The 105,565-nt window shown below is 40.8% G+C and overlaps 3 protein-coding genes across 4 annotated transcripts; all 3 read left to right on the forward strand.

Annotated features, from left to right (window-relative positions):
• The first annotated feature begins 8,567 nt into the window (after positions 1-8,567).
• On the forward strand, positions 8,568-9,419 carry LOC139930475 (transcription factor HES-2-like). Its single transcript, XM_071923681.2, has 3 exons — positions 8,568-8,684; positions 8,791-8,974; positions 9,091-9,419. Exons 1-3 carry the CDS (start codon positions 8,595-8,597, stop codon positions 9,417-9,419), a joined length of 603 nt encoding a protein of 200 aa, XP_071779782.2. The 5' UTR covers positions 8,568-8,594.
• An 8,377-nt stretch (positions 9,420-17,796) lies between these two features.
• LOC139930473 (transcription factor HES-2-like) lies at positions 17,797-18,783 on the forward strand. Its single transcript, XM_071923679.2, has 4 exons — positions 17,797-17,918; positions 18,036-18,131; positions 18,267-18,354; positions 18,455-18,783. The coding sequence occupies exons 1-4, from the start codon at positions 17,829-17,831 to the stop codon at positions 18,781-18,783; spliced, it is 603 nt and encodes a 200-aa protein (XP_071779780.2). The 5' UTR covers positions 17,797-17,828.
• Positions 18,784-19,933: 1,150 nt separating this feature from the next.
• On the forward strand, positions 19,934-80,792 carry acot7 (acyl-CoA thioesterase 7). Of its 2 annotated transcripts, none has more exons than XM_071923637.2 (9): positions 19,934-20,071; positions 29,687-29,804; positions 32,252-32,408; positions 43,590-43,681; positions 44,020-44,134; positions 45,264-45,350; positions 59,589-59,705; positions 65,615-65,799; positions 80,380-80,792. In XM_071923637.2, the coding sequence occupies exons 1-9, from the start codon at positions 20,022-20,024 to the stop codon at positions 80,476-80,478; spliced, it is 1,020 nt and encodes a 339-aa protein (XP_071779738.1). In that variant the 5' UTR covers positions 19,934-20,021; the 3' UTR covers positions 80,479-80,792. The 2 variants fall into 2 exon arrangements, with proteins under 2 accessions (XP_071779738.1, XP_071779737.2); XM_071923636.2 differs by lacking the exon at positions 19,934-20,071 and adding an exon at positions 27,653-27,872.
• Positions 80,793-105,565: the final 24,773 nt, after the last annotated feature.

A 105,565-nucleotide genomic window follows, 5' to 3' on the forward strand; every position in this document is an offset into this window, starting at 1 on the left:
TGACAAAATTATAACATTTTTACAGACTGGGTTATGTATATATTGTATTGCATATTAAAGATTTTAAATTCTGCACTTCAGTGTTTTCCCCAAAATGAATATAGGCTGAAGCGTTTTGAAAAGGAACTCTTCATGTCTGTAGCTTACAAACTGGTAGGCTTATTAAGTGATTTTAAACATTGAAATATATGTCTTTTGCTTAGATTATAGACACGTATTTGTTAGAATTTCATTTCGCGCGTGAGCTGTGAAGATGCCGAGGCAGATGCGGAACAGAATCAGTGACGTCACGTCGACTTCGTGCGAGGAGAAAAAGTTTGAAGTTTTCGTCACTGCTGTGGCAGATGCTTTAGGAAAATGGCGTTGGTTTAGGCGTGGGAAGCTTCTTGGCAAATTTTGATAGGTCTACCTTTTTTTGCGTCTAACACTAACCAGCATCCCCAGAGGCAACATACACACACACACAGACACACACACACACCCCCACACCATGCAGACACACTGATACACTGTCAGATCAGACCCTATGCATTGCTAGATTTCTTTACTTGTACCACAAACAACACAAACACAACGTTGCACAAATGAAAATATTTGCAAAGGACACCTGTATATATATATATATATATATATATATATATATATATATATATAATTTTGCTATTGCATTGCAAATAAACTTCCAAAAAGAGATTTAGACTTCTAATAGCTATCACATACTCAGTTTTGAGAGAACAATGTGGTGCAACCTAAATTATTTTCAGATTACAACACCAATGCTTACTTTATATACACAAATGCAAATTGAGAAGATGCAGATTCCAGTTACATTTCATCAATGTAGGAATAGTGGATATTCCGCTATTATGCACAAACATGCATTTTACTATTGGCTACTATTTTACAATTGCTTCCTTTACTATCACTATTCTTATAGGATGTAGAATGCTTAATAATTATTTGTCCATGCACCAACCGGGCATCCTTGAATCTAGGAATTATTCAAAATGTATTGAATATGGATATTTATTGGATATTTATTGAAATATGTAGCCTAAGCTAAAATCAAACAGTTGTATTTTTCCCTCCCTGCCCCCTCCCTCCCCTAAGCAACACAAAGAGAAGCCCTACAGCCAACACACCAACATCTCTGTAAAACCTCTATAGTCACCTGAACAGGATACTTTGATAAAATGGATGCCATTCCTACTCTTCACTGTTCAATAGAAACAAATCCCCAACCTAGAGCCATTAATTTGATAAAGACAGGAAAAGGAGGTCACCACAGTAGACTGATTACTGAAGGGACACAGGAATCTCAGTCCTGAGATGCCTTAAATTAGCCCAAACAGGAACAAGCGCCTTCTTTATTCTCCATTCTATAAACATCTCATGCAGATTATCAGTTAAATACACATGCAGATGCAACAGCCGTACCCTGTCCTTTGTACTAATCCACTTTAAGTTCTAGGGAACCACAGAGATGACTACAAATGGATGTGTGATAGGGTTGGAAAAGTCAGCTAAACTCATTTAAATCATTCAGTTAAACACTATCCTCCATCTTTAATCAGAAGTGTGTGTAGCCAGTGGTTACTGGTGTGATGGCAGGCCCCAACAAAACATGGGTTCACGCTGCTCTCCGGCCTGGACAGGTGGCTACAAACCCAGAATCCAGCACCACGGACAGCAGTCACTGGTCAAAACACCCTACCAATCTTCAGCACCAAGGACAGCAGTCACCTGACACACAGACTGACTATCAAACCCAAGAATGCCAAGCTGATACTTGTGACCTTGTGGAGAAAGTTCTTCCCAAGTTGTCTTGGAGAGAACGATCTTCTCATGAAAGTGAGCACAGAAATGCTTCGAGTTTGAGATGAACTGTGTGCTTCACATCATACATATGATTATTTAAGACACAAAACTGTTCATTTTCCCACCTGTTACAACCGGCTCTGTACTGTAGACTTCAATGCTGCTGGGACATGATGCGTCATTCTCTCAATGAATCTTGGGACTTTAAATTTGTTCTTGTCAGTCAAGTCACCATCCGATGCATCATGGGCTGGCAAGTGAACTTCTGGGATCTTTATCCGTCCTCCATCCTTTTGTTCTTTTGTTTTTGGAATCGTGCTTCGGTGGTTAGATATTAGGTGAAACGCGTCATGGAGGACACAAGAACGCACAAGAACACATATTGATAAAGAGCACAGACAATTGACAGATCCCATGAAGCCAAGAGGTCACCCAATCACCCACACCTGACTCCACTCCACCTGGGATGGAAAGCCACAGCTGCAGACAATTTGGCCTCATCATGGCAGCTTCAAAAGGAGCAACGAAAATGGTTCTGGGGCGGCGCAGTGGCTCAGAGGTTAGAACTGTCGCCTCACAGCAAGGAGGTCCTGGGTTTGAATCTCGGCCCTGGTCCTTCAATGTGGAGTTTGCATGTTCTCCCCGTGTTCACGTGGGTTTCCTCTGGGTGCTTTGGTTTCCTTCTGCAGTCCAAAGAGCTGCAAGTGAATTGGAGACTCTAAATTACCCATAGATATGAATGTGAGTGTCTTTGTCTGTGTATGTTAGCCCTATGATGGACCAGTGACCTGTCCAGAGTGTTTCCCTGCCTTCTGCCCAGTGCATGCTGGTAAACAGTAAGCAGAGGACTCCATGTTTCCTCAAGCTATCATTCTTGCAAGCATGAATGAGCCTTGTTACATTGGTGCTGTAACCAAAATCGCACGGCTGGCTGAGCCTGGCTGTCCAGCTGAGGTTAGTGGTTAGTTGTTGGTAAGAATGCCACCTGTAACAGTGGAATATTTGATGTAAAGGCCTAGTATTTAGGGGTAACAGTGCTTTGAAAATTAATAGAATCACACCACTTGCTTCTTAAAATAAATAGTTCGAATTTAACTGTTAGATTTTTTTTTACTTTTCAGTGGCTGGACTGGGGAAAGCTGTGGAGTGCTGCAGCCTGAAGGGAAGACCTATAGGACAGCAACCAGAAGCTTCGGGTTCAGTCCGCCATGATAGAAAGCCTCCCTCCACTTTGCTGAAGCGTCTTTGAGCAAGACATCCTGAATCCCGGAATCAGAAGAGTGTCACATCGGCAATTAATATTATCAGTTATTCTGTACTTGTGGATGGGTCACATCAGGATTTAACCATCTGACAGTCTCTCCCAGCCGGATGCTCTCCACTGGAGGAAGCAGTCCCAAAGCTAGAGGGACTGGTACGCAGCTGTAAGAGTGCTAATGTACAGAGTGTTGGTTTGGATCGATTGGATGTGCTAGACTATAGGATGGATCAAGGACTACTGGCTTGAATGCAGTTGAAAAAACCAACAAAAAGGCTGAACAAAAGTTTGTGGCTATGAGTCTCTGTTCCCTTTGGTCTTTTCCCACAAACCCTGACAAAGGCCTTGTGCCAAAACGTGTTGGTTTTAACTAATAAATCTTTGTTCTCAGTACTGCAAGTGTTGCTGGAATTTCCTCTTTTCCAGTGTTAAGATTTTGAACTATCTCTCCCTTTTATAAATTTGAAAATGGATATTTATCTCTGATTGTACAGCTTTTGATTGTGCATTTTTTCTTGTCCTTTATTTCATAGGTGCTTTTGGTGTAGTCAAATTTGTTCTTGCCTTAGCAGTCTTTACCTGTATATAAAACTCTGTGAAAATGACTGTCTGTGTGGATCAAGTGTTTGGACAATGATTCAGTTATGTGGCACCTTATTTTTTTTTAAGCGTGCAGGGTTGAGACAGATGTTATATGGGTGGGTCCAACAAATTCCACCCTTTAAGACAGTCATGTGCATGTTTAATATCATGACCTGATGAAACCTTAGGGCAAAGCATTGTCACTTTTATTTTCCAACTGCATTATTTTGTTTTTGCTTTTGTGCAAGAATGAACAGAGACAAGGTATGTGAGTGCAGATGGACTCTTTTCCAGTGTTACCTGTCCATTCCATGCACAATTTTTAGTGGGTGGGGTTGTACCAGGATACTTTTTCAACCTGTTTCTCTCTGTTCCACTTTCCCCAGGATGTTTCTCAACCCTTCTCCCTTTGATTCTCCTTTTACAACAAAGCTGTTGACTGACAAACACTCTGTGGAAGTGAAACACTGGTCTGGGAAGAACCACATTTCCATTTTGGCCCCAAATGTCTTTTTTAGTGACTTTTCAGACTGTGCCAGAGGCTTACTATTATAGTTCCATGATGCATATATATTTTTCAGGCATTTTGCTGCTGATACTCTTGTCCAAAGTGTCTTACAATGAGTGAGCAGGGAGGGGTTCAGTGTCTTCCTCAAGGACACTTTAACTGGATGTGTGGCTGTTGATGGACACGCTGTCTGTTGCAAAGATCGAAACTGTGGCCTTTTGGTTACGGGACAGTCTCTCTACCTACTAGGCCTACCTGTCACTCTGTTTCTTTAACTCAAATCTTCCTACATAACAAGACTGTCAAGTGGAACAAGACTACAGTAGAATTATACGCAGGTTTGAGAATGATTGTGGGAGTTGATTTTGACAGTTTAGCCCCTCAAAGTTCATTACCCCACCTAAATTTTGAAAAGCACATTAATTAATTAAAGCACGTTAATCTGAGAAGTGAGTGATGACATGAAAACATTTAAACCTAAAAAGTAGTATCAGTATTTTTCTTTGAAATCACGTCTGTCACAGCTGTCTCCAATCTGTAGCTTGTGGTTCAGCTGTAACACCTACTGCATTCAGCAGTATACAGATCATTTAAGATGTTGACTTTTAGATATAATCAAAATTTATGTCACAGGTTTCTGGTCTCTTTACACTAGTAAAGCTATGGCTTTTCACCTCTCGCTTCAAAAAGACTTCCAAACATCTGTATTTCTCATTATCTACAGTATAAATTCTCAAATGCAAAAATGCTGAGTGTGGTGTACTGCTGATAATAGCATTTTAGTGTAGTTCACATACATAATATCTATACTATTTATAACGTGTGGTTAGTATAGTGATCTGATCAATGTTAGCATGAGCTATTAAATACATTGTAGTCAATTGAATACAGTCTCTCCAGTCACAGGCTTACATTCATGAACTCTTAGATGAAATAACTAAATGAATGAGCATAAAACTCAGATCAACATATGCACGTTTACGATTTCTTGTAATGTTGTTTCATTACTACTACAAGACGTTTTTAGGATACAAAACCTGGTTTAAGGGTGTACGTTTTTAGGATACAAAACAGTTTTAAACACTGAAAAGTTGAATTTGATCATAAGATGGCCACATTCTAACAAGTCTACTTCAAGTTCAACACTTCACATGGTTGCCTTAAATTCAGATGTCCCAGCTTGTTTGTTGGTTTCAGACCCAAACACCATCAGCAGCGCTACAGATGCTGCAGTATCATGTTTTGTGGATAGTTTTGGCGTAGATTTTGGCTTGGGATGCCAGACATCCTTTCAGCCACCGTCACGATGTGAGGGGCTGGATCCTGGACGTCTGGATGCTTCCTGCAGGCCCGTGATGGAGAGGATCACCTCCAGCAAGACAAATAGAGACAACATCGACGCTTTGGTTTCACGCCTCAGTAAATCTGCACTGGCTCCATCTGTCTGGACGCTGTGGCTCGTGTCGGTCTCATGCCGTTTATCCAGGGAGTTCAGACTTAAATTCTCCTAGTCAATCTTTTATTCTCACACTCAAAGATTGGAATTTAAGATGCATTATAGAAAAAAAACAAGCTAAAACGTCACCAGCTGACATGAATGTCCGTGGCTGTATTCAGCCTACTCTTGTGAAAAAGCATTAGGTGGTGCAACCGAAAAAAAACACAATTTCTGCAAGTATCTTTGGCTACAATATATCTATTGGGAGTCAGTCTATTTGCAACTTTACTATTCCATGTACTCTCAGAAAAAAGGTACAACTCTGTCGCCTTTTTCTGACACTAAAATGTCACTCAAAAGATTTAGGTAACCTAGATATTGGATTTCCTTCAGTACAAAGCCTGCGGGTCTTTCTTCTGAATGACTAACAATCCCATTGGATATTTTAAAATATTTAACCATTTGATTGGACAAAAAAATGGAACTGTGGCTTCATTACTTCATATTGCTTAATTTGGAGAAAATAAGGTCCGTGGGCCTTTCCTTACTAGGCCACATGGAATACATAGTATTCCTCTATAATCCTCAAGGAAACCTTTGTGTTTCTCCAGTTAGGCTTATGCTAGCCTATTGAATTGAATGCAATCCCCGCATATTTTATGCATAAACTCAAGCAAAGATGCTAATCATATCCCTTTCCCATACAGTTGCCGACAAAACTCTTAGTGATTCCACATTTCTGTATGTCCTTCAACAAAGGGTCACTGTCCTGTCAGCTTGCACAGATGGATACCCACGCTGAAACAGGGACAAAAAGGCTCCTAACCGAAGCCTCTCCTGGATTTTTTGTCTTATCTCGAAGGGCCCGTTCCCAGACTGGACCTGGTGGCAGTTATTTGGGGCCCCATGGGGCAGGACGCGTGCAAAACAGCGTATCTGTATCGTTGTAAAAAAAAAAAAAAAGGGTTAAAGACCCTCAAGCTACAGCAGACCAGCTTGCAGCCGGACAGCAGCCCCTCTTGGAATAAGCTGATGCAAGTGTGTAGAGTTTAATATCCCTGTTTTCGAATGTAAATTAATTCAAATGTACCTTATATTTTTATATGTTGAACATATTCCTGCTTTTTATGTTTATGTTTAAACGAGTGCTGCAAAACTACTCAATAAACCACATACAATCCCGTGCGTAAATGTTGTGCGTAAAGCGTCTATTTTCCATATGTGAAGTCGTTAAAACGACAATAATATATGATATTCTTGTAGTTGTCTCTGGCATCTATACTTATAATCCTATACTACGGCCTCCAAAATCAAGACAAAATAATACCTTGGTTTGAGTTTGATTTGAACGACAATCATCACTATCATATCATTTTAACTCACTAATTAAAACATATTTTATATACTTGCTCTTTTGCTATTATTTTTTCTATTGTATCCACTCTTATATATATTGTTTTCCACTCTTTATTTATTTGTGTTAGTAGACCTATTAATATAGGCTATAACGGCGCCATTGTGTCTATGCGCTTTGACCCAAGCCTCCCCTCCTCCAGTCTCCATGCAGATGGAAAAGCCTCCCGGTTTTTGAAAAAAGACACACAAAAAAAAAAACGTTGTTGAAACTCAATGGTGAAGAGACACGAAACAGGAGCGGAGACTGGGCTGCTGATGGGAGCAGCGAGCTGCAGAGCGGAGCAGTGCAGTGGTGGGACTGGGAGGGTGGGGGAGGGTGGAGAGGGGGATGATGCCCATCTGTTGCGCGGTTGTGGCGCGTGCCGAACGCGTGAGTCCTACTGCAGTCCACTGCACCACATGGTTATACAGTCAACTCTGGAAACCCACAGATATGACCTGAAAATGTATGATGTTTATGTTGAAATAAAATGTGTTTAATTAAAGTCCAACTATCCGAATATATTATGTAATATATATTATGTAATATCTTATATATTTATGGGATATTTTAAGGGACTACCACTTAAAGAAGCTCAATCTTTTTGTAGGCTATATTCTAACCCATTACATACGTTTAGATTAGGTAATTACTCTCAGTAAGTAACTATTTCCCCCCACGAATACATACAACATACATGCATCACTCCGCACAGCCTGAGTTGCTGCAGGTTGTCCCTCTCGCCAGTCTCCTCCCCCACAGCAGTCTGCCTCTGCTGCAGGTAAACACCCTGCTCATGACATTGAAAACATGCTGCTGAGGGCTCACAAGCAGATGTTAATCCATACATAGCGTGGCTTGGGTATCTGCTTTATTAATTTTAGGAATAGATTAGTCCTGCTACCTCAGAATCACTCATCTGGCTCTGTGTTTTTTTCCAAGTTCAGGCGGGTAGACAAACGCTGGAGTCCATAAGCATAATTTATATTAAACTGACTGAAATATGATTTAACCTTATTATAGTTCATTTCACATAAAGGCTATGCTCTAGCGTTTCTTCAATGAAAAAGCCTTCCTTAACTGGCCTAGCCGTTTAATTGTGCGTAATTTCCAATGCTAAAATAAACTACAACTAAAAGATTTAATAACAAAAGCAAAAATACAGCCCATATATGATTATTGCATATTACTGCAGATAAATTATTGCTGGTGTAGCCTATATGATTCTAGCTGTTAGTCAAGATAACGATGTTGGTACATTATTTGTATGTGTTTGTAATTGGATCTTGGATGAGCGTTGAGCTTTTAAAATTTAAGCGCAATAAAGCGCAACATCAACATGAAACTCTGCATACCAGCGGTAGACGCAGCGGCCCAACACGACCAGATGGTGCAGATAGCAGCTCCAGTCCGCTGTCCCAGAGGCTTTGCCCCCCTGTGTCAAAACCACAACACAATGGCTTGTGTTCCCTCCCCTCTGACGCGCCGGAGCCACATAAATAGGAAGCTCTCCGGCTCTGCGGCACACTTCAGCTCAGTCACTCCAAGAGCAAACCTCTCCCCTCAAAAAGCACAACAACAAGCAGCAAACGAAATGAGTCCCAGCATCACGCCAGAGGCTAACCAGCCTTCCCCTGCAAGGTCCACTGTGGCCCAGAGAAAACAAGCCAACGAACTGAGAAAGGTAAGGAAAAGAGAGAAACTAGACAACTGTTGATCTTACTGGAAGTGTTTTACTCTGATTTGATTCTCAGTGCAATTGAATAACCGTTTTCCTCATTTTTTTCCAGACCTTGAAACCTTTGCTGGAAAAGAGAAGACGTGCTCGTATCAATGACAGCCTCGGTAATCTGAAGAGCCTGATTCTGCCTCTCGTTGGCAAAGACAACGCCCGCTACTCCAAGCTGGAGAAAGCTGATATTCTTGAGATGACCGTCCGGTTCCTCAGAGACCTCCCCTCCACTCCAGTCAAAAGTGAGCATCATTTCTTAAACCCACGACGACTATATTTGCATTTCACAAATTCTATAAGCCAGAATGTGCACTTTGAATCACAGCCACTAACCAAATTCTTCCTTTTCTCCCTCCAGATTCCGCAGACAGTTACAAGGAAGGCTACAAAGCCTGCCTCCAGCGCGTCACCGCTCTGCTTCCCAAAACGAGCCTGGACCAGGACGCCTGCCAGCGGGTGAACGACTTCATCCAGCAGTCCATGTCTGCCACAGTCACCCCAACCTGTCTGAACTGCTGCGCCCAGAGCTCCAGGACTCTCCCTCAGATCCAGCAGAGACTCCTGAGCCTCAAGTCCAGCTTCAGCTCCAGGCTGGAGAGCCAGTCCCACAGCAGCAGCGCTGCAGCTCCCAGCCGAGCGCAGCCGGGGCCGCAGGCCGTCGGTACGGGCATGTGGAGACCTTGGTAGATTAGATGGACATTTCTGTTACGCCTGTTATTTATTTTACTATGTTATTTATGCATTTTGTATTCCAATAACTCGTGCATTAGCCGTAGAGATTAAGAAAAAGAATTGTTACAGTTGCTGTGTGATAATTTGAATTCAGCATTTGGCTCATTATGCGTTTACTGCTAGAGGCCAAACGAGCACAGATCTCAAAGAAACCGTAAAGTCTATGAACTTTATTAAATGCAATCCTCTTTGGGGTTTCAGAGATATGGGTTGTAGACAACACTTTTGTAAAACCCCAAGGGTTATTTTGTTTGAGGTTTGCACGATGGACTTAAAAGTATTTTGGTCTGTGCAAAAGAATAGTCTGTAAACACTATGTGTTAAATAGGATTATGTATTATTTATTGACAGCATGTAAGAAGAAAAACACTTGTCTTGTGACGCTTCAAATGTTTTGTCAATAACAAAAAGATCTTCAATAAAAACACACTCGTCTGAAATTGTTGTGTTGTTTCATCTTTGAATTTTGTTGTTACCGATCACAAATTCAGCATAAAACACTTACATTAATAGTGATCATAATGAGATGAATCTTACACATCTTAAAAAAAAGGCGCGCAAATTTGTAAAGCCTCCATCCTATTGAAGCTGATGAGCCAGCTGCTCTATTGTTGGATATGAGGCGCCTCTTAGCTGCCGCCAAATCGGTGGGAAGAAGTTGGACTGGTTGTCTGATGGGACACATACTGAGCCATAAAGGATGACGGGAGTTAAGTGGAATACAATGAGAGATTGGACACAGGCCAAAAACACACATTTGATTCTCAGTAGTTAGGCTACCGTATATATCATGTTAAATTCCTAACGAAAAATCACTATGATATTCCTATGTAGGGCATTAAAGTGTGTCTGCGTTGCTCAATAGTGAGTTTATAGTTTGTACTTACTGGTATTTTTTATGTCCTATGGTATCACTATAGGGACTTATGGTTTTGCTGTGATATCTGGAAGTATAATATCCTTCCCAAATTTACTATAGCCTAGTTTTCGTAAAAGATATATGGGAAAAGAGTAAATCTGCAGATTTAACAGTAAATAGTAAATATGTAGGTTTACAGCCTCACTGGACATATAGTTGGTGTGTACCAGTAAATACAAACTTGTACCATGTCCCAATATTTATCATCTAACATAGGCCTATATAGTCAATGTAAAAATCATTAGGAACACCTTTCGTCTTGCAACCTCTTCTTCATTAAGCATTTCTCAGTTATCTCTGTTTAAAAAAATCTTCTTTACTAACCGGTGTCCTCATCCTCCTCTTCATTTACATCTCCCCTTCATGTTAAGTTTCATTTAATCAGTTCAATCAGTAAGGGATCACATCTTCAACCTGTAAGCACCCATTGTCAGTCTGTTTCATGGAGAGAACAGGTTTGCTTGTTTTGGACACTCAGTGCATAATGGGGGTTAAATTCTCAGTTAATCACTAGCTTAACTTCTCTATTACTTGGTCATTAATGCTTTCCAATTGTGGCATAAACATGAATTCTCAGAGGATTTTGATGATGAAGTCCACAAAAATCAGAAACGCTTTTTTGTTTCTTCATCTACTGTGCAACTGTCCAAAAAGCAAAAGTGTCTTTCTGCTTTAGACCTATATGGATTTGTTTAGTAGAACAACAAATGTTTATGTCCCCTTCCCCTTGAAGAGCTTAGCTGAATTTCCTCTTGCTATTTCAATATTAGGTGAACTGCCTGTTTAAGGTTGAACAGATACAATAGGGGGTCTCAACATGTAGGCCAGATCATGTCACAGACCCAAACAACATGTAAGGCAATTAAGGCAATGCAAGTTTATTTATATAGTACATTTCAGACACATCAGCAATTCAAAGTGCTGTGCTGTGCTGCATGCATAGACTCTAGACTCCAGTTCACCATACCAACCTCATCCATGACTACACTGCTGAGACATAAACCATGTTGTCTTAAGATGTCACTTTGAAACAGATTTCATACAATCTCTCCAAATGATCAGTCATATTGTTACTGCATATAATTCACAATGGTATTTCTTTTACCCCTTTTAACTTAATTGCAATTTATCCATTGCTGGTGTGAAGGCTGAATGCAGAAGTATAGTGAGATGTTTACATTTCCAAGTAACTCTCCAATAATGCAACTTCTTCGTATGTCACATTATCAACACTCTGAATATGACCTTAAAGTAATCTAACATAATTTGATTAAAGTGTTTACATGGCCCTTATCATGATGAGAGAATTATATTTAACCACAGTAAGGACCAAGTATTGGTGTGTGCATGAGTCTTGTTGGTGAAAGACCATCCATCCATCCATCCATCCATCCATCATATCCAGCCACAATTTATTCCTTTTCATCTATCTATACATCCTTAAATCCAACATCTATCTATCTATCTATCTATCTATCTATCTATCTATCTATCTATCTATCTATCTACCTACCTACCTACCTACCTACCTACCTACCTACAACCTGGCTGTCCCTCTACTTTGGACTGATAATACTGCCAGTGTAAACCATATAGTGCTGCATTTGTCAGAAAGGGATGGGGATCAGTGCCAGAAATGGTCTTTGGGATGGGTACATGGGATAACATTGACTAAAAGATAGGATTTTGTTCAAAGTTGGCCTGTCTGCTAGTCCCTCAGAAGAAAAAAGTTCAGGAAATGTAAGAAAATAAAAGGTGAGGATACCATGAACTCCAGCTGGTAATCAAGAGCAGGCAAACAGCCGCTCAACTTATCTTAATGGTTTATGGATAAAATTACCATGTGGCTCACACTGTGTTTGTTGATCAACAAGTGATAAAATGGTGGTAACTGACTAGCGTCTAAATGATTCACTTGAACATTTATAAAAAATATATTTTAAACCTTTCTTTATCTATGGAAGGTTGAATGAGCCCCAAACCGCCAGTAGAGAAGAGGAAGAAGAAGAAGAAGGAGAAGAAGAAGAAGAAGAAGAAGAAGAAGAAGAAGAAGAAGAAGAAGAAGAAGAAGAAGAAGAAGAAGAAGTAGTAGTAGTAGCGTAGTAGTAGTAGTAGTAGAAGTAGTAGCAGTAGAAGTAGAAGTAGCAGTAGTAGGCTAGTAGAAGTAGTAGTAGTACTGTCACTCAGACACCTGTCAGACCCCTGCAGACTTGGGGAGGAGACCCCTAAGATCTTGGCTTGCAGTGTTTCCGCAAGGTAAATCGGTTTACCTTAGTTGTTACACTATGTGGTCAAATTGTATATTAACCCGTAACTATCTTCGCTGTAAAAATCATTTGGAAGGATAGTAGCCTAAGTGTATAACGTGTGCAAACCTATGGTGCAAACTAACGAGTACATTTTAGCCTAGTTTGCTAAAGTTTCGTTTATCGTACGGTAGCTAGCTAGCTAGCTAGCTGTGGTTGCTACGGTGTTGTCTACCACCTACTTACTACCTACCCGTGCCTGTTAACCGACTCATCAGATTATATCCCACCCCTACACAATTTCAACAAATTAGAAGTTCAAGTTCAAGTTCATGTTCATTTATTTATATAGTCCTTTACCGCGTATCACAAATTCCCAGCAACCATCTGTTGCATGGCAATAAAAGCTTTCTGATTCTGGGGTTACGTTATGTCTCAAAGGACTTTACAGAGAATGAGCCCAACTAGATCTAAGACATAACAGCCTACCTATTCAGCATAGCCTAACCTACCCGACACCCTAGACCCTCGAAGCATAGCCTACAAGGAAAAGTCCAAGAGGAATCCACCTGGACGGCTGAGCGTGTAATATGGTGCCGGGACAAACAGTGACAATAACATGGTAATTGAGTACCTTTTTTGTGTAGACTACTTTCGCTTTTATGAGTATTTTTTAAAGTCAGTAATTTTACTTTTACTTAAGTATTGTACTTCACTACATTTTAAATCACATCCATTACAGAGTTTGTTGTGGTTCTAGTAACAGAAACTGTACAATCATAAATTGGCCGAATTCTAGAGCCATTCACAGTGAACAGCAGTCAGCAAAAAAAGAGAAGAGTAATCTGGCTTTACTTTGTTTGTGAACTTTATTTTGTAGCCTAATTTCCAATTTTTATTTAAATTAAAAGAATCTAGTTTGAACTCTGTACTATCATCATTTTAGAATTGCATGGGAAAGATCATATGTAATGGCGCTCTTTTGTAAAAAGTAACTCAGTAACTTTTACTCTGAGTAGTCTACCTAGATTTTAAATGAGCTGCTTTTTTACACCAGTACTTTTACTTAAGCAAAAATATCAGCAAAGTAACGATACTTCTACCTGAGTGGCATTCTAGTAGGTTCTTTCCATCACTGGCAAGCACGACATGGTAGACATATTCAGCCAGATACACTCACACAGGCAGCAGACAATCAATAGACATTTAGCAACCAGGAGGCAGCCATGCTGGGTTCCCATCGGCAGATTCCTACATTTAATACTGTCTAAGCTAATGGTAGAAAAAGAGTTTGTTTGTGTAGGTTTATTTTGTAATTTCCAAATTTTCCAAAGAAAAGAAAATCTAGTTTGAGCTCTGTAGCCTACTCTCGTCCTTAACATGGAAAAGATCACATGTAACAATGTTCTCTTTTGTAAAATGTAACTCGGTAACTTTTACTCTGAGTACATTTTAAATTAGATACTTTTTTTACTTTTACTTAAGTGGATTTTTTTCAACAGTACTTTTAGTTCTACCTAAGTAAAGTATCAGCAAAGTAATCTCCTGCGATCGGAGGGCACGAGGCGGGAACATAAGGGATGATGAGGTCGGACAAATATGACGGTGCAAAGCCCATGTAACGATTTCTATGTTACATGGGCTGCCCTCAAACAGTATAATACACCTTGCAAGCATTCAACCTATATGCAGTTATTCACAATAGTTCGCTCAGTATAAGTTCCAATCACAACACACAACAAGCCCCTGTCTTCAACATCTTCACAGTTCTTATCTTCTAATCCTTAGCATCTCTCTCATGTCTACTCATAATACCATTGAATGACCTACTTACAAAAATCTCTCTTTCCATCTCAGACCTCAATTACGATACAAATCTTTTACCAACTCCAGCATCCCTACCAACACAAAAAATATACACCAAGAACCACAATAACAAAAGTAACCAGCCTAACCAGCCTAGTCTGTGTACTGAATTCATCACTTTGTATTCTGACCAATTTTCTTCTCATAGGAGTATAGAGCTGAGTAGAGACCTGCTGGGAGCCAGGCTGATGCGTTTCAGTCTGATTTTGGTGTCCTTTCTCAGAGCATGTCCTCAAGAACAATATCAGTCTCTCAGATAGTTTTCATGGCAGATACTGTTATGAAGAGAATTCAGGATGAAAACCCCGTTTATCATTGTAGGATTGTGTTCATGCATTGCAGTTTAATCACTCAAACATGCCTACTGTAACCTGTCGAGATTAAACGTTTCTGAACCGGAGTTATAGGCCATGTGCTTCTGGAAAATGCATGGGTTGGCTATTGTTAACTCGGGAAAAAGGCTAAAATCGGCCGTTTTCTCTATTCACACGCCACGGGAAAAGTTGTCTTGAGTCTGACTGCATCGTGTCATCAATTCCTCCCCCATCCCCAAAAGCCTGACTCTTAATTCCCATGTAGTATCGGAACATTTTCAGACAAAGGCTCCCTGTCAAACAGCCTGCACAGATGGGTTACCGACGCCGAATTTGCTTTAGAAGACAAAGGAGGACTCTAACCGTAAGCGCAAAACAGAGGAGATGCGGATTCTCCGTCCGCAACATTGACAGAGCCTCCCCCTCCCCGCGAGGCGAGGGGCGCGTGCAGCAAGTGTGCCTCTCAATTTCAGGGAAGCGCTTTGTTCCGCGTGGCTCTGCCAGCACAGGTTCATGTCTATGGGGATGTTCACATTTCCAGTGTCTACGAAGTTCTAAGTGGCTATATACTGTATATGTTTCCATACATTTCAATAGCATATTTGTTATGTAGGCCCAATTACATAATGAACCATAGCCCAGACTTTAAAAACGTTTCTATCATATTCTGCCATAGAAAGCCAAAAAGTAGCTGCATGAGCAGTGAAAATGGGATAATTATTTCAAAGTTTATCTGGACAAATAGGCTATTATTGGTACAGGTGGACTGTAGCCTACTCTTACGGTGTTTACGGGAATATTTACTATAGTTTAGGCCTACTGTTACTATGAAATATAAACCCTATAGTCATGAGCTTTGACCTGTAAAACACAAAAAATAACTTGTTTTCTGTTGTGTAGGGCAGTATTCGTGAATATATTTAACGGGGGATATGGCCATATATTTTTGGAAGGCCAGAATAAATAAAGTGCACTGCATATGATATGTTATGACATGAAATGATCCCCAACATTCTCTGTTGAATGTGAGCTATTTGACATTTAAAGTAATTTGTCCAAAAAGATCACCAATGAAAAACGTGTGCACTGAGTGTAATGCAATCTGCGCTTCTGGACAAACCAGCGCATCCCCATCAACAGATTGCGCTTTGCGTTTCGTCATCACCATATAATATTGATAAACAAGCATTGCATGATAGCTTGGACGCTAAAATGTCTAGGAGTCAAGCTAAAGTAGACAATTGTAATACGGAGCATCTGAACAGGGGGGCGAGAATGGAGTGTTTCTGTTGGACAGACACTAACAACATCGACGGACATGCAGCATGCAGATGGGGCACCCACGCCAAAACTGCTTGGAGATCATGTGTCGTGTATGTGTGTAGACATAAAGTTGATGGAAAAAGAGCTGAGGGCATGCAGTGTGTGTGTGTGTGTGTGTGTGTGTGTGTGTGTGTGTGAGAGAGAGAGAGAGAGAGAGTGTGTGTGTGTATGTGTATGTGTGTGTGCGCTTGTGGAAGGGGGATGGATGGATCCATAGTGGGACATGGGATGGGACAGGGAGATTGGCTGTTGAGAGTGCTGGTGTGGGTGCAGGTGGGGGTGGGGTGGTGGGGTTTAATGGCTCGGTAACAGACGGCCATCTGGTCCCCGTGGCGCGTGCTATGCGCGTGGTTCCCATGAGTGCCGTGGTATTTGATGGGTCGTCACGTCTGCCCTGAGTTTTTATTTAAAAAATGCAAAATTCAACACCGTCAAAGCTGTAATATAAGCTATAGTATATTTTGCTTCATGCGTCACAGGAGAAGATATGATGGTTGTTTTTAAAATACACGAATCCTAAAACCTAAATATATAATCAGTGTAAGTAATAAGTTAAATACATAGGCTTAATACAGACCCAAGCTCAAAAAGTACAGGAATATGTTCTATATTTTGCGGTACCTATAAACTAAAAGCTTCATCATTAGCCATCCTCTGTTTTCCAGCCCGCCGCCGCCCTGCTTTAGGCGTTGGCATCAGAGGGAAACACCCTACAGGTAGTGATGCCCCCTGGCAGAAACTGCATAAAAACGTCATATGCAAAACTGTTGTTGTCAAAATCTGCGAGCAGATGTTATTTGAAAGCAGCGTGGCTTGGGTATCTATGTGATTGGAGTAGTCTGTATCTCGGTGGCCACTTGACCATACATCCAAGCCTGACCCCTATCCCAGTGTTAGATGTATTGCACCCAGTATTTCTTAAGTGTAAATGTTTATTGCAAATATGCAGTATTCTTTATAAACAAAACTTGGCCAGTACACAGATCATGACATGCAATTAAACCACAGCGTATGGGAACAGCAACAGGAAATTCGTCAGACATAACAATACTCATTAACAATGAAAATTGAGAAATTATTATTAGAGAGAACTGAATAATTTCAACGTAGTATCTTCTGTTTCATATTCTACATTTAAAATATATGTTATCTAAATATTATTCACGGCCACCTTTGGGCACTGCACAATTACGCACGGCTATCCATACTTTGTTTTTACAAATAAACCAATACCACAATTAACAAATGTATGTGATATAATGAAATTTAATGAAATAGGACTTAATATGATATAAATTAAAGAGTTTGCAGAATTTGTATCTGACATAGCCTTTCAAGCAAGCATGCAGTGCTTTCAAACGATAAGCTTCTTTACGCACAGACACATCTCTTCGGCATCGTGACGCAGATTTTGTTTGATTTGTTCTATAGATCATAACTTAGACACGCACTGCAGTTGTTACGCTTGGATTAGGGTAGAAGACAGATGGTTATCTTGGTAAATGTGATGCTTTTGTGTTGTTTCATACGAATAGGTGCCCTGTCCAAATCATTTTGTGGCGGCTTGGGGGCGTACCCATGACGCACGGGACCGACGCCACGGACCTGGATATATACCGCAGCCCGTGGCCGTTGGAGACACATTTTCACCGAGATCTGTTTTAGACACTTGTCTGACACAAAGAAGAAGCTCGAAATGTCTCCAAACATGACCTGCGAAACTATCCAGTCTTTTTCTCCAAGGCTAACTGTGGCCAGGAGAAAAGAGGCGCTTGAGCTTAGAAAGGTAAGGAAAGTCACTGAATTGTGATTCATCTTCAGCTTCAGTATTTCCTCTAAAAATTTAATGCCTTACACGATTTGCAATGGATGAGTTCTAAATGTTATGTGTTCTTCTTTTCAGACAATGAAACCTCTGATGGAAAAAAGAAGGCGCGCCCGTATCAACGACAGCCTCAACCACTTGAAAACCCTCATACTCCCCCTCACTGGCAGAGATGTAAGTTCCAATACCTCCGCTATAATATACTTTATTTATCACAATATATGCAGAAAACTCGTATTCAGGCATACTGTTGTCAAAATAACGTTTAGGCTCAGACGTTTAACATTTGCTTTTTATCATTTTCTACAGAAGACTCGCTACTCCAAGCTGGAGAAAGCCGACATCCTGGAAATGACTGTGAGGTTCCTTGGCGACATTCCCCCTGTTAACACCAAAAGTGAGTTCTACTTCTGTTCTGGTTTTATGTTTCTACTGTTTTATTTAATATTGTATTATTCTTTTTGAAAGACAAAACTAACATTTCATTGAATTTTCAGGTTCATCAGACAGTTACAAGGAAGGCTACAAAGCCTGCCTCCAGCGCATCACCGCTCTGCTTCCCAAAACGAGCCTGGACCAGGACGCCTGTCAGCGGGTGAACGACTTCATCCAGCAGTCCATGTCTGCCTCAGTCACCCCAGCCTGTCTGAACTGCTGCGCCCAGAGCTCCAGGACTCTCCCTCAGATCCAGCAGAGACTCCTGAGCCTCAAGTCCAGCTTCAGCTCCAGGCTGGAGAGCCAGTCCCACAGCAGCAGCGCTGTGGCTCCCAGCGGAGCGCAGCCGGGGCCGCAGGCCGTCGGTGCGGGCATGTGGAGACCTTGGTAGATTTCTCAAAGATTTTCAAGTGGCAGAGTCGCTCAAAGCCTGTGTAAAGTGTATGATATGTAGGCGACATACTGAGATAGCGTCACTTGTAAATATACATAGTGATTCACTGTCTTTTTCCGTTGATGAAGTGCAAAATTCATCGTTAAATCATCTTAGTTGAGTATTATATACTTACGTTTCGCGCACGAGTCTGTTGTCCTGTATAAGTTGACAAGTTTAGACAGTCGTATTTTTTGAAATCTGCATGTATGTAATTCTGTTATATATTTAGTCCTCTTTGAGGACTAAGTGATTAAGGGCCATTGAAAACGCCCTGTAAGACCCAACGGGTCATTATACGTATGAATTTGCACCATAGACTTCAGTGTCCTGAGTCTGTGCAGATGAACTTTGTAGACATTATATGTTACTATTAAGTATCTCTGTTGGGATGTGTGTTCATTTTTTGCTATTTACAGCAAACATTGTATATATGTTATATAAAAAATAAAACTACGATTTCGTGGTAAATCCTTGTGGTGTCTTTTGTCTACACATTTGAAAATGGTCATTTGTGAGAATATAGTGGCCTTTACGCATGTGCGTAATTGCTCCTGTTCAAGGCGCAACCATAAAAGGTCACACAATAAATATATTTGCAATATTGCCTTATATGGATATACCTTTGTGGAACAAAGGTCTGGATGACAGCTGTCGTACAGCTTGTTTATGGTGTAAAAACCGTTACTCTGTGATTTGGAGACCTCTAACCTGACAGATGTGGTCAAACTCGCCCCCTGCAGGCAACATGTATTACTGCCTCTGCTTAGATTATTTTAAAACAACTATGGTCTCTGCTGCCCTCCTACGTTCAACATGACAATGGTTTCTGTTTCTGTTGCACAAGATTATGTTTTCAGTTTGATTAGCTCTTTTTATGTCATTGGCCATTACACGTAAATGGCTATTATTTGGTTTTACAACGCTTTCTTCATCATACATTGACTGTAATCTCAATTTTAAGACACGTGGAGGGCCAGGGCACCAGTTTTTTCTTAACAAATAAATGCAACTTCCTATTTGCACATCTGTTAAATCTTTGTGAATACTATAGCCTACTACTAATGACTCATAGTATTTCTCAAGGAGAATTTGTCCACAGCAGCCAGTTGACACTAGAGGAGTCTCGTCTCTCTTCACATTTCACAGGAACCTCGCTGCAAGACGAGACCAACAAACCCTGAGAGCTTGTCACCATGTCGGTACCGCGGACGCAAGAGGCGGCATCCTCCCTTCAATTATGCAGGTAGGCTACTCAATTCAATTCATTTCAATTCAATATATTTACAAATGTGCAAGTGACGTTTGCACGGTAACAACACGCTATAGAAGGATAATCGACGAGGACAGCGCAGCTACCGGCTTGGTGGCGTGCTCCTCACAGGATAACCCAGATAATCCGCATCTGTGTCTCGTTCTAGTTACATTGCCCGGTCTGTCGCACACATCGGCTATATTCTGCCGGTAGTCGACACATTCTGGCCAGTGACAGATATTTTAAGCAGGTTTTCGCGTTATTTAGACAATAGGCTGCCGGCAGAGGTGCAGACCATCTGTGTCGCATGTCGTATGTGATGACCTCAGCGATGTAAGCACCGGTAGAAGATGCGTTAAAACTATCAAGGACACAAGGTCGTTATCTGTATAATTTGAATGTAACTCCACCAAAAGTTGTATTTATTAGTATGGGCTACAATAACTTGCCTACTGTAGGCTGTGTAGTGTGGATGGACTATCTCGTTTAAATCCCTTATGCTTTATATATTTTTTACTGATATGTACCAAAAATAATAACCAGACCAAGGGTTTTACAAGAAAACAGTCGACTGTGTGTTATATTTTCTTATTGTGAGAGATATCTATAAAATGTCTTTGCGGTCAATAGGCTCCCAGCAGCATGCGGTATCGGTTGTGTTTGTGTTGGCCGAGGGGTGGAGCCATACATGAGCTGTCTGGTCTCGGTCTGCCTTAATAGAAACTGAACCATCCCGTTCAGGTGAAAATCCCCCATTCATTGAAAGTTGTACTCTTGTCATGAAAGGGCATATGGAAATAAACTCAGGTCAAGTTTATTTATATAGCCCTTTATCACAAGTATGTCTCAAAGGGCTTTACACACCATATATACATGTAATATACCATACTACACCACTACATACTATACTACATCACATACATACTACATATACTTCATATAAGCCTACCATACTACATCAAACACACTCACGCTCATATTCAGGCCTATGGGCAATTCAGAGTCTCCAGTTCACCTGACCTGCTGGTCTTTGGACTTAGAAGCTTACATTTGAATTTGTGGGAAATGATTACTTCCCACTTGACTCGCAAGTGCTAAAAGTAGTAAGTAGTTCAATCCTCCAGAAAGACTGTCTTAGGAACTTTTTGTCCACTTTTGTCTTCCCCAGTTTGTAAATGCAGTATGGCGCCCCCTGTTGATACACTGTCGCCCCACTTCTTTGTGTCTGTTTTGAGTCAATGACAGAAAACATGTTTCACCCTGAAATTTATTGTCTGGGGCTTTGACACTTGAATGTAGGGTGTGTTTGTGTCCTCAAGTGGGTAGAGCCATATATAACACATAAACAGTATTGCACTAAGTGGTCTGGTCAACTTAAAATGTCTAAAACCTGAGAGAAAGGACATTGCCCCAACACAGTAGCCTTAGTAGGCCTTTTCTGTCTTCAGTTTAATGAGGACATTGAAAGTGATAAACCTGACAATGTTGAATCTATTATCAACTTTTGGCCTCAGTGCTGGCACACTCGCTAGGAAAGTTGTAAATGGGTATCAATTACATCAAATGTAGTGAAATCATATGCTGCCTTCAAGTGCTCCTTGTAAACTCCTACTTCTGTGATTGGAAGTTGTAAATACAACTTGTCACGCACTGCTTTTGGTAGGAAATAGTAACAAAATGGCCCCCTTTACAAAAGTGTTTTTTGTTTTTTTGGTGACTGATGTTTTACTTTGGAAATCAAGCGGCACAGTGCTACTTTGTGCTGCAGTGGCAGAATGAAGTGGAGAAAATCCATGTCGGGCATGTAATTGATATCTTAATTTATTTATCAAAAAAATGCATGACAACTAAACGTTAAAGAGGTAAAATAGAAACATAACAACACTAGTTATTTACATGGGATGCCAAACAATCACATATGAATCTGGGTGAAAACTGTAATGCCAGTCATGAAGGGGAGCTAGTTTAGAAGATAGGTTAAAGGAGGATGTTTAAGTCTTGAGACAACAGACATGGACAAGGTAGTCATAATATTTTGTAGGGTGTATTTAGGTTCCATATTGTGTGGCAATGCAATCTAATGCCAGTAGATGGAGACCTTACTTTGGGATCCCATGCAGTGATCTCAATACAAATTGCCTTAGTGGACATTAAATATTTTTTGGTATTCTCATTGAAGTGATAGGTCTGCCATGATGTCCATCAGGAGTGCCTGTGTTTGTGGATGTCATTGTGTGAGCCTGTATGTTTGTGTGTGTGCATGTGCATTGTGTGTGAATGTGGTACATGTCTAGTCTGCAGGGAGAGTGGTAGCCTGAAGGATGGAGAAGCAGGATGGTAACACAAAGTTGTTGACACCAAGACCGGATGTTTACCGTTGATGTTTTTACAGCTGAAAAAGTTTCTGCTATCAGACTCCATTGTAGGTGTGCTGGAAATATCTCAACATGACCGTAATCTACATTTGGCCAGTTACCTGCATGAATAAAAGAATTACATCACTAAAAAACAAAATGGGCCCAGAAATGTAAGGTACATCACCAATAGCTGTTTTTTTTTTTTTTTTTTTTTTACAAAAGTTGAGTGTTTTAGTGTGTATTTTTCCTTTATCTCTGCCTCACCCTGCATTACTCAGTCAGATCTTTCAAATGAGATCCTTCCTCACCAGGGACTCTGCCCAGCTTCTTGTTAAAGCTTTAGTCATCTGCCGTCTAGACTACTGCAACTCCCTCATGGCTTCCCGAAACGCTCCGTTAAGCGCCTACAACTCATCCAAAATGCTGCAGCCCGCCTCGTCTTCAGCCTCCACAAATTCTCCCATTTCACTCCCCTCCTACACTCCTTCCACTGGCTGCTGATGGCTGCTTATATCAAATTCATACCCCCTCCACTCATACCTCCAGGCCATTGTCCAGCCCTATATGCCAGCCCTTGTTCTGTATTCTGCCACTAGACTCTCAGAAGAAAACGGTAGGGCTACACAGTGGCAAAAAGTACAACTCTGTACCTGTTTTTCTAACAGTGTACCGGTTGCTTAGCTCTCCCTTCCCTACCTGGCCTGGTCATCGCTCTGCCAGGTCTCGGCTCTTCTCCCTCCTGGCCCCAAAATAGTCGAAAGAGTCTCCCACTCCAGTCAGAACAGCAGAGTCACTCCCCGTCTTCTGCTGTAGGCTGAAAACCCATCTTTTCAAGAAGTAACTCGGAAATTGGAAGTCGGAAGTCGCCCTCTCCCCTTTGAGACATATCCCTTCTCCTAGGGCTGTAGTGCTCTGGTCTCGGTCTCGATTCCACTTTTCTTGAACTTGTCTAGTGCATATTTTGACTCAGACTTGGCTCGGTCTCGGCGTCCAGTGGATGTTGACTCGACTTTTTCTTGCCTGTCAAAAAATTTTCGATGATACGTTGTTGAGGAAATCACTCAAAATCATTGATTTTGAGTGTTTAATAGTATACTAGTATACGGTTAGCTTACAGACACAGTGTGGGTCTGAGATAGTAAGCTACACACAGAACAATGGAACAGGGATGTCATTCATTCATGCTTTCTCTTTTCTCTGTTTGCTTCACTATCAATGCTCAATCAGTTTTTCATCTTCAACGACGTTTTCTCCACTTGGTCCACCTTTGTTTATTTTCTCCCGAGCTCTCCAGACAATCTAAGGGATTGATTGCATTGATCAGTCAAAGTCCTATGCATGAATTAGTTGGATGTTGAAGGGTAGAGTACAGAGCTCCTGCAGATAGATCTACCTCTCTGTTGATCCTTAAGAACTCCATAAGCATTATTTTTCTAGGATGTCCAATCAGCTGAAGCCAGCTACAGTTTCCTGCCTGAACGTGCATTGCTGATAGCAGGAGCTAGGTTTATCAGTAGTTTATCAGATCTGTACAGCATCTCTACTTGTTACATTTGGAAAGACATGTACACTGTTTCTTGTCTATTTTGGTCTTGGTCTTGACCTGGGGGGTGTTTGACAAAGCAGGATTAGCCAGATAACTGTGAAAAAGATTATGCTATATCCTGTGATACTGATTTTAATCTGTAAAACAGAGCGTGTTTATGATCTGACTTGGACTCAACTAACAACTTGACTACAGCCCTGCCTTCTTCTTTGTTCACTCTGATTGCTCTCAAAAAAGAAAAAATAACCCCTTCTTTTTCTCTCCTTAACTCTTAAATTTAGTTTATTTCCCAGCAATTCTCTCTTACATGATCATTATATGGTCACTGGAATATTGTCACAGCACTAAGGCTCTGACCTTTGCATTCCTTACCACTGGATGCTTATAATTTTGGTGATGTAGGAGTTTAAGCTTATTCTACTGTTGCACTCACTGTAAGTTGCACTGGATAAGAGCATCAGTTAAATGTCTAAAATGTAAATGCGAAATCCCCCTTTTCAATTTTCTGTTAAACAACAGAAAATTGTGGCGGCTGTGTGTGCATATCTGTGTGTGCAAACATATGCTTATGTGGGAATGAGTTGTGTGTTTTAAGTTTGCGTATATGCAGATGTGAGTGTTTGACAAATACCTCTCTCACCTGGTAATAAGACATTTCACCTGATAATATAATGCTAGTCTAATGCTTTGGTCCTTGTTTGTGATGCAAAACCCTTCTGTCAGTTCACTATGCCATCACCTTTTGCCTTACTGTATTTTTACCGTTGGGACTAAAATGACACGGAGAGTTATTTTTCTGAAGCAATTTCAGTTTTTTCTCCACTGCTCTTTTCGACACAGGTAACAGTAACGTGCTTTGTGTTTGTTTCACCTAGCAGCATGAAGATTTTAGTTATGGTTCAAGTAGTTGTACATTGCACTTGTATGCTTCTTACGTTATTAAATCTGGGTGGGTTTAGGATAATTATGGTAATCGGGAAAAAGCAAATCAGACATAATTAAATGCCAATGAATAAGCACTAACATGAGAAGTTTATGTTTGCAAAGGTTTGGTGGGAAGGAATTATGTGGAGTATATAAAGGGTCTGTTTGGGAGTTTTAAGAAGACACTGACCAATAGTTTTTAAGGACATGCAAAAAGATGTTAAACCTGGTTGGTAATCCTTTTAGAAGCCAATACAGAACCAAACCATTCATCAAATCAATATTAAGTCCTCACTAACAGTTTTACACTTAGTCATACAGAACTAAACTGAACAGCTTGCATGTGATTTCATGGAGGATGGTTTGGTTCTCCATTGACTTGCAAATAATAAAAGCAGGTAGCTTTCAGTCCTTTCAGTGGCATTTTGGATGTCCTGAAAAGAGTACCGGTTCGTAATCAAAACCACAAGCTTCTCAAAAACACATCTTTTAAAAGCCCTATTTATAATTGTAGTATGGCATCCCGTGTTGATACACTGTTGCCTGACTTTTGGCTTTGTTTATGTTTTGATTTAGAAGGCATTTTTCACTCTGAAATTTGTTGTCTTAAGTTTTGATACAAGAGCCAACAGTAGGTGAAATCTTAACAAGACTGTTACATGTATTTTGACTAGGGCTGAAATGATACATGTAAAAGAACTGATCAATCTAGTACATCATCCTCAATTGGGGAGGTATGTGCGAACAGGATGAGATTAATCATGGTTAGTGATTTTCATAATTTCAGGCCTATAGCTAAATCCCCACTTTTATTTTCATAAAATGGCAAGATCACCACATAAAGTAAAAGTAAACTTCTACTGTTTGAATTTGCCGTCATACACCACAGAATTGTTTGTTTGATAATTTATTTGCCAGATAGCCTAAAGTGAAAAATATTGTAGGTGGAAGATTTTTTTCTCTCATTTTGCTATTTCTGTGGCTTTGCCGTGACTACGCCATGAGATTGCGCTGTGCGTGGGCAGCTGGGCACCTGTTGCTCACTCACCTTGGTAAAGGATTTATGGAGCCAGCAGTGTGTAGTAGTTGCATTCAGCGGAATTTTTCTAGTTAGTGGCCATTCCACATGTTGTTTTTTGTCAGATTTGTCATCTGGGTTGAGAAACAGGACAGGAAGAGTCTTGTAAATATTTGTGTGACTGTTACTCGACAACACAATCACACACACTCATTCAGTGAGATGATGATCTATAAGTATTTGGACAGTGACACACTGTTTCATGTTTTGGCTCTATAGTCTGTGACTGTGAAATGACACCTAGGCTCGACAATAAAGTAGGCTACAGCTGTGACGTTGCTTATCACATTCAGCGAAAGGAGCTTCTCTGCATTTTGTGGATTGTTGTTCTGTCCTGTTTAATGCAGTTTAAGGCTTTAAGCTAGTTTAAGATGTTTTTTAAATAATGTGAAAAGTAGGGATGCACCGATGCCACTTTTTCAATGCCGATACCGATTACGAGTATGAAAGTTTAAGTATCGGCCGATACTGAGTACCAATCCGATCATTACTTTTACTGAACAGTGCAGGCTTACTTCCTTCGTTTGGGGTCAATGGACAAAATTATTGAGATAAAATCCTTGTTTTTCCCACTGTTTGAGAAATACAGGCTTCTATGTGCCACAAATGCATAAAATCAAGACAGTTTGCTTTTATTTCTTACATGTTACTCATGGCTTTCGGTATCAGATTTTAGTCATGGGTAAAATCTCCGATACTGATATTCCATTTTAGCCTGGTATCAGCACCGATACCGATACCAGTATCGGTATCGGTGCATCCCTAGTGAAAAGTAATGTAAATAAAAACAGTAAAAAATAAAAACAATTTACTTAATTTTTTATTCTTCTTAAACATTGCCTCTGATGTAAGTTTTATTAACCTCCTCTGCTAAGGAGGTTGTGTTTTGGACCCTGTTAGATTGTTTGTCCATCTGTCTGTCAGCAAGATATCTCTAAAACTTATGATCGGATTTCCATGAAATGTGATGGATAGATAGGCTTTGGGCAAAGGAACATGTGATTAGATTTTGGTGGTGATCTGGATCTGGGATTTCTGTCAGTAGATGATTACACACAACTATGAAACTTAGGGAGATAGAGACTTGGTTCCAGTCCTAATGATATGCTTGCAGGGTCAGGGAATCAATTTAACTTACATTCTAAGTGACAGGAATGGTGCCTTTGGGTGTAAAAGCAAGTTGGAGAATTGTTCAGTGTTGGCGGAGGTGCTTTCTGATTTCATACAACTTTTATATTGTTTCAGTTTTTATTTTATAATTTTACATCATTTCTAGGATCAAAACTATGATGCTGTACTTGGGCTGGTATTGGATACTTTTGTTACTGTGAAAACACTGCTGCAGGGGATAGCTCAGTTACCTGAACCAGCCAGTTAGCCGCTCCTCACCATCCTCCTTTGTAAATACTATTATATCAAAATTCTCAAAAGTACACTCTGAATGTAACACAGTACCTCTTGGCAGATGTGTCACTCTCTGATACTTCCTATTCTGCAGTCAGCTGTGGCAGTTGTTGATGATGACAGCTTTGATTGGTCAAGGGTTCTCTAAGCTGTGCATCAGTGGGTGTGTTGAGATCCAGTTAGGCCGGTCACAACGCCCGAGGCGGGGTCAACGCTGTCACCGCGTGATGTCACTCACCGTGGCAGCGCGTGGATCAAAAACCTCAGAGGATGTTGATGTGGTGATCATACAGAGGAGAAGTGGGTGAGAGAGTAGGACTCAGTCAGCCAGACTGGAAGGATGCGTTGCTTTAGGCCTAAGAGCAGCAAGGGAGCAGATGGAGTGGATAGGACAGCGGTGGTGGAGAAACGCCAACAGACTCAAAATCAGCAAGTCAGCAGAGATGTCAGGGCTCGGCAAGGCTCCAAACAGCAACTCAGCAGGTAGTTCATCTCTGGCACACACACACACACACACACACACACACACACACACACACACACACACACACACACACACACACACACACACACCCACACCCATGCACACACTCATTGCTACATGCAATGATGCTGAATATATGACACTCTCTCTGTCTCTGTCTCTCAGTCTCTCTCTCTCTGTCTCTCTCTCTCTCTCTCTCTCTCTCTCATACACACACACACACACACACATACCCATACACACACTCATTGCTACATGCAATGATGCTGAATATATGACACTCTCTCTGTCTCTGTCTCTCAGTCTCTCTCTCTCTGTCTCTCTCTCTCTCATACACACACACACACACACTCACATTGCTACAGTGATGCTGAATATACAAAGCCGCTCTCTCTCTCTCTCTCTCTCTGTGTCTCTCTCTCTCTCTCTCTCATACACACACACACACACACACTCACATTGCTACAGTGATGCTGAATATACAACGCTGCTCTCTCTGTCTCTCTCTCTCTCTCTGTCTCTCTGTCTCTCTCTCTCTATCTCTCTCTCTCTCACACACACACACACACACACACACACTCTCTCTCTCTCTCTCACTCACCCAAACACACATACACACAAAATGAGTGGCTCAGAGTAAGAACTTGGACACTATGGCATTTGTGTGTTTAATACATCATTGAGTTAACTTGTTAGTCTTTTTCTCACTGCTCATGGTCTTTCTTGGTGCAGCTTTACAGTTACTTGGTTTTGCAATTGTAAAATTCCCCCAACATCTGTAGAGGATTTATCTGTGACTCAATCTGTACTTGGAGGAAGTATGTAGCCTGGTCTGTAAGTAAAGATCACCAGTCATTTCAAAATGGCCTTCATACGGTTAGACAGTTACTTAGTGTTGAATCATAAAACATTAACATAGAAGGAAAATGGCAATTACACATTCTGTACTTGACGATGTCCAAACAAGTCTCTGTAAGTAAGAAGTGCTAATCATTTTCAAAATGTGGATTTTCTTGCTTAGGTGTTGCTTTATTAGCACACATGAATGCCTCTTAAGTTTTACGATGTTAGCTGAAATGAGTCATTGGTTCGTCAGACCGCAGTGAATACAAGCGTGCATACTTGTGGGTGCGTGTGTGTTTGTGTGTGTGTGTGTGTGTGTGTGTGTGTGTTTGTGGTTACTGAAGGAGGTACACAGAATAGGTTATGACTGGTAAGACTAGTTTAACGCCCACACTGATGATTTGATTACATCTTTGCATACCAAAAACAGCTGATGTACTTGTCAGCATACTGGACTGTCTGAGTGATGATTATTTTCAGTAGATACACATGGAGAGGCGGGGCTAAACAGGAAAAACATGACATCAGGGTACACATTCCTCTCGAGTTTGTAGATTATCATTTAAACTACATGTTTATATACAATATACAATACTCATAAAATCTGTTATTCTTAAAAAATTGAATTTATAGTTATAAGTTTATAGTTATAGTTATAGAATTTATAGTTATTTAACATGTAAAAGAAAAGGGTTAGCATGAAGGGTCAACTTTCATCATGTTTTAGTTGTTATCAGTCAGCATAGCATAGCAGTACATAGTCAGTACAGAACAGTTTTTTTTTGTTTTGTTTTTTCAGAAAAAAGGAAGCCATGATCTAGAATTGATCAACAAACATGTTCTCTGCTTAAGTTGCTTTAAAAGCGGTTTGAACAACTGAAATGCTATTAATGCCCACTATAACACGACCACCAGAACCAGCGGGATTCATGCTAAATGGTAATGCTAACTAATCCTCTGTTTACTATAGGATCATGCGCCCAGATGACGCCAACATAGTGGGCAACGTCCACGGCGGCACCATCCTCAAGATGATCGAGGAGGCTGGATGCATCATCGGCACGCGACACTGCAACACACAGAATGGGGTGAGAGACTACGACTACATTCACACTTTACTGTAAAGTTATTAATTGTAAGAAATATAACAGGGTTTCTCTCTTCAACTTTTTATTAAGTACAGTACATTTTTAGTAGCCTGCAAAAATTTGTGAATTGGACAATCATATATTTGTCCAACCACTGGATACATAGGAGCAGTTTGATAATAAATAAGTGAGTCTTCCTTATTCAACAACTGAATAAACAGGCTTAAATATAATGTGAATGTGTGTAAGTGTGAACCTTCTAGTCAAAAATGACGGGCCCTGTGTTTGTTGGAGGGAGAATTGTCTGCAGCACATAATTAATATGAACTGCCCAAAAAGAAGTGGTTAGTGTTCGTTTCGTCACATGAACCACTTCTTTCAGAAATATGAATTGCCCTTTATATAACCATTAACTTTCTATTCACACCCAATCCAATGTCCAGTGTCCAAAAAACAGGTAGATGTATCTAACTTGAGCTAGTAATCTTCTAGATAAGAAAAACAAGACAAACTTGATGTAGATTACCCTGTTTACCCAGTGAATGCCTTTGATTCTTACGTTTTCAAACTGCAGGCCTGGGAATGAGTGTAATTTACTTTCAACATTGCCTCACCCAGATTTTGTTGATGGCTTTACCTTTCACCTGGTGCCCTACCTCTATCGCAGTGTTCACCTTTAGCCTGCTTTTGACTTAGATGCTCATCATACCTCCTAGAACATTTTGATCATATTTACTGATGGCAAACTTGTATGTCACGTTTCACTGCCTGCCACTGTAGAGATAAGACAAATAAATGTACAGACACATGCAGACACAGGCATGCACCCACACATACAGACATCCGCTTCACAAAGATACACATGAAGCTCACGTGAACCCATACAGCTACTCTTCCGCTAAACTAAGCAAAATTCCTTGTATGTGCAAATATACTTGGCCAAAAACTGATTCTGATTCTGTTTAAATTAAGGCTGAAAATACTAAAAGGTGAGTGGCCTTCTGACTCTCCTCAAAAAACCAAACTATTCATTTGATATTGAACATTTACTCAACTTCAACAACTTCAACTTCCTGCATAAGGGAATAGATGTTTTGAATACCGGTAGATACTTTGTCCTTGGTTACATTTATCATTAAAATGCATATTTTATATTGAGTCTAAATAAAGATAATGATAAAGCCCTGATGTTAAGAAACTACATCACTGTGTTTGCTCACTTGGCCAAAAAATATTGTCTTCCTGCTCTAACTTCTCATTTCTTTACACTACAGTTGCACATATTTTTTTTTTGTTAAGTGTAGGATTGACATATCTTTTGAGACGGTTTGATTTGAGTTTTCATGTTGTGCAAATGGAGTGAGACATAAAAGTCTACTGAGTCTTCCTAGTTGTGGGGAATGTGAAAGGAGATTCTTCCTACTGAGGAATCCTCTCTACCTTTTCTCTTCAGCTCTTGTCTCTTCGCCTCACCTGGCACTTCTTTATCGTACATGATCATTCTAGGGTCACAGAATTGTCTTGTTAAATCTGTTGTCTGGGCACAGTGTGTATGTGTGCAGGCGGACCTGACATTTCCGTTTTGTTATGCAAATGTTGTGTGGCGGTTCAGGAATTTTGTAATCATTTGTTCTATCAGTGCTCCAGTGTTTGTGTTTGTGTGCTTGGCATTGTCCATTATGTGAACAACTAGGAGTTGATTTTCTGACACATTTCTTCCAACAGCAACAACATCAAACACTCAAATAACAATGTTTCCTAAGATTTCAGCGAAGGTATGATATTCCCATATGGAGAAAACATGTAGGACTTTGAAGTCTACAGAAGAAATCTTTCCTTTTTCATGATATTTAAAAAATATTTGCAAAGACTGCCAAATTAATCTTTTAGGACTCAAAGAAGGTAGATGAACATTAGCCAAGGTGCCTTGAAGATCTTGAGGATCACTTGATACTTTTTGCTCACCATACTGGGAAAACCTCTCTACTATTATGGAGTATTTATATTACTCAGAAATGTAGAGCGTAGAAATGCAGTATAGCAGACAGAAAGACTAAAACTTGAGGAGCTGCTTATTCTTAATTAAAGCAGTTGTTAGGATGATGAAAGTGGAAGATGACTCTATTGGAAAATGCTGCTGCTTTGAATAAAAATATTGTTTTATAACTGTGTTTATGTTCTCTCTCTGTCTGTCTCTCTGCCTCTCTCTCTCTCGTTTCCTGTCTCTCCTTTCTCACACTTTTTTCTGAGGTTGTTACTTTTAGTGTCGCTTTTTCTGTCTGTAAAAGAGATCATTAATCTCAATGGGACTATCCTGGGTAGATAAAGGTTAAAGGGCCAATAAAGGCCACCGTCCCTTGTATTGTCTAAGTTATTCTTCTATATTGCAATATCTGTATTATTATGCTAGGTTGTTCAGCTCTACTGTCTTCTCCCCTCCTCTCCAGGACCGCTGTATGGCTGCTCTGGTTCGGGTGGAGAAGACAGAGTTCCTGTCCCCCATGTTCATCGGCGAGGTCGCCCACGTCAGCGCTGAGATCACTTACGCCTCCAAGCATTCGGTGGAGGTGCAGGTCAATGTCATGGCGGAGAACATACTCACAGGTAGCTGCGGGCAACATTTACCTCATCATTTACTAGCTATTAAAGGAATACGCTGATAGTTAGAACATGATGAATATTTTGATGTTGGCATTTGACATTTTTACATTGATTTTTTAGGATATAAATTCAAGACCGTCTTCTTTGCCAGGCAAATTTTGGGAAAATTAATGCAGTGGTGCCTCAAAATGTCTTGTTGGCATTGTTAGTGTTCCTCAGTGAAACCAAGGAGTGAAACCAAATACATTTTACCCATTAAGAAGTACCTGTCAGAGGAAAATAACAGTGTTTAAATGCCCAGGTATCCCTTTGATGCAATCAACTGAGATTTAATTATTGCCAAAATATGAAAACTTTGCTTTTATTTAAAATGTAATATTAGTAAGGCCATTTCTTGTTAGAGACGTATATCATGAATGTGCAGCAGGTGGCCAACATTAATTCGGAGTGATTTTGTTTTCCTTTCATCTGGTGCTTTACCTAGACCGCAGATGAGACAAAAAAATTACAGATATGCAGATGCACAGGCATTCACAGGCAGAAAAAAAACAGATACACAGATACAGATACACACACACACTGTTGGAAACGAGATATACGCGCTCATTTTAATCCCCCACTCCCAACACACTCCCTCATTAAAACGTATCAACTGATTAGTCCAGTCTAGTTTATTTATACTTTATTTATATACCCCTTTAACACAAGCATGTCTCAAAGGGCTTTACATAGCCTATAGCATATACAGTACATGTCATATACATACTACATCATATATACATACTACATATATATACACATCATATACATCCTTCATAGGAATCCCTTTAGAGTCAGGACCAACATGTAGGCTCGCAATGCAACCCAGCTTTAATATAATGATTAATAGATTATATTCTAGAGATAATTGCTTAAATGTATAATATCTTTTATTTCTTAGTTAACTTGTAGAATTGTTTCAGCTATATTTAGCCTCACCACCCTGTGTAATGCACAAAATATAAAACATGAATTGCTGTGAATTCGGCTACATAATGGCTGGAAAAACAGAATTTATGACCAAGAAGTACTTCAAGAGATAATTTCTAAAACACTATTTATCCATTTTGGAAATTAATCTCTAAGACATAGATTTTCCAGTTTGTAAAGCTGTGATTTTGTCACCTTACTTACTACCCTTTTAAAGGTACTATCATTTGCTTTTAATTTTTGGTATGAATCATTTTGTTAGAGGAGGTGTCGGTTTTTTCAAATGCTGGATATGTCATTTTGCACTGAGTCTTTTCAGTGTTCCAGGTTTTATCCTGGAGGTTAATGAATGACCTCATTGTGCTGTACTGCTGTTTGAACAGTAGAGGGCAGCACACAACAAGTAACCCAGTCCCTAGAAGCAGCTCTTGAAAATCAAACACTGCTTTCATGAGTCGCTGCTTTACATGCCTTGACAGGAGAACGGAAACTAAGAGCCATATTGGTTTCCAATTTTAGCACGTTTGCCAAGTGATGCAGTATGTAATTCTTCTTCATTATTAAGATTTGTGCACATTTTGTGTGCACTATCTTTGGCTTGTGAACACATAAAAGCATGCACACAAATGTATGGATGCAGGCACACACATGCACACGCACACACACGCGTGCACGTACATACACACTGGTCAGTGTCCCTCGAGTGAAGAGAGGGAACATCACATTGGGCTGACCTAGCGTTATCTCTGAACCTTCAAATGCCAGTGGTGACAGCGATATACAGACTGCCTGTAACAACCAAATCTCTTCTGTTTACCATAAGTACCTAAATTCATATCAAAGGGCAAGAGTTTCTGACGTCACAGTTATATATACACACACACACACACACACACACACACACACACACACACAAAATTCTAATATATCTCAGTCAGTGTAGGGGACATTAATTTTCATGAATGAATTTCACTGGCATAGGTGCAGCTTCATGACACGTTGCAAGGCAAAGCCTCAATGGGCTGTATCACCATACATGTTTCTATAAAAGTCTTTGATGGTCAGCTAGGCAGTTATGGCATCACAGCAAACCTGTCCATCTTCCATCTGAAGAGATTAAAGAGGAGAAAGAGAGTGAGAAAGAGAGAGACAGAGAAAAAGACAGAATGAGGGAGACAGCGAGCGAGAGAGAGAGAAAGCGTGCGAGACAGAAAGACAGACGGAAGGAGGAAAAAGGCAGACAGACATATCGATGGGAACAGGGATAGCAGAGGGAATGAAAGAGGAAGAGAGAGCGGGAGTAAGAAAGAGAGAGAAAGAAGGAGGAGGGAAAGGAGGTGTGAGAAACAAAAGAGGTATCCCCTAGGCAGCCGTTGCCCTAGCAACAGGCTTGTACTGGTTGGTTGGCTGGTTGCTGGGCTGGAAGCAGGTTGACGGAGGCGGATGCAGAGATATGAGATGACAGGTGGAGAGCAGCATCCATACAGGCGCTGCCATGGACAGCCTGCTACATGGGGTCCTTCCTGACGGGAGTGGGTAACCAAATCAGTCAGATCAGGAAGAGAGCTGACTAGCAGCGGGACGATGCACTCGACTCACAGTTCGGTTCGATGCACATTGCGGGGTTCATGATTCAGTGCAGTCATGATATTTTTATTGAAGTTTAAAAGGAAGCATTTTTGACTCAATGAAATTCAGTGTTTATTCCTGAGGCATAAATTGGGCTAAAACAATGTTTTTAACAATGTCAATTTTGTAAACCCTCAGTTCTTTTGCAGACAAAAATGTAACCTTTTAAGTGCAAATCCTGGTATGTTTTGTTATGAAGATCAGATATTTGCACTTTATTTCAATGAGAAAGCATATTACCATATATTAATAATGTTAGTATATTAGCATATATTCTTGGTATATTAGCATATTATGTAGACACTAGATTGTAGACTATTGTGTAACAAATTAGAAGAAATGCAGATGCTGGACATTCGGTGAACCTTTTCTCAGAGCCACAATTCACGATTAATTTGGATCATTAAATTTCATGCCAGATTTTGTCACGCACCTAGGTAGGACTTTTGGCAACCTTTGTAGTTCTGTACATAGTTTGGAAGTACGCAACTGTGCATGTCCAAGTCTGTGATATATAAGAAATCTAAATCAGTATCAATAATTTTGAAGCCTAAGTGTAGATTCACTGTGAGGGTAGCGTGGGTGCAGTGTAGATGAGAGCAGTTCTAATCAGTGTTGAGAGCGGGTGTGGAAGTGGGTGGTTCTGGGATGCCAAATCTTACTGTTGAGCCTCCTGGAGGTGATGTGGGCCAAATGCAACATCTGTGATGGGATTTGCTCACTTTATAACTCCAATTACATACCCACTCTGACCCGCCCCCTTTTACTGTAACATCCAAGCTAGGTTTCTGCATAGGTGCTCAGCCTAAAATAGCTCAGGGGTTGGCGACATCAGATCCTGCGTATTGGTAAATGCCATCACCCTGATGCATATTTATCAGCATCATGTTTTAGTCTGACAAGCAGAGCCGAGGATAGCACACGCCAACCTGTAATCCCACTTTATGAATATCCATGAGAATACCAGTAGGCCGTAAAGACTATTTTAAATATCGTATAACGTACCCTGTTACTGTCCTTAAGTCAGAAATATTGCCTCTTGACATTGAAAGGAGAGCCAGAAGAGTAGCTGGGGCTTGGTCCATGAGGAGAATACCCTTCTTATATAGCTATAGAAGGATGTAAGTCATTTGTGTGTGTGTGTATGTGTGCGCACTGACATAGCTGCTATCCATATAAATGTATATTTTCTGTGTGGTTTTAAGGATTTTTTTTCAAAGCTGATCTGGATAGGGAATGATACCTGTCTCCAGTGTTTCTGCATGAATATTTATTTGTATTTATGCGGGGCTGTGTGCATAAATGTGTGCATGGTTGGGTTTCAGATATGTGGATTTGTGCATGTGCTCATGCATATGCCAATAACAGAAAAAAAAAAAAAAAGGTGAGGTTGGATGTGTGTGTTTCGATGTGTAATATGCATTTAGATGCCCGCTTATGTGGATTAGCATGTCAAAGTGTATGTGTGTGTGTCTGTATATGTGAGCACATGTGTGTATGTGTGCATGTGTGTAAATGTGCGTATTACGTGCATGTATGTGCATGTGTGTTCGCGTGGGTGCGCATGTGTGTGTGTACTGTATGTGTATGTAGGTGTGTGCATGCGTACTGTATGCAGCGCGTGTGCATGCCTGTGTGTGTGTGTGTGTGTGTGTGTGTGTGTGCACGCTTTGTCAGTGTTTGGCCCTTTAAAGGTTCCTGCGGGGCCGAGGGGGAAGAGAAGATAACGGGAGCAGACATTATTTGCTTCTGTCATGTCGGCTTAGCGTCAGGCCTCACACACTGTGGCCCAGTCAGACACGGACGCCAAGTGGATGTACCTGCACACATGCTCCAACACGCCGCACGTACCCGACACACACCGAAACGCACACACACACACACACACACACACATACGTGCACATGTACAGACTCCACACATGCACACACGGCTGCGTAGAGACAAATCTGCGTGCATACCGAGCCTAATATGTACGCTGACACATTAGAGATCGAAAAAGTCCCGCACACACCTACTCATTCACACACACACACAGAACACACACTTCTCCACTTCCTGAAAAAAATTCTCAGCGCTCATACTGTGGCAGGACTGGCAGGGTTTTACCGATGGTGCACATTCCTAGATCTTTTCCCAGGCAAATGTTTGATGGATGGATTGGACAGGACTGCAGGAGAGGCCAGATTGGAATTTGGCTGTGTGTGTGTGTGTGTGTGTGTGTGTGTTTGACTGTGGGTCTGTGTTTGTATGTGCGGTGTGGTTGTGCTTATGTTTTTATGTACCTCTGTGTTTGGAGGTCTGTGTGTGTGCAGCCATGCGTGTTTTTGCAGTGTTTTGTGTGTGTGACTTTGTCTGTGTAGTGTGTCAGCATGTATATCATGCTCTGTGTGCATGCATCTTTGTGTTTATGCATCCATGTTTATGCGTGTGTATTCACGCCTATGTGTATGTGTGTGTGTGTGTGTGTGTTGGGGGAGGAGGCAGGCATCCAGGTTCCACAGTCAGTCAGGCAGCATCTCGTCAGGCAGGCCTCAGTCACGGCCCCCCAGGGGAAGGCTGCCTACTGTGGGCACGAGCCGTGATGATTGTCCCCGCTGGGCGGATTGCACACGCGCAGACACACACACACACACTGACACACACACACACACACACACACACACACACACACACACACATACAAACACAGAATCACATATACACGTATGTACATACATAAAAATATACACACATACATAGGCACACATACATATCTAGACATGCACACACACATAGACACATACACACACACACACACACACATGCACACACACATTCACAAATATACACACTGACACAGATAAAGAAGTACAGATTCACATTAGATAGCTGCATGCACACAGGCACACACACACACACACACACACACATACACACACACAAACAGGCTTTTGCACACAAACATTGGCAGGCTCACACACAAACACCCACAGATGTCAAATGCACACACAACATGTGTATATGAATACGTATTTGTGCACACCCACACTTGGACACACACACACACACCCACACTTGGACACACACACACACACACACACACACACACACAATTAAGTATGCATAATATGCACACAGAGAGAAACCCAATCACACAAACACTGCTGCACATAGTGCATATGATGCACACACACACACACACACACACACACACACACACACACACACACGTATTTCCCACAGAAGGAATAATGCTTGTATTGCATGCACACTCAGGGACATACAGACTCAGGGATTTACATAAACACAGCATACACAGATCGCAGCTCTGTCACTACCACACACACACACACACACGCACATGCACTTTCACTCATGCACGCACCCACACGTGCTCGCACACGCATGCAGAGAGCTGAGAGCAATGCATTGTGGGCGAGGCTTAAAATAAGCATGACAGTTCTTGCCATGATCCTGGTGGGTCACACAACCTAGCACATACTGCAACTGGGAGATAGAATCTGAACATCTAGGTGAACACACACACACACACACACACAGACACATAATAATGTCATATGAATTTGTCATGGGCTTGTTTTAAGCTTAGCAGATTGCACTTAAACAAAATTCATATATGTTATCCTTTATTGTCCAAATGTCCAATCAGCATCACCCAAAGCTTCTCCCACAGCTGTAAACCAGAGAACTAAGACGTGTGATGTCATCAGCTTGTAAAATCTGTAAAAACTAAGACCTTTAATGTCATTAAGATATTAAATGTAGGTCTGCGTCATAGAGAATGAACTGGAGGAAATGGAAAATTGTTAAGTTGACTGTTAGAGCACCCAGAAGGATTTCCTGAGGGTATATTTAGGGTATCGGGGTCAGATAACACTGCTAAAGAAAAAAGCTCATTTGAGTATAAAAAAAAGGATTCTATGTTTATGCAAACGCAATCTCCAATCCATCATCCATGGAGCAGCTGCCAGTTTTACAGCTGGATAACATCACAGGTTTGAGTCTCACTTGTCTGTTTTTTTCTTGAGAAGAGAATTGTTAATGTTCACAATACTGAATGGGATGTCCTATACAGTTGACATATATCATAATTCTTAAATTGAGTGATATTCCTTTTTAATTCAAATTCTCCATCCCAATACGCTACTTGTGGCGTGACTTCATCTCTTTGTATTAGGCTGTAACGTCCCGCCGCGGGACTGTAGTTAAAAGTAATTGAGCCTTGGCTCAGAGCAATGGAAAATCTGTGGTTTTGATCATGGGGATCAAGCACTAAGAACGATCCCTGCTGTACTGTCTCTGAGCCTGGAACACACTGTTCAGGAAGGAGCAAGGAAAACAAGAGGGTTTCTCTGCCTGGAAGAGAGCGAAGGGCAGCGGGAGATCGACAACGAGGGGTTGGGGGGGGGATGAATGAGTGAATGAGAGGTGGGAAAGAAAGTGGGAGTAATAAATCAAGTGAAAGCATTGGAAGAGAGACGATGAACAGATAAAGGAGGAGAGAGAGAAAGAGAGAGGAAAAAAGACAACAAGATGATAGATTAAAAAAAAAGAGAGATGTTGGGATTGTGCCCACTGCGATTCTGGACTGTTCAAAGTCTTTGGGAACAGAAAATGTCCTTTGGGGAATTTCCAAAAACGGAATGAGTAGAAAGAGTAATGATTGATGATGATCTTAAACCAAAAGTGAAGGAAATGATGGAAGGGGGGGGGGGGGGCAGGAACGGAAAGATGGAAAGGAAGGAAGATGTTGTCCTTGTCCTTGTCCCAGCTGTCAAAATGGCTGCCAGTGTAGCCCTTTACATTCGAGCATCTCCTCTTGTTAAAGCTGCTACTGCCAGACTTTGAAACCCCATGCAAAATGTTTTTCCAGTATATTGTCAGTATATTGTTGTACCATTGACTAGTTTAGTCAGTGTTGTGCCATTAGCTAGTTACTGTGGGAGTTTGAATGAGCAGATTTTGTGTGTTCAGAGCCAAAATCCTATTCCTAAACCTATTCACTAGCTGATTGCTGCGGCTGCTGGAAAATGTTAACGTTGGCTCAAAAGCTAATGCACCTTTGTGCCGCACCTTTGTGCCGTAATTCAATCTTGCACAATTCCTGGTAAATCTTACCCAGGGACACATAGAATAAATACATAGAGAGCAACACATACAGTAGAATAAACCAGTTTTTTTGCCGATGGTCTCATTTTTCTACAGCCATTATACGATCCTATCAAAATTTATTTGAGATGATATATTGAGGTAAATATTCTATGTAGGGGCTTCAAGTTGCTTGTTGTGGCTGTTTTCTGCCTTTCAATCTCCTTCCCTTGATAATGTGCATAATACTGCAAGCATGACTGAAGCAATATATTCTGTGTTAGTGGATGTAATGTGAAAGTAATAAGGGCACAGTCTGAGCAGATGACAGATTCAAACATTGGCACTGTATTGACTTTGTACACAGGGACTTGAAATTCAAAGCCAGTTCCCTGGTTCCCTGATTGCACTCTGGCCAAAAAGGTCACCAATCACTGGGAATGGTTCTTAGTGGCCGGTTCATTCCAGTGCTCCGTTCACTACCCTCCTTCCCTCTCGCACTCCTCCTCTTCCTCCCTCCATCCTTCCTCCTACAGTTCACTTAAAAGGTCCAGCAGGAGCTAATAATAGACTGGAGTCACTCAGTCTTGGTAGAGTCAAGGATATGTAAATATACCTCTCTTTCTCCTGTGGGCAACTTCCTGGATGCTGGCAAGGGCGGGAGCCAATGAAAGAAAGAGGAGGCGCGGTCGGCATGGCAACGCGGCCCGGCTGTCTGCGCGGCTTTAACTCGGGTGTAAAATGCAAATGTTATTCCCCAAGAGCAACCTGCCATAAGCCACTGCTCCCACTCTCACTCTTAACTTCATATAGCCGCCTGTGTAGAGCACAAAGTCTCTTGTAAGCATTATTGTATTCTGTAGTGATTATATCACCTAGATCACTTTGGTCACTTTTTTCTTTGTCATTGACAGTGGTTATTCTCATGGCTGCTGGGAGGATATGAATAATGTACATTACCACAATGCACATGATGCCACAGTTCTCCATTTTCATTTATTTTTTATTCATGAGATGTGGTATCATTATGTCCATGTTGATACTATGCACATCTATGCAGTATGTTGTCATAAGTATCTAAAAAAAAAAAACATGTAAGGCAATGAATAAAGGAAATCAGTTTTCTACCATCAGGTTAAAAAGCCGTTACTTTCATCTCCTAAAATGACATGAATGACTCTAAATAAAAGCATCATCCCACATTAGAGATAGATCACCTCACTAAGTTCATCAGAGTCTGCAGCCACAAGTAATAGACTTGATCACACTTCAACACTTTGATTTCATTTCAACCTGTTGGCCATGTGCTCTTTCTTCTGTGCCTTCCTTGTGTGCCATAACAACACAACCTCAAAATAGCCTCTCTCTCTCTCAGTTAGCGAATTAAGTGAAAAAGTGTAGGCAGAATAGAACAGATATCACTATGACAACCTCTCCGCCTGATTGCTATGAGATGTGAATTTCCACAGAGTTTTGTCTCCAGATCTGCTGGTGCTTAACGTTCTGCAGTAAGGCAAAGCTAATGCTAACCTCAAACCAGCAAAATGTTTAATATACATGGAAGTACATGGAAATATCAGGCCGTATGTTTATTCACAATATGAAAAGCATGTATGCACATCAATTCAGTAACGCCCTTTAGGTCTAATTGGCAGTCAGAACTCTCTTTAATTAAGGGATCGATAGAGACATTGTATTTGTTTGTTACGTTATGCACTTGTTCATTATTTTTGTTAGACCAATTAGCTTGAAAGAGCTTTGGATAAAAACTCTCAGAGGAAACAAGCTGCTTGATCAGCTTATTGTTGTACAAGAAGATGGGCTGTATAGTTTCACCTATGTGTGTCTATTACATATTTAGTTTTCCATGCTGCATGCTAGCCTTTAGCACACTGTGTATCTTTACTGGATGGTGGAATTTAGCGGAGCATTATCTTAAAAGTGTTTGGGACTGCACTTTAGTTCACTAAGTACTGGGTGCATATAGGTGAAATTGCTACCAGACTTTTCATCAAACAATGGTAAATTAATCAAACAGCTTATTCACCAAAATATTGGTCAGCACTACAGCAATGAAGCCTCTAGGAACGGTTCCATGTGTCATTTCAATGTGATTTTCAAGATTTAATCTAAAGATCAGATTTTATAAGATCACATCACTCTTGGCCTAAATATGGCTGCTATGTTTCTCCTGTGGCTGTATTTATGTAAATCTTATTTTAAAATCGTATTTTCTCCATCTCTTTACATTGCTTTCGTGCACATTATGTCCAGATTGCATCAATGCGAGTCTGACCACTTCTGTATTTGGTTTTGAATAACTTATGGATCTGTGAGGAAAATTTGATATTGAAATTGATTATTGGAATAGGTACATAATAAATTCACATTTTCACTATAGAGACCACTAAGCTAGCTAATTAGAGCAGAGATCCAGCTTGTGAAGAGGTAACATATCATGATGCAAAATACTGTAATAATAATAGTACTTTGTCATTTGTTTTTCTGACTTGAGAACGAAATGTCTTGTGATGCATGTCGCTCGCTTGTATCACTGAGAGATGTGAGTAGATGTGGGGAGAGTTTTAGCCCCAAAACAGAGTATGTACAGGAAAAGTGAGTTTTGAAAGCCAGAAATTACAGCACCTCGCCAAGTAATCATGGAGTCATTGCATTGGTATTGATCAACAACCCAATCAACCCCCCGCTGATATATTATGGTCATTTTGTGCTATGGGCCATTCAAGTTCTTAATTATTGCCTGTTTCATGCGTTCTGGCAAGATTGGATGATAAAAGTCACGTTGAAATGACATTCTCGTCTACATTTTAAAACGCTGCATCAAATCTACCGTTGTTTGTCCAAGCCATTCACATGTTCATAGAAAGAAGCCAGCACCTCTTGCATAATGTGTGTTTGAGTAAACAGAGCCAGAAGAATGAATGTCATAACAAAAACGTTTGTAGAGAGAATTTGATGAGTGAGTTGCTATTGCATTTCTTCCATTTTGTAATCAGCGGATCAGAGTACAGAAAGTTCAGGACTTGGAGACTATGATGAGCCTTGGAGGGAGTGAGATGGCGAGTTCAATAAATGTGAGGTTGTGTTTTGAATAGGATATGAATGGTTGTCTAACTCTGAACAAATGCTGCATTTGTTTTCTGCTCCTTTGTTTGCAGAAGAAAGACTAATCTTCAGGCGGGGCCAATGAATTTGTTAAAAACTGGGCTGGCTTGCTGCTGCAAATGACTGCATTTTATTGGGGTTTTTGTCAAAGTGACTGTTGTTTTGACAACATGTGTTTCAAAATGGTTTGGTCTGTTGTTTTTTCCAAAGACATGTCAAAAGCTCTAGCTTATTGGTTTACAATCACAGAACTATGAGAAATTAGTCTTTAGTTACAAAAACATCCAGAATGTATCCGTTTATTTAGTGAATGGAAACTGTAAAATGCTCCATCTGGTGCAGAAACTCAACTTTTCTCTGTGACGGCAGGTGCCAAGAAGCTGACGAACAAAGCAGCCCTGTGGTACGTCCCCTGCTCTCTGCAGAACGTCGACAAGGTCATGGAGGTGCCGCCCATCAAGGTACATGGAGGAACTCAGTTGCTCTGACCTTATCCTTTAATGGACAGAGATTTGGCCTTTTATTCTATATTGCAGCCAACTTCTCTGTGTCTCTACCTCTCCCCCCATATGTAGCCTATATCAGAGAGAACTTGATCTGATGTCAAAGAGGAGGGATTCATGAGAGAGCCCATCTGGTCAAGTTAAAAAATATTGACATTCAACAGCGTGAAAAGTCAATTGCACTTATCTCTCATGTCTGAAGGCCAATGTGATAAAATGTGTTTACGTGCATGCACACATGCAGAGACAGGTGTATACTTTCGATCTGTGTGTTTGTGTGTGTGTCCTGTCTTTAGTATGACAGGCCAGAACAAGAGGAGGATGGGAAGAAGCGATATGAGGCCCAGAAGATGGAGAGACTGGAGACCAAAGAGAGGAATGAAGAGCCGGTGCCCCCTGTGTCTAACCCAGGTACTCATAACCTCCTGCTTTAAAGACCCCAAATTCAATCCAAATATAGATATGCAGAACAGAGGAAAAGACACAAAGCAAATGCATAGGGTTGTAGACATATTTTCACTCCCACATGGGTTGAAAGATGTTGCGGATGTAAGCTGAAGTCCTTTCACTCATCTCTAACTGAGAATTCTTTATTGTTGTGATTTAACCTGCGAATACTATCAAATAACACCTACACTGTTTGAGTACGGAGGCAGTGCACAGACTTGTCAGTACCAGAATCAGTATCGCTTTATTTGCAGTACAATGAATGTACAGGAATTTGACTTTGTGCAATTGTGGCAGGGGCATATTGATAACCAATGTAGTAACAAAAGTACATACAGACACACATGACACATGACCCCACATTCAGTGCCAATGGCACTGCAAGGCAATAAATGGAATATATTTTTCCATCGCAGCACCATTTTACAACTCAGAGTGCTGCGATAACGAACTGCAGCATTTAATCCAAAACAAATACTGGGAGCAATAAAATTCAACTTAATCTGTATCTGATAATTGTTTATTATGTGTGTTTGGTGGGATGGTAGGTTTGGAAGGTCAGATGAATTAGATTTTCCTGCTGTAGGGCTGTGAAGTGTTTCTTTACATAGACAGTATTGCTCAATACTGTCCTGTGTACTACAGTACAGATCCTAACACTTTTGACATGATGTTCAGCTGACTAAACATAAACAGCGTCTTAAAGTGTTGCACCACAGAAGAAAACTAAACATGCATTAGACACACAGAGGTGAAAGCACTGCCAATCTTCTTGAACAACAGTAAGCTCATCAAGCAAATAAGCACATATGCACTGAGGGTTTATTCTAGTGTTGTTACTGTAGTATTTTTTACTATTGTCAAATTTTGTCCAATTCACTCAACCTGCTGCAGAGGGACCGCCAAAAGGTATGTTGCCTTGCTCAGAAAGCTGCATGTCAGTACATTACAGTGACTTTGGCCAGGCAGTATACTGAAGCATCGTTTTAGTCTGTATTGGCATGGGTAAATTACATAAATGTCCATTTTTCAATACTAAACTTCCTTTCAAAATGTCTTTGTATGTGTGTGTGTGTGTGCATTTGTATTGCAGAACAGCACACAGTCGGTTTCAGCCAGTCCAGCCTGATCCATCTGGTGGGTCCCTCTGACTGCACGCTACACAACTTCGTTCATGGAGGTGAGTCCAACTGCTTCCCTTTTCATTTCTGGATTTTATGATGGTCTGATGGTCAGAGAAACTGCCTTCAGACCAGAAAATCACAGAGTCAATTCCCGTGACAGCCACAGTCCATCCCTGTCAAGGTGGTGCCTCAGAAAGACCCTGAACCCTTAAAGCGGTAGCCAGTGAGAAAGATGAAATAACAAGGGGGGTGGTTTGTGGTTTTTTTTTTACCTCAAATATTTCCTGAAATCTAGTGAGGAAGGGGGTGCATGGAAAAATGTGTGCTAACAGACTTCCCCCTTTTCATATAAACATAAACTGGTGCATCTGCATTAACCCTGTTTGATAGTTGTAGCGACTGTAGAAGTCATTTATCCTGCATATATCCTGAACCACAGTGGCCATGGCAGAGTATTCTTTTCCTGGACGTTGTGAAGCAGAATTGAATGAACAGATTGTAACACAAAATTTGTCTATATACTGTGACTGACAGCTTGACCATTCCTCGTGCCTTCTGCTAGCTGAAAGTGAATAGACTGTGAATTCTAAATATTTTTCTCTACATAGAAGAAGTTGCTGTGTAGCGAGTTTGCAATAAGATGTGGGACTTCTATGATGACTACATTTACACCTGTTCCAGACACACCACAGTGGCTGACCCTGCATTACTCCCCCTTAAAATGCAAATGTGAGCGTTACATATGCATATGTATGAGTCCAAGGCGGACGCAAATACTTGGCATACTACCTGTGTTGCAATTCAGAGCAGTAAATTTGAATCATATTGTCATTTTTTATTCCTAAGGTCCTCATATCAATGCAAAATCAAATTCTACCACTGGTCTGAGTTTTATTTCAAGTTCAAATGTACAACCACAGTGCTTGGCTGACCCAGTGGTAACAGCTGCTGACAGGCCGTTCCAGAGCCTTCCCTTTCCAAGCCGGTCTCCGCCACTTAGTCTCCAATATCCACCCGACTTCTCCGTCACTCGCATTGATGGAAAACAGAGAGAGCACATGAACAGTGTCAGGCTGGCTTATTGGTATTCTAGGCATGGGCAGAGTGGACCATCCTCAGCCTGTCTATAGCATTGAAATCCTGCAGAGGAGAAGATGAGAGAGAAGTCACCTAAAGCAGAGAATGTATAGAAAGAGGCGGACAAAGCGAGATGGAGGGTAGAGAGAGAGACAGAGAGAGAGAGAGAGAGAAAGAGAGAGAAGGGGGGAAAGGAAGAAGGCAAGAGGCGAAGACAGAATTAGAGAGAGTCAAAATCTCTCTTCGCTGGAGTGAAACCTATCTGTAATGAGCGATCGAACGACCATGCCTGAAGCTCATAAAATCAGCCAGACAGACACAAACAATCACACGCACACGCTCACACTCACATGCACAGGACAAGCACATGCATACATACACATGCACATGCACTTATCAACATCATCACCGCCTGTTCTGCCTATGGGGCCTTGCTTATGAATCATTGACCAGGTTCCTCCAAGTTTTATAGCCTTTGGCACCAAGCTCCAGACTGTAAGTTGGTACAGCACGTCCTGTGTCGTGTAGAGGAGGCATGGAGGAAACGCTGTTGAATTTAATCAGAAGCGGTGCGTCCTTGAGAGAGAATTTTATGGTTTTCGGTACTTGTGTTTTCCTAACTGAATGGGCTAGGCAAGGAGAGAATAAAAATTTGTTGTCAGGTTGTCAGATTCTGTCTATCGGTTAGAGGGAGTGTGAGTGTGTGTGTGTGTGTGTGTGTGTGTGTGTGCTGGGGGTTGAAATAACTGCCCGTCTCTGTGCATGTTTGTGTTTGTGCGCATATGTGTGCGCATTTACTGCTTGGGTTGTTTTCGTTCTGCATTATTTGCTCTGACAGCACTCTCTTCCGTTGTGAATATGGATGTAATGGAGAAGGAGAACAGAATGACAAGGACGAAGGGGGAGACAGAGAACTATAACGAGGAAAGCAGAATAGCAGGTCCCTGTCCCAGGAAATTTGCGGTTCTGATGCTGCTTCCAATTCTGTGCTAAGCTGACAGGCTAGTAAACTAGAAGGGTTAAATTGTCTCTCCCTGACCCATCTTTTGACCCAGGGAAAATGTCTGTCCAGGCCGGTATAAAGAAAGTCTGTATAAAGAAAAACTGAAAAATTACTAGTGCAAATGGTATGGAAACCATTACACACCATAAGACTCTGTCATTTGTGCATGAGATGATGATTAATAATAATAATAGTAATACTACTACTACTACTAATGATAATAATAACAATATTTATTATAATAATAACTTCATTTATATAGCACTTTTCTAAAAACAGAGTTTACAAAATGCTTTACAGAGAGTGAGAGAAACAAAACAGAACAAACAATAAGGGCAACAACACAAGATTAAAAACAAGATTTCCAGTTAAATGAGTGTGTTTGCAGATTGGTTTGAGACGGTTTAGCTGCCCATAACCAAAAAACTGGTTGTCTAGCTTCCAAAAAATGAACAAGTAAAGCAAGACCAAAAGAATATATAACAGGATCCATCTTGGCAGAATGGTAATCTGTAACAAATGCAACACTTTATCAGCACAAGACAGATGCTTATTATCAGCGGAGGTACATTGTTTCTGCCAGGTTATGCCTGCGCCGTGCTGCCATTTCTATTGGGGTCAGCTATGTAAAGAGGGCTTCAGAGAGACACCAGATAGTGAGCAAAAAAATAAAAGAAGAGAAATGTTGACCGAGAATGAGAGAGAGTGAAAAAGAGATGGATGTGGCGAGAAGGGCAGGATGGCAGGAATATGGAAGGAGGGAGTGGGGAGGGACAGATAAGTGTCAGATGTGTAATGGTTGACTTTTTAATTTGGAGAGCCCGCTGAGAAATCTGTCCAATTAAAAATCAAATGGGGAACAAGCGTGCAGGTCATTTAGAATGCAGTTTGTGCCCCCCCACCCCCCCCTCCCAACCCCTCCACATACACAAACACACACACACACACACACACACATGCACAATACACACACACACACACGCACACACACACACACACACACACACACACACACACACACACATCTTTCTCTGTACATGCCGACGCTCATTAAGCAATGTTCCATGTTGTTCGCTGCTGCTGTTTGCACTACTCTTGTTTTGTTTACATAACCTAGTCAGGTCAGGCAACCAGGGTGCTCTCTGTCTCTCTCTCTCTCTCTCTCTCTCTCTCTCTCTCTCTCCCTCTCTCTCTCTCTCTGTGTCTCTCACTCTTTCTCACTCTCTCTTCTCTATGGGAGAGAAGCAAAGTGACATCTTCATGACAATGACAGGCTATTCAGTTACTGTATGTTGCTGTATGGTGTGGAAAAATGGCAATAATAATAAAGTGCAAAAATATTCAGGCATACACACACACACACACACACACACACACACACACACACACACACACACATATATGGTACACATGCACACTAGAGCTGAACAATTAATAAAAACAAATCAAAATCGCAATATGAACTTCTGCAAATTCCACATCGCAGAGGCTGCAATTAATTTAAGAGAGAGAGGGGCGTCCAAACTGGATTTCTGAACAAGGTCTTTTAGAGCTCCAGGTTTGGTCCATGAATCAAATGCAATATTGATGAAAACCTTTCATCATACTCAAACTCAGTAAAACCTGCACACTGACATCTATATTTTTTTTTTTACAAATTCACTTTTCTTTAAACAATTTTAAAGTTCTAAAAAAGCAAAACTTGTGATGATATGAATTGCAGTTTAAATTGAATTGCAATATTCTGTCAAATAATTGCAATTAGATTTTTTTGTCAGTATTGTTCAGCCCTAATGCATGCACATATTGTAAACATACAAACATTGCGTGCATGTGCACCTTGCAAACTAACACCCATTCTCGCTCTCTAATACCTCTCTAATTCTTATGAAATATTCCATTGACTAATCCTGAGTGACTGACAGCGGATTGTAAAAGTAGAGCCATAATTTGACACCGCATCCATCCAGTCAGAAATTTGACAGCTACAGTATGCCACTGAAGCTTACTTTATTGCGGGCTAATGCATTGGTATCAAGTTAATACCATATTTCTTCTCCGGAAGGATTTGGCTATTGTATGGGATCCATATCTGCATTATGTGTGGGGGTCAAATTCCTCACTCAGCAAGTAGTTTTTGTCAAAAGACCAGATACACGAGATAAAAGTTGCATAAACTTAATATTGTACTTTTGGAGTTTGTGGAAAATGGATTGTATGTGTAGAGTCAACATCAACCAATCAATAAAACATGCATACCCTACTTGGCAGGTGCTTGGCAGTAGGGAAAAAATAATAGCCTGCACACTGTGTTAAGCATGCTCCTGATAAATACAGTAAATATTTGCAGTGGCAGATGTTGTGAGCTCAAGGCCTGCGTCCGTACAGTCGTTCTTCAAATAGTAGTAAGTAGTAACTGAAACTCTTCAAGGTGCATCAAAAAGCCCGGAACTGTTCTGAGTGTGGGAGAAGATCAGAGGAACAGAAAGTTTTTCTCAAGCCCTCCTCCTCATCCATTAACTCTACCTTCTTCCTTTTCCTTCTCTCTCCTACTTCTTTCTTTGTTGCTCACCCTTCTCTCTCTCTGCCCACCTCTCCTCATTATCTCATGTTCTCTCTCTCTCTCTTTCTCTCTCTCCCCACCTCTCCCTCCTTCCAGTTCGAAGGAAGCTTTCCACCTGTTTCCATGGAAACAGCAGTTGATTGCCACAGGTTGAGACCACTGCAGTCTGATTAAAACAAATAGACCAAAAAGAAAAAAACAAAAAAAAACATGAACCACGCATTGGTAGGTTAAGATGTTCCTGAGTATCTGTCTAGGTCATTCTACTGGATGAATTTTATTTTGGGGTGATCTGAAAATTCAAGGCTGAACTCCTGAAATACTTCTCAAAGTTGAATCACGCAGAATGTGAGACCAGAAGTTTTTTTTTTTCTCTGAATTTTTTCCAGTGTCAGTAACTGAGATGGATTTTTACTTATCTGTGTGGGTGCATTTGCATCTACATACTCGCATGTATCGGTGTGTGTGAGAGAGAGAGAGAGAAAGGGAGAAAGAGGGAGAGAGGAAATACAAATGTGTTCCTATAAAAGTGGTTTGTGTGAGTGGATTTAATACAGGATGTTTGTGTGAGACAGAGTTGAGCCAGTTGAGCCAGCGAGCGTCTGAGCACAGGAACAGATCCATCACTGTGCCTCTATATTATCTGTCCTCTGCTCTGATCTATGCTCAGTGGGTATATAAACATGTCACTGCCAGAGACAGAGGAACTCAGGGAGACAGGGATATGTCCACTGGAGCTTGTGTGATCGACCTTTGTGAGGAGAGTGTGTGTTTATATGTGTGTTCATGATTGTGTGCTCGCTCTTGTCTCAGTATTCTACTGTCAGTATTGCACTCATGGCAAGTCTCTCTCGATATGTGCTAAATGTCTAAAATGTAGTTTTTTTTGTATGTATGTGTTATTTTGTTTTACACCATCACACAATGCTGAGCTTACACAAAAATCTGTTATCACATTCATTTTGACTGACTCTAATTTGTCGTTATCCAAAGACTTCCACAAGTCTAGACAGGTCAGCAAAGAAAAATAATTGACTTCCACGCACTCGATTTCACCTCCAGAATGTGTCTGGTGGCACCCTGGTGGATCAGCAGGCAGAGGCACATTGCCATGTCCTCGCAATGCTATGGGTTTGAATCTGGCTCACAACCTCTATTAGATGTCATGCCCCCCCCCCACCTCATACTCCATGCCACTGTACACTGTCTAGAATAGAGGCTTTGCAGTTGTATCACAATTCTACCAGCAACCTTGCTTTGCGCCATTATGGAGGTCTATTAGAGAATTGGCTTTCCGCAAATAACGGTTAAATATATAACAACTGGGCAAAAACATACCTCAAAAAGAGATACCTCAAGTTTGTTGTGTGTAGTTGTAGGTCCATTCATTGATGCTAAAAGTAAAAGTGAAAAATACAATAAGGTACAGTAGATTTGTTTCCAAATTTGAGTACCTGTGACACAGTGAACTTGTCTTGTCTTGAGCCCCTGCCTCTAAGTTATTCCAAAACACTCTGAGTTGTAGCTTCAGGAGAGTCAGCTCAGTTAACCTGAACAAACTGTTCCTTTTCCTTTTTGGCTTTGTTGACTTGCTATTAGCCAGCAGGCTAATTTATTAAAGCAACTGATGTTCATGTTAAGATGCAACTTCTACTACATCCGTTTGCGAGAGTGCAAATCAGATGTGTTGACAACAAGACTGTGATAGTTAGCTGACTAGATACTTTGATTAGCTAGCTAACAAACTGACATTATCTAAACACAAAACCGATCAGATGTATTAGTGGTGAAATGATCAGTTCCCAGTAAAAAAATTGAAATGAACCATATCTATTCCATACTGTTGAATTGTGAGTTTAGAAACATTATCTGCTGTTCACAGCCTCTGTCGCCCAAGAGCTGAGGACCTCCACCATGGCCGCCAAAGGGCGTGTTACGTCACCTGAAAGCCCTTAATCACGCAGAACTGCCATTAAAAGAATCTTCAGAAAAATAATTGCTTATTTCTAAGCAGGTCTTCTCCCACCATTTCTGCCATCTTCTTCTTCCAACTTCTCACTGTTGGTCTGTGACTCTGCTGTCCTACGCTGGCAGTATGCATGCAGCTTACAGTTCTATAGTAACCATGACAGCGCCCGCTTGCTATTTGCAGAACTTCACTCCATGTACAATTCTGTTAAAGCTGTGTTTATGCAGGCCCTGTGCCAAGCGAGGCTCACAACAGCTGGAAACGGTAAAATAGCAGACAAATATACAAAAAATATGTGGCTTACAGGACTTTCCAGGGGGGTTTGGAGGGGGGGTGGGGGGTGGTTGCTGCATGGCATAATGTTAACAGGAGCTGTTTCTATGGTAACAGCTCATTAGGAGGCAGTTTGAGCCGTTTGATTATACTGTTCATGATTAAAGCACTTGGTAGGGAGGGGATGAGGAAGACAGGAAGAGAGAGAGAAATGCGATTGGTGGATAGAGGTGGGAAGAGGGCAGGAAGGGGGAAGAGAGAGAGAAGAGAGAGTCAGATGCCTAAGATGGAGAGACGGAAGGGAAATGACGAGAGAATATGTGAGAGAGACAGGACAGAGGTCACGTATGACAAAGGGCTGCTCGGCTCTCGATATCTCTCGGTCTCACTCTCGCTTTCTCTTTCCCTCTTTCCTCGGTGTGTGTGTTGCATGGAGTGCTGCTTCTGAGCTGGTTCTAATTAAAAGGGCTTGAAGTTAGTAGGCAGTGTTGATGGGCGACGAGAGCTGCCCGGAAGACTCCCTTCATTGTTCTCATGCCTGTTGCCGATGGAGAGCATTGTGCGAGAAGATTTGGGGAAATCGTCACAAGGAATCTAATCACGGAGGTATTCTGCCCCGTGGCAAACTGGGCTGCACTAGGGACTTGGTTACTAATTGCCCTTTTTTTCCCCATTTGGAGTGAGCTGTCCCTCTTTCCTCTTCACACACTCCATCTCCATCCCTCCCCCCCACTCCCTTTCGTGTTCCCACCCTACGGCAAAGGGAGAGTCATAGTGTGCCATGTCACTCTGTGAATGTGTAACGCCGGGCCTACGGCTGTCTTGGCCTCGCTTGTCCTCATTTGCAGTCTCACATTGAGCCTCACTTCAACCTTTTACATCGACTGTACAAGGAGAAGAGGTTTTGCAGGAGTTGCATTAACAATTTCACTGATGGTAGTGATTAATCAAGACAACTAGACAAGCATCTTTGGGATTCAAGGACAGTGCAGTGCTCCACATGTTTGGCTAGACATTCAGTCACTGGTTGCTAATGAATGCACCAGATGAATTGTATATTCAACACAGTCTCATAAAATTTTGTGAAATGAGCACAAACTCTGAAATGCAGATTACATGTATTATGTTCCTCCACCATGAATTGGATTATGTGACAGTAGCATGAATTGGACACACCATTTTCACCTGTTCATCACGTGAAAAGGTTAGCTAACGGTGAAGTTTAGGCAAGTGAAATGAGTTCAGTTAGGGTTAGGTTAGGGTTAAGGTTAGGTTTTAGGACAGAGTACTCCAACTAGATTGGAGATACTAAGGTTTCCTCATTAAACAGTTTTCCTATTCCTCAGCAATATCCCTGTTGTAAAGAAGTGTTAGGGTTAGGTTTAGGCAACTAAAACTTTGGTTAAAGTTAGGCAAGTAGAACAGTTTAGTTAAGGTTAGAGTAAGTTTTTGGTCATGGTTAACCATGGTTGAACAAGAACAACTTTTGCTAAAAGTGAATACTTCACTTACAGCAGAAAACTCCTTGGTATGAGTTGGGACTTGAATCCAGGTCAGTTGGAGGCAGATGTATATGCCCATCCACCACCTTGACCACAATGCATTTCCTGTCCATTGTGGTATTTCAGTGTCAAACTACTGCTGTTTGTAATTGTGCCTCCTTCACATAATCAATTTATGGAGGGAAAACCCTATTTCTCTCACTTTTTGTGCATGGAGCACTTATATCATGTAGAGAAGCCATTAATTTGCTCATATGTTAAGCGGATACCTTGACAGTTTGAATTTGATATTTTTCCCCTGCGACACTTTGTTAGGAAAACTTTCTTATTTGTCCCTCGTTTCCCTTAAACAGCTTCTTAGCATTGTTAGTCGGCTATTCCTCATTAAAACTAAGGGACTTCCAAGCTTACATCTACAGTTGCTATGCCGCTCTCAATGAGTAATACTATTAATGCTAACAAACCATTTTGGGGAAACACTTAAGCATTTTCCCACAATGTGACAAGTATCTGGTGAAGAAAAATAACCAACTAAAATTCAAAAGATAACTAACCCTAAGACCCACTTCCACCTGTATCATTTAATACCTTTATTTGCCTCTCAGCTCTGCCACCAGAACTAACCAGAACATTCTCTAGCTAAACACCATCAGTATTTTCAAACATCCAAACGTCTTGCTTTTAACTACTCATAACTACTTTTAGACCATGTGAAATCTCTTAGGGAGTGTGTTAAAGAGAGGAACAAGAGCAAACTGGGGTAATTATCGCTCCACCCCCACCAGCCCGTTTTCCCCAAGGCTATATCTGGACAGCTGATAACACTGGGGAGCCGGGGAACAAGACAACAGGAGCCCACTCTCCTCACTGCTCCACTCACTTGACTTCCCTCAGAAATTCACAGTCCAGGCACAAAGTAACCGAGTCCTCGATACATAAGTGTATGCTGTGTTCTTACCGAGTTATAGAGTTGATGTACTGTAATATGAGATGATACTCTCAACTGTTCCAGTCTAGCCATGGAGCACATTAGCATTCACTTCATAACATAGCATGCTGAACAAGGCTTTCTCTCCCTTAAGATCCATTTATTTTCCCCAAATAACCTCTTAAAGATCATTTCATTATCATGACAGCCCTGATGCGCATTACAGATGGACCGAATAAATCTAATTGAATTCTTATCGGTCAAAATTTGCAAATGGAACATCAAATAAATTGAAATGCCAAAAATCTGAGGTCACTTTGTTTCAAGCATTAATAGCATCATCGCTACAGCACTCACACAGCAGCTGATAAGCTAGAGAAGTCAGTTGTAAAATCCAAAGAGAAGAGCTACTATTTTTTCAACACTGCTACAATATGAGTTGACAACGTAGAATTTATATTTCTAAAAAGAGCAAGGACCAGCAATTTATCATTATCTTATCTGGCTAGCTAAATAGATCCTAAAATGCTCTTAGCTAAAATGCCCCTCTTTGACTCCATTACAGTTGTTATTGTTACTGCGGTATTCCTGATACACCTTAAAATGTTTACTAGAGAAACATCTAGTAATAGCAACCAAGAGAAGACTCTCATTGCTCTAAAGCTACAGTAGATGATCTTGGCAGACTGAAATCGCCTTAAAGTTATTTAAAAAGCAAACAACAATTTTGTTATAATGGATTTTCCACTAAAGGTTCACAGTTTCCCTATGACATACTGCCCCTAAAAAACTGTGGGAAAACAGAGCCTGCTATCTGAATGGCTATAAGTTCACGTCATTGATGAGATGAACATCATGCAGTGAGCCAATCAAATGAAAGTCCAAATGACACATGTATAATGTCCATGGTCTAAACTAGAATAATGGTCATCAAAATGTCCTTTTGGTTCAACTTTAAGTTAAGGTTTAATCTAAAGTTTTAGATTCAGTTTACATAATTAAGTGTCTTTTATGTTCTATGTCATCATGTTGATCAGTGGCTCATGAGCCGTCTCTGTTAAGTGTCTGGATGGCTGCATGCTCAGACATGACCACTCCAGACTTTGAATAGCAGCAGCCTGCTGTGCCTCGCACCCAGGGGAAATTTTCAATCCTAGGTGAGATCCCATCAATTTTCACATGACATGGTGGAGATGGGGAGGAAAAACTAGACAGGGTTTTGGAAAATGCCTCTCAACAGGCTTTAGGGAGGCAGTGAAATATTTCCACTCCTCCACACTTTAAGCCCCACAAGCTGTAGTCTTTCTGAACTGTGGCTGCATCATATGAACCTCAGTCAAATCAAGAGGGCATTTTTAAAGGATGTAGTTCCCCTGTCAGCAGTGATTTGGTGAGAGTTTAAGATGACATAGCTTTTCATGTACAACAAGCGCAAAGTGTCACATTTGCTGCTGGGATGGCCTTTTACAGCATGGGTAAAACCACATAATCATGCATCAAAGTCAGAGGGAGATTCAAGTGAAATCTCTAACATCAAGCCATCTCCTTTTGAAATGTCCTGTGGGAAATTTAAGTCTGCTTTTTTTCACCTCTCTGAGAAAGATTTAACTTGGGGAGAGAAAGAAGTTACTTTCCAGCGGCTTTCATAGATGTTAGTATTATCAGCAAAATCAAATGGCAGTGATGCTCTGGCCATTTGCGATAGGAAAAAAGTCAAAGTAATAGCACGTTTAATTCTTAATCAACTCAGCAGGCCCACTATTACAGTGAAAGCTGCATTCGGAAGCAAGCAGCGCATTCTGTTTGTACTCCCACATATTTGGCTGTCATAAATACAGCCACACAGTGCAGATGGTAAGAGCCTTCGGGAGCCAACCCAGCCATCACCAAGTAGACTTATTGATTTTCTGTATCACAGGGACACAAAAACAACTCAGAAGGAGCGACTGGGGCGGCTCTAGCGTCTAGGGAAGGGTCTGAATGTCATATCTTAAAGTGAGCATACGTTCACAAACACATACGCATTACACATGCGCGCACACTTTCTCCAAGATGAGAAACAGATGCCACCCTCTCCTTTGCTTCCCTCCTAGACATCTCTTAACCCACCCACCCACTAAGATGTCCCACTTTCTGTGAGGAACCTGCAAACAACTGTGTGTTTCCTTCACACACGACACGGGCAGCCGTTGCCATATGTGCAACACATCCAGCCTTGTCGAGATAAATGCATGGGGCAGCTCTGTGAATTCCTGTGTGTCCAATTTGTGGGCTCTGCTCCAGCAGCGACCTTATGGCTTTCAAACCACAATCTGCAACTTTGATTTTCTGCTCTCAGTGTTCAATGGAGAATGACTCTTAGAGGTTTGTGCTAAAAAGACGACTGTAGATGCAAAATTTGTTTGAATAATTTAATGAGGAGAAGAGAATAATAGGTAGAAACGTTTCAGCCTCTGGCCTTTATCAGTGTACTGTTCTAAGTGTTGCCTTGCCCCTTGAAGCACTTGTAAGCCTTTAGGCTGGTAATTGGCAAACTGCCCTGCAAAGTTATTTTATGAATTTTAATTTGACATTGTCTTGCATCTAAATGTAGCCATCTTAAAGCAGCCTAGGACTCAGGCTTCTTTGGTCCACATGAAACGCATTGGTATTAGATGGATAAACTGCATTCACATTTCATTAGTGTACTCAAGCAGCATCCTTTGCAATTGGAATAGTATCTAATTATCTACATTATCTGCATAAGCATGCAAACCCAGGCACACATTTTAATTATTATTCATGTCCTTTTTTGTGTGATACCATGATGCCAAGTTGTTGCCTCTGACTCTGCTGTACTGTCCAGGCTAGGAGAAGCTGGTCAGATGGCTTCACCACTGTTGAGTTCACATACTGTAGCTCTGACAGTTTGTTGATGACATTTTTGCCTCTGTTCCAAATTAAAATTAGGTTCACTTTGGGTTGAGGTTTAGTTTAATCGCACAAAATCATAAAAAAAAACAGAAAACAGAGCGGACAAAAAAGTAATACAAGCAGTGTGAGTGAGACCAAGAAGACCAAGGGGCTTACAAAAACATTTCACTCCTAAAAACTCCTAAAAACTCTACATACTTGTATATCTGACATTTTTAAGACTTACACAGGGCAATTCTGAATGAGAATGTAATGTTATGGAAGCTCTGCATGGCAGGAAATTGCAAGGAGCCTCATTCATAATTCAACCTCAGGTAGATCGTTTTTTTAATTGTATTAGGAAACCCATTAGGCATTACTAAAACAATCTCAGTGAGGTAGAGTCTCATTTAGTCTATCAGCGTGCTCTCAAGCCCTACTGAGTATTCCTCCAGCATAATGACTACATTTAACCTTGTCTAAATGGCTACTTTTGATTTGCGGAGAAAACCACTGTGGCGCGGCCCTGTTTCACTGGTGATGAGAGGAGCGCAGCATGCTACATAATGCCTTTTGATTGCAGACGAAAGAAAGTGCAAGCAGCTTCTGATAACCGTCATAAAGGCTTTATTGTGGCATGCAGCATTCATTTGAGACTAACAAGTCACTGGAGGAATGCTGATCCACTTTGTGATCAAAACATTTTAGACTAGTCATTGTTTCTCATCCAGAACATTGTTGTCACTTTCACTCAGTTATTAATGGGAGTCTTCATTTTAAATGGGCAATATTTGGATGATTCAATAAATGCTATATGTTTACAGGGTTATTATTGTTTTCATTCATCGTTTTTTAATCTGTTTTCTAATCTGTTCAAGTGTTTCGTTTTTATTTTTGTTTCAGTTGTAGTTTTAGTATTTTTGGTAGGGGTGGTATTTCTTAAAGGTAAATATGGATAGAAGTTCAGAACAGGTATTTTTTATATGTTTGCAGCAGGTATTGTTTAATACAAACCACAAAAATCTTTTAAAAAAAAAGGTATTACATAATATTTACACGTTTTCAATACATCCTCATCAAACTTCAAAATTTCCGGCCCAAAGCTCATTCTTCATTTTTTACCCTGCAAAAAAAGATGAAAACTAAAAACATTTCATGTGTATTTTTTATTTTAGTTTTACAAGTAGGCAAGATTTTTTTTTTTAGTACAGTTTTTAGTTTTTTTCAGTTTATGACAATGATTTTTAATCCATTTTAGTAGCCATTTGATTACTGATAATGTTTGAAGGACATTATCGTGTTTTATTGATAAGATGAGGGAAAAATTATATTAGAGGAGAGATTACCTTGAAATTGGTCCTTCAGATTGAGGCAGCGCTGCTGGTCTAGTCCTGTGGGAGAGCTCCTTCTGCAGTCATTAATGAAACACACAAATATGTTATTGAAATTCAATCACAATATTGGAGGCGATTTTCTCACCTTATGTTGTTGCTGATATAACAGAACAGACTTGGTGTTAAGGGAACCACGCATTGTGATATTCTTACAACTATGCCGCAGCAAGGTGTAATGTTTTGAGACGGTTCTCAACCAGTCGGAGAACCAGTTTGGATTTCTGGGACAGAGTGGAATTGAACCTTTCTTTACGTTGGTTTGTTCCATGTCCATGTTCAAGTCAAGTCAGATTTATTTACAGTACTTACCAAACAGTTTTTTATCACAAAGGGCTTTACTGGCTCAAAACTAGGCTCGAATCTTTTTTGTTTTGCACTGCTTATGCAACTTGATCTTTATTCATTTTTCTGCATTTTAATTCTTTAGTTATTCTCTCTTCTCATACACTTTATTATCTCTTTTTATTTGTTTTTATTTATCGTATCCTGTATTTCTTATCTAATGTCTTATATACCATGTGTAAAGCACTTTGAATTGCCTTTGTACAAAATGTGCTATATGAATAAACTTGCTGAAAAGAAAGAACACAAATTCAGATACAAACTAGAGGTGATAAACCAAGGATCGTAACAAAACATCAGGTTTTAGTCCTCTGAAAACATGCTACAGTCAAACTGTGTGTCTTGAAACAGGTGTGACCATGAAGCTGATGGACGAGGTCGCCGGCATCGTGGCGGCTCGACACTGCAACACCAACATCGTCACTGCCTCTGTGGACGCCATCAACTTCCATCGCAAGATCAAGAAAGGTGAGGAAGATGCACTCAGATACCTTCTTTATTTGCTACTAATCAGATTTGGTACAAACTCAGAGCTTTAAGTGACTGATAGTTACAAATATCCACAGGGTTGAAGCCGAATAACTAGAGTTGGTGTTACTTTAGCATTAATGGCGCTAAAATTGTTTGTCTAATTGCTGCAGCCAGCGGCTACAGGAAGCGACGTCTCCACCTTCTGTGAAGTTGCTTCTCTTGTGCTTTTGCTGCTTTGGCATTAACGAACCACACTTTCTAAATACACCAATTACTTGATAATGTGGAAAAACCCAACAGCCTATAAATTCAGCCTCAGACAGTGGTATTTCACATTTGGAGTAGCCAACGTTAACAGCTGTCACGTTGCTCCTAATCAAGACCAGTTGTCTTTCGTAGAGCTGCTGCATCTGGAAAAACACGCAGTTGTTATGTTTTAACCATTTTCCATTACAAACCTTTGTCTCTGGGGTCATTGTTTCCTCGTTGCTGAAGTGAGAAATCATTTAAGTTACCCTAATCCTTTCAGGGACTATATGTACGAAACCCAAGCCTCTTATTTCAAAAGTTAATTCAAGAATTTCATTGTTTTTTTTTTTGACAAAGGCCATTATCAACTTAACCTTTAGTATCTTAGTGGGGAAAAGGGTCCACTGTACTTGAGTAGGTGGTGGTGGCACCATTTATACCCCCGTTTAATTCGAAAGGTGTAAATCCTTTCAACAGTTTTCATTGGCTGTTTGTATGACATTTTTTCAATATATTTTTTGTGAAAAGGCTTACCCCTGTCTTTCATGCTAGTCAGTAAAGTGTGTTTCTACTGAATATTACTGCATTTGTTTGAACATTTTTTGTCTCATGAGCATGATAAGCTCCTCTCCTTAAATTCCAGCATGGGCAGTAACAGATTGCATTCAACAGGAAAACAGTAATAAGCTTAAGAAGAAAATTGGTAACAGTAACCGCTGACAAATACTGAAATAAACCCACAGTAAACCCAAGTACTTATTGTATTATTCAGAGAAACATGTTTGAAGGGAAACCGCAATTTGATTGTGTGACTCCAGGGATCCAGAATTTAACACAGCCCTATTAATAAAAACAATATTCTCATGACAGTCTGTTAACTGGATCTTGATTGCGGAAGCAAAATATTTCAAAAGTAACTGAAAGCAATCACATTACATCTCTAAGTGGAGTAAATGGATGGATTACATTTATGGATTATAGTTTTGCTCTGGTCGGTGTCTGTGTCTATTCATGTGTTGGATGTGATATGATCCAGATATCCAGTGTTGAGATTCAGATGTTATGATTACCTCAGGACATTGTGTTAACACTGGACAGGCTACTTCTCTTTCCAATGCCAGCTGAAATATGATGTGGTAGGAAAACTTTACACGACACAGTTCAACGCAATTGTGCCAGTTCAGCTCTAACTCTGCTTTATCTATATTCAAGCAGGAAAATTCACTCAGTCCAAAAACACCGTCTTCTAGAAGTCCTGGGTGAAAAGGAGTGGGTAGTAAGGTGGGAGGAAGGGAAGGTTTAAAACATTTAAAACACAACTTTCTGAGAGTTAGAGCAAGTTGGTTCCAAGTTGCAGAAACAGAAAACTGAGCAGCGCCTTGGACAGACATGTTGAGATCCATGTCCACATCTTCCAGCTGGTCCTGGTTACTCCACTTGCTGCCTCCATCTGTCCACTGAGCTTAGGTGGTGGTGACATTGATTTCCCCTGGCTTTTACAGAGACTTAGGTGTTATGTCACCAGTAGGTTTCCCATTTTGCTTAAGGTGGTCAGACAAAACACTCAGGAGGACCGCACAGGAATATAATAGGCAGGGACTAAAGGAAAAATCCACACTACAACACTTGACACTTAAAAAACAGCGATTCACGATGCACGTTGCATCCCTGGGTCCATTTTTTAGTGTGGTGTATTTTTCTCATTCCCATGTTTAACCGGTGAAATGTAGATGACGTGACGTCACATTGAGATATTTCCAGCACAGCTACAATGGAGTTTGATAGCAGAAAATATTCCGGCTGTCGAAAACAGGTTGATCATTTGGTGTCAGAATCAAAGAGAATGGACTTCTTTCTAGACTCACCATTTTGCACCGACGTTCAACAATCATACAGGGAGAAATCCATCATAGAAGAGGAAGAGAGACCAATTTCTCCGCCCACAGTGGCCTCAATAGACCAGAATGCAATGCAGCCACAAGACATTTCGCGTTTTGAGTAAGGGGGCGAGACTCTTGCTTTTTCAACTGGAAAAAAACTCTTGCCGTAACTATCGTTATTGCTCTATACACGTAAAACCCAGCTGAAAGCAATGAGTCCGATTGAGTTCACTGGGGGATGTCAAAAGGCATTCTGGGGAATGTAGGAACTAACTGAAGTAGAAGCAGATGAGCGTGGATTTTTTCTTTAAGTGCCCGTCGCAACAGCACTGTCTGAAGTGATGCTTTGCCGTAAACAGTACAGTACAACAACATGTAAGTAATATGTATGCCATGTGAACTTATGTGAAGCTTGAGGACCACACACTAGCACACGCACACACACACACACACACACACACACACACACACGCACATGAAATACAGATGGGTGGGAAGTTAAGACCCAGAACATTAAACAGGCCCAGGTCTGTGTCTGTGAATGTTCAGATGTTTTGTTTATGAGTAGCGGGAGGTCCCACTTTGTCTTTAGTCTGAACAGTGGACTTAACTAATTGCACAGATTTAAAGTCATGTGGGGTTTAACCAGTAACCAGCAACATGAATGTAACAATTTATTAGAGCGCTCCCCCTTTTTTGGGAAAATAGCACTAGAGCCGTGGTTGTCGCGGTGGTCACGGTAGTAAAAATTAATGCCGGTGTAATAACCGTTGTTTTTTACCGTGATATATAATAATACTTATTGTCCCATCCCTCGTTCCAACTTCAGTCCTGCTGAAACTCTGCCTTGATTATCTTTCACAAAGCATGAACAGTTAACCCCAAGCCTAAGTTGAATCTTTTATGTCTTTTTGTTTTTGTTCTTTGCCTTTATACAGTGAAGCATTTCATGTTTTTTTTTTAAATTTCCCAACCACCGACTTTGGGAAGTGTAAAGTACCTCAGGTAAGTCTCTGATGTCTTTCTCAATATACTGTGTCTCATTTGGCACTGAGAAAATCAGTCAGCGAGGTGCTGGCCATTGATGTAAGAGACAGTAGTTCAGTCAGCGCTCCTCTCCTTCATCCATTACAGCAAAAAGCCTCGAGGTAGAAAGAGTGAGAAGAAGAAAGGCATGGAGTGCGGACAAAATGAGCGAAACTTCAAAAGGTGAACCTGGGATGAAAAGAGATTTGGGGGAGGGAGGAGTGAGTTTCACCAGCGATAAAGAGCTGAGAGGGAAGAGAGAGAAAGAGGGAGAGAAAGGGAGAGAGGTGCATAAACAATACTCCTGATGATGGTCTTGTTCATTGATTTTAGATTTCATTTCACTGATCCAGTGTAATTTGATACAAACAGTAAGTGAGTGACAGTAAAGACAAGAGAGAGAGAGAGGGAATGATGTGTGACATACAGTAGGTGGTGAACTGATGGTGGAATACATTTTCTGCCCAAATAAGAATTCCAGTTCCAGGAAAATGAATATTGGTGTAAAATTATGTTAATGCCTCTAACTACGTCTGACGCAAACACTGACTATTTTGCTTAAGATCTTTGGATTCAATATGGATTTCTTCATTTGTTAAGGCGGGTGTGGACCAGCCAGCATTAACTACCTTTAGCATTTCAGCATTGGACGCTGACGTCACCTGCTGTGCACGTTCTAGCATAGAGAGAAGTCTCCCATGACACAACATATTGGGTCGATAACACATAATAAATTAGCCCTGTGATATTTCTAATGTCATGGTTTCACAAATTTAAAGCACGAAAGGGGAGCTAGAAATCCTATTAATATTCAACATTGGCGAAAAATAAAAGGAATTGGACATGATCCATGACAACAACACTTCGGTGGTCTATAGCACAAAAATTGACCTGTTCAGTCTGCCTAATGGTATTTTCAGTGAAGATGGAAGTAGTTGGAAGTGAGAACTATCGCTTCTCCTGTATACTGTCTGCTAGCCTTCTTTGCTTGCTTGCTAATGCAGAAATGTAATCTCAATTTCTGTGAAAGCTCTGTGAATAGAGGTAAATGAATACAAACTTAAACAGGAAGTAGGCTATGGATAATTAAAGGTATGACCATCCCAGCTTAGTGCATATGACATGAAATCCTGGCATGGACTTTCCTCTCACCAGAATAGCTGCATCAAACGGCTCCTCAGGGACGGGACTTGCTGCCAATTTGGGATGGTGGCTGACCTTCAACATATCAGTCCAGAAACAACTCTTTGAATTATGAAGTTATTAATTATGAAAGGTTTTTAAAATTCACTCAGAGCTTCATCAAGGCTCATTTTTTTGTGCGACATCATCAAGCAGATCATGCGCCACTGAGCCTAAAAAAGGCCTCGAAAAACGGCTTTCATTTTCCATGTATGTGTTTTATTATTTAAGACTTTGACTGTGTTATAAGATTTCAGTTATACACTTGAGAGCTGTCTCAGACTGATAAGATAACACCTTCTCTCCTCGTTTCTATGACAACCAGTGGTTATAATACAGTACAGGCACATCAAAGAGAATGAAGAAATAGATCAGCAATCCCCAGTACTATTGGTTGACTGTTCTTTCACCTTCTAAGGAATGAAGGAAGAGCAACTTTCTCAATAGACTGAAACACGTTTCAGCATAAGCCTTCATGTTAGATCGATTGGATAGATGTTTGGCCACTTTGGTTTGGCTGAAGTCAAAAGCCAGTATAACAAACACTATACAGCAATGGATTATAAATCATTTATTTCTGTGAATAGAAGCCTTTCCAGGTAATTTGGTAGGTAAGTGTTCAAGACTTCTTTTACATACCTGTTGTTGTCCACTTGTTTGGTCCTCTTAGTATATAACGACATGGCTATAAATATAATCTTTGAAAAGATTATAAAAATCATCCAATTTTGTTTTTACTTAACTTAACTTTTTTACTTTTAAACTTTGGTACTTTGTATTAGTCTGAAAACAGTGCAATATGGGTTTGGTGCGTGGACTTTTATTTCAACAAAAAACAAAAACAAAAATACAATAAAATAATACTTTGTTTCAAGTTATGGGGGAACCAAAATCTTGCCCAGAGTCCCAGACAATCTTGTATTGGCTTTAGTGCATTAATTATCTTGCTTGCAGACAGATTATCTGCTGTGGCCTTTTCATGCTGCTGAGTCTCTCAGCACTTCAAGAAGTTTATGATGCAAGTATTTGAAGTATATTGCAGGAGCAGATCCTAAATTGTTACTAGGCTGGCTGTATGAATGTGCCAGTTTAGTTCATGTTCAGTTCATGTTCAGTGTAAGTATGTGGAGAGGTCCTTACTTTGATTTCAACTCACATTTTCACTATGTGAACATTGTTGCGTTCACTTAATGTTTTCAGTTGATTTGAGGCTTCATGGTGCCATCATTCTGGTATGAAGTGGTTGCGAAATGATTTCTCTATTTGTTGAAAACCTCTCTTCACTTCTCGCCTTTTTACTTTTTATTTTTACTCTAGACACCCCTATAAAATCCCCTTTGAATAACAGAATTCAAAATTCATCTTCCATGAATGACAGGAGCAGAGCGCTGCTTGGATAAAAAAACAAAGAATAAAAAAGTTCTTTTTTTTTTCTTTGGAAATGTGGGTACATTCAACTTCATGATGAAAGAAATCCTGGAACACTGGAAGGCAGTGTTCCAGGACAGTGTTCTGCATTAACTTCAAACATTCATTTTATTTTCTTCTCTTGTTCTTCTTCTCCCCCAGGCTGTGTGGTGACGGTGATGGGGCGGATGACGTTCACCAGTAACAAGTCCATGGAGATTGAAGTGTTTGTAGACGCTGCCCCACTGATAGAGGCAGAGAAAGCGAAATATCGTGCCGTCTCCGCCTTCTTCACCTACATCTCCCTGGACAAGGACAATAAGCCTCTTCCTGTCCCTCCTCTTAAGGTTGGTGCCATCCAGGGCCTGCTTTCAGAAAGTCTGTCCTTAAAGCCCCAATCCAGAATTTATTTGGTCCTATACATTTTAGGTATATTCACATATGGCCCAATTCAGACTGCGTAAATTTCCATGGGTTTGTACACAGATTGAGACTCACTTTGGAGCATACCTTACCTTTCACACAGGTTTATTCAAAACCTTGTTTTCTTTGTCCTTCCCATTGCTATGGTGGAAAATCAGGTCAGGGATTTTTAGCATTTTTCATGTATTCCTGCCGAAGTGTTGCCTTTAAATACCCTGCACCTTTAATTCAGTTTTGTCTAGGATGAGAGTTCCTGAAGACTGAACTGAAAACTTGTCCTTGGGAAATTTATTGGATAAAAACATAATAAAATAGACTTTACAAATACCAAAGTGATTTTGACTATTCCGCATTTTTGCCCAAAAGAAATCACAGAAAGAATTTTTTCAATTTCAACTTTCTTTTATCAATCAAAAATAGGTTTTATGTCAAAAGATTAGTTTCTTAATGAGAACTGCTTTCTGTTCCCCTCACCCACCAGCTACTCTCCAGTTGCTTTTCTGCGTTGAAACTTTGCACAAACACTTGCTATGGCCAGTTCTGCATTACATTTACATTACATTACATTACATTACATTACTTACTCACTTACTTACATAACAACTGAATGTTCATGGACTGTCGTGTCTCCTGTTCCTATAAATTTGTTGCCCTCATAATCAGTGGCACCAATGACATTTGGAAAGCCCACAGCACGATGGAAAGCGTCCGTGATTGGGCGTTTTTTGCGTGTCAATATCTGATCACCGTATGTATATTCTTTGGTGTGTCTGCTTATCACCATTAATAACTCCGGCAGGCAGCCAAAGACAGACGGCTGAGATTTTTCCTGTCCGGCTGACGCAGCACCTGTTGCCAGGACGGAAAGTGTGCATGTTACCTGGAGTGACACAGGAGGGATGTCTGCTGTGTGATCTGGCTCTGCATCATTTAGAAGACAGCACACTTTGATGATCCAAGCCCCATCTATGTGCAAACGCTGTATATGGCCGTCTGTTAAGCTCAGCAAATTTAAATGATTTCTTGGCACCCTCCACCCTCCACTGGTAGTCTCTTTGATTATCACTTAAAAATTCAGTCGACTTTTGTGTGAGATGAAGCTGTCAGTGAATATGGGAGTGAGACGAGAGACGAGTCATTAAAAGCACATTCCAAGCATTCAATGAAGGATTTAGTGAATTGAGATTATTTTTAAAATTAATATTTAGTTAATTTTAATGATTCTGGTTATTGCTTCACATTCTGTGACTCAACAATTCATATTCTATTTGATGTCTTTGGCCCTTATTAGTATCCTTGTTTTACATCAGGAAACCGATGTAAAACAAGGATACTAATAAGGGCTACACATATTGCAGGGTTTTGGTTGCATAAGGAAAGGCACGTACAAATGGATGTAAGTCAGAGTCACAAGCCGCTTTGATTTACATATTAATCACCGCAAGTGTGCTTCTTGCAGGGGCCCATGTAGCCCTGCGTGTAACTCCGGAGTTGGAATTGGTGCATAAAAAAAAACAGCAAAAACATGCACTACAGGGTCAAGGTCTGAATCGGACCCACAGACTCTTGACAAATTTGATAATGATAGTATTAGGAGGAAAAAAGATGAAAAAATCCATGGCAAAGGCCTGTTAAAAAGCCTTTATTATTCTTGGCTATTTCATGTTAAAATGTTAGAAAACGCACCGACGTGTTGTGGCCCGTGTATTTTCTAACATTTTAACATGAAATAGTCATATAATAATAAATAATAATAAAGGCTTCTAAACTTTATACAGAGGAGAGTGCCTTGGATTTTTTCTTCTTTTTTCCTCTACATATGGACACGTTTGAAGCCCATGCAGCAGATGTAGCGTTCCTCTTCTGATCAACACAGCGATAGTATTAACTTTGCTTTTTAGTCGAGCAGCTCTTTAACGATGGCAGGGACTGAGCTCGCAGCTTAGATAGAAATTCGACAGACCATCAGCAGGTCATAAGTCTCTGCCCTGTAGCAGCAATTCTCCATGCCTTCCCCTCAAGTGCGCACTTGCACAAAATTCACTAAGTTTGCACCTGGGCTAATCATTAAACTTTAAATTTGTGCAGAGTACTGGACAAGTGCATATGCCAGGGAAATGCCTTGGCAGTTAAGACAGGGCAGCAGAGTTTTAAGGGACATTATAAGTGGAGATCAGACCTATTTTGTGGTTTGCACTAACCTACAGCTATCCGCTCACCTCAACCAGAAAAAAGAAGTAGATACTAAACAAGATTGCTGTACAATTAACCTAAGATCATAAAACAACAATGGCACACAACACCATGTCTTATAGTGCTTCAACACTAGCGTGAAATAGGAAATTTGCAAGAAGAAGGCCATGCTTGTCAGTATGGATGAGAGTGAAGCGTGGAAATGGGTTGTTGTAGTTAGGTGTGGTGTTCTGTCACCAAGTACTGTAGTGGTCCTCCTTACCATCAACAGCGACACACACACACACACACACACACGGATATTCTCTCTCTCTCTCACACACGTGCACATGCAAAGGTGTTGCATCACTCCTTAACGCCATGACACATCTCTTTGGAAATTGGACACTCACACAAACGCCCACGCAAACTTCTTTATTTCTGTTCCTCCCAGACAGAAAGTGTACATCTCTGCAGGCCGGCCTTTTCAAAAGCTCCCATCAGTCGCCCCCATTTCCATTTCAGACAAACTCTCCTTTATTTTTTTGTTGCCATTGTCTGTCTCTCGCTCTGCATTCATCACCTGGTTTTCCATCTCACACGAGCTGCACATGGCTTTTGTTTTTATGCCAGGGAATTGCATTGATGATTAGAGTCATTGTAATTTCTCCCCCCACCTCATTTTTATGAAAAGAGAGGCTTTAACAAAAAAAGAAAAAGAAAAAACTCCTTGTGTTTTTAATAATTCATCCTCGACACTATAAATGGAAATCTAAATGGAGACTGGGGCTGCCAGGGCTCTGATGTAGCATGTCAGATAAACAAGGGAGAGAATAGAGAAATTTGTGTGTGTGTGTGTATATTTGTATGTGTGTGTGTGTGTGTGTGTGTGTGTGTGTGTGTGAGAGAGAGAGACAGAGAGAAAGAGAGACAGGGAAGAGAGAAAAACTTGGACAGAGATGTAGCCAGATTTTGAATACATGTATTTATGTGAGATACAGAGGAAAGAGAGATAGACAGATAGGATGCCAGAGATAGAGATCTTGAATGCATGTGTATATTTGTGTGTGTGTGTGTTTGTGTGCTGTGAGAGAAGTCACTGAGCACGTATTTGCCTGTGTGTGTTTATTTGTGTGGAGGAGAAGCAGGACGAGGCTCAGTCAGGGCTATTTCTGGCTCTGACTATTTACTGAAAGCTTGAAGTGGGGATGAGATTGAGTGAAAATGAGGGAGTTTCCATCCAAACAGGACTGATGTCAATACATCTATTCATAGAAGTCAGTCCCCTGGTGCATACGTGAAGGACGCCGTCACATGCAGGAGCAAAGGTTTAACGTGTCACTCCAATTAACACCCAAACTACCCCTAACAGTGGAGCAGGGACTGTGCGGCATGGAGAGGCAACACTGACCTTAATTAGCCTTGCAAGCCAGACAATAGCAGCAAACGTTTGGTCTCCCTGTCCCTTCCAACAAGTTTACCTGGGGCCATTGCCACCATCTACTATGCTAAATAGTCATATAAATCAGCATGTGCACACGTCGGCTGTTTTTTCAAATTGTAAAAATTGAAAAGATAAGAACATGTAGATTAAACTGAAAAGTAAATAAAGCCTGGACTTCAGTAACATCATCATCTCTGGCTAGGATGAACATAGTGAAGCTTTTGGAGGATTTTATAGGTATAGGTGCCATAGATCCTCCAAAAGCTTCACTATGTTCAAAGCACCACCGCCCACATACTCACCCTCACCTCCTTGAGAAAATCATTTCCACCTTGTCCTCCTGAACCTCCACTGGCTCCAGTTCACCAGCACATTCACTTCAAACTAATACTAATACAACCTGCTCCCCTCATCTGAAACCCTCCACCAGCACGCCCCTATGCAGTCTCACATCAGCCAATACAAAGCTTCAAACTCAACCACAATCTGCACCAAGCAGCAATCATGGACCGAGAGCCAAACCTTTGGTAACAGGGCTTTTTCTATTATTATATGATTATACCTCATTAGATCATCTTTATTTATATATGTGGTTGCATATCTTTCTCAAGGCACTGAACCATGTGCAATTTAAGTGGAAAGAGCGGATATTCGCCCTCCACAATAACACCACAACACACAAATACACACATACACACAGTGCTTTTTTCACGTATACCATTGGCTCGGGGTGTCTTGCACTACGGTATAAACAGAGTATGAACACTGGATGAACAGATGTCGAACCTTCCCCAATGTAATTTTTCTTGCCATTGCGGCTGATCATGCTGCCGTTGTGTGCTATAAATAGCCCGATCAAAGGACAGTGCCTGCTATTTTTGACTTCAGGTGCTTTCCCCCCCCTCCCTTCTCTCTTTCTCTCTCTCTCCCAAGTGAAACATCTGCGTTTACTATTTTTAGTCATCCCCATTTTAGCTCTAGAGGGGGTTAGGGACTGTGTGTGTGTGTGTGTGTGTGTGTGTGTGTGCATGGTGGGGGGTTGTGGATGGGCTGTCTGTAATGGTAGTGTATCTGTAGGTAACGCTGCGCCGCCATAAAAAAAAGATTGAAAATGTCTGAAAAGGCCTTTGACCGGTGTATGCCTTTGTTGCATTTGTGGTGTGTATTAATGTGGCGGTGGTCGCCCCAAGGTTAGAAAAGCAGGCTTGTTACTGGAAGGTCACCGCATTGAATCCCCAGACGGCGGCCGGTGGACAACACACTGCACAGTGTCCAGCAGTGGAGAGCTGTGGTTGTACTGTGGCTGTACTAGACGCCCGGGTGTGGATGTGTGGAACAATATGAATGAGAGAGGTGGGTGTTGCGGGTGCATGCTCCCTGGATGAATTCCATTGAAAAACATAATTCTCTGTGTGGTTATGAGGTATTTAGGCTGTAAAATGGTATGAATTAATATTGAAAATCAGGGTTTGTTATATTTTAAATCAACATTATATGACCAAAGCTTACGTCAAGGATTACGGTAAATATCATTGGTTGGAGTTTTGTCCCGCCTTTCCTATATCCTGCAAAAGCGCCACCCTCCTTCTCACCATGAGATTGTAACCAGTCTGTTGTGAGTAACTTTTGAGAAGCTAATGATTTTGCGTACTGACAAAATCACTAATGAAACATGCACAAAGGCCAAAAGGAAAATTTACAGTGAGCTTGGCTATTTCATTGGCGAGTATCGTACGGCTCCGTTTCCGATTCAGTATCCCTATGGAATGGACTGTATTCTGAATTTAACTCATCACTCCATGGGTTCGCTAAGTTTGCTAGGTTGACACCTGATGCCGTTCCTTCAATCAACTGAAAATGCAACTATCTGCAAGAAGCCACCGCTTTTTATTCATAGGTAATGTTAGCTTTCATATGCTAGCATCTCGTACGTTAGCGTCTGCCCAACACGTCCAACACTGTTTACAGTTTACATGATGAGTGGTCACCTGCAGTGTGTGATTGGCAATCAAAGCTCTTTTGCCAACATAAAGGATACACCCATAGTTATGAAGACAGATGCTAGATGTAGTAAAAATGTGAAAGCATAAAACCAGTATTTTTTTGTGAAAATGAAGATGTTTTTAGTGAATTTATTCCGCTTTTAAGGTGGTTTTCCAACAGCACAAACTGAATTTAAAGTCACCAACAAGTGTGTGTGTTGGCACATTAATATCAGGTGAATATATAGTGACAAAGTATCTGCACTGAAGTTATTCAAGCAGACCTCTTTACTCTGCCTCCTTCAAGCTGCTTCTCGCTCTCTCCACCCCTCCTTCATCCTCTATCTATCCTTCCCTTTTCTCTCTCCTCCCTCCCTCTCTCTCTTTCTCTTTCTCTCTATCCATACATCCCCCACCTTCTTACTCTTCATCCTGTTCCCTCCTCCTTCCGTCTTTCCTCATATCAGTCCTTCCTGCTTTCCCTCTATTCTATCTCTCCCTCCTTCTGTCTCTATCCATTTCATTCCTCCTGCCTCTCTCTCTATTCATCCTTTATTACTGTACCACCTCACTTTCTTTCTCTCTCTCTACCCCTCCTCTCTCTCTCTCTCTCTCTCTCTCTATCCCTCCTTCCTCCTTCCTACTCTTCTTCTCTCCCTCCTACACCCCCCTCCCACCCCCACCTCTCTATCCATCCATCCCACCCTACTTTTCCTTTCCTTCCCTTTCCTTTCTAGCTGGCAGAGACTCAGCTGGCCTCCTTTGACACGAAAACAAGCCTGGTTGTCATGGCGACCTCCTGTAGTCCACATGAAGTGATGCACATTTATTTTTAGATGCCTCCCATTCAAGACAATCAGCAACGGGTTAACGGGTGCACTCGTGCCACAGTTGCAGATATTTCTCTCTCTCTGGTAATCCGAGGCCCTGCATGAAGAAAATACCGACACTCGCTCTCCTCAACACATGAATCTATAAAGGATGGTTAATTAAAAATATTCATGATTATTCATAATCCCTTATAACGGTGGTTATTAACATGCGTAGTAGCCTATAATGTTCTATATGTATAACTAGACTAAATTACAGCCTGTTTCCAGGTCATTTTATGAAGAGATACAACATGTTACAAGCCTGTTACAATAGTTTCAAATATATACTTATACAGTAAAGTATATGCTGTGCTTTCTTAAAGGAAAATTCCACCCTCAGATACTCTTACAGTTATATATCAGCAGTTATAATACTTTTTTGTTGTACCCACTTTCTCTCAACCTGCCTCGTCTATTTCTACTTTAGTTAGTGATTTCTTACGTTTCTGACTAGTTTGTAAACTGTGTCTATGATAGCGTCCACGCCCCTCACTCAAAACGCAACACGTCTTGTGGTTGCATTGCATTCTGGTCTATTGAGGCTACTTTCAGTGGAGAAATTGGTATCTCTGCCAATTGTACAATGGATTTCTCCTTGTATGATTGTTGAATGTTGGTGCAAAATGGCAAAATCTCTTTTTCTGCTGTCAAACTCTATTGTAGCTGCACTGGAAATATCTTGATGCGAGGTCACGTTGTCTACATTTGGCTGGTTATCCACAGGAATAAGAAAAATACACTAAACAACAACAACATGTGCCCAGAAATGCAAGGTACATCACCAATATCTGCTCTTTTAACAGTGTTAAAGTGTTTTAGCATGGATTTTTCCTTCAACAAATGCTAATCCATTCTGGCTGTATACCTTAGTGTTTTACTGATATCTTAATACTCTTAATGTTTATAGACTGATGCTGTCAGAAACTCAGATGAAGCCCAGATCAGTGAGAAACTGGAGACGGTTGGTTTACAGGGCACAGACTGAACAACACACAGAGAAAAATCCTGTTTTCACAACACTAACAACTGACAGCATTAAATATTCATCATCTTTGAACAGAAGTATCCATGGAAAGAGCTTCATTCAGGTTTCAACAAAAGCCAACACAGAGTATTTGAAAGGATTTGGTTTATCTTGACAACGGAAACACCTTTTAGCATTGTCTAAAATGTCAGCCATTGTCTCTCTCTGTCTCTCTCTGTCTGTCTCTCTCTCTCTCACACACACACACACACACACACACACACACACACACACACACACATATACGCACACACAGGATAGCATCCAAACTCATGCCAGTCCAGATGGCTATTATTTTTCTTGAGCCGGTTGCTTCCAGCTTAGTGCTACTGTTGAGACACTGGCATTTGGCAGAGCCTCTGATGCCCTGTGCCCACTCTAATAGCAGCTCGTGCCAACACAAAGGAACCCCTCTGGCATTTTGCTGGCATCGTCTTTACAGGCCAGGTCCCTGTTCCAAGTTTGCACCGTCCGGTTTGTCACCTTCCATTCAACTGTCCACCTAATGGACAAATAGCACACCAGGTGTAACCAGCTGTTCCTCCTGGCCAGCTGACCTGACAAGCCAAGGCACTGGGCTCTGACTTTGTCTCGGTTCACACAAGAACACATTAAAATTAGTCTTTCATGTGTTTCTAGTGCAAATTATTGCAGCTGACCTTTGATTTATGTTTTTTCAGCATTGTAACAAATGTGCTTTTTCAAGGAGGAGCCATCAGGTTTGATTGTGGGTACAGTACTTGCCATTTGACGAGGTCATATGAACCGTTGCATACCCCTCTCTATACAAACTATACACAAAAAGTATACTCAATGTAAAGTGGGTTACATACATAATTACTGTGATTGTAAAGATATGTAATACTTTTCACAATTTTATCAATTCTACCTTTTCACAGTTACAGGAAAATAAAACTAGTCTGTTACGTGTCATTATTATATAATGAGTGTCATTTAATAGCCAATCTAGACTACTACATGTCTAATTTATTCTGTACATGGTTCAGTTTATTTTAAGTGATTACAAAATATTATAAATACTATACAAACATAACATAACAAGATATGTCATATATGAGGTAAAATAATGAGAAAATGTGGCTCATCCTAAAGACAAAGTCAATATTTTAAAATGTAAAAAAGAAATCTTACGTTATCTGGAGACCGTAAAAAGCCAGGGAGTGGAGAAGATCAACTTTAAGACAATATAAAATAACCATGATATCAACTTGCTCATGTCAGAGACACTCGCATCTCTGCATCAGAGAGACACCAGTAGTAGCTGATGATCCTGCATAATCATAGTTATTAGACCTGAGCCACCATAGGAATACCAATTACATGAGGACACCAAAAGGACATTTTGAGCCTAGCATTGAATTGTCTCATTGAGTTATGCAAATGTATTCCACATGAGCACAAACATATGCATGCACATGTGCGCCCTAGCAGGAATGCACACCTAGTATATGCAGTAAAAACAAATATATACATACACATTGACAAAAAATGGAAACACCAGCATGAAGGCTCAACAGACATGATGGTTTTGTAATTACTCCTTCTTGTAATGTGGTCCAGAGAAAAGTGTCATCGCTTAATACTAAAACAATGACTCTGAAAGGTCAAAACGATGCTCCAGAAGCCATTTCAACCTCTTGGCAATATTAATAAAAATGAAAAAGTATTCAATTTGGATAACTCTGTAACAGTTTTGCTTTGAGATAGCCTTAACCACATTATCATGCAGGTCAAACCTCTTGGTGAGCCTGGATAAACACTGTTGGTCATTGTAATCCTGGAAGACAGCACTCCTTAAAATGAAGATGGTCACTTAAGGCGCGTTCACAACAAGCATGTTAGGAGCGGTTAATCAAATTCTGAAGTGTTTACTCCTTCAGTTTGGTTGGTTTGGCCAGGCGAGACTAATGTCATTCAAACTATGGTGTCACCAAATAACCGCACTGAGATGCCTGAAAATGTGACTGTCAGTCCTCTAACGAGCAAACTGCGGTGTGGTTTTATTAGTGAGAATGTAATCCAGCCCCAAACCACAGGAAAAGACCCCAAAACATAAGGGTTTATGGGTCTATGGAGACGGATGTTGACATCTGATAGCCAGAAGTTCCTCATGCTTGGAAAGCCTATAGCCTAACAAAATGAAGCGAGGGCAAACCGCAGTCTGGACTGATGCTCATATTCAGCTGTTTCTTCATGTGTTCTTATCTGGTACTCAGACCAGACGTGGTAAACTACAGCAAAGAGTGCAGACAAGTCCATCATAGTCCACCAGTTCGCTTGTGATTGGACAGTTTGAACCTAAATGAACCAAATACAAAAATGCAACAAACTAAACTTTTCCAACATGGTTCGCACCAAAAAAAACTACCTGTAGTTGTGATTGCACGTCGATAATGATTACAGTTAGGACGGCATACACCATACCATATAAGTACTGAACCACTTTCACTATGATAGGTTTTTATATTGCCGTTTCCATTATGTCCTCATAGTTTGTACTTAAACACACACACACACACACACACACACACACACACAAATCCTCCCATTTACTCGGGACATAATCGTCTTTTTCCTCTGCCTTGGACAAAACAATAGAGGGCCATATCTCATATTGTTATGAACCATCACTCTTCATTAGCAATAGTCAGGTGTACAGTTTGTTTTAATTGGCATGTTCATTAAACCAAGATGCCACATCATTACCGCCTTAGAGCTGTAGCTCGTATGGTTTTAAATGTGTAATTAAACATTGGTTCAGTCCTGAGGGGTTTGACCGACAGAGAGAGAGAGAGAGAGGGAGAGAGAGAGGGGTAGAGAAAGAGCGAGAATGAAAGGTACAAACAGCCCAGAGACATTATTAATAAAGATGAAGGACTTATTGTACCATAAACATGCTGTGGAGAACGCAAAGTCCACATGGCTGTATTTTACTACCATGTGGACTTGCATTTTGTGTGTGTGTGTGTGTGTGTCTGTACACATATCTGTATGTGGCTGTGTATGCACACCCCTCCAAACATATTTAAAAGTGTCTTTGTTTAAAACAATCTTGATACATTGATTTGCATTTCTGAAATTTTCTTCTGTCATCCCACCACACCCAATCAAAGATCTTCTCTGCCCCTTAAGCTTAATTTAGTTGAAGGCAGGAGCTCTTCACTGACTTTCACACACACACACACACACACACACACACACACACACATACACACACACACACACACACACACACAAAGGCCCCCAGAGCCTAAAGCCAGCCAGTGACCCTGGAAGGAGTTCCTTCAAGGTTACACGATGTCTTAGGAAAACAATTCAGCTGAGGGAAAGATGAATGTTTATTTTTTCACTCTGGACTGGACTAGCTGGCACTGGGACATCTGAGGTACTGATTTACTACTAACATGCTCTGCCTTGGTATTTAGTATGTCTACTTTAACGTTTTTGATGAACGTTTTTGTAAGTAATTTGCATAGATCTTACTCTAGTGGATCATCTTGCTTGTTTTTCCCATGGCCCTGTCAGTCAGGAGTGAGACACTTTACTGTACTTGTGTGCGATCAAACTCAAAAAGCTCTATCTAATCAATAAAAGGAAGAAAAGATTGCAGTATTATGAAAATGTAACTTAACCTTTGCATCTTAGATTAGTTTATATTAGATTAGTTTGCATGGACTGCTGCCATACAGTGCAACATATTGTTGTATATGCAGTGCTTCTACTGTATGTGTGTAGTGCTTTTATTACACGGCTTTGTTGAATACTCAATTCTGATTGGCCACTGAACGCATTCTGAGGTCTGTTTTTTCTGAATTACAGACCTTTTTCACATCTATCTCTCATATCACTCCTCAGTCAAGAAGTCTGGTCATTTTTGGTAATTTCTAGTCAAATTAATTAGCAACACTTTGAGCCAAAAAGACGTTACTCCTTACTCCTTTTACTGCAGACAAACACTCGGCTAACAGGTTAGACACATGGACACTGCATAAGTGGGATAATCAACAAATTTTTGGGGCTTACTTTACTATAGTTACCAGTTCCCTGTACACTATCCCAATAAAGTAGCCTGATGTTACTGCATTCTCCATAAAATAGATGAAGGCAGCAGAACACCCAGGGAGCCAGAGAGGTGAGATCACATTCAGAAAAAGATTTATATCAATTCCTTAATCACGACCGATCTGCCGTGCGACTGTGCAAAATCTGTTCAGAGGTGCAAACAGATCAAACAAAACTTTCACCCACTCCAGACTGTTTTTATTATCGCAGCCTTGTTGCTGAAAGGGTCACACAGCTCCTGACTGTGTACATTTCCATTCATTTGAAACAAGGGAGTTTACTTTAGGGAATACGTGCTTTTTGAAACAGAGTTTGTCGATTCTCTTCAAACTTGCAATCAAAAGAAATTTGCGGCAGACCACGATCATATGAGCAGCGTGAACATTTGCTGTTCAAACACTCGAACTGCAGTGACACTTGTTCAGGTGTTATTTGCTTTGAAAGTCAATGAATTGGAATTGTCCATTACTTTCAGCTGAATGGAAAAAGCACAATTGACTGAACAGTATGTTGACTGTTATATAACCAGCATACAACAAACTCCAAATACAAAAACGCTTCACTTAATTTTTTATTTTTATTTATTTAACCTTTATTTAACCAGGCAGGTCAATTAAGAACAAATTCTTATTTACAATGACGGCCTAGCAAGAGGACAAAAGGACCTCTCGAAGGGTAAAGGGAAAAGGGGACAAAAAAAAAAAAAAAACACGCAAAAGAAACTAAACAAAGAACAATCCAGATAATACTGGTGTTCTGTTTGTAACTCGACGTCAGTATTTGAATATTCGCATCAGGTTTGAGCTGTGACCCCTGGGCTTGTCCCTGGCATGATGTTTTGTCATATCTGTTACCACCCTGCTCTGTCTGTAAAGTTAAAGCGCCATCTGTCAGCTTTGCACCCAGAGTGTTGTTGAGTGGCAGGTGCTCATGAATCTGCCAACCACCTGGTGTGTTCACTGCAAAAAACCCATTTCAACATGTCATTTAGCACTAAAGTATTGAGCTCTAGTCTTATTTCTCTTTCATAGACAGTAATTGGCATGAGGCATGGCTTGTTTCAGTTTCTGGTTTTCAGGTTCTGCCTCTTAAGAGATATCCACTAAGAATCTTTGCACAATATATACTTTACCAACTTGTATATTTCGAGAATGTTTTAAAATGTTAATAACACTTGTACTTTTGGTAATGTTGAACAAGAAACAGACCTGTTTTACAGTTGCTCATATAGTCTTGAATTCTGTAGAAACTACTTGTCCTCAGTATTAAATCTTTTTTTATCTTAACTGAAACAGTTTATAACTGTAAGTACAAAATTCTCAGTTCCACTCCATGTCTTAAATTATTTTTTAATGAAATTGCAAACGAACAGTAACAGATTAAAAATAAGAATTGCAATAGAAACTATTATAAAACTGTATTTTGAAATGTTTTGCTGATCGTTTCCATTTCGTTTCACTTTTTATATATCTTGAACTGAAACTTGTGTCTGAGTGTTTGTATATTTATTTTTGCACAACAAAAAAAATATTTTTCTCTTAAACCTAGAAATGTATACTGTATTGACTTACATTACAAAGATTAAGCCAGAAAATTTTCACATGTAGCAGTGGCTGGCCTCCAGTGCCAGTTAAATATATACCTTATACACACACACACATACACTCCCCTGCTGAGTTGTTCTGCGGGAACGATGTGTAGAAGAGGGAGTGGGAAAGCGGGCAGCACCATAAAAGTAAGTGTTGACATTGACGCTGCTGTGGTATTGTTGTTTAAGTCACAAGGTTGCCAGGCAGTCTAATTAAACTGTGCAGGCTAGCAAGTGCTTCCTCCCACGAATGTGCAGTCAAACCCAGCTGAGCGAGGGTGTTCTCCATGCAGAAGGGACAAGTAGAGTAGTGAAATTCAAGCCGTGTGTCTGTGTGTGTGTGTGTCTGTCTGTCTGTATGCAAATTAGTAGGTTTTATTTCAACTTAAATCAGAGGAAAAGTATGCAGGTATGACACACAGTGAGGAGAATTATTGGCTAATGTGAACTGCAGTAAGACATCACTAAACGAAATCCCTGATGAGCAGGGCAAACATCAAACAAAAGTATTAAACATGGCATAAACAGTACACATTTATACATTTCCAACCTAAATTGTGATCTTTTTTATTGTACTACTATTACTATTTTTGTATTTTCCCTACGGTATTGTTTGTTTTATTGTGTAACTCCTGCTGCCATTTAGGTCTCCCTTGGAAAAGAGATTTTGAATCTCAGTGGGACTTCCTAGTAAAAGAAAGGCTAAGTAAATAAATAAATAAAATAAACATACATTCCACAGTGCCCTACATAGTCTAATTATGTGTCAAATTGCCTTCAAAGAAGTGGAGGGGGTCCATTTTGTAAAAAAGGTGCTTGGGTAGAACCTTTTTTTTTTTTTTTACAGTCTATGGGTAAAACTCAACGTTGCTTCTAAAACACAGAGCGAGCAAAAACAACAGTATCCGGTTTGAGGTAGAAATAATTTGGGGGAGTGACACTTCTCCCCGTCTCCACCCAAATCTACGTCATATGTGTATCTGTGTGTCTACATATAATGCAGGTGAACCCAACATGCTGTAACTGAATACTGAATACTCCCCCATGGTTTGCCGTATGCAAAATGCTGCGCTTGTTCCTCTTCTCTAAATCACACTCAATCATTCACAATCCTTCCATACTTCACAACCAAGCCGTATGGAAATGCCCATAGCACGAACCTGCAAATTAGATCAGAGCTGCATGCCCGCGATCGCCGAGTGATTGATGAACTGTTTCCCCCCCGTCGACATAATAAAACAAACCATTCGGCGTACAATGTGTATGTGCGACGCCGTGAACGATGAATGCGTCTGAAAGCTAAAATCTTTTGTTTATGTGTTTTTTCTGTTTTCCTCAGCTGGAAGGAGAGGAAGAGCAGAAGCGGTTCGAGGAGGGCAAGGCACGCTATCTGCAGAATAAGGCCAAGAGACTGGCAGAGAAGGAGCGCCAACAATGACGCCGCCGCTCCCCACAGTACAACTACCCCACATAACACATATGAAGGAAAAGAAAAAAAAACCCTCTTTCCTATATATATTAACTGTAGCCTCCTATTAAACCTAAAGTCTGTCGTTATTTTTCTGTGCTACACACCAAAGTGTCCACATACAGCTGTACATGTATCTAAGAGTACATATCTTATTTTATCTTAGGGAGATTTTTATTTAAAGTACTGTTCATGATCACTGTCGGTGCAAAGTGACGGTCTGAGTGCAAGGAAAATGATGAATAAGTGAGTGAATAATAATGAATAAAAGATCCTAAGCGTGAGTCTGGGCTCCTCGGCTCGTGTCCTTGCCTTGTTTGGTGATGATGTCATTGTCTTGGGCATGCCTTGGCAGAGAGGGCACACGCTATCCGTCTTTTCAGCACCGTGTCTTTCACAGAGAAAATCAGCGGCGCTCGGGGGGGCTTTGACTCAACTCGCATCTCTCCCACGCCTGCCCTTCCCCCTCCTCTCCTCCCTCTCTCTCTCTCTCTCTCTCTCTCTCTCTCTCTCTCTCTCCTCCTCTGCCTGTCTGTCACACTCTGACTCCAGCGTTCGCTCTGCCTTACCGTATACTGTCCTTCCCTCTCCCGTCTCTGCTCCCCATCATGTCCCTCATCCGTCTTCAGTCTCCTGCCGTGTCGGTTTCTTGCTCCTCTCAGTCACTCCGTTCGCCCGTCCGTCTCCTCCGGTCTACTCTATTGTCTCTCTCTCTCTCTCTCTCTCTCTCTCTCTCTCTCTCTCTCTCTCTGGATGAAATGTGAGGCCTCCGAACGGTCTGGTGTGTTGATACAGAGACAGAACGAGAATTGTGCGTGTGCTTTAATATTAGCGAATGCGCTTTAGGGATGGGACAATATGCTTATCTCACAATACGATTCGATACGCGGCATGGGGTTCACGATTCGATACGACCACGATACGATGTAATAAATAAAAGTTCAATGACAACAAATAAGTAGGTAGAAATAAACATAAATCTGCAGTTATACTTGTTGTCAATAAACTTTTATTTATTACATCGTATCGTGGCTGTATCGAATCGTAAACCTCATATCACGTATTTATCGTATCATGAGATAAGCACATCGTCCCGTCCCTAACAACAAAGTCTGAATTATGTTCATTTCTGAGCCACAAATCTTTCTAGCGATGGCACTGGCTTGCTAGAATATAAAAATGTCATTACAAAGTGCAAATAATATAGTTTCGATGGAGAGCTTGTGAAATTGTGATGGGCAAGCCGTCTCATTTGTGATTATTACAGAAGAATAAAATGCAGCAGAATATCGCGATTCATTTTTCTGCTCCACAATACGTATTGTGACATTTTTGTTTTGCGATACATTGAATTTTGACGTATCATCTCTGTCTCTGTGCTTGCGTAGGCGAATGTGTAGTCCTCTGTCTGCGTGCTTATGTGTGTTTGTGCAAGTGTGTATGCATGTGCTTGGGTGTGTCCATTCAAGACAACTAATGTGGCATCCATAAGCCCCTGCCCCCAGAGAGGTGAATGTGGTTAATCAGTCAATAAGGAATCAATATCCATATGGCCATGCTAGAACCAAAGAGGCTGTCACTGCTAACCTGGCATAAAGGTTGAAATATTGAGCTGAGATTTTTATTTTAACTGTAAAACATCTGATTTTCCAGGCGTAGATAGGCTTTATTCTGTTCAACAGATGGTAAGGATGAATTTGAAATCAAACCCCAAGTGAAATGAAATGATTGCTAAATAAAGCCCAGTGAAAGGCTTTAAGAAGAACAGAAAGCCACTCAGGTCTAAACCTCAGCAAACGCCTTTTGTGCCTCCCACTACTGTTTTTCTTGCACAGACAGAAACAGATTTGTCATTGGCTCTTGAAGGTTATTGTTTTTCCCTCGGTCCTTCCGGCAGCACAATATGTGTGCTTTTCATTTCCCCCATGAAAATAAAGTTAGTCTCAAGCTGCACCAGGGGGGGATATATCTATTTTTATCCCCAGTGAAGTCCAGGCATCTTGTGGGAGAAGGAGAGTGCAGGAAGGGAGAGGAGGAAGAACACAATGTGGGGAGATGGGATCTATCTCAGATGGAAAGGCAAGACTTGTGGGAAATATGAGCTTATTGAAAAGCATCGGCCTAATGTACGACATGAGCAGACACGCCTGAGCGCTCCTGTACTGCATACATTCACAAAGCATTAGCGTTTCTGGTCATTCACCACGACGTTGCTTCCTGTCTTTGGCCATTTCAGCTGCTAGTGGCTGGCTTTTATACTTAGACACAGTATGGTAACCATGGTTACTTACAGTATGTCAAAGACTAGACTTGGAACGGAAAAGATGACATTATCAAAAATAGATGTTTCTCTTAAAGGTAGCGACAGAATCGTTAAAATCTGCTTTAAATTGCATCATTAGGAAATCAATCAATACCTTGTGCTTGCCTCATATTGAATGCAGTATTCAATACATTGAGTGCAGTATTTGTGTACTCTCTACCTTAAATGGAGTGATTTATAGCATCAAATAGTGCAGCTACTGTAAGGGAACAAAAGTGACAATGATTATAAAGATACTACACTGTCTAACAGCGCACAAACTCAAACTTTCTAAAGAAACAAAGACAGCGGCACCAAAGCAAGCTGCACCTCAAAGTCAGCTGTCTTTTTCTCCTCAGAGTATAATGAGATGGAGGCAAAAACCTGATATCATACTTCCACTCATGTCTTCGCATCAGATTTAGGGGACTAGCGGCCCACTCACCACTGTGTCCCAATGTAGAGAGACTGACAAGGCTACTTAGAAGATGAACGATCCTCCGGGGCAGGAGGAAAGCCATTAGGGGGCTCTGAAGGAGGGATAAACGATAAAGCGAGGCGGCGAGAGAAAACTCTCCGCTTTCATTACTGAGTGACCTGTTTTGCATTTTCTGCTCGTTGTGCACAGAGCTCAGGAAAGTCTCTGTCGTCTGTCATTTTCTGACAGCGGGGGCTTTTACTTCCAGGCACAGAAACCTGAACCGTGTGCATGTTACACTCCAAGGTCACCCGTAAAAATAAGTCCATCAATATTTGTATGAGGCAACACTTGTGTTAAGTTTCTTGGCACGAGCCTCGGACGCTCGGAGACTTAGAATATAGCCTCGTACACTAAAACAACTCGGTGCTTTTTTGTAAAAAAAAAAAAAAATGCTTTGTTTTCTGCTTCCTGGAACAGTTTCACAGAGCAAAGCAACTCGTCCCACATTCAGTCCTCCTCTGGTATCTGGGCTCGGGGCCAGCGGGGCTTTCCTTGCAGAGGAGTAGGTGATGGACCGTGCTTTGTCTGGCCTGGAACCTCCCTCTTGTTCTCCCACAGGGGGACTCTACCGGGAGTAGAACTAAATTAGGCTCCCACTGACTGTAAGGCACACAGGCTCCTCTGCCACAGCAAGGTGGTGATCCTCGGAGGACGTGGGAAAAAAAGTAGATGCTATATATAAGAGAGCACATCAGCGGGACCTTCAAAACAGTGTTAAGTATTTAAGAGCTGCTGTGTGTGTGTGCTGTGTGTGTGTGTGTGTGTGTGTGTGTGCTGTGACGGTGAGAGTGGGGGCAGCCCGGTGCCAGCGGAGCCAGTGGGCGGGAATGCCTTCTGTTACTTTTTACTTCCAGGTCACCTAGCATCACACAGGAAAGGCTGGAGATGGGCCGTCTGATTCTTTTAACTCGAGTCGTTCGCCCCCGTCCGATACTAATGAACGGCTTCATTTGGGTCATTTGATTTCACCTACACAGAAATTGGAAAAAAAAAGAAAAATTCACGGCCAAAGCAGCACTATCGGCTGCTTTTTGTCCCATCATAACGAACGAAAACCCTCATTGTGTTCATTTTTCGACTCGATAGCAGCCGTACAAACTTTCGTTATGCGAGCCTGATTCAGACAATTATCAGAAATATGTTTGATTTGTTCAGTACAAGCCATTAAGTAAGGATAGGAGGCCTGAATTAAATGATGTCCATTGTGCTAATTCAGTAAATTAATTGCTAATTCGTTCTCCCTCTGACCGATGTGTTCAGACAGTCACTGTACACTGATGGTTGGAGAGCGCTTTGAGCATTTAATGACGAGCATGTTTAAGAGTCTCTGAGTTAGTGAGAGATTAGGACTCATGTTCTCGTCTAATGCTGCTGTTGACTGAAAATATTGGAAAATATTTGTGAATCAAATTGCATCATTCACTTTAAAGAGATCAAGTCATTTGTGAGTCTGCCATCGCTAGGAGAGACTGCTTCTACTCATTTTCCTTCACAACCTCTTCTTCCCTTTGGCTCACACACACACACACACACACACACGCACACAAACCTCTTTTTTCTTGCACACTCTATCAACTTCCTCTCTTTCATCCTTTATTTCATTATCTTCCTCCCTGCTTCTATCTTTGCCTCTGATCTGTGATTCACAGAGGCTTATGATGCTGCTATCAGGTCTTGTTGAGTCAAAAAGGGGCTTTTCCTCCTCTGCTGCTGCTGCAGCTTCGTCATCCGCAGCATTATGTCCTCTGCTTTCAGGAAAGTTCAAGAAAACTTCAGGTAGCTTATGTAACAATACTAAACACATCCGTGCATGCTCATAACCCCCATTACGCCTAATACCATTCAAATACAGTGACATTATGCAGTGTTATTAGACTTGTGACAGGTGCACAAGGTAGGCTAAAGTTTCTACATCATTTTACTTCAGAGAAAATAAAAAAATAACAAAAAAAGTTAATTTGAGTTAAAATGGTACGAGGCAACTTTGCACTTTGGTGGCCCCAAGTGGCAGCAGGAGAAAACTCAAAAACTGTTTGAATTTTTTGAAAGTTTGAAGGACTTCATTACCCAGAAATCCTCTAACATGAAGTCAGTAAACAGTGCACTCTTCTGACCTAAATGTCTTCTTCTTAGTGGCTGGAAGGGGTGGAAACGGCGAGGAAAACACTTGGCGAGTCCAGTTTTCTCTCGAGGAAGCGCTCGATCGCTGCTGTTTTTGGATCGAGTTTTGTACTTCGCTCTTAAAGTCCGATTCGTCACCTTCTTGTTCTTTTCCCGCCATCGACCACACTGACACCTGAAATTAATGTGGGAAAATCCCGGGCGTCTCGATTAGGCTTCTCTGCTGCAGCCCCAGTTTGTGATTTAGACTGAAAAGAAAGGTGTATTTTTGCACAAGAATCTCACCTGGTGCAGCTTTAACCTGACATGGCAGCAAAAGGTGATGCAGGTGAAGGAATCCTCTCCCCTCCTTTAATATCTACTGTAGCTCATCTTCATTTATGGCACTTCAGTTCAGCTGCTCAGTGACCACAGCATAAAACATTGGTTGTACTGGGCAGCTGCCAGGTGTGTGTGTGTGTGTGTGTGTGAGAGAGAGAGAGAGAGAGAGAGAGAGAGAGTGTGAATGAGAAGCAGGAAGAGTGTGTGTGTTCAGCAGACTCTCCACCAGATACATAAAATAAAAAAAAAGAAGGGCAAAAAAAGAAAATAAGAATATAGTTTGTCTTTCAGATGACATGGCTTGATTCTTGTAATGGTGGCTAAATTATTACATTTAAAGCATCTCTCTCTCTCTCTCTCTCTCTCTCTCTCTCTCTCTCTCTCTCTCTCTCTCTCTCTCTCTCTCCTCGTGTACGGGCTTATTAGTTTTCTCACTGGGTACAATCTAAGCCCCAAGGGAGGAAAGCCGCTCTTACAGAATCATCCAGGGAAGAAGTCTCAGGTCTTACATAACAAGTCGGATAATGTCAATGAAAAGGAGCCATTTAAAGAAGCATGAATAACACGAGAAAACGTGGCGGCAGGAAGAAATGCGATTGATAAATATAATGCAGGAGTCTGTCAGCCAAATTAGCATGTAGACTATTATATCTATATTATAGGCCTATCCTGTATATTTTTTTCATGAGCTGGTCCACTCTGGTTTCCATCTTCACTTAATTAAAGCTGTAGACATACAGTATAGGCCTATTATTTTTAATCAACTTTTACAAATTAAACCTTTAATGAGAAGATGCATATAGCTGCCATGCGGTCATTTAAAGGTTATAGACGCACTGTTCAACTGGCAGCATCCTGTTACTATTAAAAGTTAATGTTCAAAATGTATGAGCAGTGTTTTTTTTTTCTCCCTGCTCTATCAAAACGACGACCTCGTTTCCATGAATTATTTCTTATTGCGGTTTACTCCCACGGCCACGCAGGGAGAGAGAGAGAGAGAGAGAGAGATAGAGAGAGAGAGAGAGTGAGAGAGAGAGAGAGAGAGAGAGAGAGAGAGAGAGAGCGCCAGGCATGGAGCGTCCGTGAACCCGTGAACGCGCTTGTGCTGTCGTGGGCGCGCAGCAGTCATGCCTCATCCATCGCTCGCCTCGCCAATGTCGGAAAATAGCAGAATTCGGGCTTTGAACTAAATTTGCTAAACGCTTTTTTTTTTTTTTTTTTTTGGGGGAGGGCGCTCGTGCTTTCTCAGAGACCGCCGTGTCGCGGGGATGAACCTGAGAGATTTGCCCCAAGTCATCGAAAATCTGTCATTTTTCCGCCAATGAGACAAAGAGGGCACGGGAAGCTCCAACAGGAGTACAGCTGTGGTGATGATGTGCCGTTCCAGGTCTCATCCTTCATTTTCCAGGTCATTCCTTTAAGTTGATGTTGACGACGCGCCTACCGCCGTTCAGTTTGGGGGGATGTAAAGGCTGGAAAATGACTTTCGCGGACCAGAACTGATGTGACACACCAGAAAGAGTGTTTCTGTACCCGGGAACAACGAGCCATTACGAGCCTGAACGTCTTGTGAAAGGTAGGACTCATTCAGCTGATCATAATGTCAGGCTATTCAGCACAGATTAAGCCTGTTCTCGGTGGCTGTAAAGAAAATCACCCATACAGGTGGTAGCCTATACTGCACGAGTAGCCTAATTAATGTTTGTAAGAAAAGTACACAAATGTGAATATTTGAAGTGCGAATTCAACATTCACGTGGGCTTATCGTGCAAATTTGACCTATTTTGAGGAATGCATGATAATCAAATTAGGTTTCCCTGCGTGTAGGCTAAGTAATCGTGGGATAAAGATAACGGTGACAGAAAGTGGCCTAATTGAAAGGTTAAATGACGATTGTATTACCCCAATTTTGAAGATCATATTTGATATTAAATGTGTCTGATGCGTTATTAATAGTCATTGGATAGAGCTGGGATGTGTGGGATATTAGCAGTTACTAAGATAAGACAGTTACCTCAGTATTAGAGGTGGCAAGCAATGCACCTGTAATTCAGAACCACTACTCTACTCCAGATACTGCAGCTATAGCCTACTTGAGTACATTTTCGAGTACTTTTGAAAGTCTGCTTTGTTTCTCGTTAATTTTGTAGATATATGAGAATTGAGTATCTTGCATTCAGAAAGCCTGGAAAGTATGGACATGGAAACTTCTGCAAATAATTTATAAAATGTGTTGATCATATTTTTTAACAATGCTTGTTTTAATCATTTTAGCTATTACCATTGCATCTATCTATCTATCTATCTATCTATCTATCTATCTATCTTTTTGAATACAGTTATTAATATAGAAGGTAATCTAGGAATGTACAATGTGATTTGCACTCAATCCTCAACATCAGGCTGCTGTACAGAGTAAAGATAGTCCAATTCAAAATTCAGCATGACAGAATTACCCTAAAACATTTGTGAAGTGTGAACTGAAGCCAGCTTCTGGTAACTTCATAGATGTTTTACTCTGTCTTAGGAGAGATGTTAACATACTCTTTTGAAAGTTTCTACACTTGTCCTTTTTCCACCCTAAAGCCAGCTGGTTAGCACATGTAACTCCTCCCACTACTCTAGATACTGTACTTGAGTACATTTTTGAGTACTTTTGAAAGTCTGTACTTGCGTAATTTTAAGCATTTACTCCTACCTTTACCTGAGTACGTTTGAATTTTTAGACATAAGCATACTGAGTGTCTTTACACTTAACGGTGGACTTGACCTGCCATAATTGATACTAATTTGTTATGATTAGAAGTGTACAACTCCCAAAACTAGGCCAGACAATTACCCGTTAAATAATTTGCCTGCCAAATCAGTTAATATTTCAGGATACAGCTTTGCAACATGCATGAAATCTTAATGATTTATATTCTCAAAGTAACTAAATAATTGTGTACTTTTTAGTGAGCTACCTTTTACTCCTCCTTGAGTCGTTTTCCTGACAAGGACGCCTGACTTGAGTAAAAACTGAACTCAAATAACAGCACAGTACACACGATACGACAGCATGGTTGTATATTGGAGCTTTCGGAAACGGTGAGGTCATGCTGTGATTATGTAAGGTAATTTGTATAATATGTACATCAGTCTCTGTAGCTTCTTTTAATTGTAGTGTATGTTAATGACGAATGACCACAGAATGACTAGTGAGGCTTTCTTCTACCTGGTTGACCGTAAGAGTCGGCAGCTGCTCTTCTCATTCGATCAAAGAATATAACGCCGTACCCATTAGATTTGCCACAACAAGCCTCACACACAAAAAATAGTAGTGTATAATCACAGGTCAGAAAGCAGCAAAGCCAACGATCACATTCCCTACAAAACGAGAGCGCTGTACATGTGACAGTTTGCCCGACACCACACAGCCTCACAACAGATTTGTCTGTTTTACAGGGCATATGTGACATTTTGTTTGTCACACGTTTGGCTCTGTCATTTTATGACTGTGTTAGCGCACGTTCACACTGTTCCACTTTTCCACTCACCCACAGCACATTTACCACGGAGTCGGTCTTCCCTTGGACAACACTGGTTTGTAATTAGGCGCTAATCATGAGAATATTCAGGAGTCTCTTGCACCAGTTTGAGGCCTTAAAGTTAATAATCCAATTTTGTAACTGTAGTTATTTACAAACTTCCAAAGTATGGGTTTATTCGACCACCTTACCTCCCTCACAGTGCAGACCTGTTTCCAATCCTGACTCTAAACTCTCTGCCATGTGGTGCCCAGTCTTCCAGCTGCACTCATAGCTTGAGGCAGCCAAACATAAACAGGAAGAGAGGCTCTCGGGTTACGTTTGTGATGGAAAATTCAACTACTTACTCTTTGACACGCTGGTCGCCCAGCAGAGCAAGGTGCTTACTTACCGTGTACCTAAGCAACATCAAGCAACATGTTGGACTGCGACTCGTGACCTTTGGTGCACGTGACGCCCCCTCGCTCTCCCATCTCCTGTGTCACTCACACAACAGACAGTTTATTAGAAAAACACAGAAGTGACAGGATTTTTTGATTCTTACTATGAGGGGTGTTCTTTATGAGATACTGTATGTTGACATGTTCTTTTGAAAGTTTCTACTTGTCGTTTAGCTAAAACCAGCTGGCTAGCACTGCTACCATTCCTCTTTGAGAACAATGGGAACCTCTAGCTGCAAACTACTGAGCTACCTTGCTTTTACACATTGGCACCCATTGGTTTCAATGAGTAATACTCACCAAGACCTGACAACAGTAGAATACAGATGGTTCGCACTCAAAAAGACGTGGGTTTTCCAAACCCTTTCTGTTATCATTATGCTAATTTTGTATATTTTTATTATGCAGAAGAAACATTATGCACAAACGCTTTGACTAGTGCCTTCAGTGTGCAGGCTCAATATTTGTGACATTCCATCATCTTTTAAACAGGTAGACCCAGCTGTAATCGATTAGAGCTGCTGGCTGGAAGAAAAATAACAGACAGAAATTCAAATGATCATGGAATTGCTTTAAGGACACTTGTCCCTCTTCCTTACTTTGCTCCTCAGTTTTAGAGCACAACTGTGTTCATCCCCCCACCCCAGTGAGCTGGCAGTAACGTCACCAACTGTGGTGATTTGTTACTTTTTTTAGTAAACCCCTACCATTAAAGTTGTAGTGGTTGTTAAATATCCCATGTCACTGATTGTACCAGTAGGGCTGGTAATCTACTAAAGTTCTTTCTGATCTTTTGCCTTATTGCACAGCATTTGTAGGTGTTTCAAGGCTGGACCGCAAAGTAGAGAAAGGGAATTATGGAAATCGGCAGTAGAAGTGATTAATCAATGCCAGGGGCTCGCAATTATCTAATGATTGCGCCCAGTATTTACGAAAAGCGTGTCTTAAAACTTTGCGCACAAGCAAGCATGGTTGGAATGTTTTTTTCTGGATGCATCCCCAAAGAACACAACAAAATGAGAGAAGCTTTCCATGTCGAGTGTCGGGGAAATAGTCTAAACTTATCTTTTAATAGACCACCAAATAATAACCCAGTTAGAATAAATAACAATTTGTAAGTTCTCTAATTAATTACAATGTTATGTTGTTTTGACAGTGGAAAAAGAATCACCATTGAAAACATCTTTATTGTTTTCATTTGTAATTTCTTTGTGGAGGGAAGAACACCACACACACACACTGCTGTCAGACTGCACCGCTCCAGTTACTCGCTCTGCATCGCAACAGCCAGAAGCTTCTGCCACCTTGTTAAGGGACCTCTGAGTACAATACTACTGATATTTAATCACTGATATTTAATGTAAGTCACCAGTGCGACTTGTACTTGCATCAGCGTTGGTGCTCTTTTGCCAAACTCTGCTCTTGGGAGTCTTGTAGCAACTAGGCTCTACACTCTGACATCGCCTCCTAATCATCTCTGGATTGCTGAATGATTGATTGATACTTTCCTCACCTCTGCACTGTGAAGAGCGGGCTGATTGCCTAGTAATCAAAGGTTTGCTGGTTTGATCTGCAGTACCAATAGCACCCAATATTGCCGATGTGCCTGTGAGCAAGAGCACCTCGCCTCCATGTGTGTGTCGAGCTGCCTCAACGGTTACAGCATTAACATTAATAATAATCAGAGGTGGGAACTCAAGTCACTTGACTTGATGCGTGAAGAGAATACTTGAGATTTGACTTGGGTTCTGGTGACTTGACTTTGACTTGTACTCTGACTTGAAAAGGTTTCTAAAGTCTTGACAAAATATGTTGTGTTTGTGTAAATGACTTAGATTGAAAGTGATGAGATTTGTTCCACCAGACGACTGAATTTAAATTGTTTGCTGAATTTGTGTGGAATGATTGAATTTATTGAAGTTGAAACTGATTATAGAAATCAAACTCATGATGCTCTTACCAAGTTTTTATCCTATTAAAACCATATTGCATTGTAAAGTCCTAGATATTTTGTTTTCTTTAAGATATTAAATTGATGCTGGACTCTTGATTTGTTCTGACTTGGACTTGACTTGGTAATCTACATTTAAACCTGGGACTTGTGCCTCAAGACTTGGGACTGACTTGGGACTTGAGCAAAGTTGACTTGGTCACACCTCTGAACAATAACAACAGCAATAAGATATTGATGCCACAGGGGAATTCTCTTTTCGCTTGCCCCTCTCCACAGGGAGGTCAGTGGTCAAGTTCAGCTACAGTGCAGCAGCCTGGAGCTGGTAGGGCTTCAGTGTCGTGGTCGAGGACACTTCGGCAGAGCGGATGCTGACTCAAGGGCTTGAATCCAGGTCCTCCGGTTGAAAGGCAGGGTCTCAACTCACTGTGCCACCCTGCTGCCCATTAACGAAACGCTGTGATAAAGCAGAAGGGGCATTTGCTTGCAACATGTCATTGTGGTTGCGTCGGTCCTTGAGGGCGAGTGCTCATGCAGATTTGCTGTCCTGTATCACCTAACTGGATGCTACACTTTGACAGTCAGTGGCTAAGGTGAGTTTCCCCCTCATGATGTGAAGTGTCTGGAGCACTTGGAAAAGCACTGTAGACACTACCAGTCAAAAGTTTGGACACACACATTTTTCTTTATTCTTGCTATTTGCCACATTTTAGAATAATAGTAAAAACATCAAAACTATGAAATAACACACATGGAATTATGCATTGACCAAAAAAGTGTTAAACAAATCAAAACTATCTTATATTTTAGATTCTTTAAAGTAGCCGCCCTTTGCCTTGATGGAAAGGCAAAGGCTTTGGAAAGAAATTCATACATAGGATCAACTTCACTATTTATATTTGTCTGAGAAACAAATTTCAAGCATTTAAGCGTAAGCCTTTAGATCAAAATGGCGTTAAGATAGTGAAAAACACATTCAATCAGGTGTGTCCAAACTTTTGACTGGTAGTGTACGAAATGTTATTTTGTCATAACTATTAACATCAATCAGTATGAAAAAAACCTATTTTTGGCCGTATTACTCAGCCTTACCTGTACGCTGCTTTTTGTAAAAAATATTTGTATATTCCATCATCTGCCATTATGAACATACCGCTGTTGATAATTTACTAGTCTATCGCAAAAGATTTTCCGGAGACTCAACCTCAAAAACTCCTTAATGTGAACCAAAGAAAAGCACAACGCAGATCAGTGGAGCTGCTGTTTGCAGTGCCAGCAGCCATCATCTTGATTTCACTCAGTTTCACAAATAATTTCGCTCACAACTTATTTCCTGGCCTGACAATAGCTTGACAATCCAGAGTGGCATCTGACTCAAGTAATAGCAAAACAGTGTTGACAACACAGTGTTTAGCTCATAATCGTGCACCAGCTAACTGAACGATCTCCTTCTGTTACCCCTGAAAGGCTGAAACGAGATGATGACATGGATTTAAAGCCATGAGAAAGTGGATTTGAATAGCCTTTATTTTCACACTGTCACAGTTGAGTGTCTTCTTACCCATTCACCAAGGTTTGAAAGAGCAGAGAGGCCGTTTACCGGATATAAACACTGATACTAGAGAGGTAGCTGAACTGTCCTTAGCTGTAAACGAGGCTGGTGAGGCGTGGTTTTGCAGTTTTATCTGGAATCCCTTATTTATAACCTGCGATACGCCATGGATCCTCATGTTTACCCTTACTAGTGGAGGAAAAAATTAGTAATGACTTGATATTGCTGAAACAACAAATCAAGGTGGTTACTTAAGCAATAAACCATGAGATATTGGCACCGCTGTGCTGCAGTCGCAATAATATCACAATGTTATGATATAGCACAACTTTGAGCGTTTTATTGCTATTACAAAAAAGTTTAATCAACAATTTTATTGTTAATATTTGTAAAGGAAAGATAAAATAACTCTGATTCAAAGTGTTTGCTCTGCTAGCAAATGTAGTCTTCAAGACTGAATCCGTTGCCATGCAACATACACTGGAAGACTCCAGTCCGGTTCCACTGCAGTGGAGCGGAGCGCACAATGAGCCCTCCGGCTATCATGTGAATAAAGCGGCTGTGGAGAGCTGTGGTCTGAGGAAGAGTTATTTTCACTGCTGTCGAGTGGCAGTGTGCCTGCTAGGAAGTTTAGCCGGTTAGCTTCACACCACTGGCTGCAGTAATAAACTTTCCAATACTTTCCAATACCGGCTAGAGAGCGAGAGGGCAACGCTGCAGAAACGGGAACGGGAATCCTGACTGCAGTTTGGGTTTAGCATGTATTTTTGTATGTATAGAATGTAAACAAGGCGGATTGATACTTACGTGATGAGGTTTTTTTGAGTAGGCGCTCCTTGGAATGTCTCTCAGCCAATCACAATGTGCGGGCATTGTGTTAATATGCAATGGAGGAGGACATTTTTACTGGCATTTCAGACTAACCCCGCTCAGTGAAAACTTGAGAATGGGTTTAATGGGAAAAATCCAATTACATAAGGCTACATACAGCATCTTTGTTTTTTTGTTTAAATGTCACGATCTTTTATTAAATCCCAAAAGGCAACAAGACAACACAACCCTAGAGAAATCACAGATATCCGTTTGTCTTTAAGAGGTTTGTCACCTACGTTGTCAGAATAATCAGTAAAGACTCTTCTGTCAGGCGGTCTTCCTGGTTAAAGCAGACCCAGCTGATCATTTGTCACGCGAGGAGATACCTCTCTGGGACTTTCATTGATAACTGGGTAATGAGCGCTCACTGAAGATGAGTAAGATTGATTGTGGTTTGGCCTCTGAGGGTCTTCCTAATCCCTCATGGGGTGAAGGAGAGCTCGCAGCCCTCTGCCTGCGCTGTGGGTGACCACATGCAAACTGTCTGTGACTGGGATGGAATAGTAAAATTATCATGATTGAAATAGTTGTGACTTTTTGTGTTATTTTTCATATACATCATTGATTATTTATATTAAAAGTTATGCAATGATCAAATATTTTGATTCAAAATAAGACAAAAGAAAATAAAAGACCAGCAGAGGATTCCTAAACTGTCCGTAGATGTTTATTAGTTGTTCCTCCGATAATTGATTCACCCTATTTGCCCAAATGAAATTCTGGTGTCGGGTTTGTAAACTTCTTCCGCACACAGGAAGTGACGAATCAAAACTTCAGAGCGAAATCCAAAGTGTCTCCTGAACAGCAGTGAGCAGCGCTGAGTCCAGAGAAAGCTGGACTCACCAGTGTTAGATCTTCTCCTCTCTCGTCTCTTTGGTTTATTTTGGTATAAAGCATCACAGACCAGCCGGGGCTGGTAAACATGAGCGAGCTGTGTGACGTTTACAGGATTTCTGGGTGTTGAAGTTCAAATTTTTCCGGTTTCTTGTCACTGCCGACCAATGTGTGAAATTGCCTAATGCAGCTTTAAATAACAGTAACAGTTGCCTTGTCTGGAAATAAGGCCATTTTCCCTTCTAAATCAAAGCGTAAAATTGATCACTTTTGGTACCAGAACTCTGATTCTATAGAATGGAAAAATGAACAGTTGTATTTTCATTTAGTACAAATTCCTCATTACATATATTCTTTATTTTCATCTTGGAACTTTGCATTACTCACCACTGCGGCAGCCACTTTGAATCGGGGCTTATTTCAGGCTACATCCTCCGGACCACAGGGGTCAGGAGCCATCGCTTGATGAACATTTTGGGGCGGCAGAAGCCTAGAGAAGCGGGTTTGTGACTGGAAGGTTGCCAGTTGTAATCCTTGGATTGACTGGGAAGAATCAGGGTTTACTAGTTTATTAGAATCCCGTTTAGCTGCTATCCTTGTAGCTGCTGCTCTTCCTGGGTTCCACACAAAACAGGAAATATCACATTACATGGCAGTAATAGATAAGGATAACATATAAATAAATGACTGATGATGGATAAAAACAGACAGTAATAACAGAGAACAATCAACATATTATCAACTAAACAAACATGAGTTATGTACGATACACTTAGACACCATGAACAGATTACAGAGAGAGAAAAAAAAATAACAGGGAATAAACGATGCCAGACGAGCAACAGTTTACAGCAGTCACTCAGATGGGAGGGAGGTGCTGTGGCCTTAGATGCTTTTTTTAATTACTTTTAATTGGGTTTTGGGGAAAGTGAATGAAAAACACTTCCCCCTCCCTCACTAACTGTACCACCAACATTTCCTTATTTCGTTTTTTGCTCTCAACCCCCAGCTGCTGCGGCGGCGAGCTGCAGGAGACTGTGCAGCTCCCGTGTGTGAACGTGTGTAACCGAATGTGAAGCGGGGCATCGCTGCTGCAAACGAGCCTGACTTTCAAAGTAAAGTTCCTGTCATGTATCACAAATATATGGGAGATTGTGCTGTGGGAAAAAAAAAAGACTCTGTTGCCCCCCCCCGGAGCAGAGTGTTTTCCTCTCTGACAGCTCCCCATGCATCACACCTGTCATTTGGGACCCCCCCCCCTCCCCTCCTCTCCCTCTCTCTCTCTCTCTCTCTCTCTCTCTCTCTTACCCCCCCAAGCTCCTCCCAATTTGAAGGTGAGAGATCTAGGTCAGCACCACACATCTACACACTCCCTTTCTCTCCCTGTTTCACTCCGAACACACTGACCGACATTTTAGCTGATGAGGGAGGATACTTGCAGCCCCCGAAAACCGTCATATCTCCGTCCCGCTGGATGAGGTTTCCTGTAATTACTGGTTTTATCTCATTCTGACACATTATCATCCAGTTTGGCCTGTGTTTTTAGGGGAAATATCTGTCTTTATGTCTGCCAAATTCTGTCTTGTCACCGTCTCCCTATTCCTGGTTGCATCTCGGGTTGATTAGTGTGATAGTTTGAGATGAGGAATGAAAAAGTGCGGTCCCGTTTTCAGGGACCCAAATTTGACTGATGTGCAAAGTGATAAATTATTTCTTCCAGAGAGAAGGAAGGCACGGTTCCTTATGCAGCGATTTACAGCAGGCTTCCACTCTGCTGCTGATATTGCTGTAAGCGCAATAATTGTTAATTAAATTATACAAGCAGCCTGTTATCCTGTAAGTGTGATTTGACAGATACTACATTATGGTTGTCATGGTGTACCAAGAAATGAGAGGGGCAAAATCACATACTGAAATACTGAAATTCCCACTTTCCAGAAGATTTTAGAAAGCATTGTAAGACATTCGGTTAGGCTGGTAGAAGACTTTTGGACATGGGATTTTCTTGAGTCAGTCTGGGAAAGCAAGCTGCAGATTTTATCGTGTTGTGTTTTGTATGGTGATAGCACTAAATTGGGTTTAGCCAACTGGCAGCGCTGATAGGACCTTAAAAAACAATTCAACCCTAGAACAATTTCTCACTATCAGACAAAGCTTACCAAAGTCTTTTTGTTTTTGTTTTATCCAACATTACCAAGTAAAACAAGACAAGCAATCCTGTTAGAGATTTATTGTCTTGCTAGTCTGAAAAATGTTATGTTTGGCACCACATTAACAGAGGTTTTTGTGTATGTGTGTGTGTGCATGTGTGTGTGTGTGTCTACCATCCGGCAGACAGCCAGAGAGCGGTAGTGCGTGGATTATTATGCTTAATATCGGAAAATGTCCAGGTGCTAGTGCTGCTCATGCTGTTCTGTCACACATTTTTGTCCATACTCGATGCAGTATTTTTAGTTTTAAGGCTGATAGGATTGACAAATTATAAGGATAAGGATGATAAATGCACAAAGACAGCAAGATGTTTTACGTATTTAGTGTTGGTAAACCACATATTTCTTATCCAGACTGCCACATTCTGGGTTTCAGAACGTTTTCAGAACATTTCAAGTGTACCATGTTAGGTCTATGACGCATTGCAGTTAATTACTGTAAATAGCAATTTGGAAAAAGTTAATCCGACCAAATTGTTGCAGTATATTGTAAAAACCTGATAAAAAGTTGAACCTTCTAGTTACTAATCTATTAGTAACTAGAAGGCACTCCGAGAGCGAATTCTCCAACTTGCTGTTACACCCAAAGACATCATTCCTATCACTTAAACTTTAAGTTAAATTGATTCCTTGACCCTGCAAGCACACCCTCAGGACTTGGGACCAAGTCTCTGTCTATGTTAGTTTCATAGTTGTGGCTAAAAAATGATAATCGTCTAATGGCGGAAATCACAGATCCGGATCACCACCAAAATCTAATCAGTTGTTCCTTGGCCCAAGGCCGATCTGTCCGCCAGATTTCATCCATTCAAGTGGGTGAAAATATAGCCTCCTTCGTGGAGGTAATATTCTTCACAACAACAGGTTGTGCTTAGTTGGCTGCAAACAGATATATAGGCTAAGCAGAGTGCAGAATATAGGAACTTGGGCTATTACGTATTTTGGAAAACTATAGAAATTCCTCGCCATGCTTGTAGCAATGTTGACTTTTTTTTTATTTTACCCCTCTCTGTCCATCTTCCATTTGTGTCTCTGAATTTGTAATTATGAAAAAGTAATTACAACTACCAAGACAAACGTCTGTTTTGTGTCCTATCTTTTCAGTTCATTGAAGCTGTGCCATTCTGTTTATGTCCAATATCTTGACGTTAGAGAGAGAAAGTCATTAGAGAGCGGTGTGCAGAATTGTCAGTGCTGATTTCCCCTGTGCAGAGGACAGATTTCACTCTGAGGCCCTGGGGATTTTGGGTGATCCCAGCCAACAAGCTGTTAGTCGCACTATGGTGGGGAGCCTATCTATCAAGCCTGACATACTACTACTATTACTACTACTACTACTACTACTACTGTTAATAATAATAATAATAATACCTTCCCAATGCTTTGACCTGAAACTGCCTGTTATCTTGGCTACCTTTACTGAGCTTATGTGGAAGTACATAGCAGTCCCTAGATAATTTGTAGTGTTTTTATGTGTTTTACTACAGTCAGAATTACCTGATGTTACTGCACACTGCTTTTTTTTTTCCAATTTGCAAACTTTCTCTGTTTGAGCTAAGTGTGGTGATGAAAATTGTGAGTCAACAGATCTATAGATAATCTGCTTGCTTTGGCACGTGTTTTAATTGCATTATTGCTTTTATTTTGGTGAATAAGCAATGATTTATGAAAATTGCTGTGCTTGTATTTTTATTTTATTTTCAAAGAATGCAAGAGGCTTTCTACAGTAAACGCGTGACAAGTCGCCAGCCTTTGCAGTATTTATGAGGAAGTGTTAGTTTTGCTGAAAAGTGTTGATATTGTAAAATTACAAATTCCTTGAAGGGTTACTAGTGAGCGAATTGCATTTTTTTTTTTTTTTTTACTAACCATGCTCTTCAGTGTCTCTCTGGTCTAAATCTCTTAGTTGCTCCTGCTAATGCTCATGTGCTATTTTTCACACTAAATGTAGGCCACTGTAACTCTTGTAACAAAACTACTACACCTACACTGTTTTGTAGCTTAAAGCCTGGAGACTAGTATTAAAGGGAATATTTCAGTCTATTTTCAGTCTATGTCAGTCTTTGTGACCTCAGACAACGTTTAGAGAGCTTTATTTCATAGTGGCATCGTTAGTGCTAAACAAAAACATGGACTCATCTTAGAAATTGACCTGGGTGATGTGATACTTGTGATACATATTTGGATGGAGGCCACTTTGGCTGGAGTAAGTCGTTGTAGAGACATACTGTATAAAAAAGTCTTAGGTAGATATTTTCCCATATCTCTCCATTTCCTTTATCCTATATTGCTGAACCCGCTCATCTTCCCTTTGATCCATTGTCCAAACACAAGACAGACAAAATGTCGCCTTTAAGTTTAGTTACCCATCCTCATCAGTCAGCTACCACTCTGTATTTTTCTCCTCTCACTTTATGAAGTGATTGTAAACCTCAACTGATGCATTGATCATGCTTAATTAGTGAGTCTGATTAGTGAAAAAATCAATAGGCTGATCGAATACTGGAATTCGGTTCCTTAACTGCCACCTTTGCTTTCTCTTTCCTGTCCATCCTAAGTGGACAAGAGAGGCATGTGGTGAAGTTTAGGCTTCTTCTCTAGTTTTGGATTTGCCCACGCTCAAACTTCAGATTGGATGTTCATGCCATCAAATGTGATTCTCTGGGTCATACTGTTCGTCTAGACTGCTGTTGTAGTTTGGGTTGTGTTGTACTCTTTATCTACATTGCAGAGATATTTAATTATGTCTGTATTTTTATTGTCTTGCTCACCTCCCAATATAGACTGTGGAAAATAATTTTAAATGCAATGCAGCACAAACACAGTAGTTTAGTGCATTTTAATCTACTTTTCTCTCTTGTTTTGGCCTTGTTAGGTGCTGCTTGATGAGGCTGGCTGGCACATTTTAATTGAATTTTATTCAAACACACAGCAGAACGAGAGTGAGTTCCACCAAGCACAACTGTTCATAAACAGGATCAAAAAGATCCTGGAAACAGTGTAACTGTATTACAGAACATGTTGTCTGTGCTGCGCATCAACTGTTGGCATCAATAGGCTTACAGACCTCAGGAAATGCATGTTATTGTTGTCAGCTGTATTCCTGCATGAGAACCAGGGGCTGGATTCACAAAATAAATCAAAAGAAGTTATCTAAGAAGAAATTTTAGGAAGTTCTTATGAAAGCTCTCAAGTGCAATTCTCCAATATTTTCTTAAGATTAGTCTCATCTCTTACAAATTTCTCTTGGTTTCTTACTTATGAACTTCTCAAATGCGGCCCACCTACCAACCGCAACGTAAACAAACATAAAAGGACCAAAAATGTTCAGTAATTTAAATAAGCATGTTTGGTGACATTAATGCACTCTGTTGGCTAGCTACAGCAATATAACCTTTGTTGGTTTGATATAAATCCACTCGCATGACCTTTAAGGAGAAAATGTTAACAGTATAAATGGCATCAGCTAATGCAAACCGATAAACCAACCAATAATACTGTAAATATGATTGGAAAGTGTAAGGGGATCCATTCTGTCTCTCAGCAGTCTTGGGGGTTTTCCTCCCTAGCTGTAAAACATAGTACTTCTTCTTGAAAACAATTTGGAACAGTTATTCAGGGTGGCTATGTTTATGGTTTACTTAAATATGTAACTTTAAATATTTTTATGGTTTACTTAAAGGAATAGTTCACCCAAAAATGAAAATTCAGTCATTATCTACTCACCCCCATGCCGATGGAAAGTCGGGTGAAGTTTCTTAGTCCACAAAACAGTCCTGGAGCTTCACAGCAAAACAGCATTGCAGCATTCTCCTAAACAACCGAAGTTGCTGGGGACTTGTTTTAAAACGTGAAAAAAACAACCGAAAAAAAACATGAAATGGCTCCATACAGCTCGTCCGGCGTAATCCAAGTCTCCGGAAGCCCCGAGATCCCAAGTTGACTTGAAAAGACGTCATTTGCACCCTTTTTTTTAGCCGAAATCTTCACTGTAGCCGCTGAGCTCAAAGCCGCGTTCACATTAGCGCGCACCCTGTCTGAAGTGGGCATACAACAGCATTATAATTCGAGTAGCCACCAAGCAAATGACGTTATATAGCGACACTAGAAAATGAAACTTACTCTACTGAGAGCGTAAGTTTGTTTGAAAACTGCTAAACGTTTACTCCTGGCTCTTTTTCTCATGCTGATCATGGTTTTAGTTTGTATTACTTAATATTAGTATCTTTTCCAGGTTTTCAACAGATTCTCAATAGAGCCTTACATGAATGTGATTTATCTCAGATAACAGAGCTGGACAAACTTTGCTGTGTTGTTTCTGAATATGTGAGGTAGCGGTGAATGTTTATCAGTACAAACTGAACCGTCCTAGAGCACAGGGATGATTTAATGTAAAGGCTGAAATTATCAAAGTGAGAAGGAGAGGCACAAATTGGATTGGAGCTGACACCACCAGCATGAAGCACTGAGACCTCGCAATAATGAATGTTTGGCATTTTTGAGAAAACACCACTTCTTCATTCATGTTTTTGTTTTGTTTTTTCAAAATCGCCACAGTACCTCAAGCTGTTCCCAGAGGTAGAGAGATTGCAGTTGCTTGTCAGCGTCCTGGAATAACCTTGTTTGGCCTTATTGCAATTTCTTGTATTTAATTGAAAGCTGCCATTGTCCCTCTTGAGCTGCATGAGTCACCTAAGCAGAAGGGCTTACAGTTTATTTTCTGCTGCTCTCTGCCTATGTTGATAAACTACAAACACAGTTGGAATGGATAGAAAAGGAGATTGTTTTGGTATGCAGTGCTTATGATGAAACATGATGTATTTTGATAATAGACTGCTAGTTAAGTAGTCTTCTCTGTAGTGTCTCCATGGTTGTAGGAGGTGGTTGTTATGGTGGTTATATGGTTGTTATGTGACATCTTTTGGGCTATTCCAGAATAATGGATGTGGCATTTTGGATTCAAAATGTCAGGGGACCAATTCCTTCAGTGGGATTGAAATATTTGATTCTTATTTGCAGTGCACCCTATGAATGCACTGGAAAAATTCAAATTTGGTGTGAAACCATATAGTAAAATAGTAGATACCATGCATGCATGCGAAACAGAAGAAAATCAGGATTATAGATGTGACATCCATAACAACAAATCTTACTTACTTAAGTTAAGTAAGCTAACTGTGGGCTCAAACTGTTAACATTTTTAAACATTTTTATTGCAGCAAGTGGCAATGATATTAAAAGATAGAGTCCCCACATGTTTATTCTTATTATGGTAATACCAATAAATGCCATGGGAGCCATTTCTAGTGTGCGGACTTTATCTTTTAATATTTGTTTTTCTGTCCAGCACCTATAGTTTGGATGCGTGTGCTTTTGTGTACCTTTAGGCAAGTGGCAATGATCAATGTACCTACTAGATAAAAAGGTCCTGGTCTCTACTGCTGAGAACGATGCAGCATTGACCAGTAAGATCAACAGCTGAAATAGGAATGATAGAACCCTGATAGAGAAACTATTGTATTGCTCAAAACGACATCAAATTGGCATTGGCCAGTTTTGTTACGCTCAAAAGATCCCAATTGCCACATCGTTTTAACACCATCTTTCATGCAGTTTAGAGCAAGCTTTTGAGTTTAGTTGTTAGTGCCACCATCTCACAGGCTGGCAGGCGCAGGACTCATGGGTTCAAGACTGGAGCGAGACTCACCCCAAGAGGAAACTGAAGCCCTCGCTAGCTAGAATAAAGCCAACTGGTGCTGTAACATGGATCATAATGTTGAGCACTGCAGCTGTTCATGTGAGGTCGTTATATTGACGAGTGAAGGGAGTTTAGTGGAGTGAGTGTAACGGAGTTGAAAAGGTTGAAGTCTCTACCATCCTGTATTTAATCCAGGAGTATCTTAATGCTGGAGAGAGACTCACCCACAGTGTGATTGATTGATTTGATTGAATTTATTAGACAGATTTCAATTACAGTTCTTCAGAAAGAAGATATGCACAAATTAAAAGGAAAGGGTCAGGATAAGACAATAAATCTCTAGAGCTTATTTTCATTGTGGTCGTTTGGGGAAGATGGAAAGGGGGAGGGGACCCACAGAGGAAACTTGAGCCCATGTATGCATGAATGATAGCTATAATATTGGCAGCTTATCTGTTGGGGCAGTGTGTTTGTGTGTGGTTCCAAATGTAAGAGACCGAGGTATGAGAAGGTGGAATTATGCCTTATCAGACTATAATAAAGGCTGCCGGGGAGCCAGTGAGCCGCTCTGGTGCCAAGGCCTGAAAAGGCAATGAAGTGGATCTGCTGAAAGGTGGAGACACAAATCTTCCCCCACCGCAGAGCCGTTTGGTCTGTGTTGCTGTAACTTAAGATGAGTCTAAACTGTTTAAACTCTGGCTGGACTTAACTGCCCCTTAAATTCCCCTTTAAGTACTTTCAAAAGCAAGCAAAACAGCTTTATCTGTTTATATAGTAGCGTTGTCAATACCAGAATTTTGACTTCAACACCAATACACCAAGTTTATTATCTAAAAATTCGATATTATTGTATACTGCATTGACTTGGACGGCTTCTTCTTACTCTTACTTACTACTTACTTCTTTTTCTTTTTCTTCTTCTTCTTCTTCTTCTTCTTCTTCTTCTTCTTCTTCTTCTTCTTCTTCTTCTCCTAACTATTCCAACCCACATGCCAGCTGCACATTTCCACCCTCTGGAGAATATCAGCAATATCAATATCAGAACATATTTGATGAAAGTATATCAAACGTATCAAACGTAAAATTCATTGAATTCAATCTTTTGCAATGGTATTGAAGTAGTATCGATATTTTGGTTATTGTGACAACAGTATCGTATAAGTCAATGTGATGCCTTTTTAATTTTTTATTAGTTTTTTTATTGTTTTGTTATCTTGTTGAACAGAGGTCCTGTACCAACTCCTGCTCCAAGGAAAGGATTTCCTCAGTTGGTTCCAAGTGGTTCTACAAATTTAATTGAGCTTGAAGGATATTGTTTTTAGACTTTTATTAACCATATGTAACATATGTTACAAATATAATGATGTTGTGCACTTAGGCTAGTTGAATGTTTGGAGCTACTTATGGCATTTAGGAAATCTCTACTTACCTTTCTGTAAACTCAGTGAGTGAGTTTGTGAGTTTGCACTGTAAGCATTAGCATTGTAAGATGTATAGGTACAGGCAGAGTTTACAGTTAAAGCAGATATTCTCTGAATGAAGGCCAAGTTGTACTAATGCAAAAATTAGCCCAACCACCTGGGGATTCTTGGATCAAAGCCATGACTCCTTCTTTTTATATCTCACCCTGGTTTAATGTGTTTTGTTATGCTTTCTTAGGGTGTGATCACACCTACAGTTTGTTTTCTTTGGTCCGAACCACAGTGGAAAAGATTACTTTGTTGCATTTTTGTATTTGGTTTATTTAGGTTCACAGTGATGCCCAATGACAAGCGAACCAGGGCTTTAAAACAAAAGTCACACGGACTCAAGTAGCTCATTTATTGCACAGAGTTTTGGTAACCTGTCATCCTGCAAGGTCAGAGTTTTTGGCAGCGGGGGCGAGTCAAAACAAATCTGATTCCAGTCCCTGTAACTTAAGCTAAACATGATGGACTTGTCTGCACTCTTTGCAGTAATTTACCTTCGCTGGTGTTCATACCAGTTAAGAACACATGAAGAAACAGCTGAATATGAGCATCAGTCCAGACTGCGGTTTGCCCTCGGTTCCTTTTGTTCTGCTAGACTTTCCAAATCAGATATCAACATCTGTCTCTTTATACCTATAAAACTCTGCATTTTGATGTAGTTTTCCATAGTTGGTATGATTATGTAGCATGGTTATCTCACTTGTAACAAACTGCACCACAGTTTGCTTGGAGAGGACGGGACCTGAATTTTCAGGCATCTTGGTGCGGTTATTTGGTGCCAGTAGAGTTCAAATGGCAACCGAACTAAAGGAGTAAACGCTCCAGAGTTTGATTAAATTAAACTCATTTTTACAGCTCTTCGATGAGGAACCAGTGGAACATTTCATTATGTATGTTTGGCATACAGTACGATATTGTGTGTTTTAGCAGTGTGACTCTGTGGACGGGGTCACTTGGATCCTCGGGAGCATAGCTGCTGCTCTATAACCTCTTGTACTAGCAGGACGCTCCTGTAGTAGAATCTGGTTGGCTGACAGATGTTACTGGGTGCCATGGGAGGGAGGGGTGAGAGAGGGGGATGAGAGCGGCGGATGTGAGAGAAGGATGACGATGACGTGGCTCTTGTCATTTCCAGTGTCCCTTCTCGGGGGTCTTGCCCACAGCGCATCAGTGTTTGGACAAGCCAAAAGACAGGAAATAGATGTGACAACACGCTCCAGCTGTGCCAAGCATTTTTCACTCTACAGTGGGGGAACAAAAGTCATTCTCTGGTGACAA

Source organism: Centroberyx gerrardi, chromosome 14 (assembly GCF_048128805.1).
Source record: "Centroberyx gerrardi isolate f3 chromosome 14, fCenGer3.hap1.cur.20231027, whole genome shotgun sequence".
Classification (NCBI taxonomy): domain Eukaryota; kingdom Metazoa; phylum Chordata; class Actinopteri; order Beryciformes; family Berycidae; genus Centroberyx; species Centroberyx gerrardi.

What these genes read in the sequence shown, in the direction of transcription:
- LOC139930475 (XM_071923681.2), top strand. Translation starts at nt 8,595, where the DNA reads ATGAGTCCCAGCATCACGCCAGAGGCTAACCAGCCTTCCCCTGCAAGG. An exon ending in AAGCCAACGAACTGAGAAAG is followed by an intron (nt 8,685 to 8,790) that starts GTAAGGAAAAGA and finishes ATTTTTTTCCAG; the next exon opens with ACCTTGAAACCTTTGCTGGA. An exon ending in CCCCTCCACTCCAGTCAAAA is followed by an intron (nt 8,975 to 9,090) that starts GTGAGCATCATT and finishes TTCTCCCTCCAG; the next exon opens with ATTCCGCAGACAGTTACAAG.
- acot7 (XM_071923636.2), top strand. Translation starts at nt 27,730, where the DNA reads ATGCGTTGCTTTAGGCCTAAGAGCAGCAAGGGAGCAGATGGAGTGGAT. An exon ending in ACTGCAACACACAGAATGGG is followed by an intron (nt 29,805 to 32,251) that starts GTGAGAGACTAC and finishes CCTCCTCTCCAG; the next exon opens with GACCGCTGTATGGCTGCTCT. An exon ending in GCCCCCTGTGTCTAACCCAG is followed by an intron (nt 44,135 to 45,263) that starts GTACTCATAACC and finishes TTTGTATTGCAG; the next exon opens with AACAGCACACAGTCGGTTTC.
- LOC139930473 (XM_071923679.2), top strand. Translation starts at nt 17,829, where the DNA reads ATGTCTCCAAACATGACCTGCGAAACTATCCAGTCTTTTTCTCCAAGG. An exon ending in TCCCCCTCACTGGCAGAGAT is followed by an intron (nt 18,132 to 18,266) that starts GTAAGTTCCAAT and finishes CATTTTCTACAG; the next exon opens with AAGACTCGCTACTCCAAGCT. An exon ending in TCCCCCTGTTAACACCAAAA is followed by an intron (nt 18,355 to 18,454) that starts GTGAGTTCTACT and finishes TTGAATTTTCAG; the next exon opens with GTTCATCAGACAGTTACAAG.